Raw genomic sequence first — 104,025 nt, forward strand, 5'->3', positions numbered from 1 at the left:
TCTAATAACATTGAATGCAATCGTCATATATTTGAATTTATGTTTTCCATGTTACTACCGTGTTTCCCCGAAAATAAGACCTAGCTAGATCATCAGCTCTAATGTGTCTTTTGGAGCAATAATTAATATAAGACCTGGTATTATATTATGTTGTATTATATTATATTATATATTATATTATATTAAAGACCCAGTCTTGTATTATGTTAAAATAAGACCGGGTCTTATATTAATTTTTGCTTCAAAAGACGCATTAGACCTGATGGTACAGCTAGATCTTATTTTCATGGAAACACGGTAAATGTTTTCTATTGAGACATTTTCATAATTATTCTCTCTTCTATGTCTCCCTATTTATTAAATATGTATTTTGTTATATTCCCCATCTATTAAATTATTAATCATACATTATTATTATTATTTTATAACTTTTCTGTGTTTTGTGTAGAAATTAATTCTTCTCTTCCCATTAAATTTTTAAAATTGTAGTAACATATGCATAACATGAAATTAACCATTTTAACATTTGAGGTATCAATTCAGTGGCATTTAGTACATTCATCACCACCATCTCATTCTAGGTCCCCTGAAGGAAACTCTGTGGGACATCAATGCAATTGAGCACTCTGCCACTGTGAAACAGACAGCAAAGATATCTATGAATCAATATGCAGTGGTACACAGGATATGTTGTTAAATTTAAATAAAGCAATTGATAGCTCACTACTTTTTGTGTAAAAATGAAAGGGAAAGAAAACATATGTATATCTGCCCATTTGATGAAAAAGAAACACAAGGAGAATAAATGAGAAACTAGTGAGACTGCTCTCCTACAGGAGGTGGGTGGGACTGGGTAGAAAAGATGGGGAGATGAGTACATTTATTGGTGTAGTTTTGACTGTGTTACCTATTAGCAACTAAAAAATAAGGAGAAGAGGTGGTGAATAAAGCAAAATAGAATAAAAGAAAACAAGTGAACCTAACTACATTGAAAATTAATATCATAATTGGACTTAATAGGAAATAAAATAACTAAGCTAAGTTATTCTTGAACCCAGATTTTTGTCTACATGCTCTCACCATAAAAAAAACTGGAAACAAAGTTTTGAGCTGCAGTAAGTGTGTTGTCATTAATAGTGGTATGCATTTAAGATTCTGAAATAACGTGTTCAAAGATTCAGCAAATAAGTTAACATATTGAGGAAAGGGAATGACTCCTCACCCTTGGGGAAAGGTGCTACGTATATAGTAAAGGAGAGGCTAGAAAGAACTCTATGGTGTGAAATAAGAACTGGAGATATCAGTTCGAACTTGTGGGGTTTAATATGTATAAATACATTGAAATCTATATGTTATATATATCAACTTACTGTTCCCATCCCCCATTCTTTCTGTCTCACTCCTGACCCACCTCCAATGAGTAGTCATTCTTTTAGTTTCTTAATTTCTAGTTTCCACTTCTTGTGTTTCTTTTGTATATATTTCCTAGTTGGGTTCTCTGACATCATTTAGAAGCCTTGAAAGCAATGAATACACCTAAAGTTTCAAAATGAATAACAACAGAGATGGATTATAACTCAGAGAATAAATAAGAATCCATGAGTCCATCATGATACAAATCAATGAAAAACAAATGAGTGGGGAATAATGGAAAATTCCTTTGTACAGGAGAATACAACTAATAAATATATTAATAGAAGAAATGTTAGAATTAGAAAATCAGCATGTCCTCCACATTTGCGATAACTTTGTCACACAAAAATCACCAGTGGATGTAAAATGTAATGGGTGAAATTTAAACAAGAAAAAAGGTACATTGGTATAGTCTCAAAATACCTATCCTAATGACACCGATTAATTCAAGATTAACACAGTAACTCTACAGTAGAGAATCTGGCAGACACCACCTTGGCCAATTGATCAAGGGTAAAAACACTAGTAATTGCAAAAATTGGTTTCATGCCTTCTGATGATATGCACTGTGGTATATCTGCCAAATCTCTGAGCCTGAGTTATACATACATACATACACACAAAAAAACATACAGAAGGGAAACATAGTACAATGTTAACCATAGGGAATCTGGGTGAAGCCTGTCCAGGAATTCTTCATGTCATGTTTACAACTCAACTAAATCTTTAGAATCATTTCAAAATGAAAAGTTGAAAAATCCTTTGTCTCAGCTGGATCAATGCCCAAGAAGAAAGGCGTCCAGGTCACGGCTGGCATTAGGGACACCATCCCCTAGGACCCCAGACCTCTGGCTGTTGGACACGCATCTCCCCAAAGGACAGGAAGAAATTAGCCAGAAGCCTGGGGACTTTGTTTCAGTCCTCTCATTAGTAATTAACTGTTACCTTTAGACTCACTTCTCTGGAGCTGATTAGGGAACACGAAAGTCTGTTAGAAATACTAAGGCCACAGATAGTTCTTTTCATCTGGATAGTGAGTCTCCTGAAGAGAAGCTGAGGAGCTGGGCAGCAGCCTGGAGCAGGTGTCTGAACTCACCGATGATGAGTACAGATCAGAGGAGCTGGAAATCTGCACCTGGCGATGGATCTGCCTGTGGGCTTGTGGGTGGTGTATGAGACTCTGTGCTCGTGAGTGTGTGTGTGTGTACTGTATGCTTGTGTACATGTCATTTGGTGGCTGCATGTATGTGTGTGTACTACATATGTGACTTACAGCCTGACTTTTTCCTGAGTTAGATCCAATCTGGACCCTGTTTCAGTGCGTGGAGACCAAGTTACCAGCCTCCTAGCATGTGATTAGGGACTCCTGACTCACACCCATGATCATAAATTTCTGCATCACAGCTGAGCGATGAGAGCTGAGCATCGGGAGTGAGAGTGTTGTCTCGCTGCTGGAGGAGAAGAGGCCGAACTCACCAAAGAACCGAGCTCAGAAGGGCTCAAACCCCTGCTCAGCAGTGTGTGCTAGTGCACGTGGGAGCTGTGTCTGTGAGTGACACACACGTGTGTGAGAGCAGGAATGTGTATTGTTTGCTGTTGCCTGTGTGTATGTCACCGTGGGTTCGTTACCATGTGCATGAGGTGTGGGTGGTGGTTTAGTGACTGCCTGTGACTGAACAGGCTTCACTGCCCCAGCTGACTGTCTTCCCTGGGAAGGGGACGGGTCAGACGGCACCTCTCAGTAATGGGAGGGTGTGTGCTTTGGTGCAGAGAGTGTGGCTGGCTGTGTATGTGTGTTTTGGGGCATCTGATTTGCATCCATGACCTCAAGTATTTCCTTAAGGGCCCTCCTTGTGGGGCACCATTGGCTGAGATAACTGAACTCTAACCAAGTCCCTGTTTCCTGAAACAGACCTGCTATCACTTTCATGTAGCTGAGTGTGAAGGAGTCGTTCAGAATTTTGCAACCCTTTCCTTTCATTAAATATCCCCCCAAAAGAAAGAAAGGTAGAAAAAGACACCACCAACAACAAAACTCCAAGCTTCATCTCTGTGAAGTTATTGGGCTGAATCTTCATCAAACAGTGGTGAGAACTTGGGAAAGTTACTTAACTCTTTGGCCTCAGTATCCACATGTATAAAATGGAAAGAATTCATTTGCCTTGTGAATCTTATAGATGGTCTTTGTAAATATTTCTTGAATAAATAGAAGTTAATGTATTTGAGAATTTTTTTCAATTTGAAAGTTTATAAATATGAAGGAATAAAATTATCTAGGCAGGGGTCTAAGAAAATTTTGGACACCTTTGGGTCCTCACAACTCTGAAATAATGTACTGTGATTGGCCCCCCTAACCACAGAAGGGAGGTTTCCTGTGTATTGGTTAAGAACATGGGCTCTGATCACACAGACGTACTGGACTGAACCCCATGGAGTAGCTAATATTTGGTAACTTTGAATCTATAGAAAATGATAATACATATATATCAATTTATATATGTTATTTATCACATATATTATAGATACAATATACAGGTGTGTGTGTGCCATTCTGTCCCCTACTGTAGTGTTTTATGCAAATGGAATTTTTATCATTTCTGTTTCAATAACTAAAAACTAAAATAGGTGAAAGAACACCAATTCTCAGGGCAGCTGTGAAGAGGTTTTAAATCTGGGAATGTAAGGCTGATGTGTGCATTTAGTTAGAAACGTAGGTAAAGTTCTAGACCAGACCCAACTGTTCACCAAAAGCTCAGTATTATTAGGAAAGACAGTTTGAGGACCATTCTGATTTGGGCGCTATTCTGGAATAGAGGTTTTGACTGGCCCCCATTTCTAGAGTGTCCGTGAGTTCACAGCTGTAGGTCAGCGGGACGCGGCAGCTTCACAGGAGTGTGACAACGCGCTAACACGCCTCAGCACTGGGGTCTCACGTGTTTCTTTAAGGCAGAAACAACTGGTACCAGTTTGCCGAGGCTCATCCACTATTTCAGCCGCAGTGAACTGTTATGGTTTGGCTCTGGCCTGGGCAGAAATGGTCTCTCTATGTCATCATTTTCTACACGCACAGAGGGCAGGGACCTTCCTTTCTTGTTCACTGCTGCACCTCAGTCCTGGTAGAGGTCCCGACACAGACTTGAGGTTCCATAAATAATGGCTGAAGGAAACTCTGAACGCCCCCTTGTTTCTGGGCCACGATGTCTTGTTGGCTGATTAGGGTGCGATGTTTTCCTGGAGCCAGACTGGGATGGAGCAAAGGCACCTGTGTCCACAGGAGTGAGGAATTAACAGAGGGGACTTACAAGTTCATGGTTTCCCCAGAGCAGGACAACGAGATGTGACGGTCCTGTCATCCTTTCTAGGTTCCTGAGATTCCCAAACCTCCTCCAGCCCCAGCAGACACAGGGCAGCATGAGGCCTGAGAACCAGAGCAGCGTGTCCCACTTCCTCCTGCGGGGGCTCCCCATCCGGCCCGAGCAGCAGGGCGCGTTCTTCGCCCTGTTCCTGGCCATGTACCTGACCACGGTGCTGGGGAACCTGCTCCTTATCCTGCTCATCAGGCTGGACGCTCGCCTGCACACGCCCATGTACTTCTTCCTCAGCCACTTGGCCTGCTCTGACGTTGCTGTTTCATCTGTCACCGTCCCTAAGATGCTCATGGACATGCTGACTCAGGACCAATCCATCCCCTATGCAGGGTGCATTTTTCAGTTGTATTTTTTCATAGTTTTTGGTGCTTTTGACAATCTCCTTCTAGCGGTGATGGCATATGACAGGTACGTGGCCGTCTGTCACCCTCTACACTACCCCAGCATCATGAGGGAGGAGTTGTGTGTGACGCTGGTGGCTGGTTCCTGGGTTGTCTCCCTTGTCCATGCCCTCTTGCACACCCTCCTCTTGGTCCGACTGTCCTTCTGTGCTGACAGTACCATCAACCACTTTTTATGTGAGCTCACTGTGCTCCTGAAGCTGAGCTGCTCGGACAGCTCCCTCAATGAGCTGGTCATCTTCACTGAGGGAGGAATACTTTTCATCTTGCCTTTGGGGAGTGTCTTAGGCTCCTATATCTGTATAGGGACTATCATCCTGAGGGTCCCCACCACGAAGAGACTCTTGAAAGCCTTTTCTACCTGTGGCTCCCATCTCTTTGTGGTATCGTTTTATTACGGGACTCTCGCAAGCGTTTACTTTTTCTCTTCATCGTGGGACTCCAAAGACATAATTGCTTCAGTCATGTACACAGCAGTTACACCCATGCTGAATCCCTTCATCTATAGCCTGAGGAACAGAGACATAAAACAGGCCCTGCGTGTGTTTGTCAATAGGGCTAACTTCTTCAAGTGACAATCACTAAATCCTCACATCGCAGTCATGAGCACAGAGAGCTATCTCTCCTAAGATGATTGCGAGGTTGACATCTCCATATAACTTCAATAGAACATGCATTCTGATGTCATATGTAGTGCTGTGAATATGTCAACTCGGCCTAGTTTGCTACTTGGATTGGTAATAATTCTTTTTCCCTAATTAATGTTTTGTTTGTTCATCTCTTATAAGACATGTACATAATCCTATGCAAAACATGTCACAATTGTAAATGTGGATTGTCTTTTTCTCCTTTGCGATATGTCAGTTCTTGCTTATATATTGTTTATAGTATGTTATTCAGGACACACGATTTGGCGTCACAATATTGCAGTGGTGAGCTGAGCGTTCTGTCATTGGCTTTAAGCTGATTTTGTGCCTGTCTTCCCAACTCACATTCAGTGACATCACGTTGGTGGACTGAAATCAGCCATGATGAGAATAATTACAATGTATATGGACAATAATTACAATGCCCAAGGGACATGGGCAAGTGCTACAAAGCAAGGCTTAAAAAAACAACAGAGAGAAGTTGAAAAACTACATTTAGCTGCACAGCACTGCATTTATAACTAGGAGATATTTCTCATCATCTGTAGCAATGGGTCCGACATGAACTTCTCATCTATTTCTTCTGATAACAGTATTGATACTTGATATCTATATCTACATCTATAGGGACTAGTATAGTATAGACAGTGGAGATGCACGTTTCTTGTTACTAGTATGTGCAAAATATTCGTTTTCCATTATTTTACTTTGAACCTTTCTATGTCCTTATATCTGAGAGGTGTCCAATGTTAACATAATAGTGTAAAGGTGGAATTTGATGTTTTTATGTAAATCAACAATTACTATATTTTGGACAATTTGATCTAATAACCTTAAATGCAATCAGAATATGTTTGAATTTATATCTTCCATATTACTACCATGTTTTCCCCAAAATAAGATTCAGCCAACCATTAGCTCTAATGTGTCTTTTGGAGCAATAATTAATATAAGACCTGGTATTATATTATGTTATGATATGTTATGATATGTTATATTATAAGACCCGGTCTTATATTATATTAAAATAAGACCACATCTTATATTAATTTTTGCTCCAAAAGATGCATAACAGCTGAAGATCCAGCTAGGTCTTATTTTTGGTGAAATACGGTATATGTTTCCTATTTGAGTCATTTTCATAATTATTCTCACTTCTATGTCTCCCTTTTGATTAAATAGATGTTTTGTTATTATATTACCCATCTATTAACTTATTAATCATACATTATTATTATTGTATAACTTTAACTATTAACTAACTATTATTATTATTGTATGACTCTTCTGTGCTTTATGTAGAAAGTACTTCTTGCTTCCTCTTTAAATTTTTAAAAATGTAGTATAATATGCATAACATGAAATTGGTCTTTTTAACCATTTGAGGTATCAATTCAGTGGTATTTAGTACATTCATCACCACCATCTCATTCTAGGTCCTCTAAAGGAAATTCTGTGGGACATCAACGCAATTGAATATTTTGCAACTGTGAAAAAAACAGCAAAGATAACTATGAATCAATATAGAGGGATTTTCAGGACATATTGTGAAATGGAAAAATATGCAATCTATAGCATGCTACCTTTTGTGTAACAATGAAGGGGAAATAAAAAATATACATGTATTTGTCCATTTTATGTAAAAGAAACACAAGAAGAATAAATCAGAAATTAGTGAGACTACTGTCCTATAGGACGTAGGTGGGGATAAGTAGAAAAGACGAGCAGATGAGCACATTTATTTGTATAGGGCCACATTAGTTCTTCTATTTGTCTGGATACTGAATCTCCTGAAGAGAAGCTGAGGAGCTGGGCAGCAGCCTGGAGCAGGTGTCTGAACTCACCGATGATGAGTACAGGTCAGAGGAGCTGGAAATCTGCACCTGGCGATGGATCTGCCTGTGGGCTCGTGGGTGGTGTATGAGACTCTGTGCTCGTGAGTGTGCTTGTGTGTGTGTGTGTGTGTACTGTATGCCTGTGTACATGTCAGTTGGTGGCTGCATGTATGTGTGTGTACTACACATGTGACTCACAGCCTGACTATTTCCTGACTTACATCCAATCGGGACCCTGTTTCAGTGCGTGGAGACCAAGTTACCAGCCTCCCAGCGTGTGATTAGGGACTCCTGACTTACACCCATAGTCATAAATTTCTGCATCACAGCTGAGCGATGAGAGCTGAGCATCGGGATGAGAGTGTTGTCTGGTTGCTGGAGGAGAAGAGGCCGAACTCACCAAGGAACCGAGCTCAGAAGGACTCAAACCTCAGCTCAGCAGTGTGTGCTAGTGCATGTGGGAGATGTGTCTGTGCGTGACACACACTTGTGAGAGCAGGAATGTGTATTGTTTGCTGTTGCCTGTGTGTATGTTCCCGTGGGTACCTTACCACGTGCAAGGGGTGTGGGTGGTGGCTTAGTGACTGCCTGTGACACACAGGCTTCACTGCCCCAGCTGACTGTCTTCCCCGGGAAGGAGTCGGGTCAGACGGCACCTCTCAGTAATGGGATGGTGTGTGCTGTTGGTACAGTGAGTGTGGCTGGGTGTGCATGTGTGTTTTGGGGCATCTGATTTGCATCCATGACCTTAAGTATTTCCTTTAGGGCCTTCCTTCTGGGGCACCATTGGCTGAGATAACTGAACTCTAAGCAAGTCCCTGTTTCCTGAAACAGATCTGCTATCACTTTCATGTAGCTGAGTGTGAAGGAGTCATTCAGAATTTTGCAACCCTTTTCTTTCATATGTTATGTTATGTTATGTTATGTTATGTTATGTTATGTTATGTTATATAAGTCCCGGTCTTATATTAAAATAAGACCACATCTTATATTAAATTTTGCTCCAAAAGATGAATTACAGCTGATGGTCCAGCTAGGTCTTATTTTAGGGAAACACGGTATACGTTTTCTATTTGAGACATTTTCGTAATTATTCTCACTTCTATCTCTCCCTTTTGATTAAATATATATTTTGTTATTATATTCCCCATCTATTAACTTATTAATCATACATTATTATTATTTTATGCTTTTCTGTAGAGGTTACTTCCTGCTTCCCCTTTAAATTTTTTAAAATGTAGTAACATATGCATAACATGAAATTGACCGATTTAACCATTTGAGGTATCAATTCAGCGGCATTTAGTACATTCATCACTACCATCTCATTCTAGGTCCCCTGAAGGAAACTCTGTGGGACAGCAACGCAATTGAGTACTTTGCAACTGTGAAAAAAACAGCAAAGATATCTACGAATCAATATGGAGGGATTTCCAGGACATATTGTTAAATGGGAAAAAACACAATCTACAGCACACGACCTTTTGTGTATAAATGAAGGGGGAATAAAAAATATACATGTATTCGTCCATTTTACGTAAAAGAAACACAAGAAGAATAAATCAGAAACTCGTGAGACTGCTCTCCTACAGGAGGTGGGTGGGACTGGGTAGAAAAGATGGGGTGATGAGTACATTTGTTGGCATAGTTTTGATCATGTGACCTATTACCACCTAAATTAAGGAGAAGAGGTGGTGAATAAAGTAAAAGAGAATAAAAGAAAACAAGTGAACCTAAGTACATTGAAAATCAATACCATTATTAGACTTAAGGGGAAACTAAAATAACTAAGCTAAGTTATTCTTGAACCCAGATTTTGTCTACATGCTCTCACAATAAAATAAAAAACTCCTGGGAACAAAGCTTTGAGCTGCAGTTAGTGGGTCATTAGTAGTGGTATTAATGTAGAAATAGGAATAGAGGTGTTCATGAGTGGGGATTAGGGAAAGATCCTTCTTACAGGGAGAATGCAACTAATTAATGTATTAATAGAAGAAACGTTAGAATTAGAAAACCAGCATTTGGCCTCCACATTTGCGATAACTTTGTCACAGAAAAATCACCAGCGGATGTTAAACACAGTGGGTGAAATTATTTGAAGAAAAAAGGTAACTTGTATAGTCTCAAAATGCCTACCCAAATGATACCTATTAATTTCAAGGTTAAAACAGTAACTTTACAGTAGAGAACCTGGCAGACACCACTGTAGTCAATTGATCAAGGACAAGAAACACTAGTAAGTGCAAAAATTGGTGTCATGCCTTCTGATGATAAGCACTGTGGTACATCGGCCATAAATCTAAGCCTGAGTTATACATCCATACATCCATACAAACAAACATAGAGAAGGTAAACAGAGTAAAATGTTCCCCATTAGGGAATCTGGGTGAAGCCTGCCCAGGAATTCTTTATGTCATGTTTACAACTCAACTCTATCTTTAGAATCATTTAAAAAATAAAAAGTTGAAAAGTCTTTTGTGTCCCAGCTGGAACAACGCCAAAGAACACAGGCATCCAGGTCACAGCTGGCATCAGGGACACCATTCCCTGAGACCCCAGACCTTTGGCTCTTGGACACACAGCTTCCCAAAGGACAGGAGGAAATTAGCCAGAAGCCTGGGGACTTTGTTTCAGTCCTCTCATTACCAATTAACTGTTATCTTTAGACTCACTTCTCTGTAGATGGTTAAGGAACCCGAAAGTTTGTTAGAAGCACTAGGGCCACAGATAGTCCTTTTCATCTGGATACTGAGTCCCTGAAGAGAAGCTGAGGAGCTGGGCAACAGCCTGGAACAGGTGTCTGAAGTCACCGACGATGAGTACAGGTCAGAAGAGCTGGAAATCTGCACCTGGTGATGGATCTGCCTGTGGGCTTGTGGGTGGTGTATGAGACTGTGCTCGTGAGTGTGCTTGTGTGTATATGTGTGTGTGTGTACTCTATGCTTGTGTACATGTTATTTGGTGGCTGCATGTATATGTGTGTACTACATATGTGACTCACAGCCTGACTATTTCCTGAGTTACATCCAATCTGGACCCTGTTTCAGTGCGTGGAGACAAAGTTACCAGCCTCCCAGTGTGTGATTAGGGACTCCTGACTCACACCCATGGTCATAAATTTCTGCATCACAGCTGAGCGATGAGAGCTGAGCATCGGGAGTGAGAGTGTTGTCTCGCTGCTGGAGGAGAAGAGGCCGAACTCACCAAGGAACCGAGCTCAGAAGGGCTCAAACCTCAGCTCAGCAGTGTGTGCTAGTGCACGTGGGAGCTGTGTCTGTGAGTGACACACACGTGTGCGAGAGCAGGAATGTGTATTGTTTGCTGTTGCCTGTGTGTATGTCACCGTGGGTGCGTCACCACGTGCATGAGGTGTGGGTGGTGGTTTAGTGACTGCCTGTGACTGAACAGGCTTCACTGCCCCAGCTGACTGTCTTCCCCGGGAAGGGGACGGGTCAGACGGCACCTCTCAGTAACGGGAGGGTGTGTGCTGTTCGTGCAGTGAGTGTGGCTGGGTGTGCATGTCTGTTTTGGGGCATCTGATTTGCATCCATGACCTCAAGTATTTCCTTAAGGGCCCTCCTTGTGGGGCACCATTGGCTGAGATAACTGAACTCTAAGCAAGTCCCTGTTTCCTGAAACAGATCTGCTATCACTTTCATGTAGCTGAGTGTGAAGGAGTCATTCAGAACTTTGCAACCCTTTCCTTTCATTAAATATCCCCCCAAAAGAAAGAAAGGTAGAAAAGACACCACCAACAACAAAACTCCAAGCTTCATCTATGTGAAGTTATTGGGCTGAATCGCCATCAAATAATGGTGAGAACTTGAGAAAGTTACTTAACTCTTTGGCCTCAGTTTCCACATGTATAAAAAAGGAAAGAATTGCATTTGCCTTGTGGATCTTACGGAGGGTCTTGGTAAATATTTCTTGTATAAATAGAAGTTAATGTATTTGAGAATTTTTTTCAGTTTTAAAGTTTATAAATATGAAGGAATGAAATTATCTAGGCAGGGGACTAAGAAAATTTTGGACACCTTTGGGTCCTCACAACTCTGAAATAATGTACTGTGCTTGGCCCCCGCTAACCAACAGAAGGGAGGTTTCCTGTGTATTGGTTAAAAACATGGGCTCTGATCACACAGACGTACTGGACTGAACCCCATGGAGTAGCTAATACGTGGTAACTTTTTTTTTTTTTAGGGTTGAACTTGAAACATTTTTATTTATTTATTTATTTATTTATTTATTTATTTTGTATTAGTTTCATGTGTACAAAACAATGTAATAGTTAAACATTTATCATTTATATCCCTCACACAGTGATAACTCCCTTCCCCCATCTACCACCCCTCTGACATCTCATACAACCATAACATTTCCATTGCCTCTATCCCTAATGCTGTACTCCGCTTCTTGTATATATATAAAATTGTAGTTAACATTCATTATTGTTCAGCTTCAGCTTCAGGTGTACAGTGCAGTGATCAGGCATCTACAGAAACAGTCTCAGGGACACAGAGGAAAAACTGAGGGCCGCTAGATGGGAGGGAGAGGCGGGGATAAGGGGGAAGGTGAGTGGACTAGAAAACACAATCAGTACCCACAAGACTACCACGGGGATACAAAAGTCAATTTGGGGAATGTAATCAATAATGTTGTAAAGACTTTTTTTTTTTAATTCTATTTTTTAAATTTATTGGGGTGACAATTGTTAGTAAAATTACATAGATTTCAGGTGTGCAATTCTGTATCACATCATCCATAAATTACACTGTGTGTTCACCACCCAGAGTCAGTTCCCCTTCCATCACCATACATTTGATCCCCCTTACCCTCATCTCCCACCCCCCGTGGTAACTTTAATCTACAGAAAATACATATATATATATATAATACACACACACACACACACACACACACTATATACTATGTACATTTTTGACAATATACTATATACTATATACATCTATAGACAATACATATCAATTTATATATATCTCATATATTATAGATACAGATATATGTGTTTGTGTTGGTGTCATTCTTCCCCTACTGTTGTGTGCCTATGGAATTTTTGTCATTTCTGTTCCAATATCTTAAACCTAAATAGGTCAAAGAACACAAATTCTTAGTGCAGCTGTGAAGAGGTGCCGCGTCCAGCACGATGAGGGTTGTGGGGAGCGAGGAGGGCAGCGCAGGGTTAAGAAAAGACAGTAGCCATGAATAGAGTTTAAGTGCCAGGGCCAAGGGACCGGCAGCCTCAAAGACTGGGCTGTGGGCTGTGGTGCCTAATCGGGCCTCTACATCAGCTTTATTAGTCAGGTGGGGAAGCAAAGGAGATAAAGCTTGTCAATCTCAAGATCTGTGAATTCCACACACTACAATAGGAAACTGATTCAAGCCAATCACCCTTACCTGCAGGCAGCTGCACCACAAGTCTCAGGGTGTCTGTACTTCCCCAATGGACAAAACCTAGATGCATATGAATAGATGGAGAGCACATCATTGAATCTCTTCCCTTGCAGGTTTTGGGAAGGAATGCAGCCACAGGCAGAGGCTTTCCTTAGCCTGGGGAAGGTGGGGGGCTGTGCCCACCTCTACGAACCCCCTGGGTTCTCCTGTTGGTCCCACTCGACTGTGCCTGTCTGAGGTTGCTTTCCACGTGGAAAATCGTACCCGTCTTTGACTCTCCAGTCTTCTTTGGGCCAAACAGGGAGACATAAGATACAAACACAAAGGTGTAGCAAAGTCCCTGAAAGGATCCGTCTCACAGACTCTCCTTTCTTTGGGGACAAGTACAAGGAGACAGATAGGTAGACTGCTGCGTGGCGACAAAGAGGTTTTAAATCTGGGAATGTAAGGCTGATGTGTGCATTTAGTTAGAAAATGTAGGTAAAGTTCTAGCCAGACCCAACTGTTCACCAAAAGCTCAGCATTATTAGGAAAGACAGTTTGAGGACGATTCTGATTTGGGAGCTATTCTGGCTTCAAGAGGCTTTGACTGGCCCCCATTTCTAGAGTGTTCGTGAGTTTACAGCTGTAGGTCAGCGGGACGCGGCAGCTTCACAGGAGTGTGACAACGCCTAACGCGCCTCAGCACTGGGGTCTCACGTGTTTCTTTAAGGCAGAAACAACTGGTACCAGTTTGCCGGGCTCATCCACTACTTCTGCCGCAGTGAACTATTATGGTTTGGCTCTGGCCTGGGCAGAAATGGTCTCTCTATGCTCATCATTTTCTACACGCACAGAGGGCAGGGACCTTCCTTTCTTGTTCACTGCTGCACCTCAGTCCTGGTAGAGGTCCCGACACAGACTCGAGGTTCCATAATAATGGCTGAAGGAAACTCTGAACGCCCCCTTGCTTTCTGGGCCATGACGTCTTGTTGGCTGATTAGGGTGCGATGTTTTCCATGGAGCCAGACTGGGATGGAGCAAAGGCACCTGTGTCCACAGAGCGAGGAATTAACAGAGGGGACTTACAAGTTCATGGTTTTCCCAGAGCAGGACTACGAGATGTGATGGTCCTGTCATCCTTTCTAGGTTCCTGAGATTCCCAAACCTCCTCCAGCCCCAGCAGACACAGGGCAGCATGAGGCCTGAGAACCAGAGCAGCGTGTCCCACTTCCTCCTGCGGGGGCTCCCCATCCGGCCCGAGCAGCAGGGCGCGTTCTTCGCCCTGTTCCTGGCCATGTACCTGACCACGGTGCTGGGGAACCTGCTCCTTATCCTGCTCATCAGGCTGGACGCTCGCCTGCACACGCCCATGTACTTCTTCCTCAGCCACTTGGCCTGCTCTGACGTTGCTGTTTCATCTGTCACCGTCCCTAAGATGCTCATGGACATGCTGACTCAGGACAATCCATCCCCTATGCAGGGTGCATTTTTCAGTTGTATCTTTTCATAGTTTTGGTACTTTTGACAATCTCCTTCTAGCGGTGATGGCATATGACAGGTACGTGGCCGTCTGTCACCCTCTACACTACCCCAGCATCATGAGGGAGGAGTTGTGTGTGACGCTGGTGGCTGGCACCTGGGTTGTCTCCTTTGTCCATGCCCTCTTGCACACCCTCCTCGTGGTCCCGACTGTCCTTCTGTCGCTGACAGTACCATCAACCACTTTTTATGTGAGCTCACTGTGCTCCTGAAGCTGAGCTGCTCGGACAGCTCCTCAATGAGCTGGTCCTCTTCACTGAGGGAGGAATACTTTTCATCTTGCCTTTGGGGAGTGTCTTAGGCTCCTATATCTGTATAGGGACTATCATCCTGAGGGTCCCCACCACGAAGAGACTCTTGAAAGCCTCTTCTACCTGTGGCTCCCATCTCTTTGTGGTATCGTTTTATTACGGGACTCTCGCAAGTGTTTACTTTTTCTCTTCATCGTGGGACTCCAAAGACATAATTGCTTCAGTCATGTACACAGCAGTTACACCCATGCTGAATCCCTTCATCTATAGCCTGAGGAACAGAGACATAAAACAGGCCCTACGTGTGTTTGTCAATAGGGCTAACTTCTTCAAGTGACAATCACTAAATCCTCACATCGCAGTCATGAGCACAGCGAGCTATTCTCTCCTAGATGATTGCGTAGGTCGACATCTCCATATAAGTTCAATAGAACATGCATTCTGCTGTCATATGTAGTGCTGTGAATATGTCAACTCGGCAAGTTTGCTCCTTGGATTGGTGATAATTCTTTATCCCTAATTAATGTTTTGTTTGTTCATCTCTTATAAGACATGTACATAATCCTATGCAAACATGTCACAATTGTAAATGTGGATTTGTCTTTTTCTCCTTTGCGATATGTCAGTTCTTGCTTATATATTGTTTATAGTATGTTATTCAGGACACACGATTTGGGCACAATATTGCAGTGGTGAGCTGAGCGTTCTGTCATTGGCTTTCAGCTGATTTTGTGCCTGTCTTCCCCAACTCACATTCAGTGACATCACGTTTGGTGGACTGAAATCAGCCATGATGAGAATAATTACAACTGTATATGGACAATAATTACAATGCCCAAGGGACATGGGCAAGTGCTACAAAGCAAGGCTTAAAAAAACAACAGAGGAGAAGTTGAAAAACTACATTTAGCTGCACAGCACTGCATTTATAACTAGGAGATATTTCTCATCACTCTGTAGCAATGGGTCCGACATGAACTTCTCATCTATTTTCTTCTGATAACAGTATTGATACTTGATATCTATATCTACATCTATAGGGACTAGTATAGTATAGACAGTGGAGATGCACGTTTCTTGTTACTAGTATGTGCAAAATATTCGTTTTCCATTATTTTACTTTGAACCTTTCTATGTCCTTATATCTGAGAGGTGTCCAATGTTAATATAATAGTGTAAAGGTGGAATTTGATGTTTTTATGTAAATCAACAATTACTATATTTTGGACAATTTGATCTAATAACCTTAATGCAATCAGAATATGTTGAATTTATATCTTCCATATTACTACCATGTTTTCCCCAAAATAAGATTCAGCCAACCATTAGCTCTAATGTGTCTTTTGGAGCAATAATTAATATAAGACCTGGTATATATTATGTTATGATATGTTATGATATGTTATATTATAAGACCCGGTCTTATATTATATTAAAATAAGACCACATCTTATATTAATTTTTGCTCCAAAGATGCATAACAGCTGAAGATCCAGCTAGGTCTTATTTTGGTGAATACGGTATATGTTTCCTATTTGAGTCATTTTCATAATTATTCTCCACTTCTATGTCTCCCTTTGATTAAATAGATGTTTTGTTATTATATTACCCATCTATTAACTTATTAATCATACATTATTATTATTGTATAACTTTAACTATTAACTAACTATTATTATTATGCTATGACTCTTCTGTGCTTTATGTAGAAAGTACTTCTTGCTTCCTCTTTAAATTTTAAAAATGTAGTATAATATGCATAACATGAATTGGTCTTTTTAACCATTTGAGGTATCAATTCAGTGGTATTTAGTACATTCATCACACCATCTCATTCTAGGTCCTCTAAAGGAAACTTCTGTGGGACATCAACGCAATTGAATATTTGCAACTGTGAAAAAAACAGCAAGATAACTATGAATCAATATAGAGGGATTTTCAGGACATATTGTGAAATGGAAAAATATGCAATCTATAGCATGCTACCTTTTGTGTAACAATGAAGGGGAAATAAAAATATACATGTATTTGTCCATTTTATGTAAAGAAACACAAGAAGAATAAATCAGAAACTAGGTGAGACTACTGTCCTACAGGACGTAGGTGGGGATAAGTAGAAAAGACGAGCAGATGAGCACATTTATTTGTATAGGGCCACATTAGTTCTTCTATTTGTCTGGATACTGAATCTCCTGAAGAGAAGCTGAGGAGCTGGGCAGCAGCCTGGAGCAGGTGTCTGAACTCACCGATGATGAGTACAGGTCAGAGGAGCTGGAAATCTGCACCTGGCGATGGATCTGCCTGTGGGCTCGTGGGTGGTGTATGAGACTCTGTGCTCGTGAGTGTGCTTGTGTGTGTGTGTGTGTGTACTGTATGCCTGTGTACATGTCAGTTGGTGGCTGCATGTATGTGTGTTGTACTACACATGTGACTCACAGCCTGACTATTTCCTGACTTACATCCAATCGGGACCCTGTTTCAGTGCGTGGAGACCAAGTTACCAGCCTCCCAGCGTGTGATTAGGGACTCCTGACTCACCCCATAGTCATAAATTTCTGCATCACAGCTGAGCGATGAGAGCTGAGCATCGGGATGAGAGTGTTGTCTGGTTGCTGGAGGAGAAGACGGCCGAACTCACCAAGGAACCGAGCTCAGGACTCAAACCTCAGCTCAGCAGTGTGTGCTAGTGCATGTGGGAGCTGTGTCTGTGCGTGACACACACTTGTGAGAGCAGGAATGTGTATTGTTTGCTGTTGCTGTGTGTATGTTCCCGTGGGTACCTTACCATGTGCAAGGGGTTGTGGGTGGTGGCTTAGTGACTGCCTGTGACACACAGGCTTCACTGCCCCAGCTGACTGTCTTCCCCGGGAAGGGGTCGGGTCAGACGGCACCTCTCAGTAATGGGATGGTGTGTGCTGTTGGTAGCAGTGAGTGTGGCTGGGTGTGCATGTGTGTTTGGGGCATCTGATTTGCATCCATGACCTTAAGTATTTCCTTTAGGGCCTCCTTCTGGGGCACCATTGGCTGAGATAACTGAACTCTAAGCAAGTCCCTGTTTCCTGAAACAGATCTGCTATCACTTTCATGTAGCTGAGTGTGAAGGAGTCATTCAGAATTTTGCAACCCTTTCTTTCATATGTTATGTTATGTTATGTTATGTTATGTTATGTTATGTTATGTTATATACGTCCCGTCTTATATTAAAATAAGACCACATCTTATATTAAATTTTGCTCCAAAAGATGAATACAGCTGATGGTCCAGCTAGGTCTTATTTTAGGGAAACACGGTATACGTTTCTATTTGAGACAATTTCGTAATTATTCTCACTTCTATCTCTCCCTTTTGATTAAATATATATTTTGTTATTATATTCCCCATCTATTAACTTATTAATCATACATTATTATTATTTTATGCTTTTCTGTAGAGGTTACTTCCTGCTTCCCCTTTAAATTTTTTTTAAAATGTAGCTAACATATGCATAACATGAAATTGACCGATTTAACCATTTGAGGTATCAATTCAGCGGCATTTAGTACATTCATCACTACCATCTCATTCTAGGTCCCCTGAAGGAAACTCTGTGGGACAGCACCGCAATTGAGTACTTTGCAACTGTGAAAAAACAGCAAAGATATCTACGAATCAATATGGAGGGATTTCCAGGACATATTGTTAAATGGGAAAAAACACATCTACAGCACACGACCTTTTGTGTATCAAATGAAGGGGGAATAAAAAATATACATGTATTCGTCCATTTACGTAAAAGAAACACAAGAAGAATAAATCAGAAACTCGTGAGACTGCTCTCCTACAGGAGGTGGGTGGGACTTGGTAGAAAAGATGGGGTGATGAGTACATTTGTTGGCATAGTTTTGATCATGTGACCTATTACCACTAAATTAAGGAGAAGAGGTGGTGAATAAAGTAAAGAGAATAAAAGAAAACAAGTGAACCTAAGTACATTGAAATCAATACCATTATTAGACTTAAGGGGAAACTAAAATAACTAAGCTAAGTATTCTTGAACCCAGATTTTGTCTACATGCTCTCACAATAAAATAAAAACTCCTGGGAACAAAGCTTTGAGCTGCAGTTAGTGGGTCATTAGTAGTGGTATTAATGTAGAAATAGGAATAGAGGTGTTCATGAGTGGGGATTAGGGAAAGATCCTTCTTACAGGAGAATGCAACTAATTACTGTATTAATAGAAGAAACGTTAGAATTAGAAAACCAGCATTTGGCCTCCACATTTGCGATAACTTTGTCACAGAAAATCACCAGCGGATGTTAAACACAGTGGGTGAAATTATTTGAAGAAAAAGGTAACTTGTATAGTCTCAAAATTGCCTACCCAAATGATACCTATTAATTTCAAGGTTAAAACAGTAACTTTACAGTAGAGAACCTGGCAGACACCACTGTAGTCAATTGATCAAGGACAAGAACACTAGTAAGTGCAAAAATTGGTGTCATGCCTTGATGATAAGCACTGTGGTACATCGGCCATAAATCTAAGCCTGAGTTATACATCCATACATCCATACAAACAAACATAGAGAAGGTAAACAGAGTAAAATGTTCCCCATTAGGGAATCTGGGTGAAGCCTGCCCAGGAATTCTTTATGTCATGTTTACAACTCAACTCTATCTTTAGAATCATTTAAAAAATAAAAAGTTGAAAAGTCTTTTGTGTCCCAGCTGGAACAACGCCAAAGAACACAGGCATCCAGGTCACAGCTGGCATCAGGGACACCATTCCCTGAGACCCCAGACCTTTGGCTCTTGGACACACAGCTTCCCAAAGGACAGGAGGAAATTAGCCAGAAGCCTGGGGACTTTGTTTCAGTCCTCTCATTACCAATTAACTGTTATCTTTAGACTCACTTCTCTGTAGATGGTTAAGGAACCCGAAAGTTTGTTAGAAGCACTAGGGCCACAGATAGTCCTTTTCATCTGGATACTGAGTCCCCTGAAGAGAAGCTGAGGAGCTGGGCAACAGCCTGGAACAGGTGTCTGAAGTCACCGACGATGAGTACAGGTCAGAAGAGCTGGAAATCTGCACCTGGTGATGGATCTGCCTGTGGGCTTGTGGGTGGTGTATGAGACTGTGCTCGTGAGTGTGCTTGTGTGTATGTGTGTGTGTGTACTCTATGCTTGTGTACATGTTATTTGGTGGCTGCATGTATATGTGTGTACTACATATGTGACTCACAGACTATTTCCTGAGTTACATCCAATCTGGACCCTGTTTCAGTGCGTGGAGACAAGTTACCAGCCTCCCAGTGTGTGATTAGGGACTCCTGACTCACACCCATGGTCATAAATTTCTGCATCACAGCTGAGCGATGAGAGCTGAGCATCGGGAGTGAGAGTGTTGTCTCGCTGCTGGAGGAGAAGAGGCCGAACTCACCAAGGAACCGAGCTCAGAAGGGCTCAAACCTCAGCTCAGCAGTGTGTGCTAGTGCACGTGGGAGCTGTGTCTGTGAGTGACACACACGTGTGCGAGAGCAGGAATGTGTATTGTTTGCTGTTGCCTGTGTGTATGTCACCGTGGGTGCGTCACCACGTGCATGAGGTGTGGGTGGTGGTTTAGTGACTGCCTGTGACTGAACAGGCTTCACTGCCCCAGCTGACTGTCTTCCCCGGGAAGGGGACGGGTCAGACGGCACCTCTCAGTAACGGGAGGGTGTGTGCTGTTCGTGCAGTGAGTGTGGCTGGGTGTGCATGTCTGTTTTGGGGCATCTGATTTGCATCCATGACCTCAAGTATTTCCTTAAGGGCCCTCCTTGTGGGGCACCATTGGCTGAGATAACTGAACTCTAAGCAAGTCCCTGTTTCCTGAAACAGATCTGCTATCACTTTCATGTAGCTGAGTGTGAAGGAATCATTCAGAACTTTGCAACCCTTTCCTTTCATTAAATATCCCCCCAAAAGAAAGAAAGGTAGAAAAAGACACCACCAACAACAAAACTCCAAGCTTCATCTATGTGAAGTTATTGGGCTGAATCATCTCCAAACAGTGGTGAGAACTTGGGAAAGTTACTTAACTCTTTGGCCTCAGTTTCCACATGTATAAAACGGAAAGAATTGCATTTGCCTTGTGGATATTACAGAGGGTCTTTGTAAATATTTCTTGTATAAATAGAAGTTAATGTATTTGAGAATTTTTTTCAATTTGAAAGTTTATAAATATGAAGGAATGAAATTATCTAGGCAGGGGTCTAAGAAAATTTTGGACACCTTTAGGTCCTCACAACTCTGAAATAATGTATTGTGCTTGGCCCCCCAACCACAGAAGGGAGGTTTCCTGTGTATTGGTTAAAAACATGGGCTCTGATCACACAGACATACCGGACTGAATCCTATGGAGTAGCTAATACGTGGTAACTTTTAATCTATAGAAAATGATAATACATATATATCAATTTATATATATTATATATCACATATATTATAGATACAATATACAGGAGTGTGTGTGTGTGTGTGTGTGTGTGTGTGTGTGTGATTCTGTCCCCTACTGTAGTGTTTTATGCATATGGAATTTTTATCATTTCTCTTTCTATAACTTAAAACTAAAATAGGTGAAAGAACACCAATTCTTAGGGCAGTTGTGAAGAGGTTTTAAAGTCTGGAATGTAAGGCTGATGTGTGCATTTAGTTAGAAAATGTAGGTAAAGTTCTAGCCCAGATCCAACTGTTCACCAAAGCTCAGCATTATTAGGAAAGACAGTTGGAGGACGATTCTGATTTGGGCGCTATTCTGGAATAGAGGCTTTGACTGGCCCCCATTTCTAGAGTGTCCGTGAGTTCACAGCTGTAGGTCAGCGGGACGCGGCAGCTTCACAGGAGTGTGACAATGCGCTAACGCAGCCTCAGCACGCAGTCTCACGTGTTTCTTTTTTATTTTTATTTATTTTTATTTTTTAATTTATTGGGGTGACAATTGTTAGTAAAATTACATAGATTTCAGGTGTGCAATTCTGTATCACATCATCCATAAATCACACTGTGTGTTCACCACCCAGTCAGTCTCCCCTTCCATCACCATACATTTGATCCCCCTTACCCTCATCCCCCACCCCTCCACCCTCTTACCCTCTGAAAACCAACAAATTACGCTCCCCAGATTAATTTTCAAAACCGTGGCCATCCTGTGGTCACCGACTGCCCTCCAATCCCCTCACACTCCCCCCCCCCCCCACCCCTCCCGCACGTGTTTCTTTAAGGCAGAAACAACTGGTACCAGTTTGCCGAGGCTCATCCACTATTTCTGCCGCAGTGAACTATTATGGTTTGGCTCTGGCCTGGGCAGAAATGGTCTCTCTATGCTCATCATTTTCTACACGCACAGAGGGCAGGGACCTTCCTTTCTTGTTCACTGCTGCACCTCAGTCCTGGTAGAGGTCCCGACACAGACTCGAGTTTCCATAAATAATGGCTGAAGGAAACTCTGAACGCCCCCTTGCTTCCGGGCCATGACGTCTTGTTGGCTGATTAGGGTGCGATGTTTTCCAGGAGCCAGACTGGGATGGAGCAAAGGCACCTGTGTCCACAGGAGCGAGGAATTAACAGGAGTGGACTTACAAGTTCATGGTTTTCCCAGAGCAGGACTACGAGATGTGATGGTCCTGTCATCCTTTCTAGGTTCCTGAGATTCCCAAACCTCCTCCATCCCCAGCAGACACAGGGCAGCATGAGGCCTGAGAACCAGAGCAGCGTGTCCCACTTCCTCCTGCGGGGGCTCCCCATCCGGCCCGAGCAGCAGGGCGCGTTCTTCGCCCTGTTCCTGGCCATGTACCTGACCACGGTGCTGGGGAACCTGCTCCTTATCCTGCTCATCAGGCTGGACGCTCGCCTGCACACGCCCATGTACTTCTTCCTCAGCCACTTGGCCTGCTCTGACGTTGCTGTTTCATCTGTCACCGTCCCTAAGATGCTCATGGACATGCTGACTCAGGACCAATCCATCCCCTATGCAGGGTGCATTTTTCAGTTGTATCTTTTCATAGTTTTTGGTACTTTTGACAATCTCCTTCTAGCAGTGATGGCGTATGACAGGTACGTGGCCGTCTGTCACCCTCTACACTACCCCAGCATCATGAGGGAGGAGCTGTGTGTGACGCTGGTGGCTGGCACCTGGGTTGTCTCCTTTGTCCATGCCCTCTTGCACACCCTCCTCGTGGTCCGACTGTCCTTCTGCGCTGACAGTACCATCAACCACTTTTTATGTGAGCTCACTGTGCTCCTGAAGCTGAGCTGCTCGGACATCTCCGTCAATGAGCTGGTCCTCTTCACTGAGGGAGGAATACTTTTCATCTTGCCTTTGGGGAGTGTCTTAGGCTCCTATATCTGTATAGGGACTATCATCCTGAGGGTCCCCACCACGAAGAGACTCTTGAAAGCCTCTTCTACCTGTGGCTCCCATCTCTTTGTGGTATCGTTTTATTACGGGACTCTCGCAAGTGTTTACTTTTTCTCTTCATCGTGGGACTCCAAAGACATAATTGCTTCAGTCATGTACACAGCAGTTACACCCATGCTGAATCCCTTCATCTATAGCCTGAGGAACAGAGACATAAAACAGGCCCTACGTGTGTTTGTCAATAGGGCTAACTTCTTCAAGTGACAATCACTAAATCCTCACATCGCAGTCATGAGCACAGCGAGCTATGTCTCCTAAGATGATTGCGTGGTCGACATCTGCATATAAGTTCAATAGAACATGCATTCTGCTGTCATATGTAGTGCTGTGAATATGTCAACTCGGACAAGTTTGCTCCTTGGATTGGTGATAATTCTTTATCCCTAATTAATGTTTTGTTTGTTCATCTCTTATAAGACATGTACATAATCCTATGCAAAACATGTCACAATTGTAAATGTGGATTTGTCTTTTTCTCCTTTGCGATATGTCAGTTCTTGCTTATATATTGTTTATAGTATGTTATTCAGGACACACGATTTGGCATCACAATATTGCAGTGGTGAGCTGAAGCGTTCTGTCATTGGCTTTCAGCTGATTTTGTGCCTGTCTTCCCAACTCACATTCAGTGACATCACGTTGGTGGACTGAAATCAGCCATGATGAGAATAATTACAACGTATATGGACAATAATTACAATGCCCAGGGACATGGGCAAGTGCTACAAAGCAAGGCTTAAAAAAAAAACAGAGAGAAGTTGAAAAACTACATTTAGCTGCACAGCACTGCATTTATAACTAGGAGATATTTCTCATCATCTCTAGCAATGGGTCCTACAAACTTCTCATCTATTTCTTCTGATAACAGTATTGATACTTGATATCTATATCTACATCTATAGGGACTAGTATAGTATAGATAGTGGAGATGCACGTTTCTTGTTACTAGTATGTGCAAAATATTCGTTTTCCATTATTTTACTTTGAACCTTTCTATGTCCTTATATCTGAGAGGTGTCCAATGTTAATATAGTAGTGTAAAGGTGGAATTTGATGTTTTTATGTAAATCAACAATTACTATATTTTGGACAATTTGATCTAATAACCTTAAATGCAATCAGAATATGTTTGAATTTATATCTTCCATATTACTACCATGTTTTCCCCGAAATAAGATTCAGCCAACCATTAGCTCTAATGTGTCTTTTGGAGCAATAATTAATATAAGACCTGGTATTATATTATGTTATGATATGTTATGTTATGTTATGTTATAAGACCCGGTCTTATATTATATTAAAATAAGACCACATCTTATATTAATTTTTGCTCCAAAAGATGCATAACAGCTGAAGATCCAGCTAGGTCTTATTTTTGGTGAAATACGGTATATGTTTCCTATTTGAGTCATTTTCATAATTATTCTCTCTTCTATATCTCCCTTTTGATTAAATAGATGTTTTGTTATTATATTACCCATCTATTAACTTATTAATCATACATTATTATTATTGTATAACTTTAACTATTAACTAACTATTATTATTATTGATGACTTTCTGTGCTTTATGTAGAAAGTACTTCTTGCTTCCTCTTTAAATTTTTAAAAATGTAGTATAATATGCATAACATGAAATTGGTCTTTTTAACCATTTGAGGTATCAATTCAGTGGTATTTAGTACATTCATCATCACCATCTCATTCTAGGTCCTCTAAAGGAAACTCTGTGGGACATCAACGCAATTGAATACTTTGCAACTGTGAAGAAAAAAACAGCAAAGATAACTATGAATCAATATAGAGGGATTTTCAGGACATATTGTGAAATGGAAAAATATGCAATCTATAGCATGCTACCTTTTGTGTAACAATGAAGGGGAAATAAAAAATATACATGTATTTGTCCATTTTATGTAAAAGAAACACAAGAAGAATAAATCAGAAACTAGTGAGACTACTGTCCTACAGGACGTAGGTGGGGATAAGTAGAAAAGACGAGCAGATGAGCACATTTATTTGTATAGGGCCACATTAGTTCTTCTATTTGTCTGGATACTGAATCTCCTGAAGAGAAGCTGAGGAGCTGGGCAGCAGCCTGGAGCAGGTGTCTGAACTCACCGATGATGAGTACAGGTCAGAGGAGCTGGAAATCTGCACCTGGCGATGGATCTCTGTGGGCTGTGGGTGGTGTATGAGACTCTGTGCTCGTGAGTGTGTGTGTGTGTGTGTGTGTGTGTACTGTATGCCTGTGTACATGTCAGTTGGTGGCTGCATGTATGTGTGTGTACTACACATGTGACTCACAGCCTGACTATTTCCTGACTTACATCCAATCGGGACCCTGTTTCAGTGCGTGGAGACCAAGTTACCAGCCTCCCAGCGTGTGATTAGGGACTCCTGACTCACACCCATGGTCATAAATTTCTGTATCACAGCTGAGCGATGAGAGCTGAGCATCGGGATGAGAGTGTTGTCTGGTTGCTGGAGGAGAAGACGCCCGAACTCACCAAGGAACCGAGCTCAGGACTCAAACCTCAGCTCAGCAGTGTGTGCTAGTGCATGTGGGAGCTGTGTCTGTGCGTGACACACTTGTGAGAGCAGGAATGTGTATTGTTTGCTGTTGCCTGTGTGTATGTTCCCGTGGGTACCTTACCATGTGCAAGGGGTGTGGGTGGTGGCTTAGTGACTGCCTGTGACAGACAGGCTTCACTGCCCCAGCTGACTGTCTTCCCCGGGAAGGGGTCGGGTCAGACGGCACCTCTCAGTAATGGGATGTGTGTGCTGTTGGTGCAGTGAGTGTGGCTGGGTGTGCATGTGTGTTTTGGGGCATCTGATTTGCATCCATGACCTTAAGTATTTCCTTTAGGCCCTCCTTCTGGGGCACCATTGGCTGAGATAACTGAACTCTAAGCAAGTCCCTGTTTCCTGAAACAGATCTGCTATCACTTTCATGTAGCTGAGTGTGAAGGAGTCATTCAGAATTTTGCAACCCTTTTCTTTCATATGTTATGTTATGTTATGTTATGTTATGTTATGTTATGTTATGTTATATAAGTCCCGGTCTTATATTAAAATAAGACCATGTCTTATATTAAATTTTGCTCCAAAAGATGAATTACAGCTGATGGTCCAACTAGGTCTTATTTTAGGGAAACACGGTATACGTTTTCTATTTGAGACATTTTGTAATTATTCTCACTTCTATCTCTCCCTTTTGATTAAATATATATTTTGTTATTATATTCCCCATCTATTAACTTATTAATCATACATTATTATTATTTTATACTTTTCTGTAGAGGTTACTTCCTGCCTTCCCTTTAAATTTTTTAAAATGTAGTAACATATGCATAACATGAAATTGACCGATTTAACCATTTGAGGTATCAATTCAGCGGCATTTAGTACATTCATCACCACCATCTCATTCTAGGTCCCCTGAAGGAAACTCTGTGGGACAGCAACGCAATTGAGTACTTTGCAACTGTGAAAAAACAGCAAAGTTATCTACGAATCAATATGGAGGGATTTCCAGGACATATTGTTAAATGGGAAAAAACACAATCTACAGCACACGACCTTTTGTGTACAAATGAAGGGGGAATAAAAAATATACATGTATTTGTCCATTTTACGTAAAAGAAACACAAGAAGAATAAATCAGAAACTAGTGAGACTGCTCTCCTACAGAAGGTGGGTGGGACTGGGTAGAAAAGATGGGGTGATGAGTACATTTGTTGGCATAGTTTTGATCATGTGACCTATTACCACCTAAATTAAGGAGAAGAGGTGGTGAATAAAGTAAAAGAGAAAAAAGAAAACAAGTGAACCTAAGTACATTGAAATCAATACCATGATTAGACTTAAGGGGAAACTAAAATAACTAAGCTAAGTTATTCTTGAACCCAGATTTTGTCTACATGCTCTCACAATAAAATAAAAAACTCCTGGGAACAAAGCTTTGAGCTGCAGTTAGTGGGTCATTAGTAGTGGTATTAATGTAGAAATAGGAATAGTGGTGTTCATGAGTGGGGATTAGGGAAAGATCCTTCTTACAGGAGAATGCAACTAATTAATGTATTAATAGAAGAAACGTTAGAATTAGAAAACCAGCATTTGGCCTCCACATTTGCGATAACTTTGTCACAGAAAAATCACCAGCGGATGTTAAACACAGTGGGTGAAATTATTTGAAGAAAAAAGGTAACTTGTATAGTCTCAAAATACCTACCCAAATGATACCTATTAATTTCAAGGTTAAAACAGTAACTTTACAGTAGAGAACCTGGCAGACACCACTGTAGTCAATTGATCAAGGACAAGAAACACTAGTAAGTGCAAAAATTGGTGTCATGCCTTCTGATGATAAGCACTGTGGTACATCGGCCATAAATCTAAGCCTGAGTTATACATCCATACATCCATACAAACAAACATAGAGAAGGTAAACAGAGTAAAATGTTACCCATTAGGGAATCTGGGTGAAGCCTGCCCAGGAATTCTTATGTCATGTTTACAACTCAACTCTATCTTTAGAATCATTTCAAAATAAAAAGTTGAAAAGTCTTTTATGTCCCAGCTGGAACAATGCCAAAGAACACAGGCGTCCAGGTCACAGCTGGCATCAGGGACACCATTCCCTGAGACCCCAGACCTTTGGCTCTTGGACACACAGCTCCCCAAAGGACAGGAGGAAATTAGCCAGAAGCCTGGGGACTTTGTTTCAGTCCTCTCATTACTAATTAACTGTTATCTTTAGACTCACTTCTCTGGAGCTGGTTAAGGAACACGAAAGTTTGTTAGAAGCACTAGGGCCACAGATAGTCCTTTTCATCTGGATACTGAGTCCCTGAGAGAAGCTGAGGAGCTGGGCAACAGCCTGGAGCAGGTGTCTGAAGTCACCGACGATGAGTACAGGTCAGAGGAGCTGGAAATCTGCACCTGGTGATGGATCTGCTGTGGGCTTGTGGGTGGTGTATGAGACTCTGTGCTTGAGTGTGCATATGTGGTGTGTGTGTGTGTGTGTGTGTGTACTGTATGCCTGTGTATATGTCATTTGGTTGCTGTATATGTGTGTGTAACATATGTGACTCACAGCCTGACTATTTCCTGAGTTACATCCAATCTGGACCCTGTTTCAGTGCGTGGAGACCAAGTTACCAGCCTCCCAGCGTGTGTGATTAGGGACTCCTGACTCACACCCATGGTCATAAATTCTGCATCACAGCAGAGCGATGAGAGCTGAGCATCGGGAGTGAGAGTGTTGTCTCGCTGCTGGAGGAGAAGAGGCCGAACTCACCAAGAACCGAGCTCAGAAGGGCTCAAACCTCAGCTCAGCAGTGTGTGCTAGTGCACGTGGGAGCTGTGTCTGTGAGTGACACACACGTGTGTGAGAGCAGGAATGTGTATTGTTTGCTGTTGCCTGTGTGTATGTTACCGTGGGTGCGTCACCATGTGCATGAGGTGTGGGTGGTGGTTTAGTGACTGCCTGTGACTGAACAGGCTTCACTGCCCCAGCTGACTGTCTTCCCTGGGAAGGGGACGAGTCAGAAGGCACCTCTCAGTAACGGGACGGTGTGTGCTGTTCGTGCAGTGAGTGTGGCTGGATGTGCATGTCTGTTTTGGGGCATCTGATTTGCATCCATGACCTCAAGTATTTCCTTAAGGGCCCTCCTTCTGGGGCACCATTGGCTAAGATAACTGAACTCTAAGCAAGTCCCTGTTTCCTGAAACAGACCTGCTATCACTTTCATGTAGCTGAGTGTGAAGGAGTCATTCAGAATTTTGCAACCCTTTCCTTTCATTAAATATCCCCACAAAAAGAAAGAAAGATAGAAAATGACAACAATAACAAAAAACTCTGTGCATCATGCTGTGTGAAGTTATTGGACCGAATCGCCATCAAATAATGGTGAGAACTTGAGAAAGTTACTTAACTCTTTGGCCTCAGTTTCCACATGTTAAAAACGGAAAGAATTGCATTTGCCTTGTGAATCTTACAGAGGGTCTTGGTAAAATTTCTTGTATAAATAGAAGTTAATGTATTTGAGAATTTTTTTCAGTTTGAAAGTTTATAAATATGAAGGAATGAAATTATCTAGGCAGGGGACTAAGAAAATTTTGGACACCTTTGGGTCCTCACAACTCTGAAATAATGTATCATGGTTGGCCCCCCCCACAGAAGGGAGGTTTCCTATGTATTGGTTAAGAACATGGGCTCTGATCACACAGACATACTGGACTGAACCCCATGTAGTAGCTAATATGTGGTAACATTTAATCTATAGAAAATACATATATATGTGTGTGTGTATATATATATATACACACTATATACTATATACATCTATAGACAATATACTATATACTATATACATCTATAGACAGTACATATCAATTTATATATATCTCATATATTATAGATACAGATATACGTGTATGTGTGTTGGTGCCATCTTCCCCTACTGTTGTGTTCCTATGGAATTTTTGTCATTTCTGTTCCAAAATCTTAAACCTAAATAGGTCAAAGAACACAAATTCTTAGTGCAGCTGTGAAGAGGTGCCCTGTCCAGCACGATGAGGGTTGTGGGGAGCGAGGAGGGTAGCGCAGGATTAGAAAAGACAGTAGCCATGAATAGAGTTTAAGTGCCAGGGCCAAGGGACCTGCAAGCTTCAAAGCCTGGGCTGTGGGCTGTGGTGCCTAATCGGGCCTCTGCATCAGCTTTATTAGTTAGGTGGGGAAGCAAAGGAGATAAGCTTGTCAATCTCAAAGATCTGTGAATTCCACACACTACAATAGGAAACTGATTCAAGCCAATCACCCTTACCTGCAGGCAGCTGCACCACACGTCTCAGGGTGTCTGTACTTCCCCAATGGACAAAAACCTATATGCATATGAATAGATGGAGAGCACATCATTGAATCTCTTCCCTTGCAGGTTTTGGGAAGGAATGCAGCCATAGGCAGATGCTTTCCTTAGCCTGGGGAAGGTGGGGGGCTGTGCCCCACTCTAGGAACCCCCCTGAGTTTTCCTGTTGGTCCCCACTTGACTGTGCCTGTCTGAGGTTGCGTTCCACGTGGAAATCGTACCCGTCTTTGACTGTCCAGTCATCTTTGGGGCCCAAACAGGAGACATAAGGTGCAAACACAAAGGTGTAGCAAAGTCCCTGAAAGGATCCGGCTCACAGACTCTCCTTTCTTTGGGGACAAGTACAAGGAGACAGACAGGTAGACTGCTGCCTGGCGACAAAGAGGTTTTAAATCTGGGAAGTAAGGCTGATGTGTGCATTAAGTTATAAAACGTAGGTAAAGTTCTAGCCCAGACCAACTGTTTCACCAAAAGCTCAGCATTATTAGGAAAGACAGTTTGAGGACGATTCTGATTTGGGCGCTATTCTGGCTTCAAGAGGCTTTGACTGGCCCCCATTTCTAGTGTCCCTGAGTTCACAGCTGTAGGTCAGCGGGACGCGGCAGCTTCACAGGAGTGTGACAACGCGCTAAAGCGCCTCAGCACCGGGGTCTCACGTGTTTCTTAAGGCAGAAGAAACAACTAGTACCAGTTTGCCGAGGCTCATCCACTATTTCTGCCACAGTGGAACTGTTATGGTTTTGGCTCTGGCCTGGGCAGAAATGGTCTCTCTATGCTCATCATTTTCTACACGCACAGAGGGCAGGGACCTTCCTTTCTTGTTCACTGCTGCACCTCAGTCCTGGTAGAGGTCCTGACACAGACTCGAGGTTCCATAAATAATGGCTGAAGGAACTCTGAACGCCCTCCTTGTTTCTGGCCCCATGACGTCTTGTTGGCTGATTAGGGTGGTGGATGTTTTCCAGGAGCCAGACTGGGATGGAGCAAAGGCACCTGTGTCCACAGTAGTGAGGAATTAACAGGAGTGGACTTACAAGTTCATGGTTTTCCCAGAGCAGGACTACGAGATGTGATGGTCCTGTCATCCTTTCTAGGTTCCTGAGATTCCCAAACCTCCTCCATCCCCAGCAGACACAGGGCAGCATGAGGCCTGAGAACCAGAGCAGCGTGTCCCACTTCCTCCTGCGGGGGCTCCCCATCCGGCCCGAGCAGCAGGGCGCGTTCTTCGCCCTGTTCCTGGCATGTACCTGACCACGGTGCTGGGGAACCTGCTCCTTATCCTGCTCATCAGGCTGGACGCTCGCCTGCACACGCCCATGTACTTCTTCCTCAGCCACTTGGCCTGCTCTGACGTTGCTGTTTCATCTGTCACCGTCCCTAAGATGCTCATGGACATGCTGACTCAGGACCAATCCATCCCCTATGCAGGGTGCATTTTTCAGTTGTATTTTTCATAGTTTTTGGTGCTTTTGACAATCTCCTTCTAGCAGTGATGGCGTATGACAGGTACGTGGCCGTCTGTCACCCTCTACACTACCCCAGCATCATGAGGGAGGAGCTGTGTGTGACGCTGGTGGCTGGCACCTGGGTTGTCTCCTTTGTCCATGCCCTCTTGCACACCCTCCTCTTGGTCCGACTGTCCTTCTGCGCTGACAGTACCATCAACCACTTTTTCTGTGCCTCACTGTGCTCCTGAAGCTGAGCTGCTCGGACATCCCGTCAATGAGCTGGTCTCTTCACTGAGGGAGGAATACTTTTCATCTTGCCTTTGGGGAGTGTCTTAGCTCCTATATCTGTATAGGGACTATCATCCTGAGGGTCCCTACCACAAAGAGACTCTTGAAAGCCTTTTCTACCTGTGGCTCCCATCTCTTTGTGGTATCGTTTTATTACGGGACTCTCGCAAGCGTTTACTTTTTCTCTTCATCGTGGGACTCCAAAGACATAATTGCTTCAGTCATGTACACAGCAGTTACACCCATGCTGAATCCCTTCATCTATAGCCTGAGGAACAGAGACATAAAACAGGCCCTACGTGTGTTTGTCAATAGGACTAACTTCTTCAGTGACAATCACTAAATCCTCACATCGCAGTCATGAGCACAGAGAGCTATCTCTCCTAAGATGATTGCGAGGTCGACATCTCCATATAACTTCAATAGAACATGCATTCTGCTGTCATATGTAGTGCTGTGAATATGTCAACTAGGACAAGTTTGCTACTTGGATTGGTGATAATTCTGTATCCCTAATTAATGTTGTTGCCTATTCATCTCTTTTGAAATATGTGCAAAACCCTATGCAAACATGTCACAATTAAAATTTGGATTTGTCTTTTTCTCCTTGTAATATGTCAATTTTTGCTTATATTTTGTTTATAGTATGTTATTCAGGACACACCGATTTGGCGTCACAATATTGCAGTGGTGAGCTGAAGCTGGCTTTCATTGGCTTTGAACTGATTGTGTGCCTGTCTCTGCAACTCACATTCAATGACGTCATGTTTGTAGACTGAAATCATCCACGATAAGAATAATTACAATGGACTTGGGCAGTAACTACAATGCCCAAGGGACATGGGCAAGTGCTACAAAGCAAGGCTTGTAAAAAAAGCAAAAAAAAAAAAAAAAAAACTGAGAAGTTTAAAAAATACATTTAGCAGCACACCACTGCATTTATAATTAGAAAATATTTTCTTATTATCACTAGCAATGGGTCCTAAATGAAACTTTCATCTATTTCTTCTGATAGTAGTATAGAAAGTTGATATCTTTATCTACATCTATAGATACTAGTATAGTATAGACAGTAAAGATGCAAGTTTCTTGTGACTAGTATGTGCAAAATATTCCTTTTCCATTATTTTACTTTAAACCTTTCTACGTCCTTATATCTGTGAGGTGTCCACTGTTAATAGTGAAAAGGCGGATTTTGATGTTTTTATGTAATCAACAATTATTATATTTCTGGAGAATTTAATCTACTAACATTGAATGCAATCATGATATATTTTAATTTATATTTTCAATATTACTACTGTGTTTCCCCGAAAATAAGACCTAGCCGGACCATCAGCTCTAATGCACCTTTTGGAGCAATAATTAATATAAGGCCTGGTATTATATTCTATTATATAACATTATATTGTATTTTATTATATAAGACCCGATCTTATATTATATTAAAATAAGATCGGGTCTTATATTAATATTTGCTCCAAAAGATGCATTAGAGGTGATGGTCCAGCTAGGTCTTATTTTTGGTGAAATACCGTATATATTTTCTATTTGAGACATTTTCATAATTATTCTCACTTCTATCTCTCCCTTTTGATTAAATATATATTTTGTTATTATATTCCCCATCTATTAACTTATTAATCATACATTATTATTTTATGACTTTTCAGTGCTTTGTGTAGTGATTACTTCTTGCTTCCTCTTTAAATTTTTTAAAATGTAGTATAATATGCATAACATTGGTCTTTTTAACCATTTGAGGTATCAATTCAGCGGCATTTAGTACATTCATCACCACCATCTCATTCTAGGTCCCCTGAAGGAAACTCTGTGGGACATCAACGCAATTGAGTACTTTGCAACTGTGAAAAAAACAGCAAAGATAACTATGAATCAATATAGAGGGATTTCAAGGACATATTGTGAAATGGAAAAATATGCAATCTATAGCATGCTACCTTTTGTGTAACAATGAAGGGGAAATAAAAAATATACATGTATTCGTCCATTTTATGTAAAAGAAACACAAGAAGAATAAATCAGAAACTAGTGAGACTACTGTCCTACAGGAGGTAGGTGGGAATAAGTAGAAAAGACGAGCAGATGAGCACATTTATTTGTATAGGGCCACATTAGTTCTTCTATTTGTCTGGATACTGAGTCTCCTGAAGAGAAGCTGAGGAGCTGGGCAGCAGCCTGGAGCAGGTGTCTGAACTCACCGATGATGAGTACAGGTCAGAGAGCTGGAAATCTGCACCTGGCGATGGATCTGCCTGTGGGCTTGTGGGTGGTGTATGAGACTCTGTGCTCGTGAGTGTGCTTGTGTGTGTGTGTGTGTGTGTGTGTGTGTACTGTATGCCTGTGTACATGTCAGTTGGTGGCTGCATGTATGTGTGTGTACTACATATGTGACTCACAGCCTGACTATTTCCTGGACTTACATCCAGTCGGGACCCTGTTTCAGTGCGTGGAGACCAAGTTACCAGCCTCCCAGCGTGTGATTAGGGACTCCTGACTCACACCCATGGTCATAAATTTCTGCATCACAGCTGAGGGATGAGAGCTGAGCATCGGGAGTGAGACTGTTGTCTCGCTGCTGGAGGAGAATAAGCCCGATCTCACCAAGGAACCGAGCTCAGAAGGGCTCAAACCTCAGCTCAGCAGTGTGTGTTAGTGCATGTGGGAGCTGTGTCTGTGAGTGACACACGTGTGTGAGAGCAGGAATGTGTATTGTTTGCTGTTGCCTGTGTGTATGTTCCCGTGGGTACATTACCACGTGCATGAGGTGTGGGTGGTGGCTTAGTGACTGCCTTTGACAGACAGGCTTCACTGCCCCAGCTGACTGTCTTCCCTGGGAAGGGGACGGGTCAGACGGCACCTCTCAGTAATGGGACGGTGTGTGCTTTGGTGCAGTGAGTGTGGCTGGGTGTGCATGTGTGTTTTGGGGCATCTGATTTGCATCCATGACCTCAAGTATTTCCTTAAGGGCCCTCCTTCTGGGGCACCATTGGCTGAGATAACTGAACTCTAAGCAAGTCCCTGTTTCCTGAAACAGACCTGCTATCACTTTCATGTAGCTGAGTGTGAAGGAGTCATTCAGAATTTTGCAACCCTTTACTTTCATGTTATATTATGTTATGTTATGTTATGTTATGTTATGTTATGTTATATAAGTCCCGGTCTTATATTAAAATAAGACCACGTCTTATATTAAATTTTGCTCCAAAAGATGAATTACAGCTGATGGTCCAACTAGGTCTTATTTTAGGGAAACACGGTATACGTTTTCTATTTGAGACATTTTCGTAATTATTCTCACTTCTTCTCTCTCTCCCTTTTGATTAAATATATATTTTGTTATTATATTCCCCATCTATTAACTTATTAATCATACATTATTATTATTTTATACTTTTCTGTAGAGGTTACTTCCTGCCTTCCCTTTAAATTTTTTAAAATGTAGTAACATATGCATAACATGAAATTGACCGATTTAACCATTTGAGGTATCAATTCAGTGGCATTTAGTACATTCATCACCACCATCTCATTCTAGGTCCCCTGAAGGAAACTCTGTGGGACAGCAACGCACTTGAGTACTTTGCAACTGTGAAAAAAACAGCAAAGATATCTACGAATCAATATGGAGGGATTTCCAGGACATATTGTTAAATGGGAAAAAACAAATCTACATCACACGACCTTTTGTGTATAAATGAAGGGGGAATAAAAAATATACATGTATTCGTCCATTTTACGTAAAAGAAACACAAGAAGAATAAATCAGAAACTCGTGAGACTGCTCTCCTACAGGAGGTGGGTGGGACTGGGTAGAAAAGATGGGGTGATGAGTACATTTGTTGGCATAGTTTTGATCATGTGACCTATTACCACCTAAATTAAGGAGAAGAGGTGGTGAATAAAGTAAAAGAGAATAAAAGAAAACAAGTGAACCTAAGTACATTGAAAATCAATACCATTATTAGACTTAAGGGGAAACTAAAATAACTAAGCTAAGTTATTCTTGAACCCAGATTTTGTCTACATGCTCTCACAATAAAATAAAAAACTCCTGGGAACAAAGCTTTGAGCTGCAGTTAGTGGGTCATTAGTAGTGGTATTAATGTAGAAATAGGAATAGTGGTGTTCATGAGTGGGGATTAGGATCTTCTTACAGGAGAATGCAACTAATAATGTATTAATAGAAGAAACGTTAGAATTAGAAAACCAGCATTTGGCCTCCACATTTGCGATAACTTTGTCACACAAAAATCACCAGTGGATGTTAAACACAGTGGGTGAATTATTAAAGAAAAAGGTAACTTGTATAGTCTCAAAATACCTACCCAAATGATACCTATTAATTTCAAGGTTAAAACAGTAACTTTACAGTAGAGAACCTGGCAGACACCACTGTAGTCAATTGATCAAGGACAAGAAACACTAGTAAGTGCAAAAATTGGTGTCATGCCTTCTGATGATAAGCACTGTGGTACATCGGCCATAAATCTAAGCCTGAGTTATACATCCATACATCCATACAAACAAACATAGAGAAGGTAAACAGAGTAAAATGTTACCCATTAGGGAATCTGGGTGAAGCCTGCCCAGGAATTCTTCATGTCATGTTTACAACTCAACTCTATCTTTAGAATCATTTCAAAATAAAAGTTGAAAAGTCTTTTATGTCCCAGCTGGAACAATGCCAAAGAACACAGGCGTCCAGGTCACAGCTGGCATCAGGGACACCATTTCCTGGGACCCCAGATCTTTGGCTCTTGGACACGCAGCTCCCCAAAGGACAGGAAGAAATTAGCCAGAAGCCTGGGGACTTTGTTTCAGTCCTCTCATTACTAATTAACTGTTCTTTAGACACTTCTCTGGAGCTGGTTAAGGAACACGAAAGTTTGTTAGAAGCACTAGGGCCACAGATAGTCCTTTTCATCTGGATACTGAGTCTCCTGGAGAGAAGCTGAGGAGCTGGGCAGCAGCCTACAGCAGGTGTCTGAACTCACCGATGATGAGTACAGGTCAGAGGAGCTGGAAATCTGCACTGGTGATGGATCTGCCTGTGGGCTCGTGGGTGGTGTATGAGACTCTTTGCTCATGAGTGTGCTTGTGTGTGTGTGTGTGTGTGTGTGTGTGTACTGTATGCCTGTGTATATGTCATTTGGTTGCTGCATGTATGTGTGTGTACTACATATGTGACTCACAGCCTGACTATTTCCTGAGTTACATCCAATCTGGACCCTGTTTCAGTGCGTGGAGACCAAGTTACTAGCCTCCCAGCGTGTGATTAGGGACTCCTGACTCACACCCTTGATCATAAATTTCTGCACCACAGCTGAGCGATGAGGCAAAGCATCGGGAGTGAGGGTGTTGTCTCGCTGCTGGAGGAGAAGAGGTTCGAACTCACCAAGGAACCGAGCTCAGAAGGGCTCAAACCTCAGCTCAGCAGTGTGTGCTAGTGCACGTGGGAGCTGTGTCTGTGAGTGACACACGTGTGAGAGCAGGAATGTGTATTGTTTGCTGTTGCCTGTGTGTATGTCACCGTGGGTCGTTACCACGTGCATGAGGTGTGGGTGGTGATTTAGTGACTACTGTGACTGAAACAGGCTTCTCTGCCCCAGCTGACTGTCTTCCCTGGGAAGGGACGGGTCAGAAGGCACCTCTCAGTAATGGGAGGGTGTCTGCTTTGGTGCAGTGAGTGTGGCTGCGTGTGCATGTGTGTTTTGGGGCATCTGATTTGCATCCATGACCTCAAGTATTTCCTTAAGGGCCCTCCCTTGTGGGGCACATTGGCTGAGATAACTGAACTCTAAGCAAGTCCCTGTTTCCTGAAATACACCTGCTATCACTTTCATGTAGCTGAGTGTGAAGGAGTCATTCAGAATTTTGCAACCCTTTCCTTTCATTAAATATCCCCACAAAAAGAAAGAAAGATAGAAAATGACAACAATAACAACAAAACTCTGTGCATCATGTTGTGTGAAGTTATTGGACCGAATCGCCATCAAATAATGGTGAGAACTTGAGAAAGTTACTTAACTCTTTGGCCTCAGTTTCCACATGTATAAAAAAGGAAAGAATTGCATTTGCCTTGTGGATCTTACAAAGGGTCTTGGTAAATATTTCTTGTATAAATAGAAGTTAATGTATTTGAGAATTTTTTTCAGTTTTAAAGTTTATAAATATGAAGGAATGAAATTATCTAGGCAGGGGACTAAGAAAATTTTGGACACCTTTGGGTCCTCACAACTCTGAAATAATGTACTGTGCTTGGCCCCCGCTAACCAACAGAAGGGAGGTTTCCTGTGTATTGGTTAAAAACATGGGCTCTGATCACACAGACGTACTGGACTGAACCCCATGGAGTAGCTAATACGTGGTAACTTTTTTTTTTTTTTAGGGTTGAACTTGAAACATTTATGTATTTAATTTATTATTTATTTATTTATTTTGTATTAGTTTTCAGGTGTACAAAACAATGTAATAGTAAACATTTATCATTTATATCCCTCACACAGTGATAACTCCCTTCCCCCATCTACCACCCTCTGACATCTCATACAACCATAACATTTCCATTGCCTCTATCCCTAATGCTGTACTCCGCTTCTTGTATATATATAAAATTGTAGTTAACATTCATTATTGTTCAGCTTCAGCTTCAGGTGTACAGTGCAGTGATCAGGCATCTACAGAAACAGTCTCAGGGACACAGAGGAAAAACTGAGGGCCGCTAGATGGGAGGGAGAGGCGGGGATAAGGGGGAAGGTGAGTGGACTAGAAAACACAATCAGTACCCACAAGACTACCACGGGGATACAAAAGTCAATTTGGGGAATGTAATCAATAATGTTGTAAAGACTTTTTTTTTTTTAATTCTATTTTTTAAATTTATTGGGGTGACAATTGTTAGTAAAATTACATAGATTCAGGTGTGCAATTCTGTATCACATCATCCATAAATTACACTGTGTGTTCACCACCCAGAGTCAGTTCCCCTTCCATCACCATATATTTGATCCCCCTTACCCTCATCTCCCACCCCCCGTGGTAACTTTTAATCTACAGAAAATACATATATATATATATATATATACACACACACACACACACACACACACTATATACTATGTACATCTATAGACAATATACTATATACTATATACATCTATAGACAATACATATCAATTTATATATATCTCATATATTATAGATACAGATATATATGTGTTTGTGTTGGTGTCATTCTTCCCCTACTGTTGTGTGCCTATGGAATTTTTGTCATTCTGTTCCAATATCTTAAACCTAAATAGGTCAAAGAACACAAATTCTTAGTGCAGCTGTGAAGAGGTGCCGCGTCCAGCACGATGAGGGTTGTGGGGAGCGAGGAGGGCAGCGCAGGGTTAAGAAAAGACAGTAGCCATGAATAGAGTTTAAGTGCCAGGGCCAAGGGACCGGCAGCCTCAAAGACTGGGCTGTGGGCTGTGGTGCCTAATCGGGCCTCTACATCAGCTTTATTAGTTAGGTGGGGAAGCAAAGGAGATAAAGCTTGTCAATCTCAAGATCTGTGAATTCCACACACTACAATAGGAAACTGATTCAAGCCAATCACCCTTACCTGCAGGCAGCTGCACCACAAGTCTCAGGGTGTCTGTACTTCCCCAATGGACAAAACCTAGATGCATATGAATAGATGGAGAGCACATCATTGAATCTCTTCCCTTGCAGGTTTTGGGAAGGAATGCAGCCACAGGCAGAGGCTTTCCTTAGCCTGGGGAAGGTGGGGGGCTGTGCCCACCTCTACGAACCCCCTGGGTTCTCCTGTTGGTCCCCACTCTACTGTGCCTGTCTGAGGTTGCTTTCCACGTGGAAAATCGTACCCGTCTTTGACTCTCCAGTCTTCTTTGGGCCAAACAGGGAGACATAAGATACAAACACAAAGGTGTAGCAAAGTCCCTGAAAGGATCCGTCTCACAGACTCTCCTTTCTTTGGGGACAAGTACAAGGAGACAGATAGGTAGACTGCTGCGTGGCGACAAAGAGGTTTTAAATCTGGGAATGTAAGGCTGATGTGTGCATTTAGTTAGAAAATGTAGGTAAAGTTCTAGCCCAGACCCAACTGTTCACCAAAAGCTCAGCATTATTAGGAAAGACAGTTTGAGGACGATTCTGATTTGGGAGCTATTCTGGCTTCAAGAGGCTTTGACTGGCCCCCATTTCTAGAGTGTTCGTGAGTTTACAGCTGTAGGTCAGCGGGACGCGGCAGCTTCACAGGAGTGTGACAACGCCTAACGCGCCTCAGCACTGGGGTCTCACGTGTTTCTTTAAGGCAGAAACAACTGGTACCAGTTTGCCGAGGCTCATCCACTACTTCTGCCGCAGTGAACTATTATGGTTTGGCTCTGGCCTGGGCAGAAATGGTCTCTCTATGCTCATCATTTTCTACACGCACAGAGGGCAGGGACCTTCCTTTCTTGTTCACTGCTGCACCTCAGTCCTGGTAGAGGTCCCGACACAGACTCGAGGTTCCATAAATAATGGCTGAAGGAAACTCTGAACGCCCTCTTGCTTCTGCGCCATGACGTCTTGTTGGCTGATTAGGGTGTGATGTTTACCTGGAGCCAGACTGGGATGGAGCAAAGGTGCCTGTGTCCACAGGAGTGAGGAATTAACAGAGGGGACTTACAAGTTCATGGTTTTCCCAGAGCAGGATCACGAGATGTGATGGTCCTGTCATCCTTTCTAGGTTCCTGAGATTCCCAAACCTCCTCCAGCCCCAGCAGACACAGGGCAGCATGAGGCCTGAGAACCAGAGCAGCGTGTCCCACTTCCTCCTGCGGGGGCTCCCCATCCGGCCCGAGCAGCAGGGCGCGTTCTTCTCCCTGTTCCTGGCCATGTACCTGACCACGGTGCTGGGGAACCTGCTCCTTATCCTGCTCATCAGGCTGGACGCTCGCCTGCACACGCCCATGTACTTCTTCCTCAGCCACTTGGCCTGCTCTGACGTTGCTGTTTCATCTGTCACCGTCCCTAAGATGCTCATGGACATGCTGACTCAGGACCAATCCATCCCCTATGCAGGGTGCATTTTTCAGTTGTATCTTTTCATAGTTTTTGGTACTTTTGACAATCTCCTTCTAGCGGTGATGGCATATGACAGGTACGTGGCCGTCTGTCACCCTCTACACTACCCCAGCATCATGAGGGAGGAGTTGTGTGTGACGCTGGTGGCTGGCACCTGGGTTGTCTCCTTTGTCCATGCCCTCTTGCACACCCTCCTATTGGTCCGACTGTCCTTCTGTGCTGACAGTACCATCAACCACTTTTTATGTGAGCTCACTGTGCTCCTGAAGCTGAGCTGCTCGGACAGCTCCCTCAATGAGCTGGTCCTCTTCACTGAGGGAGGAATACTTTTCATCTTGCCTTTGGGGAGTGTCTTAAGCTCCTATATCTGTATAGGGACTATCATCCTGAGGGTCCCCACCACGAAGAGACTCTTGAAAGCCTCTTCTACCTGTGGCTCCCATCTCTTTGTGGTATCGTTTTATTACGGGACACTCGCAAGCGTTTACTTTTTCTCTTCATCGTGGGATTCCAAAGACATAATTGCTTCAGTCATGTACACAGCAGTTACACCCATGCTGAATCCCTTCATCTATAGCCTGAGGAACAGAGACATAAAACAGGCCCTACGTGTGTTTGTCAATAGGGCTAACTTCTTCAAGTGACAATCACTAAATCCTCACATCGCAGTCATGAGCACAGAGAGCTATCTCTCCTAAGATGATTGCGAGGTCGACATCTGCATATAACTTCAATAGAACATGCATTCTATTCATATGTAGTGCTGTGAATATGTCAACTCAGGCACGTTTGCTCCTTGGATTGGTGATAATTCTTTATCCCTAATTAATGTTTTGTTTGTTCATCTCTTATAAGACATGTACATAATCCTATGCAAAACATGTCACAATTGTAAATGTGGATTTGTCTTTTTCTCCTTTGCGATATGTCAGTTATTGCTTATATATTGTTTATAGTATGTTATTCAGGACACACGATTTGGCATCACAATATTGCAGTGGTGAGCTGAAGCGTTCTGTCATTGGCTTTCAGCTGATTTTGTGCCTGTCTTCCCAACTCACATTCAGTGACATCACGTTGGTGGACTGAAATCAGCCATGATGAGAATAATTACAACGTATATGGACAATAATTACAATGCCCAAGGGACATGGGCAAGTGCTACAAAGCAAGGCTTAAAAAAACAACAGAGAGAAGTTGAAAAACTACATTTAGCTGCACAGCACTGCATTTATAACTAGGAGATATTTCTCATCATCTCTAGCAATGGGTCCGACATGAACATCTCATCTATTTCTTCTGATAACAGTATTGATACTTGATATCTATATCTACATCTATAGGGACTAGTATAGTATAGACAGTGGAGATGCACGTTTCTTGTTACTAGTATGTGCAAAATATTCGTTTTCCATTATTTTACTTTGAACCTTTCTATGTCCTTATATCTGAGAGGTGTCCAATGTTAATATAATAGTGTAAAGGTGGAATTTGATGTTTTTATGTAAATCAACAATTATTATATTTTGGACAATTTGATCTAATAACCTTAAATGCAATCAGAATATGTTTGAATTTATATCTTCCATATTACTACCATGTTTTCCCCAAAATAAGATTCAGCCAACCATTAGCTCTAATGTGTCTTTTGGAGCAATAATTAATATAAGACCTGGTATTATATTATGTTATGATATGTTATGATATGTTATATTATAAGACCCGGTCTTATATTATATTAAAATAAGACCACATCTTATATTAATTTTTGCTCCAAAAGATGCATAACAGCTGAAGATCCAGCTAGGTCTTATTTTTGGTGAAATACGGTATATGTTTCCTATTTGAGTCATTTTCATAATTATTCTCACTTCTATGTCTCCCTTTTGATTAAATAGATGTTTTGTTATTATATTACCCATCTATTAACTTATTAATCATACATTATTATTATTGTATAACTTTAACTATTAACTAACTATTATTATTATTGTATGACTCTTCTGTGCTTTATGTAGAAAGTACTTCTTGCTTCCTCTTTAAATTTTTAAAAATGTAGTATAATATGCATAACATGAAATTGGTCTTTTTAACCATTTGAGGTATCAATTCAGCGGCATTTAGTACATTCATCACAACCATCTCATTCTAGGTCCTCTAAAGGAAACTCTGTGGGACATCAACGCAATTGAATATTTTGCAACTGTGAAAAAAACAGCAAAGATAACTATGAATCAATATAGAGGGATTTTCAGGACATATTGTGAAATGGAAAAATATGCAATCTATAGCATGCTACCTTTTGTGTAACAATGAAGGGGAAATAAAAAATATACATGTATTTGTCCATTTTATGTAAAAGAAACACAAGAAGAATAAATCAGAAACTAGTGAGACTACTGTCCTACAGGACGTAGGTGGGGATAAGTAGAAAAAACGAGCAGATGAGCACATTTATTTGTATAGGGCCACATTAGTTCTTCTATTTGTCTGGATACTGAATCTCCTGAAGAGAAGCTGAGGAGCTGGGCAGCAGCCTGGAGCAGGTGTCTGAACTCACCGATGATGAGTACAGGTCAGAGGAGCTGGAAATCTGCACCTGGCGATGGATCTGCCTGTGGGCTCGTGGGTGGTGTATGAGACTCTGTGCTTGTGAGTGTGCTTGTGTGTGTGTGTGTGTGTGTGTGTGTGTACTGTATGCCTGTGTACATGTCAGTTGGTGGCTGCATGTATGTGTGTGTACTACACATGTGACTCACAGCCTGACTATTTCCTGACTTACATCCAATCGGGACCCTGTTTCAGTGCGTGGAGACCAAGTTACCAGCCTCCCAGCGTGTGATTAGGGACTCCTGACTCACACCCATGGTCATAAATTTCTGCATCACAGCTGAGCGATGAGAGCTGAGCATCGGGATGAGAGTGTTGTCTGGTTGCTGGAGGAGAAGAGGCCGAACTCACCAAGGAACCGAGCTCAGAAGGACTCAAACCTCAGCTCAGCAGTGTGTGCTAGTGCATGTGGGAGCTGTGTCTGTGCGTGACACACGCTTGTGAGAGCAGGAATGTGTATTGTTTGCTGTTGCCTGTGTGTATGTTCCCGTGGGTACCTTACCACGTGCAAGGGGTGTGGGTGGTGGCTTAGTGACTGCCTGTGACACACAGGCTTCACTGCCCCAGCTGACTGTCTTCCCCGGGAAGGGGTCGGGTCAGACGGCACCTCTCAGTAATGGGATGGTGTGTGCTGTTGGTGCAGTGAGTGTGGCTGGGTGTGCATGTGTGTTTTGGGGCATCTGATTTGCATCCATGACCTTAAGTATTTCCTTTAGGGCCCTCCTTCTGGGGCACCATTGGCTGAGATAACTGAACTCTAAGCAAGTCCCTGTTTCCTGAAACAGATCTGCTATCACTTTCATGTAGCTGAGTGTGAAGGAGTCATTCAGAATTTTGCAACCCTTTTCTTTCATATGTTATGTTATGTTATGTTATGTTATGTTATGTTATGTTATGTTATGTTATGTTATATAAGTCCCGGTCTTATATTAAAATAAGACCACATCTTATATTAAATTTTGCTCCAAAAGATGAATTACAGCTGATGGTCCAACTAGGTCTTATTTTAGGGAAACACGGTATACGTTTTCTATTTGAGACATTTTCGTAATTATTCTCACTTCTATCTCTCCCTTTTGATTAAATATATATTTTGTTATTATATTCCCCATCTATTAACTTATTAATCATACATTATTATTATTTTATACTTTTCTGTAGAGGTTACTTCCTGCCTTTCCTTTAAATTTTTAAAAATGTAGTAACATATGCATAACATGAAATTGACCGATTTAACCATTTGAGGTATCAATTCAGTGGCATTTAGTACATTCATCACTACCATCTCATTCTAGGTCCCCTGAAGGAAACTCTGTGGGACAGCAACGCACTTGAGTACTTTGCAACTGTGAAAAAAACAGCAAAGATATCTATGAGTCAATATGGAGGGATTTCCAGGACATATTGTTAAATGGGAAAAAACACAATCTACAGCACACGACCTTTTGTGTATAAATGAAGGGGGAATAAAAAATATACATGTATTCGTCCATTTTACGTAAAAGAAACACAAGAAGAATAAATCAGAAACTCGTGAGACTGCTCTCCTACAGGAGGTGGGTGGGACTGGGTAGAAAAGATGGGGTGATGAGTACATTTGTTGGCATAGTTTTGATCATGTGACCTATTACCACCTAAATTAAGGAGAAGAGGTGGTGAATAAAGTAAAAGAGAATAAAAGAAAACAAGTGAACCTAAGTACATTGAAAATCAATACCATTATTAGACTTAAGGGGAAACTAAAATAACTAAGCTAAGTTATTCTTGAACCCAGATTTTGTCTACATGCTCTCACAATAAAATAAAAAACTCCTGGGAACAAAGCTTTGAGCTGCAGTTAGTGGGTCATTAGTAGTGGTATTAATGTAGAAATAGGAATAGTGGTGTTCATGAGTGGGGATTAGGATCTTCTTACAGGAGAATGCAACTAATAAATGTATTAATAGAAGAAACGTTAGAATTAGAAAACCAGCATTTGGCCTCCACATTTGCGATAACTTTGTCACACAAAAATCACCAGTGGATGTTAAACACAGTGGGTGTAATTATTAAAGAAAAAAGGTAACTTGTATAGTCTCAAAATACCTACCCAAATGATACCTATTAATTTCAAGGTTAAAACAGTAACTTTACAGTAGAGAACCTGGCAGACACCACTGTAGTCAATTGATCAAGGACAAGAAACACTAGTAAGTGCAAAAATTGGTGTCATGCCTTCTGATGATAAGCACTGTGGTACATCGGCCATAAATCTAAGCCTGAGTTATACATCCATACATCCATACAAACAAACATAGAGAAGGTAAACAGAGTAAAATGTTACCCATTAGGGAATCTGGGTGAAGCCTGCCCAGGAATTCTTCATGTCATGTTTACAACTCAACTCTATCTTTAGAATCATTTCAAAATAAAAAGTTGAAAAGTCTTTTATGTCCCAGCTGGAAAAATGCCAAAGAACACAGGCGTCCAGGTCACAGCTGGCATCAGGGACACCATTTCCTGGGACCCCAGATCTTTGGCTCTTGGACACGCAGCTCCCCAAAGGACAGGAAGAAATTAGCCAGAAGCCTGGGGACTTTGTTTCAGTCCTCTCATTACTAATTAACTGCTATCTTTAGACACTTCTCTGGAGCTGGTTAAGGAACACGAAAGTTTGTTAGAAGCACTAGGGCCACAGATAGTCCTTTTCATCTGGATACTGAGTCTCCTGGAGAGAAGCTGAGGAGCTGGGCAGCAGCCTGGAGCAGGTGTCTGAACTCACCGATGATGAGTACAGGTCAGAGGAGCTGGAAATCTGCATCTGGTGATGGATCTGCCTGTGGGCTCGTGGGTGGTGTATGAGACTCTTTGCTCATGAGTGTGCTTGTGTGTGTGTGTGTGTGTGTGTGTGTGTGTACTGTATGCCTGTGTATATGTCATTTGGTTGCTGCATGTATGTGTGTGTACTACATGTGTGACTCACAGCCTGACTATTTCCTGAGTTACATCCAATCTGGACCCTGTTTCAGTGCGTGGAGACCAAGTTACTAGCCTCCCAGCGTGTGATTAGGGACTCCTGACTCACACCCTTGATCATAAATTTCTGCACCACAGCTGAGCGATGAGGGCAAAGCATCGGGAGTGAGAGTGTTGTCTCGCTGCTGGAGGAGAAGAGGTTCGAACTCACCAAGGAACCGAGCTTAGAAGGGCTCAAACCTCAGCTCAGCAGTGTGTGCTAGTGCACGTGGGAGCTGTGTCTGTGAGTGACACACACGTGTGTGAGAGCAGGAATGTGTATTGTTTGCTGTTGCCTATGTGTATGTCACCGTGGGTGCGTCACCACGTGCATGAGGTGTGGGTGGTGATTTAGTGACTGCCTGTGACTGAACAGGCTTCTGTGCCCCAGCTGACTGTCTTCCCTGGGAAGGGGATGGGTCAGACGGCACCTCTCAGTAATGGGAGGGTGTCTGCTTTGGTGCAGTGAGTGTGGCTGCGTGTGCATGTGTGTTTTGGGGCATCTGATTTGCATCCATGACCTCAAGTATTTCCTTAAGGGCCCTCCTTGTGGGGCATCATTGGCTGAGATAACTGAACTCTAAGCAAGTCCCTGTTTCCTGAAATACACCTGCTATCACTTTCATATAGCTGAGTGTGAAGGAGTCATTCAGAATTTTGCAACCCTTTCCTTTCATTAAATATCCCCACAAAAAGAAAGAAAGATAGAAAATGACAACAATAACAACAAAACTCTGTGCATCATGTTGTGTGAAGTTACTGGACCGAATCGCCATCAAATAATGGTGAGAACTTGAGAAAGTTACTTAACTCTTTGGCCTCAGTTTCCACATGTATAAAAAAGGAAAGAATTGCATTTGCCTTGTGGATCTTACGGAGGGTCTTGGTAAATATTTCTTGTATAAATAGAAGTTAATGTATTTGAGAATTTTTTTCAGTTTTAAAGTTTATAAATATGAAGGAATGAAATTATCTAGGCAGGGGACTAAGAAAATTTTGGACACCTTTGGGTCCTCACAACTCTGAAATAATGTACTGTGCTTGGCCCCCGCTAACCAACAGAAGGGAGGTTTCCTGTGTATTGGTTAAAAACATGGGCTCTGATCACACAGACGTACTGGACTGAACCCCATGGAGTAGCTAATACGTGGTAACTTTTTTTTTTTTTAGGGTTGAACTTGAAACATTTATTTATTTATTTATTTATTTATTTATTTTGTATTAGTTTCAGGTGTACAGAACAATGTAATAGTTAAACATTTATCATTTATATCCCTCACACAGTGATAACTCCCTTCCCCCATCTACCACCCCTCTGACATCTCATACAACCATAATATTTCCATTGCCTCTATCCCTAATGCTGTACTCCGCTTCTTGTATATATATAAAATTGTAGTTAACATTCATTATTGTTCAGCTTCAGCTTCAAGTGTACAGTGCAGTGATCAGGCATCTACAGAAACAGTCTCAGGGACACAGAGGAAAAACTGAGGGCCGCTAGATGGGAGGGAGAGGCGGGGATAAGGGGGAAGGTGAGTGGACTAGAAAACACAATCAGTACCCACAAGACTACCACGGGGATACAAAAGTCAATTTGGGGAATGTAATCAATAATGTTGTAAAGACTTTTTTTTTTTTTAATTTTATTTTTTAAATTTATTGGGGTGACAATTGTTAGTAAAATTACATAGATTTCAGGTTTGCAATTCTGTATCACATCATCCATAAATTACACTGTGTGTTCACCACCCAGAGTCAGTTCCCCTTCCATCACCATATATTTGATCCCCCTTACCCTCATCTCCCACCCCCCGTGGTAACTTTTAATCTACAGAAAATACATATATATACACACACACACACACACACACACACACACACACACTATATACTATGTACATTTTTGACAATATACTATATACTATATACATCTATAGACAATACATATCAATTTATATATATCTCATATATTATAGATACAGATATATATGTGTTTGTGTTGGTGTCATTCTTCCCCTACTGTTGTGTGCCTATGGAATTTTTGTCATTTCTGTTCCAATATCTTAAACCTAAATAGGTCAAAGAACACAAATTCTTAGTGCAGCTGTGAAGAGGTGCCGCGTCCAGCACGATGAGGGTTGTGGGGAGCGAGGAGGGCAGCGCAGGGTTAAGAAAAGACAGTAGCCATGAATAGAGTTTAAGTGCCAGGGCCAAGGGACCGGCAGCCTCAAAGACTGGGCTGTGGGCTGTGGTGCCTAATCGGGCCTCTACATCAGCTTTTATTAGTTAGGTGGGGAAGCAAAGGAGATAAAGCTTGTCAATCTCAAGATCTGTGAATTCCACACACTACAATAGGAAACTGATTCAAGCCAATCACCCTTACCTGCAGGCAGCTGCACCACAAGTCTCAGGGTGTCTGTACTTCCCCAATGGACAAAACCTAGATGCATATGAATAGATGGAGAGCACATCATTGAATCTCTTCCCTTGCAGGTTTTGGAAGGAATGCAGCCACAGGCAGAGGCTTTCCTTAGCCTGGGGAAGGTGGGGGGCTGTGCCCACCTCTACGAACCCCCTGGGTTCTCCTGTTGGTCCCCACTCTACTGTGCCTGTCTGAGGTTTCTTTCCACGTGGAAAATCGTACCCGTCTTTGACTCTCCAGTCTTCTTTGGGCCAAACAGGGAGACATAAGATACAAACACAAAGGTGTAGCAAAGTCCCTGAAAGGATCCCTCTCACAGACTCTCCTTTCTTTGGGGACAAGTACAAGGAGACAGATAGGTAGACTGCTGCGTGGCGACAAAGAGGTTTTAAATCTGGGAATGTAAGGCTGATGTGTGCATTTAGTTAGAAAATGTAGGTAAAGTTCTAGCCCAGACCCAACTGTTTACCAAAAGCTCAGCATTATTAGGAAAGACAGTTTGAGGACGATTCTGATTTGGGAGCTATTCTGGCTTCAAGAGGCTTTGACTGGCCCCCATTTCTAGAGTGTTCGTGAGTTTACAGCTGTAGGTCAGCGGGACGCGGCAGCTTCACAGGAGTGTGACAACGCCTAACACGCCTCAGCACTGGGGTCTCACGTGTTTCTTTAAGGCAGAAACAACTGGTACCAGTTTGCCGAGGCTCATCCACTACTTCTGCCGCAGTGAACTATTATGGTTTGGCTCTGGCCTGGGCAGAAATGGTCTCTCTATGCTGATCATTTTCTACACGCACAGAGGGCAGGGACCTTCCTTTCTTGTTCACTGCTGCACCTCAGTCCTGGTAGAGGTCCCGACACAGACTCGAGGTTCCATAAATAATGGCTGAAGGAAACTCTGAACGCCCTCTTGCTTCTGCGCCATGACGTCTTGTTGGCTGATTAGGGTGTGATGTTTTCCTGGAGCCAGACTGGGATGGAGCAAAGGCGCCTGTGTCCACAGGAGCGAGGAATTAACAGAGGGGACTTACACGTTCATGGTTTTCCCAGAGCAGGACCACGAGATGTGATCGTCCTGTCATCCTTTCTAGGTTCCTGAGATTCCCAAACCTCCTCCATCCCCAGCAGACACAGGGCAGCATGAGGCCTGAGAACCAGAGCAGCGTGTCCCACTTCCTCCTGCGGGGGCTCCCCATCCGGCCCGAGCAGCAGGGCGCGTTCTTCGCCCTGTTCCTGGCCATGTACCTGACCACGGTGCTGGGGAACCTGCTCCTTATCCTGCTCATCAGGCTGGACGCTCGCCTGCACACGCCCATGTACTTCTTCCTCAGCCACTTGGCCTGCTCTGACGTTGCTGTTTCATCTGTCACCGTCCCTAAGATGCTCATGGACATGCTGACTCAGGACCAATCCATCCCCTATGTAGGGTGCATTTTTCAGTTGTATGTTTTCATAGTTTTTGGTGCTTTTGACAATCTCCTTCTAGCGGTGATGGCGTATGACAGGTACGTGGCCGTCTGTCACCCTCTACACTACCCCAGCATCATGAGGGAGGAGCTGTGTGTGACGCTGGTGGCTGGCTCCTGGGTTGTCTCCTTTGTCCATGCCCTCTTGCACACCCTCCTCTTGGTCCGACTGTCCTTCTGCGCTGACAGTACCATCAACCACTTTTTCTGTGACCTCACTGTGCTCCTGAAGCTGAGCTGCTCGGACATCTCCGTCAATGAGCTGGTCCTCTTCACTGAGGGAGGAATACTTTTAATCGTGCCTTTGGGGAGTGTCTTATGCTCATATATCTGTATAGGGACTATCATCCTGAGGGTCCCTACCACAAAGAGACTCTTGAAAGCCTTTTCTACCTGTGGCTCCCATCTCTTTGTGGTATCGTTTTATTACGGGACTCTCGCAAGCGTTTACTTTTTCTCTTCATCGTGGGACTCCAAAGACATAATTGCTTCAGTCATGTACACAGCAGTTACACCCATGCTGAATCCCTTCATCTATAGCCTGAGGAACAGAGACATAAAACAGGCCCTACGTGTGTTTGTCAATAGGACTAACTTCTTCAAGTGACAATCACTAAATCCTCACATCGCAGTCATGAGCACAGCGAGCTATCTCTCCTAAGATGATTGCGAGGTCGACATCTCCATATAACTTCAATAGAACATGCATTCTGCTGTCATATGTAGTGCTGTGAATATGTCAACTAGGACAAGTTTGCTACTTGGATTGGTGATAATTCTGTATCCCTAATTAATGTTGTTGCCTATTCATCTCTTTTGAAATATGTGCAAAACCCTATGCAAACATGTCACAATTAAAATTTGGATTTGTCTTTTTCTCCTTGTAATATGTCAATTTTTGCTTATATTTTGTTTATAGTATGTTATTCAGGACACACCGATTTGGCGTCACAATATTGCAGTGGTGAGCTGAAGCTGGCTTTCATTGGCTTTGAACTGATTGTGTGCCTGTCTCTGCAACTCACATTCAATGACGTCATGTTTGTAGACTGAAATCATCCACGATAAGAATAATTACAATGGACTTGGGCAGTAACTACAATGCCCAAGGGACATGGGCAAGTGCTACAAAGCAAGGCTTGTAAAAAAAGCAAAAAAAAAAAAAAAAAAACTGAGAAGTTTAAAAATACATTTAGCAGCACACCACTGCATTTATAATTAGAAAATATTTTCTTATTATCACTAGCAATGGGTCCTAAATGAAACTTTCATCTATTTCTTCTGATAGTAGTATAGAAAGTTGATATCTTTATCTACATCTATAGATACTAGTATAGTATAGACAGTAAAGATGCAAGTTTCTTGTGACTAGTATGTGCAAAATATTCCTTTTCCATTATTTTACTTTAAACCTTTCTACGTCCTTATATCTGTGAGGTGTCCACTGTTAATAGTGAAAAGGCGGATTTTGATGTTTTTATGTAATCAACAATTATTATATTTCTGGAGAATTTAATCTACTAACATTGAATGCAATCATGATATATTTTAATTTATATTTTCAATATTACTACTGTGTTTCCCCGAAAATAAGACCTAGCCGGACCATCAGCTCTAATGCACCTTTTGGAGCAATAATTAATATAAGGCCTGGTATTATATTCTATTATATAACATTATATTGTATTTTATTATATAAGACCCGATCTTATATTATATTAAAATAAGATCGGGTCTTATATTAATATTTGCTCCAAAAGATGCATTAGAGGTGATGGTCCAGCTAGGTCTTATTTTTGGTGAAATACCGTATATATTTTCTATTTGAGACATTTTCATAATTATTCTCACTTCTATCTCTCCCTTTTGATTAAATATATATTTTGTTATTATATTCCCCATCTATTAACTTATTAATCATACATTATTATTTTATGACTTTTCAGTGCTTTGTGTAGTGATTACTTCTTGCTTCCTCTTTAAATTTTTTAATATGTAGTATAATATGCATAACATGAAATTAGTCTTTTTAACCATTTGAGGTATCAATTCAGCGGCATTTAGTACATTCATCACCACCATCTCATTCTAGGTCCCCTGAAGGAAACTCTGTGGGACATCAACGCAATTGAGTACTTTGCAACTGTGAAAAAAACAGCAAAGATAACTATGAATCAATATAGAGGGATTTCAAGGACATATTGTGAAATGGAAAAATATGCAATCTATAGCATGCTACCTTTTGTGTAACAATGAAGGGGAAATAAAAAATATACATGTATTCGTCCATTTTATGTAAAAGAAACACAAGAAGAATAAATCAGAAACTAGTGAGACTACTGTCCTACAGGAGGTAGGTGGGAATAAGTAGAAAAGACGAGCAGATGAGCACATTTATTTGTATAGGGCCACATTAGTTCTTCTATTTGTCTGGATACTGAGTCTCCTGAAGAGAAGCTGAGGAGCTGGGCAGCAGCCTGGAGCAGGTGTCTGAACTCACCGATGATGAGTACAGGTCAGAGGAGCTGGAAATCTGCACCTGGCGATGGATCTGCCTGTGGGCTCGTGGGTGGTGTATGAGACTCTGTGCTCGTGAGTGTGCTTGTGTGTGTGTGTGTGTGTGTGTGTGTGTGTACTGTATGCCTGTGTACATGTCAGTTGGTGGCTGCATGTATGTGTGTGTACTACATATGTGACTCACAGCCTGACTATTTCTGGACTTACATCCAGTCGGGACCCTGTTTCAGTGCGTGGAGACCAAGTTACCAGCCTCCCAGCGTGTGATTAGGGACTCCTGACTCACACCCATGGTCATAAATTTCTGCATCACAGCTGAGCGATGAGAGCTGAGCATCGGGAGTGAGACTGTTTCGCTGCTGGAGGAGAAGAAGCCCGATCTCACCAAGGAACCGAGCTCAGAAGGGCTCAAACCTCAGCTTAGCAGTGTGTGCTAGTGCATGTGGGAGCTGTGTCTGTGAGTGACACATGCGTGTGAGAGCAGGAATGTGTATTGTTTGCTGTTGCCTGTGTGTATGTTCCCGTGGGTACATTACCACGTGCATGAGGTGTGGGTGGTGGCTTAGTGACTGCCTTTGACAGACAGGCTTCACTGCCCCAGCTGACTGTCTTCCCTGGGAAGGGGACGGGTCAGACGGCACCTCTCAGTAATGGGACGGTGTGTGCTTTGGTGCAGTGAGTGTGGCTGGGTGTGCATGTGTGTTTTAGGGCATCTGATTTGCATCCATGACCTCAAGTATTTCCTTAAGGGCCCTCCTTCTGGGGCACCATTGGCTGAGATAACTGAACTCTAAGCAAGTCCCTGTTTCCTGAAACAGACCTGCTATCACTTTCATGTAGCTGAGTGTGAAGGAGTCATTCAGAATTTTGCAACCCTTTACTTTCATGTTATGTTATGTTATGTTATGTTATGTTATGTTATGTTATGTTATGTTATGTTATATAAGTCCCGGTCTTATATTAAAATAAGACCACGTCTTATATTAAATTTTGCTCCAAAAGATGAATTACAGCTGATGGTCCAACTAGGTCTTATTTTAGGGAAACACGGTATACGTTTTCTATTTGAGACATTTTCGTAATTATTCTCACTTCTGTCTCTCCCTTTTGATTAAATATATATTTTGTTATTATATTCCCCATCTATTAACTTATTAATCATACATTATTATTATTTTATGCTTTTCTGTAGAGGTTACTTCCTGCCTTCCCTTTACATTTTTTAAAATGTAGTAACATATGCATAACATGAAATTGACCGATTTAACCATTTGAGGTATCAATTCAGTGGCATTTAGTACATTCATCACCACCATCTCATTCTAGGTCCCCTGAAGGAAACTCTGTGGGACAGCAACGCACTTGAGTACTTTGCAACTGTGAAAAAAACAGCAAAGATATCTACGAATCAATATGGAGGGATTTCCAGGACATATTGTTAAATGGGAAAAAACACAATCTACAGCACACGACCTTTTGTGTATAAATGAAGGGGGAATAAAAAATATACATGTATTCGTCCATTTTACGTAAAAGAAACACAAGAAGAATAAATCAGAAACTAGTGAGACTGCTCTCCTACAGGAGGTGGGTGGGACTGGGTAGAAAAGATGGGGTGATGAGTACATTTGTTGGCATAGTTTTGATCATGTGACCTATTACCACCTAAATTAAGGAGAAGAGGTGGTGAATAAAGTAAAAGAGAATAAAAGAAAACAAGTGAACCTAAGTACATTGAAAATCAATACCATTATTAGACTTAAGGGGAAACTAAAATAACTAAGCTAAGTTATTCTTGAACCCAGATTTTGTCTACATGCTCTCACAATAAAATAAAAAACTCCTGGGAACAAAGCTTTGAGCTGCAGTTAGTGGGTCATTAGTAGTGGTATTAATGTAGAAATAGGAATAGAGGTGTTCATGAGTGGGGATTAGGGAAAGATCCTTCTTACAGGAGAATGCAACTAATTAATGTATTAATAGAAGAAACGTTAGAATTAGAAAACCAGCATTTGGCCTCCACATTTGCAATAACTTTGTCACACAAAAATCACCAGCGGATGTTAAACACAGTGGGTGAAATTATTTGAAGAACAAAGGTAACTTGTATAGTCTCAAAATACCTACCCAAATGATACCTATTAATTTCAAGGTTAAAACAGTAACTTTACAGTAGAGAACCTGGCAGACACCACTGTAGTCAATTGATCAAGGACAAGAAACACTAGTAAGTGCAAAAATTGGTGTCATGCCTTCTGATGATATGCACTGTGGTACATCGGCCATAAATCCAAGCCTGAGTTATACATCCGTACATCCATACATACAAACATAGAGAAGGTAAACAGAGTAAAATGTTACCCATTAGGGAATCTGGGTGAAGCCTGCCCAGGAATTCTTCATGTCATGTTTACAACTCAACTCTATCTTTAGAATCATTTCAAAATAAAAAGTTGAAAAGTCTTTTATGTCCCAGCTGGAACAATGCCAAAGAACACAGGCGTCCAGGTCACAGCTGGCATCAGGGACACCATTTCCTGGGACCCCAGATCTTTGGCTCTTGGACACGCAGCTCCCCAAAGGACAGGAAGAAATTAGCCAGAAGCCTGGGGACTTTGTTTCAGTCCTCTCATTACTAATTAACTGTTTTCTTTAGACTCACTTCTCTGGAGCTGGTTAAGGAACACGAAAGTTTGTTAGAAGCACTAGGGCCACAGATAGTCCTTTTCATCTGGATACTGAGTCTCCTGGAGAGAAGCTGAGGAGCTGGGCAGCAGCCTACAGCAGGTGTCTGAACTCACCGATGATGAGTACAGGTCAGAGGAGCTGGAAATCTGCACCTGGTGATGGATCTGCCTGTGGGCTCGTGGGTGGTGTATGAGACTCTTTGCTCATGAGTGTGCTTGTGTGTGTGTGTGTGTGTGTGTGTACTGTATGCCTGTGTATATGTCATTTGGTGGCTGCATGTATGTGTGTGTACTACATATGTGACTCACAGCCTGACTTTTTCCTGAGTTACATCCAATCTGGACCCTGTTTCAGTGCGTGGAGACCAAGTTACTAGCCTCCCAGCGTGTGATTAGGGACTCCTGACTCACACCCTTGATCATAAATTTCTGCACCACAGCTGAGCGATGAGAGCTGAGCATCGGGAGTGAGAGTGTTGTCTCGCTGCTGGAGGAGAAGAGGTTCGAACTCACCGAGGAACCGAGCTCAGAAGGGCTCAAACCTCTGCTCAACAGTGTGTGCTAGTGCACGTGGGAGCTGTGTCTGTGAGTGACACATGCGTGTGAGAGCAGGAATGTGTATTGTTTGCTGTTGCCTGTGTGTATGTTCCCGTGGGTGTGTTACATGTGCATGAGGTGTGGGTGGTGGTTTAGTGACTGCCTGTGACTGAACAGGCTTCTCTGCCCCAGCTGACTGTCTTCCCTGGGAAGGGGACGGGTCAGACGGCACCTCTCAGTAATGGGAGGGTGTCTGCTTTGGTGCAGTGAGTGTGGCTGGGTGTGCATGTGTGTTTTAGGGCATCTGATTTGCATCCATGACCTCAAGTATTTCCTTAAGGGCCCTCCTTCTGGGGCACCATTGGCTGAGATAACTGAACTCTAAGCAAGTCCCTGTTTCCTGAAACAGATCTGCTATCACTTTCATGTAGCTGAGTGTGAAGGAGTCATTCAGAATTTTGCAACCCTTTCCTTTCATTAAATATCCCCACAAAAAGAAAGAAAGATAGAAAATGACAACAATAACAACAAAACTCTGTGCATCATGTTGTGTGAAGTTATTGGACCGAATCGCCATCAAATAATGGTGAGAACTTGAGAAAGTTACTTAACTCTTTGGCCTCAGTTTCCACATGTATAAAAAAGGAAAGAATTGCATTTGCCTTGTGGATCTTACAGAGGGTCTTGGTAAATATGTCTTGCATAAATAGAAGTTAATGTATTTGAGAATTGTTTTCAATTTGTAAGTTTATAAATATGAAGGAATGAAATTATCTAGGCAGGGGACTAAGAAAATTTTGGACACCTTTGGGTCCTCACAACTCTGAAATAATGTACTGTGCTTGGCCCCCGCTAACCAACAGAAGGGAGGTTTCCTGTGTATTGGTTAAAAACATGGGCTCTGATCACACAGACGTACTGGACTGAACCCCATGGAGTAGCTAATACGTGGTAACTTTTTTTTTTTTTTAGGGTTGAACTTGAAACATTTATTTATTTATTTATTTATTTATTATTTATTTATTTATTTATTTATTTATTTATTTATTTTGTATTAGTTTCATGTGTACAAAACAATGTAATAGTTAAACATTTATCATTTATATCCCTCACACAGTGATAACTCCCTTCCCCCATCTACCACCCCTCTGACATCTCATACAACCATAACATTTCCATTGCCTCTATCCCAAATGCTGTACTCCGCTTCTTGTATATATATAAAATTGTAGTTAACATTCATTATTGTTCAGCTTCAGCTTCAAGTGTACAGTGCAGTGATCAGGCATCTACAGAAACAGTCTCAGGGACACAGAGGAAAAACTGAGCGCCGCTAGATGGGAGGGAGAGGCGGGGATAAGGGGGAAGGTGAGTGGACTAGAAAACACAATCAGTACCCACAAGACTACCACGGGGATACAAAGTCAAGTTGGGAATGTAATCAATAATGTTGTAAAGACTTTTTTTTTTAATTTTATTTTTTAAATTTATTGGGGTGACAATTGTTAGTAAAATTACATAGATTTCAGGTGTGCATTCTGTATTACATCATCCATAAATTACACGGGGTGGTTCACCACCCAGAGTCAGTTTCCCTTCCATCACCATATATTTGATCCCCCTTACCCTCATCTCCCACCCCCCGTGGTAACTTTTAATCTACAGAAAATACATATATATATATATATATATATATATATACACACACACACACACACACACACACACTATATACTATGTACATCTATAGACAATATACTATATACTATATACATCTATAGACAATACATATCAATTTATATATATCTCATATATTATAGATACAGATATATATGTGTGTGTGTTGGTGTCATTCTTCCCCTACTGTTGTGTGCCTATGGAATTTTTGTCATTCTGTTCCAATATCTTAAACCTAAATAGGTCATGGAACACAAATTCTTAGTGCAGCTGTGAAGAGGTGCCGCGTCCAGCACGATGAGGGGTTGTGGGGAGCGAGGAGGGCAGCGCAGGGTTAAGAAAAGACAGGAGCCATGAATAGAGTTTAAGTGCCAGGGCCAAGGGACCGGCAGCCTCAAAGACTGGGCTGTGGGCTGTGGTGCCTAATCAGGCCTGTGCATCAGCTTTTATTAGTCAGGTGGGGAAGCAAGGAGATAAGCTTGTCAATCTCAAGATCTGTGAATTCCACACACTACAATAGGAAACTGATTCAAGCCAATCACCCTTACCTGCAGGCAGCTGCACCACAAGTCTCAGGGTGTCTGTACTTCCCCAATGGACAAAACCTAGATGCATATGAATAGATGGAGAGCACATCATTGAATCTCTTCCCTTGCAGGTTTGGGAAGGAATGCAGCCACAGGCAGAGGCTTTCCTTAGCCTGGGGAAGGTGGGGGGCTGTGCCCACCTCTACGAACCCCCTGAGTTCTCCTGTTGGTCCCCACTCGACTGTGCCTGTCTGAGGTTGCTTTCCACGTGGAAAATCGTACCCGTCTTTGACTCTCCAGTCTTCTTTGGGCCAAACAGGGAGACATAAGGTGCAAACACAAAGGTGTAGCAAAGTCCCTGAAAGGATCCGTCTCACAGACTCTCCTTTCTTTGGGGACAAGTACAAGGAGACAGAAAGGTAGACTGCTTGCGTGGCGACAAAGAGGTTTTAAATCTGGGAATGTAAGGCTGATGTGTGCATTTAGTTAGAAAATGTAGGTAAAGTTCTAGCCCAGACCCAACTGTTCACCAAAAGCTCAGCATTATTAGGAAAGACAGTTTGAGCACTATTCTGATTTGGGAGCTATTCTGGCTTCAAGAGGCTTTGACTGGCCCCCATTTCTAGAGTGTTCGTGAGTTTACAGCTGTAGGTCAGCGGGACGTGGCAGCTTCACAGGAGTGTGACAACGCCTAACGCGCCTCAGCACTGGGGTCTCACGTGTTTCTTTAAGGCAGAAACAACTGGTACCAGTTTTGCCGAGGCTCATCCACTACTTCTGCCGCAGTGAACTATTATGGTTTGGCTCTGGCCTGGGCAGAAATGGTCTCTCTATGCTCATCATTTTCTACACGCACAGAGGGCAGGGACCTTCCTTTCTTGTTCACTGCTGCACCTCAGTCCTGGTAGAGGTCCCGACACAGACTCGAGGTTCCATAAATAATGGCTGAAGGAAACTGAACGCCCTCTTGCTTCTGGGCCATGATGTCTTGTTGGCTGATTAGGGTGTGATGTTTTCCTGGAGCCAGACTGGGATGGAGCAAAGGCGCCTGTGTCCACAGGAGTGAGGAATTAACAGAGGGGACTTACAAGTTCATGGTTTTCCCAGAGCAGGATCACGAGATGTGATGGTCCTGTCATCCTTTCTAGGTTCCTGAGATTCCCAAACCTCCTCCATCCCCAGCAGACAGAGGGCAGCATGAGGCCTGAGAACCAGAGCAGCGTGTCCCACTTCCTCCTGCGGGGGCTCCCCATCCGGCCCGAGCAGCAGGGCGCGTTCTTCGCCCTGTTCCTGGCCATGTACCTGACCACGGTGCTGGGGAACCTGCTCCTTATCCTGCTCATCAGGCTGGACGCTCGCCTGCACACGCCCATGTACTTCTTCCTCAGCCACTTGGCCTGCTCTGACGTTGCTGTTTCATCTGTCACCGTCCCTAAGATGCTCATGAACATGCAGACTCAGGACCAATCCATCCCCTATGCAGGGTGCATTTTTCAGTGTATTTTTTCATAGTTTTTGGTGCTTTTGACAATCTCCTTCTAGCAGTGATGGCATATGACAGGTACGTGGCCGTCTGTCACCCTCTACACTACCCCAGCATCATGAGGGAGGAGCTGTGTGTGACGCTGGTGGCTGGCTCCTGGGTTGTCTCCTTTGTCCATGCCCTCTTGCACACCCTCCTATTGGTCCGACTGTCCTTCTGTGCTCTCAGTACCATCAACCACTTTTTCTGTGACCTCACTGTGCTCCTGAAGCTGAGCTGCTCGGACATCTCCGTCAATGAGCTGGTCATTTTCACTGAGGGAGGAATACTTTTAATCTTGCCTTTGGGGAGTGTCTTATGCTCCTATATCTGTATAGGGACTATCATCCTGAGGGTCCCCACCACGAAGAGACTCTTGAAAGCCTTTTCTACCTGTGGCTCCCATCTCTTTGTGGTATCTTTATACTATGGGACACTTGCAAGCGTTTACTTTTTCTCTTCATCGTGGGACTCCAAAGACATAATTGCTTCAGTCATGTACACAGCAGTTACACCCATGCTGAATCCCTTCATCTATAGCCTGAGGAACAGAGACATAAAACAGGCCCTACGTGTGTTTGTCAATAGGACTAACTTCTTCAAGTGACAATCACTAAATCCTCACATCGCAGTCATGAGCACAGAGAGCTATCTCTCCTAATATGATTGCGAGGTTGACATCTCCATATAACTTCAATAGAACATGCATTCTGCTGTCATATGTAGTGCTGTGAATATGTCAACTACGACAAGTTTGCTACTTGGATTGGTGATAATTCTGTATCCCTAATTAATGTTCTTGCCTGTTCATCTCTTATGAAATATGTGCAAAACCCTATGCAAACATGTCATAATTAAAATTTGGATTTGTCTTTTTCTCCTTGTAATATGTCAATTTTTGCTTATATTTTGTTTATAGTATGTTATTCAGGACACACCGATTTGGCGTCACAATATCGCAGTGGTGAGCTGAAGCTGGCTTTCATTGGCTTTGAACTGATTGTGTGCCTGTCTCTGCAACTCACATTCAATGACATCATGTTTGTGGACTGAAATCATCCACGATAAGAATAATTACAATGGACTTGGGCAGTAACTACAATGCCCAAGGGACATGGGCAAGTGCTACAAAGCAAGGCTTGTAAAAAAAGCAAAAAAAAAACCCAAAAAACTGAGAAGTTTAAAAAATACATTTAGCATCACACCACTGCATTTATAATTAGGAAATATTTTCTTATTATCATTAGCAATGGGTCCTAAATGAACCTTTCATCTATTTCTTCTGATAGTAGTATAGAAAGTTGATATCTTTATCTACATCTATAGATACTAGTATTGTATAGACAGTAAAGATGCAAGTTTCTTGTGACTAGTATGTGCAAAATATTCCTTTTCCATTATTTTACTTTAAACCTTTCTACGTCCTTATATCTGTGAGGTGTGCACTGTTAATAGTGAAAAGGCGGATTTTGATGTTTTTATGTAATCAACAATTATTATATTTCTGGAGAACTTAATCTAATAACATTGAATGCAATCATGGTATATTTTAATTTATATTTTCAATATTACTACTGTGTTTCCCCGAAAGTAAGACCTAGCCGGACCATCAGCTCTAATGCATCCTTTGGAGCAATAATTAATATAAGGCCTGGTATTATATTATATTATATTATATAACATTATATTGTATTTTATTATATAAGACCCGGTCTTATATTATATTAAAATAAGATCGGGTCTTATATTAATATTTGCTTCAAAAGATGCATTAGAGGTGATGATCCAGGTAGGTCTTATTTTCGGTGAAATATGGTATATGTTTTCCATTTGAGACATTTTAATAATTATTCTCACTTCTATCTCTGCCTTTTGATTAAATATATATTTTGTTATTATATTCCCCATCTATTAACTTATTAACGATACATTATTATTATTATTTTATGACTTTTCAGTGCTTTGTGTAGAGATTACTTCTTGCTTTCTCTTTAAATTTTTTAAAATGTAGTATAATATGCATAACATGAACTTGTCCATTTTAACCATTTGAGGTATCAATTCAGTGGCACTTAGTACATTCATCACCACCATCTCATTCTAGGTCCCCTGAAGGAAACTCTGTGGGACTGCAACGCACTTGAGTACTTTGCAACTGTGAAAAAAACAGCAAAAATATCTATGAGTCAATATGGAGGGATATGCAGGATATGTTGTTAAATTTCAAAAAAGCAATCTATAGCTCGCTACCTTTTGTGTAAAAATGAAAGGGAAAGAAAACATATGTATATCTGCCCATTTGATGAAAAAGAAACACAAGGAGAATAAATCAGAAACTAGTGAGACTGCTCTCCTACAGGAGGTAGGTGGGAATGGGTAGAAAAGATGGGGAGATGAGTACATTTATTTGTGTAGTTTTGACTGCGTTACCTATTAGCAACTAAAAAATAAGTAGAAGAGGTGGCGAATAAAGTAAAATAGAATAAAACAAGTGAACCTAACTACATTGAAAATCAATACCATAATTAGACTTAAGGGGAAAATAAAATAACTCACCTAATTTTTCTTGAACCCAGATTTTGTCTACATACTCTCACAATAAAAAAAAAAAAACAAACAACTGGAAACAAAGTTTTGAGCAGCAGTTCGTGTGTCATTAATAGTGGTATAAGTTCAAGATTCTCAAATAACATGTGTTCAGCAAATAAGTAAACATATTGAGGAAAGGGAATGACTCCTCACCCCTGGGGAAAGGTGCTATGTATATGGTAAAGGAGAGGCTGGAAAGAACGCTATGGTGTGAAATTAGAATTGGAGATATCAGTTTGAACTTATGGGGTTTAATATGTATAAATACATTCAAATCTATATGTTATATATCAACTTACTGTTCCCATCCCCCATTCTTTCTGTTTCACTCCTGACCCACCTCCTGTGGGTAGTCATTCTTTTAGTTTCTTAGTTTCTAGTGTTTACTTCTTGTGTTTCTTTTGTATATATTTCCTAGTTGGGTTCTCTGACATCATTTAGAAGTGTTGAAAGCAATGAATACACCTAACATTTCAAAATGAATAACAACAGTAATGGATTATATCTCAGAGAATAAATAAGAATCCATGAATCCATAATGATATAAATCAATTAAAAACAAATGAGTAGGGATTAAGGGAAAGTCCTTCTTACAGGAGAATACAACTAATAAATGTATTAATAGAAGAAATGTTAGAATTAGAAAAATCAGCATTTGTGTTCCAAATTTGGGATAACTTTGTCACAGAAGAATCACCATGTTAAATATAGTGGGTGATTTTTTTTAATAAGATAAAAGGTATATTTGTATAGTGTCAAAATACCTACCCAAACAATACCTATTAATTTCAAGGTTAAAATAGTAACTTTATAGTAGAGAACCTGACAGACATCACCATAGTCAATTGGTCAAGGATAAAAACACTAGTAAGTGCAAAAATTTGTGTCATACCTTCTGATGATATGCACTGTGGTACATCGGCCATAAATCTAAGCCTGAGTTATACATCCATACGTCCATACAAACAAACATAGAGAAGGGAAACATAGTAAAATGTTACCCATTAGGGAATCCGGGTGAAGCCTGCCCAGGAATTCTTTATGTCATGTTTATAACTCAACTATATCTTCAAATCGTTTCAAAATAAAAAGTTGAAAAATCCTTCGTCCTAGCTGGATCAATGCCCAAGACGAAAGGTGTCCAGGTCACAGCTGTCATCAGGAACACCATCCATCCCCTGGGACCCCAGACCTCTGGCTCTTGGACACACAGCTCCCCAAAGGACAGGAAGAAATTAGCCAAAAGCCTGGGGACTTTGTTTCAGTCCTTTCATTAGTAATTAAGTGTTATCTTTTGACTCGCCTCTCTGGAGCTGGTTAAGGAACACGAAAATCTGTTAGAAGCACAAGGGCCACAGATAGTTGTTTTATAGTTGTCTGGATACTGAGTCTCCTGAAGAGAAGCTGAGGAGCTGGGCAGCAGCCTGGAGCAGGTGTCTGAACTCACCAATGCTGAGTACAGGTCAGAGGAGCTGGAAATCTGCACCTGGCGATGGATCTGCCTGTGGGCTTGTGGGTGGTGTATGAGACTCTGTGCTCGTGAGTGTGCTTGTGTGTGTGTGTGTGTGTGTGTGTGTGTGTGTGTGTGTAGTCATGGGATGTAAAGTGTAGCATAGGGAATATAGTCAATGGTATAGTAACAGCTATATACAATGTCAGAGAGGTAGTACATCGATGGGGGGGATTATCACCTTGTGAGGGTGTGGGGACAGAGCCCCAGAAAGCAGTTTCCAGGCTCTCGGCCTCATGTGGAAAGGTGCTGGCTCAGGTAGTAAATGGCCATCAGCTGTGGCTGGTTGGCCGTCAGCTGTAACCATTGAGCCATTGGCCACTAATATAGCTGCCGCGGCTACGGAGGGAAGTTGAGAGAGGAGGAGAGAGGAGGAGAGTCGGTCGGTTGGCAGCAAAGCGGACAGCAGGTTGCACGTCGTGTAAACCCAGCGAGACCATAGTGGTATGACTTCCCTACCTATGGCTCCGTGGGTGTTCCTTTTTGGCCTAGCCATATCCTGCGTTCTTGTGTGGGGAGCGGGACCAGAGACCCTGCCTGACACCCCGCACGACACTTGGCGTAGTCGGCAGGATCCCCCGCAGGCCGCCCCGCGTGACAGAGGGTTCTAACAATTGCGTTGTTTTGTACACCTGAAACTAATGAAAAAAAAATCCATTTTATTACTTCTTTCTACCAGGGGCTCAGAAATGATTTTTAGACTTCCCATACAGCCCTTCCAATGAGTGTATTCCCAATATGCATGACTTGGTAGTCAAAGAAGAGACATATTCTCAATATAGATGTCCTTGACTGAAAATGAAAGTATCAGTTGGGTAATACTCAGAATTTCATCTGTACTCTACAAAAACAGATGCAGATAAATGGTGGGTAACTTTCAAGTGGAAGCATATCACTAAAGATTTGTTCAGGAGGGTAGAATAACAGTCTTCCTTATACAAACTGTCGCAAGAGCCGAGGACCAGAGATTAGGGAAGTTCCTCTTGAGGATTAAAAATATCTAAAACTTAAAATTTCAGTCTAAAGCATAAAATAGATGGTTTCAAAAGGTTAATGAGTAGTAGCTGCAAATTTCAAGAATCACTGAAAAGCTCCTCCAAATGTCTCTGTATAGTGTAAGCCCTGACAGTTGGCTTTTCTTTTTGTAATGCAAGTCCTGATTTAAGCTTTGATTGCTGAAACATCCACTTCAAAGATGGCTACTGTGGGGACAGAGCCCCAGAAAGCAGTTTCCAGACTCTCGACCTCATGTGGAAAGGTGCTGGCTCAGGTAATAAATGGCCATCAGCTGTGGCTGGTTGGCCGTCAGCTGTAACCCTTGAGCCATTGGCCACTAATATAACTGCCTCGGCTATGGAAGAAAGTCGAGGAGAGTTGAGGAGAGAGGAGGAGACTGAAGGAGAGTGGAGGAGAGTCGGTCGGTTGGCAGCAAAGCAGACAGCAGGTCGCACGTCGTGTAAACCCAGCCTCCAGTGAGACCATAGTGTTATGACTTCCCTACCTATGGCTCTGTGGGTGTTCCTTTTTGGCCTAGCCATATCCTGCGTTCTTGTGTGGGGAGTGGGACCAGAGACCCCGCAAGCCGCCCTGCGTGACAATTGGTCCAGCGAGCAGAGTCTCCCGCATGACAGCTACCTCCAATAAACACATTGCCAGCCACACTTAGATAAAGAGCCAGGCCACCTCTCTCACTGAGGCTCGTTTGTTTTAGAGATCTTGGTTGATTTCTATAACTGACCATTTGGACCACTTGTTTATTCTCTTCTCACACGATCCTGCTCTTACGTTTTAAATCGCCAATAAAGAGTGAGCCCACGAAACCCTTGTCCCCCACCCTCGACCCCAATAAAAGCAGAACCTAAGCCCTGTGCACTCACTCTTGCTCTCTCTACCCTCAACCTTACCGTGTGGCCCCACATGTACCAAGTACTTTCTAGGACCTCAGTAATATGCTTTTTTTAAAGTTTCCTGATGGTTATTGCTGAGGCCATCTTACAATCATAAGAACCACAAGGGCTGGTCCAGTCACAATATTGTTTTGGGTAGGCTGAGATGGGCACAAAACACTCAGTCTGCAGCAGAAATGCAGGCAGCTCTTAGGAGCTCAATGGGAAACTTCTGTGAATCTCATATCTGCCTGTGTATCTGACTGTGATTATCTTCAGAGAGTAATGGTTTCTCCTCTTCAGCCTTCTAAATCTTTCATGAGTTCCTCTCATTGGAAAACAAACATGAACAATACAGGAAAGAAAAATCTGGAAAATGTAGTCTCCATCCTCACCACTACAGTGCAGGTGAAGACTTGGAAGTGGGTGATAATGATGGTAAGTTAAAAACAAACAATCTAGTACAGGGCATATGGACAAGAAGGGAAAATTGGGTAGGAGGCTGAGAGAGTGCCCATATACAAGTCCCAGAAACAGCATGAGGGATGCATGAGACAGAGACACCCCAGATGAGTCTGCTTTAGATCAACTGACATGCAGCTGGACACAAAAGCTTGAATGAGACGAGCCAAGACGAGAAAAACCACCATCCCAAGCTCGATGAGCCAAGCCCCAAGTTCGATCAGTGATGCCTAAACAAACCTTCAGAGTCATAAGTAACATAAATGCTTATTGCTGAATGCTACTGAGGTTTTTGTGGTTATTTGTTACCCAGTATTTTTGAGGCAAGAGCTAACTGATACATAGGGGTATGAAAAAGCCCTTATGTCACAAGGCAAGCAAGCCTAACATCAATTGAGTGGGGAAGTGAGGAGGAAGGAGTAAATATTTTTTAAAAAACAGTAACTCAATATATCATATTGAACAAGAACTACTCAAGAGATGTAATTTTTTTCTGCTGTTTTTTCCCAACATTTATTTAGTTGAGGATTTGTCTTCCTCCTCTGCTAAATAAAAACTCTTTAAGGAGCCCATAAACTTTCTTCTAATCCTTAGGTATTAGAAAGGGTAAAGATTACTTTTCAACACAATCTTGATTCTGTACTTAAATATCCCTTTCCCTCATTGGATCTGGCTGCAAGCAAGAATCTGAGGTCCAGAAAGGAGTCATAATGGTATATTGTCTCTTTTCCCCCCATTTTTCTGGTCTAGTTATATTTAGTGAACTCGTACTTGTGGGGATGGAGCATGGGAGGAAGAATGAGAAAAGGGTGACAATAACATGGTTCTCTGGTTGCTACCATATTCAAGAGGTTTTTGGCTCCTCTTGACTTGGATGATGGTTACAACTAACTCATTCTCTTGTTACTTCCAAGCCAGGGGATAGCAAGAGGTTCCCAAACTACCTTCCTACACATCCTCTGTGATTCAACTAAAGTATATTTTCTTCCTGTGAATGTTTCCCCTCATAGCCCCTGGTTTTGGGGTGGTGTATCTTCTACAGATCTCTTATTCTCTCTTACAGCCTCCTAGGCTTTCTAATAGGTCTTCTTGGGAAGAATTGAAAATGGTTTCATATCTGTTCTTCCTCACATAATCCACCTGTGGTTTGTAGGAAACATTTGTGCTTTTATTGACTCACCATGAAATTAAATGAAGGTATATCCCAAACATAATTTTCATATTCTCTCTGTCTCTGTTTCTCTCTCTCTGTTCCCCCCTTCTCCTCCCATTTCATCTTTCCTATTGCTCTCACTCTCATAAAAGCAGGAGATATATATCCAACTCTCTGAATGTTTCTGTTGAAGCTTCTCTTACTAAGCTTGAAGTGAGGAGGAAAGCACATCCCCCCAAAGGCAGATTTGGGGCTCACTGCACAGCTTTTTCCAAAAAAGTTCTTTGCAAGAACCTCTCATCTCTAGCTCTTGGCACTTTTTAGATCCACATCTAGGTTGAAAGGCTCAAGAGCTGCGAAACTGATTCCTGGGCATTTCTTATAAACACTGTCATTTTGTGTCTTATAACTCCCTTTGGAATCTGGTGTCTATCACATCTTGGTGCCTCAGCTGGAAATTCCAGTTTCACATCTTGCCACAGGCTGCTCCCTCCGCCTGTGATCATTAGGACAAGATAGAACTTCGTTGTTTGGATAATTCTGATTTCAGTCTCAGGTAAAGCAGCACCTTCTCTGGGAAGTTCTTCATGTATCCTCTGCCACAAGGCTAAGCTAATTATTCCTCCTCAGCATTCCGTATAAACAATTATAGTCGTTGGCTGAATTGCTCTGGAGTCAGACAGCCAAGACCAAGTCTTCCTTTCACTAACTGCAATCCTAAGAACATCCTAAGGTGTTCTTCACGTCTTTGAGCCTGAGTTTTCCCAACATATCTCTTAGGGCCGTTCTCAGGATTAGGGTAGATGATTTCAAAGCATATTAAGCTCTTTGACTGGTACCTGAGACACCAGAGGTGACATTTATTTTGTTGCTGAATATCTGTATGTGTTTGGGGAGAAGAGAAGTGTGGGCTGTGTTCCTGAAGGACAAGAAAGCAGTGTGTTAATTATTTTGTAAGAGAGTACAATTTAATATGTTCTCCCTGAAAGTTCTGGAAGGGCTCATGGTCCCCGGTTGCCTGGGTGCCTGGGAAAGGAGGAACCATATTGTCACCAACATGGAAAATTCTTTTGAAATGGAAATGTAAAAGACCAAATACATTTAACAACAACTTTAAAATTTGGGGAAGGACCAGGCCTAAGAGTTCCCATTTAATGATACCAGCCAAAGTGACATATATCCTCAAAATGTTTTACAATTGGCATCATCCAAGAAAAGAGCAAACTAAGTCCTATAAAGCATATCCCATTTTACTATTGCCCCGAACAGGCACAAGAATTATATCAGTAAAGGTTTGTGAGTGACAGCTGTGGAAGGAAAACAAGTGAGCTATATTGTCTTTTCTTTTTTTTTTTTTTAAATTTATTTTTAATTTATTGGGGTGACAACTGTTAGCAAAATTACACAGACCTCAGGTGCGCAACTCTGCACCACATCATCCACAAATCACACTGTGCGCCCACCACCCAGAGTCAGCTCCCCCTCCATCACCATACATTTGATCCCCCTCACCCTCATCCCCCACCCCCCAACCCCCTTACGCTCTGGTAACCACCAAATTACGTTCCCCAGATTAATTATATTTTCAATAATTTGTATTTACTGTTATTGAAGAAATAAGGTCATATGGGTGCATTAAAAAGAAAGGTAGGTATCAGCTGGAAGAATATGCTTTCTTACTCAAGAGTTTTCTCAAGGCTCCTTTCATGTCTTTATTTCTCAGGCTATAAATGAAAGGGTTCAGCATGGGGGTGACCACTGTGTACATCAATGAAGCAATTATGTTACTGCCATTGGTGCTGTTGGATGAAGGAAGAAAATATAGACCGATAATTGCCCCATAGTAGAGAGTCACTACTGAGAGATGAGATCCACAAGTGGACAAGGCTTTATAGATCCCCTTGGTAGAGGGAACCCGGAGGATGGTGGTCCCAATATGGCCATAAGAAACCAGGATGCATAAGAATGGAAGCATAATGGCCATTAATCCTGCAGTAAAGATTACCAATTGGTTGAGGGAAGTGTCTGAGCAGGACAATTTGAGCAGGGCACCAAGGTCACAGAAGAAGTGGGGGACAGTGTGGTCAGCACAGAAGGACAGCCGGGTTAGGAGGAGGGTATGCAAAAGAGAACAAGCACAAGCGATGACCCAGGACCCAGCCACTAGCATGACACAAACGCTCTGACTCATGATGGTGGTATACTGTAGAGGGTGACAGATGGCCACATACCTGTCATAGGCCATTGAAGTGATCAAGAAACTGTCCAAATCGGCAAAGAATATGAAAAAATATGTCTGTGAAATGCAGCCTGCATAGGGGATGGATTGGTCCTGAGTCTGCATGTTCACGAGCATCTTTGGGACGGTGACAGATGAGAATGAGATATCAGTGAAGGCCAAATGGCTGAGGAAGAAGTACATGGGCATGTGCAGGCGAGCGTCCAGGCTGATGAGCAGGATGATGAGCAGGTTCCCCAGCACCGTGGTCAGGTACATGCCCAGGAACAGGGCGAAGAATGTGCCTTGGTGATCTGGCCGGATGGGAAGCCCCAGGAAGAGGAAGTGGGAGACACCGCTCTGGTTCTCAAGCCTCATACTGGTAGACCAGCTGGAGGGGACTGGTGCAGAAAGTTGAAGGGAAAAGGTGGAATGCCTCAGGAGAAAAGAAAATGATAGTTGCTGCATAGCATAATAGAGATGTTCTTTTGATTTAGGGGGTGTCTTCATATTTTCTTACATTTCATGCATATTTTGCTGGATAAATGTAGAAAAGGAATAGGTTAGGATACACAGCCACTTTCTTTCTCAGTCTGGTCCCCATCTCTGTATATGATAATACTAACAATTAATGTTTATTACACATTGTCCTTTTGCACTGTTCTACTAGCTTACATGTAGTAACTGACTCAACAGTCTTACATAACTGAGTTAGGCAGGGACTGTTATTTCCACTTTTAGATGGGATAGCTGAGGCAGAGAGTCTCACTGTCAACAGTGATAAGCAGTGGAGAAGCTGGGATTTGGACCCAAGTATTTTGACTCCAGAGTTTGTTCTCTGAAAGCAAAACAAATTATTTGACATCAGAAATTTCATTGCCCTTCAAAATTTTGTGTGTAATGATCTGTTTAATTCTGCATCCCCTGCTTGTCTACATATCCCATGATTATTTCTAATTTGTTCATTGGTTGTAGGCCCAGAATCTATCACAGATAATTAATGCATACACAATATAATTTGCTGATCGAATAAAAGATGTCACATCTAATAAATTTGTCATGGCAGCCCCTTTAAGAAACTTACATCAGGCCTTGTTCAAGACTCAGGTTTAACCCTAATAATCCTGGGGCTCCATGTTATTTAGTTGCCACATGGCATTACGTTCAAAGAGGTACAACTAAAAGCCAAAAATAATTTTAAAAAGGAATTCTAATCTTTTCAGTGTCTCTAAAATAGCCTCTAAGAATCCTTTGATAGATGATTGGATAAAGAAGAGGTGGAATATATACACAATGGAATACTATTCTGCCATAAGAAAAGATGAAATAGTGCCATTTGGGACAACGTGGATGGAAATTGAGATTATTATGATAGTGAAATAAGTCAGACAAAAAAAAGTCGAGAACCATATGACTTCACTTGTATGTGGGATATAAACCTGAAAACAACAAACAAATAAGACAAACAAACATGCGAAAACTCATAAATCCAGACAACAGTTTAATGGTTACCAGAGGGTAAGGTGGCAGGGAGGGGTGGCAAAAGAGGGTGAAGGGGGTCAAATATATGGTGATGGAAAGAGCATTGACTTTGGGGTGAACACACAATGCAATATATAGATCATATATGATAGAATTATACACTTGAAACCTATATAACTACTAACCAATGTCACCCCAATACATTTAATAAAAATTAAAAAAAAATAAAAGCTTAAATGTAAGAAGCAAAATTTTAGAAACATTAGAAAAAATTTTGTAGGTTATGTTATGATCTTAGGGTAGTATTACATTTCTTAATCATGACCCCCCAAAGCAGACAACAGAAATATAAATTCTGATAAATTTGATTACATTAAAACAAATTTTCTTTACTACAACCACAACCACCACCACCACAATACAGTCACAAACCATGGACGGAACAATATAAACTGCCTCAAATCAGAAGAAGATTAGAACTCAGGATACATGCAAAATTCCTGTGCATTAATAAGGACAAGACAAAAATCTCCATCAATATGAGCTAAAAATCCACAGAAAATGAACTCAAAAGAGCCAATAAACATATTAAAAGAGGATCCACTTTCCAAGTGATAAAAGAGATGTCAATTAAAATGAGATACTACTGATAAAAATTTAAAAAAAAACGTAAGAACACGATGCATTAAGAAGCGTGTGAAGAAAAGAAACTCTCAGATATTGCTATCAGATATTTAAATTAGTTCATCTACTTTGACTATATCTCATAAAGTTGAAGACTTATATTCTTTTTGATGTAATAATTTCTCTCCATTTATGCTGTAGAAAACTGTTCACATTTCTTCACAAGGACAAAAACCACTTATTGTTTGCAACTTAGTAACAGTAAAGAACTGAAATAGTTAATTGCCCAATAGTCAAGAAATGGATAAACAGAGGTTAGTTTATTCATACAATCCTATCCAGCAGTACAACTGAATGGACTCTATACCACATTGTCCACATGGATAGATCTTCAAAAATTAACTTTGGGTTAAAATAAATGCAAAATTATTTTTACAGTATGATATCATATCAATTAAAACACCTAACAACACTATATCTTATTTATGGTACACATATGTGGTAAAAGTATAAAAACATATAAGAAGTATTAAAAGGTATGAAAAAATGTTCATAATAATTAACCATATAGAGAAAGAGGAAGGAAATAGGGATGGGTGGACAGAACTTTGGCTGTGTCTGTAATATTCTAGGCTGTTTGTTTCAACGGTCAGAAACAAATGAGGCAGCATGACAATATTTGTTAAATCTGTGTGTGGGTACATGGGATCACATATTTTATTTAATTTATTTTTGAAATATTAAATAATAAAGATATTGCTCTAAATAAAAAAGAAACACTTCTACAGCTACATTCTCTAGAAAATGTTAGTGCTCAAGAAGTGTAAGACAGAGGATGGAGAGTGAAGTGTGTTCACCACAAAGCCGTAGGATGTCAAATGCAGGAAAAACCTGTCTGGGTAAAATCCAATTCATAACAAAATGCTGTCAGTTTAATGAGTGCATGGTACATGTTGAGCAATATTTACATCTTTAAAAGAATGCCTTCATAATAATCAATGTTAGGAAGCCGGTGTGCCTCCCTCTCTTTTTCCCTGTCCATTTCCAAGATGCTTTTAATTCTATGCTTTACCGCTAGCAGTTTAGATAAGTTTTACTATTAAAGTTTAATGGAACTACTTTGGCCAATCTATATATAACCAATAGGCAAACTGTCAAGCCCAAAATTTATGGCAAAGGGCAAATCTGCTCCTAGGCCCTAAAGAGATGATTGGATAAGGATGCTGTAAGAAATCGGAGGTTCCATGCCCAGGTAATGATTTCCCCTTTCAAGAAGGGGCAAAGATTGCTGCTGTTTCATTCTCACGTAAACATACACTATCCAACTAGAAGAAAAGAAGCAGGAAGGAGAGGGTAGTGTCCCGAGGTCTCATCATCATTTTGTCAACTGGATTCAGAAGATAACAATGGACCACCAGTCCTGGTTCCCCCACCCTCAACTGAGTAAAAGGAAAAGTACAATCATGAACCAGCTTACACTCGTAAGTGAAAATTCAAGTCAAATGGTAACTTTCAGTGATGACAGCAAAGCAGTCAGCTGGCTCCCTATAAGATCTGGGAGCAGATATCAAATCAGAATATTTACAACACGCTTCACATTAGGTCTCCCAGAAACAGGTGAAGATAGTCTGGTGCTTAGTCCTAGAGGCAGAAGGCTTTCGACACAGATTCCAACAACCTGGGCCCAACCCTGACTCTACTTGCGATCTTCATGGATTGTGGAAAATGAGTGATGGAATACTCTCAAATTTCTTGAGATTCTTCAGGTTATCTGAGGCAGCTATTTTTGGGGGTGGGGTGGGGGGCATGCAGAACTACGCTGTGTAGAGGATTCCAGAACAATACTGAGCCTCTCATATTCCTACCCAAGACACCAGCTCAACAGGCTGCTGATACCTGAAATTCTTTCAACAGAGGAAAATGCTTTAAGGTCTCAACTACAGATTAGGGTCCTGGGACAGAGATCCCTCTAGCCGACATGCTCACTGAGATGGAATGGCTGGGAGCCACTCATTTGGGGGGACAGGTTTGGATGGCAGAACCAAGGCACTGACTCCTCAGACCAAGTGAGGAGTGGTGAGAGTTGGGGATTACAGGCAGAGGGAAGCAGAGGCTAAGACACTGAGAGCAAGTGTACTATGTTTCCAGTTTGGCTGAAATGGTTGTGACAGAGCTAGAAATAGTCACATTTTAATAAACTCTGATTTAGCACCTAATTTTCACCAGGTGCTTTTCAAATACCGTTCACTTCTTCCCACAACCTTTCAACATAGGTATTCTGACCGTCATGTGACAGAAAAGAACTTTTGGGGCTCAGTGATGAAACTTGCCCAATATCTAGCACTAGTATATGGAGAGCCTGGGATTTGTGCCTAGGTCTACCCGGCTTCAAAGACTAAATTCTTCCCACTATATTACATGATTTTATTAACTATATCCTCAAGTAAGACAGTACCTGTTGCCTGAGAGCACTCTAGAATTTTAGGAAGTAAATCAGAAAGTTTGGGAATGAATGAAAATCTATGTTTTCAAGATATGTGCCTAGATGGTAATATCAACAATAACAATTATAATAATGACCATTCATTAATCACATATTTATTGTGTACTGTGGACCAGCTGTTGTAACATCTACTTTATATTATGTCAGCCTAACAGGACCACAGAAAAGAAATTATTCTTATTTAACCATTTGCAAAGTAAGGCTTCGAGTGTTAATAATTTGCCTAGAATCATTCAGCATGAAAATGATGGGCCGATCTTCAATCCCAGATTTATCTGATTTCAAATCCATGTTTCTAACCATCGCACACACTGCATTGTCTCTAGCAGAGCACGATTTGACAGAAAAAAAAAAAAAAGACATCTATTCCTTATTAAAGAGAAGATGGGGTCTGTAATTCACCAAAAGTTTGGGATAGATATACTGTTTCAGTCCTTAATCAGATGATTGGAGGTGAATAGAAAAACTAAGTTACCAGCTACTAAATTTACAAAGACAACTGCTCATAAAGGAAATTTCTCAGAGCTTCAGGGCAAAAGCAGATTGGACCCTGGTCAATGTTTTTGATGGACTACCTAGTTTCTCTCAATACGGGAAAGTTTAAGGCAACTATGGTACACATCCATTGGAAATAATATCACATAGCCAATAAAATGAGCTCATGAAAGGCTTATGATATGATATTTGAAAGAACATAATATAAAATTACCTATAGACATGTTTACAATTATCTGCAAAAAGTGCAGATCATTATTACTTTTTTAAACCTGGAGGTTGTGCTCATATCTTGGATGCAGGCCAGATACTCAGCAAAACTGTGAAAGATAATTTTCCTAGAGAGGAAAGTACAAACCACATGGAATTATAATTATTATATCCACCTAAGTTATTTGAGATGACACAACAGAATTACATAAAGTGCCTGGCACAAATCTGCAAGATTTTGTAACAGACGACACCACACAAACACACACACACACACACACACACACACACACATTGTTCAGTGGATCTACAAGTATTGCCCTTACCTAGCTCGAGAGTGATAAATTCAAATACTGTCAGCTCCAGAGTACGAACCAATATTTCTTCTAAGCCGGATACAGACAACAACAAAAATATCCACTTTTACCCGGCAGGCTGGGAACCCAGGAGACCAAGGCCACAAATTTCTGGTGAGGAACAATTTGGAAGTAATTGCTGCATTTCCCTTAACCATTCTCAGTGGAGATGTGCCTTTGCCAGAGACTAAAGGGAGTCAACTCCTTTGGGAATATAAATGAGAACTTTTATGATTTTAGGATTCATTTATTTACAAAGAATTTTCACAACTGTAAGTTCATGTAACCCTCACGATAATTCTTGAGGTAGATAGCATTTTTCCTATCTTATTGCATTTGAGAGTGGCTCAGAAGAAAATGACCGAGCGAGAATTCAAACCCAAACACATTAACTTCCAATTGAAAGTCGAGTTCTCTGATTCCTCCCTTGTAGTAGTGGGCTCTGTAGCCTGTGGGCTTCTTTCCTCTCGTATTCAGTCTGGAACGAGGAGGAAAGTGGCTACTAAACACTTATGAAAGAATAGCTGGGCTTCTGTTTCTCAGACAGAGATTTTTTTTTTTCTTCCTACAAAAACACCTGAATGCATGCAGGGACTTTTGTGTGTGTGTGTGTGTGTGAGAGAGATAGTTATGACATAGTAACAGTTGGCACATACTCAGGGCCCAAAATCTATTCTTTAACCGTAAGAATGAGTGGGAGAAGCCTTCTGAAACCTGCTCCATTAAGACTGGCAAATATAGATAAGAGTCACAGAATTAAGGGGAGGAGATAGCATTTTATTCATTATTTTTTTTGATAACTCATTCATTCAGTTACTCAGTCTTAAAAACAGTGTGTACCTACTACGTAGCAAGAATTGTGTGAATTCTGTGAGTATGTATTTGAAAACACAGGTGTGTTGTTTTTTCTCTCAAAAGCTCCTAACCGAGTGAGCAGGATAGATAAAACAGTGTGTCAAATACTGTAATGGAAGTGAGTGCTGAGTGCTATGGGGGCACAGAAGAGGGGTATCAAACCCAAATTTAAGGGGGCAAGCAGATAGGTTTGTAGGATGTCATACATAAGCAGACACCTAAGACAATCAAAACAAGTAAAAGGTGACATGGACAGTGCAGCCGCAGAACATTTGGAAGGCAGTAAAAGAGAGGAATCAAAAAGACCTGGAGAAGAGAAAGGATGACAAATTTGGGGAACTATTATCAGGAAAATTAGAATGGCTGAAATGTACACTTCAAAAGGAGAAGAGGTTCAGAATGAGGCCAGAGAAATTAGCAGGAAAGAATCATGCAGAAGCTTGGAAGCCATACTAAACAATTTGTATTTTATCCAAAAGGAAAAGGAGAGCCATAGAAGGATTTGATCAGAAGATTGAGTGTGATATTAAAAATTATCGCTATAGGTGAAGAATGGATAACAGCATGTGTTGCAGTGAGTGGAGAGAATATTGGCAGGGCAAGGATGGAGAGATGGATGCAAGGCCAGAAGCAAGGAGACTAGTTGGGAAGTGGTCACAGTCGTTTAGGTAAGATATTATGGAAATACATCTAAGAGAGATAATGGAGTTGGAGAGAACTGTATCAATTTAAGTCTCCTTCAGCATCAGAGCCTAAAAGATGCGGTAATTTTGATGTGAGCTAATTTTGGTAAGACTATAGAAAATGAGGAAAATGAAGGAGCTAAAAAAACCTCTCTCTAAATGTATGGCTTGGACAGCTGAGTATATGGTTGTGGTATTTACTGAGATAGGGGACATAGAAGGAGCAACAGATCTGAGAAGTTTTTAACACACTGAGTATAAAGTACCAATGGGTCATCCATTTGAAGAAATGCAGGAGGCAGGTATTTCAGACAGAGACGGAAATTCATGGACCATTAACATAGGAGAGAATGAGATTGCATAAAAAGAAATGAGATGAAAAAGAAAAGTTGAGAAAAGAGGACAAGAATGAAGAGGAGAGAAAGAGAGGAGAGAGGAGGGAAGGAAAAGAGAGAGAAGGGACGAGAACAGGGCTGAGGACCGGCCACAGAGAACATTGACAATTAAGGAAACGGCAGGCAAAGAGTGTCCCCAAAAAGACATCAAAGAACAACCAGAGTTATAGAAGGAAAATATGAAAAAGTGGGACCGTGGGATCTAAGGGAAGAGAAGGTTAAGTGTTGAAAAACCATCCACTGAATTTAGTAATGAGGAGGATTTTGATGATGTGACCAGTAGCAAGGTCAGTGAGTGGTGGGAACAGAAGCTAGATTCCAGTGGATTGAGGAATAAATGGAAAGTAAGGAAGTGCAGAAGTGGCTAACTGAATTGATCCGGCACTGAAGCGTTGCTATGGGTGGAGCGAAAGGCCACTGTGGTAAAGACTCGGGCAAATCGGTTAGAGAATGATAACCCATAAAATCCATCCTGGAGAGTTCACAGAATGAAGACAAAACAAGTTCTAGGGAAAAATGAACAGAATCAGAGACTGAATAATGTGGCCAAAGATTCCGTATAATGGGTAGAGTGGAAAAACAGAACAAGGAAGTGAACATTTAAATGTAATATTTTATAGGTAAAGCAATTCCAGTCTTTATAATATGACAATGGGAAGGAATGGTGAAAGTGCAATGGAGACCAAGGTCACTGAAGATGTGATCAAAGGATAAATACGTCACTTTGTTGCATGGCTCACTCATGCAAATGTGGATGGCCTCCAAGTTGACAGTAATTTTTAAGGAAGAAGTAAAATGACGCAGATGCCAAAATCTGTAGCAAAATAGGAGTAATCTGAGTTTGGTAGTTAGCAGGATAGGCTGTGACGTATGACAGTTTCTGATTTTTCCCCAGTACTAATTACAGCATAATTATAAAAAATACGAATTAGTTCCCATCAATATGGGAAGGGTTAAGGCAACTATGGTACACACCCACTGGAATATTAGATAAGCATTAAAATTATGTTTATGAAAAGCTTATAAGTTTTGAAAGAACAGAATAGGAAATTGTATACGGCATGTTTATAACCAACTGCAAAAATGCAGATTATCGCTTTTTTTAAAATCTGGAAAGATGTGCTCCAAAATGTTAACAGAAGCTGTATGTTGTTGTTGGGAACCGAAGAATTTATTTATTTAAAAATTATTTCTCTGCCAAATTTATATAATCATGCATTTCTTATATAAGTAATGAAAATATTAGATAGTTTTGTGAACTATTGCTGAATCTCCTGGGAAAGAGAGCAATCCAGGGGGAAAAGCCAAAAGGTTGACAAACTTTAAGAAGAGGAAGGCAGTTGTCCCTAAGAGGCACCGCTGCTCTGATTGCTCGTATGCCCACCCCCTCCACTCACATAGGACCCTGAGAATCAAGGCACAAACCTGTAAAGGACAAGCTCCTGGTGCCCTCTCCTAAAAATAATCTACAGCCTACAAGAAATGCTTACTGCCTAGCATTTATTTATATTCTACCGCTGGATTCAGCCTTCCTAAGCAGGTGAAGAAAAGAAAGCGAGATTTTGTCTCATTTATCCCTGAAGTTTTATCCCTTAGTATTGGGCACATAGAGATCCACTTAAAAATGCCTACTGAATCATAGTGAAGCTAGATATTGTTTCCTAACAAATGGTCAATAATAGAAAATCACTACTACACGATAAAAGACTGATCAGCTTACATTCCTCTAGAAGCCAACTCTGAAACAAGGATTAAGGACAAGTGGTTTATTTGGGGATTGAAGGAAACAGAAATAGGAGAGTGGGAAAGCAGGACAGGGAACATAAGGCTATAAACACAGGAAGGATATATATCAATAAAATTATCACCTAGGTAACTGAAGCTATTTCCACCGGGAACATTAGAATCCAACACACCTAAACTTGGTCCACCCTAGGCGTGAATGAGTATTTATGTGCCAACTCCTGTCTGTATTTAACAGAGGAGGGCTGCGGGTGGTAGGAGAGGGTGAAGAGTGCTGATTTTTCTGGCACTTCTGGGCCTGCTGCATGTAAAGGAAAATTGGGCTCCAGTAGCAACAGAAAGGCTTCAAAGAAATAGAAATACTGGACGTTGATATTCTAGCTAGACTGCACTGAAATGGTAAGATGACAGTTACGAGTGGGGAACTGACAGAGTCGCTACATTTGCCTCCTGCCATGATCAGATCCATTCATGGCTTGCTACAGATTCTTCAAGATGGTGGCCATAGTTGTGAGCTGAGGGTTAGACATCAATGCAACATAGTCAGATGACAGGCTACCTGTTTCTGGCTCTCTATACCTACTAAGGCTTAATGCCAAATTGGCTGCTGTGTCTACCTGACCTCAGGACTTTTTGTGCCTGGCATACTTAGCTCCAGTCACTTGATGTCCCATGGGTAGGCACTCAGTCTCCTACAGCCCAGGAGCTTGCCAGCAGCTCCTGGCTCCAGAGGCAATGCACTGCAACTCTTCTAATGGAGTTTGTTGGAGGCTCCTTGTGGTGCCATTATATTTCCAGTAGATCATGGATACTTACAGCACTAGGGGGGTTCTGCCAATTCAGATCATCCAATGAGAAGGTCCCTTGTACCAAAGCATGAACCAGCTGCAGAGTCCTCTTCTGCTCTTTATCCTACTTAAAACTGTCAGTCTATCAAGTGATTTGACAAACTGGTCAGAGCAGGGGTAGTATGTAGTACGTAGTATGTCTCTAAAACCTGAAGAGGACTACACAGTGTTGTGAAAGGTGCAATAACTTGTCCTTTGCTTTCCAGTTAGAATCTTGTCTTTCATCTATCCCATTGTAAGCTCTTCTGTGTTTATGCCATGCGGCCTGCCTGGGGTCTTTCCTCTGTCCACAGCATGTCAGACCTTAATCCAAGGAGTCTCCATCCTGACTGTCCAAACCCACCACACACACCTTTATCTGTGCCTTGCAGCCTTTCCCCATCTGTACTGCTTGCTTCCATAGCTTCCTGTATCCAGTACCTGAGCTGCCTACATCCTGTATCCAAGTCTTTTTGTCTGTTCAGCTGACCTACTGGCCTCGCAATGGGGTTTCCCTCTCCGGGCACCAAGCGTCTGGTGTATCCTTTCCAGGGGATCCAGTGCCTGTAGCCAGTCTAGCTTATGACCTATTTTGAGTTTGCTAAGTACCAAAGCGTGAACTGGCCAATATTCTGGTAACGTTCTTTTCAGGCTTTTGCCTAGAATGCTGCTGGATTTCAATAGTTCTGAGTTGACAGAATCTCCTGAGCTACCTTAACTTATAGCAGTAAAACAGGGTCATCACAGCTAGAAAGAAGGTGCACAAATGGAAGCTTTGCTGTGTCTCCCACCCCTTAAACCCAGATATCAAAAAGGGCAAAATAAACACTCAAAAATGATTATCTCAAGCTATAAATACTTCTTTGTCCTATATATCTCACCCCTAAGAATCACTAATGCTACAATAAATGATCATTTTCTTCAAAAGGTCAATTTTAAAGAAACTGAAGCTTTTCAATTTTAAGAGTCCATTTTTCTGGATTGTGTGTGTCAACTTTTTTTTTCCTATTTGCAAATTTGTCTTCTTTGGAAGTTAATTTTTGCCCACTTCCCCTTCCTTCCTTCATTCCTTCCTCCCTCCTTTCTTCCCTCCCTCCCTCCCTCCTTCCCTTCCTTCTTTCTTTCCTTTTCTTTCTGCCTTGAAAACTATTTTTGCTTGATGTAACTAAACCTAAGTTTGTCAAGAAAAGAATAAAACCTCAAAAAAAAAAAAGTGACAATTCATGTCTCCTCCCACTTTATATTTTTATAATGATCACCAGAGAGAAGACACATGAAGTCATTTCCTTTGGGTTACCTGGTGGGTAGGTGCCCAATGAGATCCTTTTGAGTGGGATAGGGTTCTACCTAAATTCTCAGAAGCCATTCAGTCGTCTGGCTTCGTATTTGGATCTGGTTGGAGCCAGTGATTCTCTCTTTTTAAACCTCTCTGGAGTTTATCCTGTGCCACAGTGTAATTAAGACTGGGAAAGCATAACCTTGACAGCCTTCTCTATGGGCTCATTCTCTAAGTTTCCCAGCAGAAACGTCACTCCCAAGGGACATGTTTTCCAAAGGAACCAAGGAGAAAGTTGGGCAATTAACCCAAGTCTGATGGACGTCTTTAACAAGAAATTATAAGCCCTGCTCCCTACCCCCTAGGGTTCTCTCCTTGGCTAGTTATACTCTTCGGTTGATAGATCTGGGACTGGTAGACAGAAGTGAGAGTCTGAGCTCGTAGCTTTTCTTTTGTATGCTCAGGAAATGTCTAGGACGTTGGAAGTTGGTACTTAAGTCCCCAAAAGAGACTCTCCGGACACACTTAACCGTCAAACACTGGGTCATAAATGCAGGTAAGAGCAGTGTTAAGAATGAAATGGATGTTTTTCTCAGCAATATATGTTTGTCTGTTTGTTTTTATGGGTATAGAAGAGGAAGAATTAGAAAGCTGATTTTGGCATGGAGGAGAAAAAGACACCGAGTCATGCAAGAATGAAGATACAGAGGCACCGACAGTGAGATGGGAGGAAGGAGAAAATGATAGAAAGATAAATTGAAGGGATAGACAGGAAGACAGAAAGAGGCAAAAAGAAAGAAAAGTGACCTAACATGTAAAGACAGAGATACATGGAAGCAGAGTCTTTCAGGAGGCATTTCCACTTGCTTTGGATCCTGACATGGAAAACTAGATTGCTCCATAGAGCAATCTGGAAAGCCCAGATTTTAAGCATTCCGAAACTGTTTTGGGGGGTAAGCCAGGAGTTTCAGGAAGGCCTCTTACACTTTGAAATATCTCCCTCACTGCAGTGGGGAGAATGAATTAACATAATCCAGATTTTCTTAGGGATCTTTTACTCAATTGAAGTAAATCAAAATGTATATTGATGAGTTTTCTTTAAGGAATACAGTACCGTTCTTTGCGTCCTTTTATTTGAAAATTTCACCTCTTATCTGAAATTTAATAATGGGTATTGAAGTCAACTCTTCTCAAGGTTGCTATGCCATGGTTGATGATTTGGAGTGCTCACCACACAGGATCCTTAGAGCAATAACATGGCTGAGACATCATATTCCATGCGCTGGTCCTCAGTGCCCTAGACACGAGAATGCTCTCTTCTCACTGAACCTAGACAAGCTGGCTCTCATAAACATTCCGTATCAACAATTTTTCTACTTCCCTTATGTGACAATATATAAGGAACATATGAGAAACAGGTTAAGTTTCCCAGTTTCTGAAATAAAACATGCATATTTTCATATGACTGCTAAAAATGATTATTTCAAAGTCCTTAATACTCTCAACCATTCTTCATCCCCAGCAGACACAAGGGCAGCATGAAGCCTGAGAACCAGAGCAGCGTGTCCCATTTCCTCCTGCAGGGGCTCCCCATCCGGCCCGAGCAGCAGGGCGCGTTCTTCGCCCTGTTCCTGGGCATGTACCTGACCACGGTGCTGGGGAATCTGCTCATCATCCTGCTCATCAGGCTGGACGCTCGCCTGCACACGCCCATGTACTTCTTCCTCAGCCACTTGGCCCTCACTGACGTCTCCTTTTCATCTGTCACCGTCCCTAAGATGCTCATGGACATGCAGACTAAGTACAAATCCATCCCCTATGCAGGGTGCATTTCACAGATGTATTTTTTCATATTTTTCACTGACCTGGACAGCTTCCTGATTACAGCAATGGCATATGACCGATATGTTGCCATCTGTCACCCGCTTCACTACACCATCATCATGAGGGAAGAGCTGTGTGCTTTCCTAGTGGCTGTGTCCTGGATCCTGTCTTGTGCCAGCTCCCTGACCCACACCCTCCTCCTGACCCAGGTATCCTTCTGTGCTGCTAACACCATCCCCCATTTCTTCTGTGACCTTGGAGCCCTGCTCAAGCTGTCCTGCTCAGACATCTTTCTCAATGAGTTGGTCATGTTCACAGTAGGGGTGGTGGTCATTACCCTGCCATTTATATGCATCCTGGTATCTTATGGCTATATTGGGGCCAACATCATGAGGGTCCCTTCAACCAAGGGCATCTGCAAAGCCTTGTCCACATGTGGGTCTCACCTTTCAGTGGTGTCTCTGTACTACGGGGCAATATTTGGGCAGTACCTTCTCCCAACATTAAGCAGTTTCATCGACAAGGACATTATTGTGGCTCTCATGTACACAGTGGTCACACCCATGCTGAACCCCTTTATCTACAGCCTTAGGAACAGGGACATGAAAGAGGCTCTTGGGAAACTTCTCCGTAGAGCAACATTTTGCTCACACTGATATATCTGTGATGTTTATTTAAATCAGAAGCTCACTTTTGTTAATCTCACAGATTTCATTTTTTCATTTAAATATGTCTTAAAACTTTAATGTCGCCTAAGAGATGAATGACGGCATGTTGGTAAATATCTGTTGACCAGAATTTCATTCTCTGATTAATAATTCTCTCCTTTATAAATAACTTTTCGTTAGCAAATGTTAATATAATTTTATTACTTATTTCTATGACTCAAGGGCATAAATGATACAATAATATATAGTTTGGTTATCTCTTATTTCAGGATATTCTTGAAAATCCTTATATTTTGGGACTGTAATCTAAGGCTTTTTAACATACCCCAGAATCTGAAGAATTAGCTACATTATTTCAGTACACTCTCTTATGCAGACTAAATGGGCTTTCTTTTCATCTTCTGGTGTCTATTGAAATCAAAGAATCCAAACTACATGTCTCTTAAGTAACAGGAAATGAATGACTCTCTGCCCATGATATAAAATGTCACAACAGCTATGAAGATGACAGTCCTGGAGGAGACCAACACTGGCAAGAGGTCCCCTCCCACCCCCCTTTGCTGACACCTTGTGCTTGATATTTCTTAGCCCCCATACGCAATCATTATGAAAACATGCTTCATGCTGGCCTCCTTTGTAAATACAACCAAATTATAGTGGATACTCACTGAACGCGTAATTGCTTTCCTACAAATGTCACTCATTTCATCACTGACTATCCTTCATGGACATCTGCCTTGCCTAGTGAAGAATGAAGCCAAGCTTCTGAAACTTTAGTGTGCACAAGAGTTCCCAGAACTCGTGAAAACACAGCTTCCTGGAATCTATCACCATGGATTCCATTCAGTAGTTCTGGGACGGGACCCAAACTGAGCACGAACAATGCTCCCACGTGATGTTGGTGCTGCAGATCTGTGAACTGTGCTTTGAAGAAACTGGTGTAAAGAATTACATCATGGAGGTCGTGGGAGGCACATTTATAACACCTCACATGAATTCTGCAAGTGGAGAGAGTGAAGCAAGCGAATGCTGAAATTATTTTAGCAATAGAGAAGTCTGTGGTTCATGATGATATTTTCAGATTAATTCTCGCTGCAGTAAATTCCTTTTTTTCAATCTCTAATACCAGAGATTCTTCTCTGACTTTCTTTTCTCGTTCGTAAATAACGTACGTATATCAGATACTACATATCATGCTTTGTATCATCACCTGAGACTACATAGTTCAATGAAAATGAAGCCAAAGCTTTGAAAGAATTACATCCTATGTCCATTGGTGTCTTCTTGTTTCCCTTAAGCTTGCTGGGATTTCAGTGAGACTTGTAATTTTGCTAATGTCATTCAAAAACATATTTTCCTATATTAACTAACAATTGTTTCACACATGATGCACAATAAAATGTAAGTTTGTTATAAAGCACTGGTTGATATGAGAGTATCTGTACATCCACAAAGGGACACTTGAGTTCCTCATAGTACATTAAATGATTTTGTTATATGATGTCACTCTTGTCTAAAAGTCATCATTTGACTTGCCATGTTTCTTCACATAGCCCGTAAGACAGTATCTGTCTTGAATCCAATCCATATTGTTGTTATTATGGTCAAGTTTTCACCCCCATCTTTTCATCTCTTTTTTTTTGTGTGTCTGCCATATGCAAAATGTAATATATTTGCCCAACTTTATAAATATAAAACTAATTAGTAGGTAACCAGCAAGTAGAGTGACATTTCAGGCGGTGGTATTGCCCAAATTCTAGTCTGTTTGGGGTGTGAATATTGAAATCAAAACATCTGAAGGAGTGATATTTGATACATGTGTCAAATATTATATCAATTTTATTTTATTACTCATTTATTTCATTCAGTAAGTTAGGACTTAGGCTACAAGTAATTGAAAACAATCTGGCTTTGTTGCCTTGCTTGCCACAGGTTTCCACTTTGACTTCCACTCTTCATGTATTTTCAAAGTTAGGTTCTTCTCTTTTTAAAGGAGCAAGACACTGGCACGCAGATACTAAGACAATGGAGTCCATCAAAATCGATGCTTTTGGAGATACTGAAGTTGCCTTGATCAGATAACTGACAGAAGAGTTTAAGGAGTAGTATATTTTTAAATAAAGATTCAGAGTGAATTTTTGGGTCCATTCAATGAGATTGACCAAAACTTTTAAGTTTTGTTGGATATTGTATGTATTCTATAAAATTGGTACACATAGAAGTAGGAATGCAAATATTGTAATAAATTATTATACAAAAAGAAGGCTATGAAATACTATATAAACGAAATCCCATTAATGTAAACATAAAATTTTATGATAAAAAACCATTTTAGGAGGATAAAAACAAGTAATGGAAGGGTGACGTCCTTTGACATTATCCTTTGTTTTCACATCGACATCTTCACATCTCCATCACAAAGCAGAATTAATTTTATAAGCACAAAACCAATGAGAAATACCCACTGGGGAGAAAAATTGTTCTTCAATCTCAAGCTATGACCCAACTGGGGGAAACAGAAATCTGGTAGGGAAGGGCCAGTAGGACGTCTTTCCCCATCTCCTTTGGGATGCACTCCTAGAGCATCCACCCTGACGTTCTTCCAAAGGACAGTGTTTCCTCAGAGTGAGCCCTCAGAACCGTCTGCCACAGAGATACCTGGTCCCAGGTCTCGTGAAGGAGCATCTCTGGCGGTAGAGCTGCGATCTGCATCTTTAACAAGGTCCCCAGGTGATTCTGCTGAACTCTAAAGTGAGGGACCACTGCCCTAGGGCACCTGTCTTGGAGGGAGCGAGAAGTACAGTGAGCAATTAATACATGTTTAATGCATGTCTCTAACCTAGATTTTGGCGACCTGTCCCCTTGGGTCCTTTCCCTAGGGGTAGAGTGGAGTCTTCACATCTCCATTTCTGAAGGTGGTGGATGAGAAGAGTAACCTCCAGGCTCTTGGCTTTCTCTCTGATATCAGTGAGGTTTGTACCACACACCTTGTAGGATGAATCTGGTGTCTGGGTGCTCTACAGAGAAGCTGGGAAACCAGTCCCCTCTCCCCGAGGCTAGATGACTTCAGCATAATGTTCAGAGCAGCACTAGACATCCTTCCTCGGAAACAGGTGTGTGTGTGTGTGTGTGTGTGTGTGTGTGTGTGTGTGTGTGTGTATACACCGGAGCTCATCACCTCTCTGGGCTCTTGCTGAAATCACTTCTCATTACTGGTTCCTAAGGACAGGGACAATGCAATCACCACTGTCCAATGACTCTCACACTTTAACCCCGAGCCTTGGGGAGATGAGGAATAAGTCGCCTGGCTACTCGGTGATGTCCTGCCTGTAATCCCTAGAATAGTCCAATACCATTGTCAAAGGCATCAAGTCTCGGGCCAAGAAAATATTTACTAACTCAGTTGTGTTTGCCTGAGCTCCACTGAACACATCACACTGAGTTCTTCACTAGAGATCTTTGCATTATTAATTGAGTGAAAGCAATGTTACCTCAGACAGGACAGCTCCTAGGCTCAACAGTTGTTGATTGTGCTTTTTTCACTGTCCTTTCATCCCCAGCACACACAGGGCCGCATGAGGCCTGAGAACCAAAGCAGCGTGTCCCACTTCCTCCTGCGGGGGCTCCCCATCTGGCCCGAGCAGCAGGGCGCGTTCTTCGCCCTGTTCCTGGCCATGTACCTGACCACGGTGCTGGGGAACCTGCTCCTTATCCTGCTCATCAGGCTGGACGCTCGCCTGCACACGCCCATGTACTTCTTCCTCAGCCACTTGGCCTGCTCTGACATCTGCTTCTCATCTGTCACCGTCCCTAAGATGCTCGTGAACATGCAGACTCAGGACCAATCCATCCCCTATGCAGGGTGTGTAACGCAGATGTATTTTTTCATAGTTTTTACTGCTTTGGACAATTTCCTTCTCACCTCAATGGCATATGATCGATTCGTTGCCATCTGTCACCCCCTCCACTACATGACCATCATGAGAGAGGGACTGTGTATCTTACTAGTAACCGGGTCCTGGCTCCTCTCCTGTGCCAGTGCCATGTCCCACACCCTTCTCTTTGCCCAGCTGTCCTTTTGTGATGACAACACCATCCCCCATTTCTTCTGTGACCTTGGTGTCCTTGTCAAGTTGTCCTGCTCCGACATCTCCCTCAACGAGCTGCTCATTTTCACATTAGGATTGGCCAGCATCACTCTCCCACTAATATGCATCTTGATCTCTTATGGCCGCATTGGGGCCACCATCCTGAAGGTTCCATCTGCCAAGGGCATCTGCAAAGCCTTGTCCACCTGTGGCTCCCACCTCACTGTGGTGTCTCTGTACTATGGGACAATTATTTGGGTCTATTTTTTACCTTCATCCAACACCTCCAGTGACAACAACATAATTGCTTCTGTGATGTACACAGTGGTCACTCCAATGCTGAACCCTTTCATTTATAGCCTGAGGAACAGAGACATGAAGGGGGCCCTGGAGAAACTCATCCACAGAGCAACAGTCTTGTGTCATGACGTTCGCTCATCTTTATGACACACGCGTTTATCACCAGACACTAGCATCTTAATTTTGTGCCCAGTATGGAATAAGTGCTCAGTGAATTTGATAACTTGAATTATATTCTGTTACAGTCATTCTCTCTTCTCCTTGTAATTTTTAGTATAAAATATGAGTTCTGAAATGATATTATTCTTTATTGCTCTTGTCTATTACATTAAGAAACTACAGTTAGTACAATTTATGTCTCCTTTTTTTCCTGGTAAATGATTAGTTCTTTTGAAAAACAGGTTTTTGGGGTAAAATTGACATATAAACACTATATATTTAAAGTGTACAACTTGATGTTTTGATATGTATACGTGGTGAAATGATCACCAAAATCAAGCTAATTAATAATATATCCAATCACCTCCACATAGTGACCATTTTATTTTCCTGTGTGTGTTTGTGTGTGTGTGTGTGTGTGTGTGTGTGGTGAGAACACCTCAGTTAGAATCCACCCTCTTAGCAAATAACAGTATACAGAACAGTATTTGTTAACTACAGTCATCATGCTGTATTTTAGATCTCAAGAACTTATTCATCCGGCATAACTGAAACTTTGTACATTCTGGTAAGTGAAATAAGTCAGACCCAAAAAGACAACTACTGCATGATCTCACTTACATGTGGAATCCAAAATAGTCAAATTCATGAACCCGAGAATAGAATAGTGGTTTCCAGGAGCCAGGGGGAGGGGCAATGAGGTGACATTGGGAATTTATTAGTGTTTATGAATTGTTAGAAGATACTGGCATAAAAAGTTGCAGAATTAGAAATTTGTAAAATATCTGCTTTCATTTTCTCACCTCCCAATTAGTGTTCTTCTCATAGTTTCTGCTGGTGGTGATGGTGGTGGATCAGGTAGGAAACTGTATAGTGCCCTTTATTGCTTCAGAAAATTATCCACTGTTGTGAGTCAGCTGATCTACATATAGACTCAAGGCTTCTTCTGGGTTTAGGGACACTAGTCACTCTTATAGACCACCTTAACCTTCATTAGCAGTTCATTCTCAGACCAATCACCTCTGAAGATTTCTGACTGATTTGTGAATTTCAGTCAAGACACAGGCTCAATGCAGATACAGAAAGAGAAAGACAAAGAAAGCATCCATAGTGGAGACTTCGTGCCCCAATGAATTTTGTGACTTTCTCATTCAATATTATCATTATATGTCTTCCTGAAAATCATCTCTTCTCATCTTAGTGACCCCAGGTAGTATCATGACCCCGAGTAATCTAACTTCCTTGTCATCCAGTGAAGGACCACATAGTTCTCTTTCTTCAGGCTGTACTTAATTAAAGAAAAACAGGATCGCAAACATTTCAGAGATTCATCACCACGTAGCTGTTAGAAGTATTTGTGAAAGCTAGATCCCAATGCAAGCTGTATCTGCCAGAGTGTGTGGCCTCAGGCGATTTACTTAACTTCCCTGAACCTCAATTTCTTCTTTTGTGTAAACTGAAAAACTATAAGACATCTAATATATTTTTGCTTTGAAATAAATGAAATGCTAAATTTGGCTTAGCATTACAACTGACCAAGAAAAATAAATACTAGTTTTCTTTACCTATGCATCCCGGGTGAATTATGGAGCAGAACTTGCAGAGATACACCTGAATTATGATGACTATGGGAGACTGGCATGCAGATGATAACCCCATTTAAAGAAAAGCAGCTGTCCTGGGATACAGTAACACATCTTCACTGGCTTAAACTAGACCCAAACGACTACAGAGCAACAGATGAATGAGTTGGTAGGTGGGCAGATTACAAACAGACAGATAAAAGCAGTGGCATACTCCTACTTGTTTAATGTTCATTCAGAGTGGCCCCTGACCTACAGCTCATGAGGCTGCCTTTGAGAATCCCCGCTTTCATTGTGGAAGGACAAAGATCGCCTCCACTCCTACCCTGCCCGATGAAGCTTTAGGCCTCTAGTCACTTTGTCTGCAGGCTCAGTCTCAACCTGGAGCAAGAACAAAGCCGAATAGGGCTGGAACCTTTCTTGGTGGTCTAGACAAAGCATGCCTTGGTTGGCCTACACACCATTGGTACGTGGCTCAATTTCTCTGCACTGCAGTTTGTTGTTTGGATCTCTGAGCACCTGCTTTGCCCTGTCTGGGCCATCCTAGAAAAACACAGCACTGTAATTCATATTTTTAGCCATGGGTTGGTGACATTGCTCTGAGTGGAGCTTTCTCAAGAAATGTCAAGCTCTCCTGCCTATGGGAAGTGTTTTATCACCACCTAACCTGCTAGAATTGCTTGCCTTAGTTGTGGACAACGGAAGCAAACTGGTAGGTGCCATGTTGATTTGCATACATATATAGAACTTCTGAAATTGCTTTAGAAGTATGTACTATATTTGGGGTATTTCCCCTCAGCCACGCCAAGGCTGGCTCATGACCTTCCCCAATGAAGCATCTCTCTGGGTCAGGACACAGTCTGCTACATATAGTTTGCAAATACTTCTGGAAGCTACTAAGCATTGAGACTTCAATTGACCAGTTTGTATCCTTTTCAATGTTAAAGGTAACAATTCTTTATAAATACACACACACACATATATACATAACTATATATATTTATATATAGTTATGATTTGTGGAGTGCAGCATAGGGAATAGTCAATAGAATTGTGATAATTATATACGATGTCAGAGGGGTAGTAAATTGGGGGCTAGGCGTTATCACTTTGTGACGGGTGTTAATGTCTATTACATTGTTTTGTACAGCTGAAACTTAAAAAACAAAAGAAAACAAAACACAATGAAAAAAATGTAACAATAGAAAGACCTTTCTCAGGGGAGACGAATCATAACATTACAGAATCAGGAGCTTCAGTATTTATATTTTATCTCTGGATTTTATATATACATATGTATATTTTCTATATATTATACATATTATGTATATGTTCATAAATTATATATAAGTAAATTGTATATATTATATATACATATATCAAGTTTCAACTCTGATGTTAATTTTACGAGTAAAGAGTGATCTAATTTTGTGATAAGTAGAATGTGGATGAGAGGAAATACTAAAGAGTTAGAATCACTTAGATTTTGAAGGAAAAAGAAAGAAAAAACCCTGCAAGTGTTCTACTGATTAGTATCTTAGAATCCAAGAGGTTTTTTTGAGGAAGAAGCTATAAATGAAATCAGGAGTGAACTCAAACATACATAAATTTTAATTTTTGTCATTAAGGATAGAAAGGTTGGAATTATCCCAGAAAAACAGTGAGACTTTCCTTATGTTATAGACTCTGTTGTTGAATAGCCACTTAACAAGTTATCTAATCTCTGTTAGACATCAGTGTGTCTAGCCCTGGTCAGACAGAGCTGGATAAAGACTGGACATCCATGCTACAGAAGGAAACATTCTAGTAGTTTAGAGACAGGTGAACTGAAAAGTACGTATGAATAGTCAAAAGTGCTCTAATATACTACTCCTAATAATCTCCATGCTTCTGCATGATTACTGTGTATTAGGCACTATATTAAGAGCTTTACCTGTATCATCTCTTTTAATCCTCATAATAGTCCTATGAAGCATATACCTTTGTTATCTGTATTTCTCACTTGAGGAAACTGAGGCTTGGAAACAATGACATAATTATAATAAATGGTAGTAGCTTAATGGAGGATTTATTAATAGTTAAAGCTGCCTGGATGTCAGCAAAAGCTTTACAGGGGAGGTGGTTCTTCAGCGGGTTATGTCTTATTTCAGGAGATTTTGGAAAAGTCTTATATTTTGGGATTGTAATCTCAGGCTTTAACATACATCAGAATCTAAAGAATTAGCTATATTTTTTCAGTACACTCTCTTTTTCAGACTAAATAAGCTTTCTTTTCATCTTCTTGTATCTATTGAAATCAAAGAATCCAAACTACTTGTCACTTAAGTAACAGGAAATGTATGACTCTCTGCCCAAGGTATAAAATGTCAAAACAGCTCTCAAGATGAAGGTCTTGGAGGAGACCAAGACTGGCCAGGGGTCCCCTCCCACCCCCCTTTGCCGACACTGTGTGGTTGATATGTCTTAACTCCCATACACAATCATTATGAAAATATGCTTCATGCTGGCCTCCATTGTAAATACAACCGAATTATACTGGATACTCTCTGAACATGTAATAGCTTTCCTATAAATGCCACTCCAGTTTCAATACTGACTATCCTTCATGGACATCTGTCTTGCCTGGTGAAGAATGAAGCACAGCTTCTGAAACTTTAGTGTGCACAACATTTCCTGGAGAACTTGTGAAAACACAGATTCCTGGAGTCTACCACCATGGATTCCGATTCAGTAGTTCTGGGGTGGGACCCCGAAATTTGCATGCATGACGATGGGACTCCACGTGATGTTGGTGCTACTGATCTATGAACTGCGCTTTGAAGAAACTGGTGTAAAGAATTACATCATGGAGGTCGTGGGAGGCACATTTATAACACCTTACAGGAATTCTGTGAGTGTAAGAAGTGAAGCAAGAGAATGCTTACATTATTTTAGTAATAAAGAAATCTGTGGTTCATGTTGACATTTTTAGATTAATTCTGGCTGCAGTAAATTCCTTTTTTGCAATCTCTAATACCAGAGGTTCTTCTCTGACTTTCTTTTCTCTTTCATAAATAACATAGATATGTCAGATACTACATATCATGCTTTTGTCATCACTTGAGACTACATAGTTCATTGAAAATGAAGACAGAGCTTTGAAAGAGTTACATCTTTTGTCCATTGGTGGCTTCTTGTTTCCATTCAGCCTGGTGGGATTTTAGTGCATTTGGTAATTTTGCTAATGTCACTCAAAAACATATTTTCCTATTTTACCTAACAATTGTTTCACACATGATGCAAAATAAAAATTTAATTTGTAATAAAGCACTGGTTGATATCAGAATATCTGTACTTCCACAAAGGGACACTTTAGTTCCTTATAGTACTTCAAACAATTTTGTTATATGATGTCACCCTTGTCTAAAAGTCCTCATTTGACTTGCCATGTTTCTTGACGTAGCCCGTAAGATAGCGTTTGTCTTGAATCCAATCCATATTGTTGTTATTGTGGTCAAGTTTTTACTCCCATCCTTTCTACTCTTTTTTGGCATCTGCCCTATGCAAAGTGCCACATGTTTGTACAACTTAATAAGTGTAAAAATAATTAGCACATAACCAGCAGGTAGAGTGACAATTAAGGCAGTGCTGGTGCCCCAATTCTAGTATGTTTGGGGTGTGAAGATTGAAATAAAAACATTTGAAGGAGTTTGATACTTGATATATGTGTCGAATATTATAATATCAACTTTCTTTTATTAATCATTTATTAATTCCGTAAGTAATGACTTAGGCTACAAGTAATTGAAAACAATCTGGCTTTGTTGCCTCACTTTCCACAGGTTTCCACTTTGACTTCCACTCTTCATGTGTTTTCAAAGTTAGGTTCTTGTCTTTTCAAAGGAGCAAGACTCTGGCATGCAGATACTAAGACAATGGAGTCCATTACAATTGATGCTTTGGGAGACACTGAAGTTGCCTTGACCAGATAAGTGACAGAAAATTTCAAGGCACAGTACAATCTTTAATAAAGTTTCACAGTGAATCTCTGTGTCATTCAATAAGAGATTGACTGAAATTTTTTTTTTTTTTAATTTATTTTTAATTTATTGGGGTGACAATTGTTAGTAGAATTACATAGATTTCAGTTGTGCAATTCTGTATCACATCATCCATAAATCACACTGTGTGTTCACCACCCAGAGTCAGCTCCCCTTCCATCACTGTACATTTGATCCCCCTCACCCTCATCCCCCACCCCCCAACCCCCTTACGCTCTGGTAACCACCAAATTATGTTCCCCAGATTAATTTTCAAACCCCGTGGCCATCCTGTGGTCACCGACTGCCCTCCAATCCCCTCACCCTCCCCCCCCACCCCCCACCCCCCCCGCCCATCTAGCAACCCTCAGTTTTTCCTCATTGTCTCCCAAACTGTTTCTGATTAGTTCATTCACTTATTCTTTTCTTTAGAATCCGCAAATAAGTGAGATCATATGGTACTTATCTTTCTCTGTCTGACTTATTTCACTTAACATAATGTTCTCTAGATCCATCCATGTTGTTGCAAATGGTAAGATTTCTTTCTTCTTTATGGCTGCATAATACTCCATTGTATAAATGTACCACAGTTTCTTAATCCAGTCATCTACCGATGGGCATTTTGGTTGTTTCCATGTCTTAGCTATTGTGTATAGTGCTGCAATAAACATAGGAGTGCATAAAGATTTTTGAATTGAAGTTCTGGATTTCTCCGGATAGATACCTAGGAGTGGAATTACTGGATCATAAGGTAGTTTCATTTTCAGAATTTTGAGATACCTCCATACTGTTTTCCATAGCGGCTGCACCAGTCTGCAATCCCACCAACAGTGCACAAGCGTTCCCTTTTCTCCACATCCGCGCCAGCACTTGTTGTTTGTTGATTTATTGATGATAGCCATTTTGACTGGGGTGAGGTGGTATCTCATTGTGGTTTTTATTTGCATTTCTCTGATGGTTAGTGAGGTTGAGCATTTCTTCATATGTCTGTTTGCCATCTGTATGTCCTTTTCAGAAAAATGTCTCTTCAAGTCCTCTGCCCATTTTTTAATTGGATCGTTTGATTTATGGATGATGTGATACAGAATTGCACAACTGAAATCTATGTAATTCTACTAACAATTGTCACCCCAATAAATTAAAAATAAATTTAAAAAAAAAAAAAAAAAGGACAGTGTTTCCTCACAGTGAGCTCTCAGAACCATCTGCCTCGGAGATACCTGGTCCCAGGACTCATGAAGGAGCATCTGTAGTGGTAGACCTGCGATCTGCATCTTTAACAAGCTCCCCAGGTGATTCTGCTGAACTCTAAAGTTGAGGGATCACTGCCCTAGGGCATGTGTCTTGGAGGGACCTGGAAGTACACTGAGCAATTACCACATGTTTAATACATTTCTCTAACCTAGAGCCCTGCCCCCTTGGGTCCTTTCTCTATGGATAGAGTGGAGATCAATGTGAACATCTCCATTTCTGAAGTTGGTGCAATGAGAAGAGTAAGCTCTAGGCTCTTGGCTTCTCTCTGATGTCAGTGAGAAGTTTAGGACCACAGACCATATAGGATGAATCTGCTTCTGGGTGTCTACAGAGAAGCTGAGAAACCAGTCCCCACTCCCTGAGGCTGGATGACTTCAGCATAGAATTCAGAGCAGAACGAGACATCGTGTTTCGGCAACAGGTGTGTGTGTGTGTGTGTGTGTGTGTGTGTGTGTGTGTGTGTTTGTACACCGGAGGTCATCACCTCTCTGTGCTCTTGCTTATATCACTTCTCATTACTAGTTCCTAGGGACAGGGACACTGCAATCATCACTGTCCAATGACTCTCACACTTTAACCCCGAGCCTTGGGGAGATGAGGAATAAGCCGCCTGGCTGCTCGGTGATGTCCTGCCTATAATCCCTAGAATAGTCCAATACCCTCATCAAAGGCATCAATCAAGCCTTGGACCAAGGAAATATTTACTAATTCAGTTGTGTTTGCCTGAGCTCCGCTGAACACAACACACTGAGTTCTTCACTAGAGACCTTTGCATTATTTCTTGAATGAAAGCAATGTTACCTCAGACAGGACAGCTCCTAGGCTCAACGGTTGTTGATTGTGCTTTTTTCACTGTCCTTTCATCCCCAGCAGACACAGGGCCGCATGAGGCCTGAGAACCAGAGCAGCGTGTCCCACTTCCTCCTGCGGGGGCTCCCCATCCGGCCCGAGCAGCAGGGCGCGTTCTTCGCCCTGTTCCTGGCCATGTACCTGACCACGGTGCTGGGGAACCTGCTCATCATCCTGCTCATCAGGCTGGACGCTCGCCTGCACACGCCCATGTACTTCTTTCTCAGCCACTTGGCCTGCTCTGACATCTGCTTCTCATCTGTCACCGTCCCTAAGATGCTCATGGACATGCTGACTCAGGACCAATCCATCCCCTATGCAGGGTGTGTAACACAGATGTATTTTTTCATAATTTTTGCTGCTTTGGACAATTTCCTTCTCACCTCAATGGCATATGATCGGTACGTTGCCATCTGTCACCCCCTCCACTACATGACCATCATGAGAGAGGGACTGTGTATCTTACTAGTAACCGGGTCCTGGCTCCTCTCCTGTGCCTGTGCCCTGTCCCACACCCTTCTCCTGGCCCAGCTGGCCTTTTGTGATGACAACATCATCGCCCATTTCTACTGTGACCTTGGTGCCCTGCTCAAGTTGTCCTGCTCTGACACCTCCCTCAACGAGCTACTCATTTTCACATTAGGTTTGGCCGGCATCACTCTCCCACTAATCTGCATCTTGATCTCTTATGGTCGCGTTGGGGCCACCATCCTGAAGGTTCCATCTACCAAGGGCATCTGCAAAGCCTTGTCCACCTGTGGCTCCCACCTCACTGTGGTGTCTCTGTACTATGGGACAATTATTTGGCTCTATCTTTTCCCCTCATCCAACACCTCCAGTGACAACAACATAATTGCTTCTGTGATGTACACCGTGGTTACACCAATGCTGAACCCTTTCATTTATAGCCTGAGGAACAGAGACATGAAGGGGGCCCTGGAGAAACTCATCAACAGAGCAACAGTCTTGTGTCATGACGTTCGCTCATCTTTATGACAGATGCATTTATCACCGGACACTAGTCTCTTAATTTTGAGCCCAGTATGGAAGAAGTGCTCAGTGATATTTGACAACTTGAATTATATTCTGTTAGTCATTGTCTCTTCTCCTTGCAATTGTTTAGTATAAATTATGAATTCTGATGTGATATTATTGATTATTGCTCTCATCTAGTAGATTAAGAAACTACATAGTTAGCAGAATTTATGTCTCCTTTTTTCCTGGGAAATGATTAATTCTTTTTTAAAAAAGTGTATAGGGGTAAAATTGACACATCACTGTATATATTTAAAGTGTACAATTTGATCTTTTGATATGTATGCGTGGTGACTTGATCACCACCATCAAGCTAATTAATAATATATCTATCACCACCACAGAGTTACCATTATATTTTTCTTCTTTGTGTGGGTGTGGTGAGAAGATTCCAAATAAGACCCACCCTCTTAGCAAATATCAGTACACAGCACAGTAATGTTAACTACAGTGATCACGCTGTAGTTTAGATCTCAAGAACTTATTCATCTGGCATAACTGAAACTTTGTACATTCTGCTAAGTGTAATAAGTCAGACTCAAAAGGACAACTACTGCATGATCTCACTGATATGTGGAATCCAAAATAGTCAAATTCATAGAAGCAGAGAATAGAATGGAGGTTTCCAGGGGCCAGGGGGAGGGGCAAATGGGGTAACATTGGGAATTTATTAGTGTTTATAAATTGTTGGGAGACATTGGCACAGAAAAGTTGCAGAATTGGGAATTTGTAAAGTATCTCCTTTCCTTTTCTCTCCTGCCATTTATTGTTCTTCTCATAGTTTATGCTGGTAGTGATGGTGGTGGATCAGGAGAGGAAACTCTATAGTGCCCTTTATTGCTCCAGAAAATAACCCACTGTTGTGAGTTCAGCTGCTCTTCTTATAGACTCAACACTTATTCTGAGTTTAGGGACACTGATCACTCTTATAGACTATTGTAACCTTCATTAGCAGTTCATTCTCAGACCAATCGTCTCTGAAGCTTTCTGACTGATGTGTGAGTTTTAGTGAAAACACAGGCTCAATCCAGACACAGAAAGAGAAAGACAAAGAAAGCATCTATAGTGGAGACTTTCGTTGTCCCCACTGAATTTTGTGACTTTCTCATTCAATATTTTCATTATCTGTCTTCCTGAAAATCATTTCTTCTCAGATGACTCCTGACTCCAGGTAGTATCACGAGCCTGAATAATCTAATTCTTTGTGATCCAGTGAAGGACGACATAGTTCTCTTTCTTCAGGCTGTACTTAATTAAGGGTAAACAGGATCACAAAAACTTCTGAGACTCAGCACCACGTAGCAGTTAAGAGTATTTGTGAAAGCTAGATCCCAATTGCAAGCTGTATCTGCCAGAGTGTGTGGCCTCAGGCAATTAACCTCCCAGAATCTCAATTTCTTCTTCAGTGTAAACTGAAAAAGTATAAGACATCTAATATATTTTTGCTTGAAATAAATCAAATGCTCAATTAGGCTTAGCATTAAATGACGAAGAAAATAAAATACTAGTTTTTCCTTACCTATGCATCCCGGGTGAATTGTGGAGCAGAACTTGCACAGATACACCTGAATTATGGTGACTGTGGGAGACTGGCATGCAGATGATAACCACATTCAAAGAAAAGCAGCTGTCCTAGGATACAGCAACACATCTTCACTGGCTTAAACTAGAACCAAACGATTACAGAGCAATGGATGAGTGAGTTGGTAGGTGGGCAAATACAAACAGACAGATGAGAGGAGTGGCTTACAACTACTTGTTTAATGTTCATTCAGAGTGGCCCCTGACCTATAGCTCATGAGGCTGCCTTTGAGAATCCCTGCTTTCATGTAGAAAAACAAAAATTGCCCCCACTCCCACCGTACCCAATGTAGCTTCAGGCCTGAGGTCACTTTGTCTGCAGGCTCAGTCTCAACCTGGAGCCTGAATAAAACCGAATAGGGCAGGACCCTTTCTTGCTGGTCTAGACAAAACGTGCCTTGGTTGGCCTACACACCCATGAGTACCTGGCTCAGTTTCTCTGCACTGCAGTTCTGTTGTATGGATCCCTGAGCACGAGCCTAGCCCTGTCTGGTCCATCCTCGAAAAACGCAGCACATTCATTCCTATTTTCAGCCACGGGTTGGTGACATTCCTCTGAGTGGAGTTTTCTCAAGAAATGTCAAGCCCTCCTGCCTACTGTGAATTGTTTTTATCACTACCTAATGTGCTAGATTGGCTTTCCCTGGTTGTGGACAGCCGAAAGCCAACTGGTAGGTGCCATGTTGATTTGCATACAACATTTGCACGTGGTATACAGAACTTCTGGAAATCGCTTTGGAAGTATGTGCTTTATTTGGGGTATTTCCCCTCAGTCATGCCAGGACTGGCTCATGACCTTCCCCAATGAAGCGTCTCTCTGGGTTAGGACAAAGTTGGCTATATATAGTTTACAAATACTTCTGGGAGTTACTAAGCATTGACACTTCAATTGACCAGTTTGTATCCTTCTCAATGTCAAAGGTAACAATTCTTTATAAATAAATAAACAAATATATACACACACACACATATATACATAAATATATATATTTATATATATTTATGGTATGTGGAGTGCAGCATAGGGAATAGTCAATAGAATTGTGATAATTATATACGATGTCACAGAGGTAGTAAATTGGGGGATGGGCGTTATCACTTTGTGACGGGTGTAAATGTCTAACTATTACATTGTTTTGTACAGCTGAAACTTAAAAAACAAAACAAAACACAATGAAAAAAATGTAACGATAGACAGACCGCTCTCAGGGGAGAGGAATCATAACATTACAGAACCAGGAGCTTCAGCATTTATATTTTAGCTCTGGATTTTAAATGTACATATATATATTTTTTCTATATATTATACATATTGTATATATGTTCATAAATTATATATAAGTAAAGTGTATATATTACATATATATATCAAGTTTCAAGTCTGACATGTGAATTTAACAAGTAAAAAATGATATTATTTTGTCACATTAAACGTGGATGAGAAGACATACTAAAGAATTAGAATCACTTAGCCTTTGAAGGAAAAACAAAAAACACTGCAAGTTTTATATTGATTATTATCTTAGATTCCAAGACACTTTTTTGAGGAAGAAGCTATAAATGAAATCAGGAGGGAACTCAAGCATACATAGATTCTAATTTTTGTCACTAAGGTAAAAAAGTTGGAATTATACCAGAAAAACAGTGAGACTTTCCTTATACTATAAATTCTGTTGTTGAATAGCCAGTTAACAAGTCACCTAACCTCTGTCAGACATCAGTGTACCTAGCCCTGGTCAGACAGAGCTGGATAAAGACTGCAAATCCATGCTAAAGAAGGGAACATTCTAGGTCTTTAGAGACAGGTGAACTGTAAAGTATGTATGAGTAGTCAAAAGTGCTCTAATATCTACTCCTAATAATCAGCAGGCTTCTGCATGATTACTGTGTATTAGGCACTATATTAAGAGCTTTACCTGTATCATCTCTTTTAATCCTCATAATAATCCTATGAAGCATATACTGTTGTGATCTGTATTTCTCAGTTGAGGAAACTGAGGCTTGGAGACAATGACATAATTATAATAAATGGTAGTAGCACCATGGAGGATTTATTAGTAGTTAATGCTGCCTGGGTGTCAGGAAAAGCTTTACAGGGAAATGGTTCTTCATCAGGTTATCTCTTATTTAGGAGATTTAGGAAACTCTTACACTTTGGGATTATAATCTCAGGCTTTAACACACCTCAGAATCTAAAGAATTAGCTATATTATTTCAGTACACTCGCTTATGCAGTCTTTAATGGGCTTTCTTTTTCATCTTCTTGTATCTATTGAAATCAAAGAATCCAAACTACTTGTCAATTAAGTAACAGGAAATGTATGACTCTCTCCCCATGGTATAAAATGTCAAAACAGCTCTGAAGATGAAGGTCCTAGAGGAGACCAAGACTGCCCAGGGGTCCCCTCCCACCCCCCTTTGCCGACACTGTGTGGTTGATATGTCTTCACCCCCATACACAATCATTATGAAAACATGCTTCATACTGGCCTCCTTTGTAAATACAACCAAATTATAGTGGATACTCTCTTAACACGTAATTGCTTTCCCACAAATGCCACTCCTGTTTCAGTACTGACTATCCTTCATGGACATCTGTCTTGCCTGGTGAAGAATGAAGCAAAGCTTCTGAAACTTCATTGTGCACAAGAGTTTTCAGAGAACTTATCAAAACACAGATTCTTGGAGTCTACCACCATGGATTCCATTCAGTAGTTCTGGGATGGGACCCCAAACTTGGCACGAACGATGCTACCACGTGATGCTGGCTCTCAGATCTGTGAACTGTGCTTTGAAGAAACTGGTGTAAGAAATTACATCATGGAGATCATGGGAGGCACATTTATAACACCTTACATGAATTCTGCGAGTGTGTAGAGTGAAGCAAGAGAATGCTGAACTTATTTTAGCAATGGAGAAGTCTGTGGTTCCTGTTGATATTTTCAGATTAATTCTGGTTGCAGTAAATTCCTTTTTTTCAATCTCTGATACCAGAGGTTCTTCTCTGACTTTCTTTTCTCTTTCATAAATAACGTAGATATATCAGATACTACATATCATGCTTTGTATCATCACCTGGCACTATTTAGTTCAATGAAAATGAAGGCAAAGCTTTGAAAGAATTATATTCTACATCCATTGGTGGCTTCTGTTTCCATTAAGTCCTGTGTGATTTCAGTGCGACTTGTAATTTTGATAATGTCACTCAAAAACATATTATACTATTTTGACTAACAATTGTTTCACACATGATGCCCAAAAATGTAAATTTGTTATAAAGCACTTGTTGATATCAGAATATCTGTACATCCACAAAGGGACACTTGAGTTCCTGACAGGATATTAAACTATTTTGTTATATGAAGTCACACTTGTCTAAAAGTCCTCCTTTGACTTGCCATGTTTCTTGACGTAGCCCGTAAGATAGCGTTTGTCTGGAATCCAATCCATATTATTGTTATTATGGTCATCAAGTTTTTATTCCCATCTTTTCATCTCTTATTTGTATCTCCCCTATGCAAAGTGCAATATGTTTGCCCAACTTTATAAATATAAAACTGATTAGTATATAACCAACATGTAGAGTGACAATCAGGCTATGGTTGTGCCCTAATTCTATCTCTTTGGGGTGTGAAGACTGAAATCAAAACATTTGAAGGAGTTTCCTATTTGATGTAGCTTTCAAATATTACTATATCTAATTTCCTTTATGACTCATTTATTTCATTCCATAGGTTTTGACTTAGGCTACGAGTAAATGAAAACAATCTGGCTTTGTGGTCTCGCTTTCCACATGTTTCCACTTGGACCTCTACTCTTCATGTGTTTTCAAAGTTACGTTCTTGTCTTTTTAAAGGAGGAAGACACTGGCACTCAGATACTAAGAATGGAGTCCATTACAATTGATGCTTTTAAAGTAAACAGAAATAGTCAGAGATATAGAGGGAAAAGTGATAGTTGTGAGAAGGGAGGGGGCTGGGGGTAAGGGAGAAGGGGAAGGGATCAGACAGCATAAATGGTAACTACAATATTGCCGAGGGGAAATGAAAGACAGTTTGGGGAATATAATCAATAATGTTGTAAAGATTTTGTAAGGTGTCAGATGGGCACTTGTCTTATTAGGGAGACCACGTAACGGATGGTTTAGATGCTTGACCCACTGCACTGTACCCCTAAAGCTGAAGCTGAATAATAGTGTAAGTCAACTTAATTTAATATACATGTAGTCACTGGATATAGAGTATAAGCATAGAGAATAGAGTCAAAAGAATTGTAATAGATATATAAATATCAGAGGGGCAATAGATTGGGGGACGGAAGTTATCACTTTGTGGGGGGTGAAATGTCTAACTATTGCATTCTTTTGTACATCAGAATCTAATAAAAACATTGATCCTTTTGGACATGCTTTTGAAGTTACCTCGACCAGATTACTGACAGAAGGATCGAGGCATAGTAAAATCTTTACAAAGTTTCACAGTGAATCTCTTTGTCAATTCAATAAGATTGACTAAAACTTTAAAGCAGATCAAAATATTGATATTGTATGTATTCTATATAATGCTATGCATAAAAATAGGAATGCTAATATTATTATAATAAATTATTATAGAAACTGAAGGCTATAAAATAAACATAGAATAAATCCTGTTGATTTAAACATAAAATTTTATGTATAAAAAACGATTTTAAAAGGATAAAAGTAACTGAGGGGTGGGATTTATACATGATTTAATACAGAATTGTACACCTGAAATCTATGTAATTTCACTAACAATTGTCACCCCAATATTTTTAAAAAAATAATAACTGAGGGAAGGGTGAAGTACTTTGACTTTATCCTTTGTTTTCATGTCTACATTATTTGGATTTTCATCATGAAGCAGAATTAATTTTATGAGCACAAAACCAAAAAGGAATACCCCTAGGGAGAAAAACCGCTCTTCACATCTCAAGCTATGACCCAACTAGGGGAAACATAAATCTGGTAGGGAAGGGCCAGTAGGACGTCTTTCCGCATCTCCTTTGGGATGCACTCCTAGGGCACCCACCCTGACGTTCTTCCAAAGGACAGTGTTTCCTCAGAGTGAGCCCTCAGAACCATCTGCCTCGGAGATACCTGGTCCCAGGTCTCATGAAGGAGCATCTCTGGCGGTAGAGCTGTGATCTGCATCTTTAACAAGCTCTCCAGGTGATTCTGCTGAACTCTAAAGTGAGGGACTACTGCTCTAGGGCATCTGTCTTGGAGGGAGCGAGAAGTACACTGAGCAATTATTACATGTTTAATGCACGTCTCTAACCTAGAGTTTGGCTCCCTGTACCCTTGGGTCCTTTCCCTAGGGGTAGAGTGGAGTCTTCACTTCTCCATTTCTGAAGGTGGTGGATGAGAAGAGTAAGCTCCAACTCTTGGCTTTTTACTGATGTCAGTGAGAGGATGAGGACCACAGACCTTGT

At 41.3% G+C, this 104,025-nt stretch overlaps 4 protein-coding genes and 2 pseudogenes across 4 annotated transcripts; 5 read left to right on the forward strand and 1 right to left on the reverse strand.

Annotated features, from left to right (window-relative positions):
- The first annotated feature begins 4,824 nt into the window (after positions 1–4,824).
- Positions 4,825–15,185, forward strand: LOC117032151 (olfactory receptor 1J2-like; annotated as a pseudogene).
- Positions 15,186–22,553: 7,368 nt separating this feature from the next.
- On the forward strand, positions 22,554–32,232 carry LOC117031563 (olfactory receptor 1J2-like; annotated as a pseudogene).
- An 8,464-nt stretch (positions 32,233–40,696) lies between these two features.
- LOC117032149 (olfactory receptor 1J4-like) lies at positions 40,697–51,084 on the forward strand. The gene is made up of 2 exons (XM_033123427.1): positions 40,697–41,193; positions 50,151–51,084. The coding sequence occupies exons 1-2, from the start codon at positions 40,697–40,699 to the stop codon at positions 51,082–51,084; spliced, it is 1,431 nt and encodes a 476-aa protein (XP_032979318.1).
- An 8,535-nt stretch (positions 51,085–59,619) lies between these two features.
- LOC117031564 (olfactory receptor 1J2-like) lies at positions 59,620–83,691 on the forward strand. The gene is given in 3 exon segments (XM_033122043.1): positions 59,620–59,917; positions 59,920–60,115; positions 82,749–83,691. Coding segments are annotated over 3 exon segments (1,437 nt in total).
- On the reverse strand, positions 69,199–70,159 carry LOC117031623 (olfactory receptor 1J1-like). The gene has a single exon (XM_033122119.1). It carries the CDS (start codon positions 70,138–70,140, stop codon positions 69,199–69,201), a length of 942 nt encoding a protein of 313 aa, XP_032978010.1. The 5' UTR covers positions 70,141–70,159.
- Positions 83,692–87,278: 3,587 nt separating the features above from the next.
- LOC117031565 (olfactory receptor 1J4-like) lies at positions 87,279–96,951 on the forward strand. The gene is made up of 2 exons (XM_033122044.1): positions 87,279–87,775; positions 95,997–96,951. The coding sequence occupies exons 1-2, from the start codon at positions 87,279–87,281 to the stop codon at positions 96,949–96,951; spliced, it is 1,452 nt and encodes a 483-aa protein (XP_032977935.1).
- Positions 96,952–104,025: the final 7,074 nt, after the last annotated feature.

The sequence above is a fragment of the Rhinolophus ferrumequinum genome, chromosome 12 (assembly GCF_004115265.2).
Source record: "Rhinolophus ferrumequinum isolate MPI-CBG mRhiFer1 chromosome 12, mRhiFer1_v1.p, whole genome shotgun sequence".
In the NCBI taxonomy this organism is placed as follows: domain Eukaryota; kingdom Metazoa; phylum Chordata; class Mammalia; order Chiroptera; family Rhinolophidae; genus Rhinolophus; species Rhinolophus ferrumequinum.

Coding starts and splice junctions, on each gene's coding strand:
- LOC117031623 (XM_033122119.1), bottom strand. CDS start 70,140: ATGAGGCTTGAGAACCAGAGCGGTGTCTCCCACTTCCTCTTCCTGGGG.
- LOC117032149 (XM_033123427.1), top strand. CDS start 40,697: ATGAGGCCTGAGAACCAGAGCAGCGTGTCCCACTTCCTCCTGCGGGGG. Junction 41,194..50,150: donor ACCCTCCTATTGGTCCGACT/GTCCTTCTGTGC, acceptor GACACAGGGCAG/CATGAGGCCTGAGAACCAGA.
- LOC117031565 (XM_033122044.1), top strand. CDS start 87,279: ATGAGGCCTGAGAACCAAAGCAGCGTGTCCCACTTCCTCCTGCGGGGG. Junction 87,776..95,996: donor ACCCTTCTCTTTGCCCAGCT/GTCCTTTTGTGA, acceptor GGGCCGCATGAG/GCCTGAGAACCAGAGCAGCG.